This window comes from Rhinolophus ferrumequinum, chromosome 27, assembly GCF_004115265.2.
Source record: "Rhinolophus ferrumequinum isolate MPI-CBG mRhiFer1 chromosome 27, mRhiFer1_v1.p, whole genome shotgun sequence".
Taxonomy (NCBI): domain Eukaryota; kingdom Metazoa; phylum Chordata; class Mammalia; order Chiroptera; family Rhinolophidae; genus Rhinolophus; species Rhinolophus ferrumequinum.
Genome location: NC_046310.1, coordinates 26,863,494 through 27,007,672, shown reverse-complemented (window position 1 = coordinate 27,007,672; position 144,179 = coordinate 26,863,494). Strand labels below are relative to the sequence as shown.

Here is a 144,179-nt window from a genome sequence, read left to right as displayed (position 1 = left end):
AAAAAAAAACTTGGAATAGCAATACTCACACAATTCAACACCAAAAAAAAAAAAATCCAATTAAAAAATTGCCAGAGGACCTGAATAGACATTTCTGCAGAAAGCATATATGTGTTATCAACAGACATATGAAAAGATACTCGCATCACTAATCATCAGAGAAATGCAAATTAAAACCACAATGAGATTCTCACATTCTCACACCTGTCAGAATGGCCATCATCAACAAATCAATAAACAACAGTGCTGGCAAGGATGTAGGGAACAGGGAACCCTCGTGCACTGTTGGTGGGATTGCAAATTGGTGCAGGCACTATGGAAAACAGTATGGAGGTTTCTCAAAAAATTAAAAATAGAACGACCATATGACCCAGCAATTCCACCTCTGAGTATTTATCCAAAGAAGTCCAAAACACTAATTCGAAAAAATATCTACACCCCATGTTCCTGTAGCATTATTTACAATAACCAAGACATGGAAGCAACCTAAGTGCCCATCAGTGGATGAATGGATAAAAAGGAGGTGGTACATACTCATATATAAATTCTAATCACTATGCTGTACACCTGAAACTAATATAAATTAATATAGAATGTCAACTGCAACTGAAAAGAAAATAAGTAACTTAAAAAAATAAAAGAAATTAAAACACACATGTCTAAAACATTAAGAATTTTCCTTCACATGACGTACTTCCAGACTCCTCCCTCAATATTCTCTGGGTTGTCACCATTCCTGGATCTTAAAATGCAGACCCCGTAACTGAGCTGAGATGTGGGTTAACAGATACTAGGTGACACATAATTTTCATGTAAATGGCGTAGACATGAGCTCGACAAGGAGGCTCCAGGAAGGCCGCGCAGGATTGTGTAGTTTTTAATCTTGTCAAACTGAGGTCTATTAAATTCTCCAGTTATTTTTCACATGAATTGCCAAGATGTTTCTTCCATACTTAAAAATCTAAATTCATACTTGACATTCATCCTGGTTATGCCGTTGCCTAAAATGAGAACATAGAGGATGGTGAGGCAAAGGGATGCTCTGATTCCCATATGAGAGCCTCTCTGGGGGCAGAAATGAACAATGAAAGCAGAGTGCTGGGTCTCCTCCCGCGTGTGTTACATCTAGACATTTCCAAACCTACCAGCTGGGGTCCTCAGAGACTGAGTTTTGCCTGGGGCCCTGGTTCCCTCAGGGCTCAGATGGCATTCCCTGGGCAACTGGCCACCTGGATTAGAAGGTAAGTGATACCGTGACCAGATCAGACTGGGGTTTCTCTTTCCTCCTCCCAAATCAGGGAGTTCTGTGTGAGCCACTTGCCAAGGCTGACCTTATCATGTGTTGCATGAATAAATAGCTCCAAACATCTCCGGAGGGGCTTGAGGCCTGGGCACAGGGCACGCTGAGATGAGGCACGGGAATTCTTGAACGCTTCCTGCAGCCATGGCTTTGGTGAAATGGAAGCCTTGAGCCCAGCCCAGGGCAGGACTGAGGAGTCCCACCTGGACTTCCTCTGGGAGTGGGTTGGGTTTTTATGACAACAACGGTCAGCACTTGACGGGGAAATTTCTCCGAGATTGGGGAACTAAGTCTGGGGGGATGTGGAAAGGATTGAGAGAGATGCTGAAAAGGACAGAAGACTTCTTCCTGAAAAGGCCGATAGTCAAATTTATTGGAGAAACTGGAACCCCTGTCCTGGCTTTCTGACTGGACACTGTGTTCAGCCTGGCCCCCTCCAGGCTCCTCAAGTGTGAGGCCCAGCTCGGCACGTCCTCACTGTCGGGGCACAGCCGCCAGACCTGGGCTCGTTGGACAAACAGGAGTAGACTTGACTGGGAAATGTACTCGAAGACTGGCCTGCAGAATTGATTCTAACCACAACCTCCTTAGCCTGTGGCATCCACACAGTCCCAGGCAGCTCGAAAAGCATGGGGGCTGTGGTCTGATATGCAGACACGTCATCCATGTCAGAGCTTCAAGGCGGCAAATGTGCTGGCCACTGCCCAGCAGGCGCTCTGCGGGACCGGGCTGTGTGTGCAGCAGGAGGCTGTTCTAACTGTGGACTACAACCCACAGAACACCACCCACTGGTGTCCTTGTCACTGTTACTTACCACTGATGGCATCTCCAGGGGTACCCGAGCTCGGGGGTGGGGGCCAGGTTCTAGCCTATCCTCAGTCCTCCGAAAAGTGATGGCAAGGCTGTGCCACAGCAATATGGGGAGGGTGGGACACCGTCAGGCCGCCACTGCCCACTGCAGGCCGCAGGAAGCACGAGGCCACTCCTGTTCTGGAAAGTGCCCCTGTCCCTCTCCTGGCCTGAGGAGTCAGGTGGGAGCTGGGCTGGCTTGAGCGCAAGTCTGGGGAGGCTCAGTCCTACACAAATTGATACAACCTGGGGTTTGTGGTCCCCAGAGAAGAGCACTGAACCGATGAGAACATACAGGGTCACCTCTCCCTGGGGGGCGAGTACGTGCGGGAGGGAGAGTGTTGATTTCTAGATGCGTCCTGAAATAGCTTTCCTGCCGACAGGCCAGACAACCAGCTAACACTTGCCGGTGAATTAGATCTGTACATGATTTGTCTGCTCAAGGTTTTGCTGCTCAAGGTGGCAGGTGAAACAAACTGTGTGGGTGACAGCAAACTGCCTGGCTTTCGGCTCTGAGGCTGACCCCGACCCTGACCCCTGCCCCAACTACAATTTAAATCATGATGGCCATCTGCCTAACAACCTTGGTTCCCAAACCTACCCAGGAGTTCATAAAAACACCTTCCCTGCGTCTGTCTCTCCCAAGCCAAGAGCCAAGCAGAGCTCAGCAATCCGAACTTTCAGACTCCAGCAAGTCCTTTGAACAAATGTGCCACCTCCCCTTCCAAGTGCTCACTGGCTGGGAAAGTAGGAACGCAGGTCCTGCTCTCCACAGCTGCCCTCACCTCCACACCTTGGGCCAAGTTCCCACATGTGAGCGTGAGGACTCGCCTTGGAGCCAGACTGTCCACCTCAGATGGCATCAGATCCCACAGGTTGAGGGCTCAATCCCACAAGACTACCCCACCCCCCAGATGCCAATCACAAGTCCAGGTTGTCACCTGGCTTCTGACCAATGCACTATAGACCAGGGTTCCCACAAGCCCCTGCTTGGGTTTGACTAATTTGCTAGAACTCAGAGACTCATTTTCTCACCAGGTCACGGGTTTATGATAAGAAGACAGAACTCAGGAACAGTAGATGGCAGAGATGCATGAGGAAAGGGGTGGAGCTCCACGACCCCCCCAGGTGTGCCGCCCTCCCCAAATGTCCATGTGTCCACTGAACACTGTCCTTTGAGGTCTTATGGAGGCTTTATTACAGAGGCAGGAATGACGAAATGTGTGGTCACTGGTGATTGATCCAACCTCCAGCCCCTCCCTGGAAATCAGGGGCCGGGACTGAAAGTTCCAAGTCTCTACTAGAGGTTGGTTCCCCTGACAACCAACCCCATCCTTAGGTGCTTCCACCAGCCTCCACCCCTGGCTCAGGCCTGTGTGGGGGTAGCCTCTGTCATCAGTGAATAGGTCCATCCAGGGCACAAATATCTGCCCTCAAATGGGGCTTGAAGGTTAGTTAGAGAACTGACCCATGTGGATACTTAAGTTTGCAAAAATCTCTGTACTACTTTTAGCATAGAAATGCTTCTTCGAGGCCCTTCTGTCCAGGTGGTCAGCTGTGTATGGCCAGCCCCAGGCCTCCTCCAGGACGTCTTCCTTACACCTGCCTCAGGAGATCTTGCTAAAGCCTCCTGTGTTCAAGACCTTCCAGAGGATCCTGCAGGGGCAAAGCCAAGGCCCGGGCAGAACACAGAGCCTCGCCCCGTCTGGCCCACACTTGGCTGGGCGCCCGCAGTGCTGTGCGGCCTGCAGCTCACTGAGGGGGCAAAACCGTCTAGTCTCTGGATATTTCCCTGTCAAAGGCCTGCTCGGCTTGCAGGGCATGCTGCAGGCCCTGCCGCCTCCGGAAGCCTGACCCACCCGTGCGTCAGAACACCGGCCTCAGCATTCCGGCTTCACTCATCTCAGGGCTTCCAAGTGCTTGTCTGTCCCTCTGTCTCTGCCAACACTTGGTGACCTCGCCAGTGTCAGGAGCTGTAACTTCTCTCTGAGCTGCCCACTCGACACACATCCACAGTGGGGAGGGTATGGAAGAGTAAGGGTGGGAGTGCTATTCTGTCTCTTGTACAGGTGGCAGTGAGCAAAAGTGCTTTGCAAAGTGCACGTGACTTTACACATGGAGGACATTCTGCACAGTTGCTGTTGGAGTAGTGGCAGTGTTAGGGCTGTTATCACCTCCATTAAATACCAGTGCAAACCAGCTGCAGCCGCACACCGAGCAGGCATGCCACCTTCACGGAAGGTGGCACCATCATTGTGGAAGGGTGAATGTCTCACATGGCAAGAGAAATGATTACATGAAGCCAATGCAGTTTATTTTTCTCATTACACTGGCTTTCTAGGGTTTCAGCAGCCACCAGATGTTAATGTCAAGGGCAGACCACACCGTCTGCTCATGTCATTAGATCTGTACATGATTTGTCACCTGCGTTTTTCAGGCACAGGATCAGTGTACACTTGCTCTGCTGGGGCTGAGAGCAGGAGCCATGTGTTCTGCGCTAAATCTCCTTTCTCTGCCTGCACCACAGTGGGTCTACTGGGAACCGTGCCCAGCCACCATGGAGGACGCTGGCACCCACAGGGCTGCATCCTGTTTGCCACCCGGGGTCTTACCTGCCAGCTCTGCATGGCCCACCACTTACTGAGGAGACTGCTCTGTGCCGAGTGCTACGGGTACAAAGGAGGCTCCATGGGACAAAACAGGTGAGCCACCTGCCCCCCTACCCCCCCAATGTGTCCTTCCCCACCCTGCCCTCCTCTAGTGTGACCCTGGGTTGTTGTTCCTTTAGGCAGCAGTTCCCTCTAGGGCTTCTCTATGCCAGGATCTGAAGTGCTAATTATCGTAGCCATCCCACAGAGCCAACCCCCTGTTCCCAGGAGGAGGAGGAGGCCACGTGCACAGCAGCCATTGCAGCCTAGCCTCTGTCCGCGTGTCCAGTCCCTGAGCAGCTGCTCACCAAGGGCCGCCTGGGGCTCTATTGAACAGCACATTTAGGTGGCCGCCCCTAGACTCTGACACTTGGGGAGACACTGCCATCCCTGGATCAAGAGGGTCACCACTCAGACTGTAGCCCACAGGTCAGCAGCTTGTGTCACCTGGGAGCTTGTTATAAACTGGAATCTCAGACCACCCAGATCTGCTGACTTAAGAGTCTGTACTTTAATAGGACCCCCAGGTGACCCTATGTGCCAACAAGTTTGAGACGCACCGATCCTGCTGTGGTGGAGAGAAAACGGAGAAAAAGGGGAAGAGCTGTCCTGCCAGATTCACGCAGAAACACAAGTCCCCCGGGGAAGTTGGAGGTGTTTGGAGGGAGAATGTGTTTATTTCCAGGGTGTGAGGGGTGGGGGCTGTGCTGCCTGACTCAGTAACTGAGCAACTGAGAAAGGGGCTAGAACACTGGACATGTATCCTCAAGTGTGAGCGCAGCCTGTGGCTGTGAAATGGGTGCTATTCCCAAGTCGCACACAAAGGAGAAGGCAGGCTGACTGCTGTTCCTTTTAAACCCACTTGTCCACTTGTGATAGAACACAGATGCCCGCCGAGGCCCCTTACAGCACAAGGTCTGTCTGTTTGGCTGAGACCCAGCCCCAACCCCTGTCCCCTCCCCGGTTGTTAGAGTTCCAGCCCCCCACCAATGCCTGTCCCCGGCCTTATCAGCTGTTCCCACCAGAAAGCCACTCACCCTGAGCATTTGGTGAGTACAGTGCACGTGACTGGAGATTTGGGGATCGGAAAGGGGCTCATCCTGTCACCGGTCCTTTCCCTCTATTTCTCCCTAGCCATCCCCATGTCTTCACCAAACCAAACGAGTGCCTCTGTCTTACGTCAGTTTTGAAATCGCCTTCTGAATTCACTCTCTGGGACAAGAAGCTTACGGACCCGTGGTTCCAAATAAGCACGTGTGCTTCCCCTAAGAGGACTTTTGGTAAATACACCTCCCCCACCGGTGGCAATGGCATGGCCTGTTCTCGGAAGGCGGGGTAGGGTGAACTGATGTACATCCCACACTTAGTTCTCAGATAAAAATGAAGCTTCATTACCGAAGACCAATTGCTCCTTGGCTCCTCTGTTCTCCCACTAAACAGAGAGGTTTCTGATGGGGACCAGGAGAAGAAAAGTGAGACGCCAGGCTACAGTGGGGACCCGGCAGAAACTGTGTCTTAAGGACACACCTCAAGGTGGCCGATGGACCTCTCACTCTAGCGCCATCCTGGCTTCTGTCTGTTGGTGGCGACCTGGGACCAGTTTTTAGACACAGTTATGTCACTCCTCGCCACACCCAAAATGCGCTAGTTTAGGAGCCCGGCCGGGAGGAGGGCTCTCCGAACACACTTCATCCCTCTCCCATCTGTGCCATAAAAGAGTCCTGGAAGTAAGCGTGGGGCCTGGAAGGGGCCAACCTCCCCTCTCCCACCCCAGCCCCTGCCATGGAGACTGTGGAGCACTGTGCCCTGGCTGGCAGGCCTGACGCCCAGGATGGGGAAGCATGTGGTACACAAGGCTTAGGCGACCAGGAACTCTTGGTCCCTGTTTGCCCCTCTATAAAATAACGTGATATGTTCTTTCTCTGCTGGGGAACTCGGGGAGTAACTTTTTGCAAATAAATTCAAGGGAAATGGCTAGCTTGACGGAGAAGCAGTGAGGCCTCTTCCACCTCCCGCTGTACCCAGGATGAGTAGAAAGACAGGCAGGCAAGTGCTGGAGGGGCGGGTTGGGGAGAGGCACAGGCAGCAAAGGGACACAGGTCCAAACCTGCAGAATCAGGACAAATCACCTGGGGATTAAAGAACAGGATGAAACTGCAGCTACAACCTCCCTGGGCACTGCCTGGTGACACGTGACTGAGACCAGGGACTGTGCTATGCTAGGCCTCTGCCAGAGGGAGGCAGAGGGTCTGGGGTGGGCCCCAGGGGATGAGGTCCCTGATTGATGATTTACCCCGAGGCCTGGAGGTGACTGTAGGCTGGGTCACCTCATAATCAGTGTCGGGTCGGTAAACTGAACTATATACCGGCAGGGTTTAGCATAGGCAGCTTGCTCGTGGAAAATATTTTTTAAAGAACTCTGTCTCTGCAAAGCCAAGTCAGATCAGAAGACGAGGAAACGGTGGGACGATGAAGTCCTGCCAAGGGGGCACGTCCAGCACCTGTCCTGCCAGTGCTGGGCACACAGTAGATGCTCAATGAATGCTTGTCGAATTAAATTGATGTAATTAAAACATCCCTAAAGTACTGTGTTTGTCAAAGACTACCAGTTATTCCCCCAAACCATCTCCCTTTCTTACGTCTTTATAGAACACCCCCTTTTTGTTTGAGTACATGGCTACTCAGAATAAAAATGATTTTTCTGAGTCACCCTTGAAGCAGTGTGATGTAGTTGGCCAAGCTTTGACCCATGAGATGTAACTAGCCATATCACATGAGTCCTAGTGATATGAAACAAGTCCTAGTGTTTATGAAATGAATAATTGCCACAGTAATAATGTTCATTATTGAATAATAACTAAAAATGAGGAAATATAGAAAACTTTCTTATAAGGATAAAAGAGAAAATTTGAGACTCATGCCCGAGTTCTGAATAAATAAACAAAGAAAACACATTAAGAGTGAAAGCTCATGGTAATTTTATAAGAAGCAATCGTGAGCTCTAGAGAAGGTGTCCTGTAGCTCCCAAAAGCGGTCCTGTGTCTACATCGTGGACATGACCGCCTGCTGTCCTGGCCGTAACGGGCATTTATCACACACAATTTGAAACAACTGCCTTAGAATTGGGCAGGAAGTTTGGGGTGGGGAGGATTTCTTTTCTTAGAGAGCTCCCTGGGGAAACGGGAACGGAGGTGCTCTTTCTCTGTGGATGAACTGTCCTACAAGCAAGTAGAAGCCTTCAGATGTATCTAATTTCACTTAAAGTTGCTTCAAAGAGGGGAATATTCTTTGCAAACAAAAGCTTTTGTCTGAAGCACCCAAAAGTTTGGAGGCCCTAAAAGGACTCAGTCATAGTAGGTGACAGATGTAGGACACTTTCTTACTCACTGTCACTTGGGCATGACCGGCGCACTCTGGGGGGCAGGGCAGGCCCATCTCACAGCTGAGGAAAAGGCTTGCCCGAGTCAGACCTTTGGAGAGGTGGAAGAAGGTCTGAAGAGGCAGCCAGACAGTCAAAACTGTGCTTTTCACCACGAAGGCAACTGCCTTGCATGGGAGACTCTTAGCCGGTACGATTTTACTTGCAAGTGACAGAAACCCACATCCAACTAGCCTAAGCAAACAAACAAAGGTGAGAAGGAATCGGCAGACTCAAGTCATGGGAGTGGATTCAGGCCTGGCTGGGTCCTCAGGCCCAATCTGAGCCCTCCCACGGGACTCTGGCCCTCCTGGCGCCTCCCTGTGTGGTCTGCTCAGGCCCCAAGAAGCCAGTCCCCCTCTCTGAACTTTTCTGACCAGTGTGACCGGCTATCACTGGACGGTTTGGGTCAGGGGGCTCATTCAGGACCAACTGCTGTTTCCAGCTCGGCTCAGTCTGGGTCATGTGCCCAGTCCCAGTTGCTTTCTTGTTTTTTGTTTATTTGTTTGTTTTTGCAGGGGGCGGGCCAATGTGATTGACAGTGCAGGCCAGCATCGAGGCCAGTCTCCAGGAGGACAGCAGGGTGTCACAGACTAAAACAGATGGCTACAAAAAAGCATCCTCTCACAGTCCTCAGCACCGGCCGGCGCCTGCGTGCTCCTCACCAGAGGGGCGCTTCGGCCCCACTCCCCAGGCACAGCTGTCCTCCTTCCCCCATGCAGGGGCCAATACGTGGGACATTTCAGCACTCAGGCTCCCATTAAAGCGGAGCGGCAGGGCCGTGCAGGCGCTCCGCCAGCAAACCTGCCACTGCTAAAGGCTTCTTCAATTTCGGTGTAACGCACAGGCATGAGAAAGACAACAGCCAGGAGACCGTGGGCACCTAGGGGGGGTCCTCGGAGCCCAGGCCGGTGACGTAGAATGGGATGCACATTGATGCGTCAGCTCCCCGGAGATAAGATACCTCCTGGGGCAGCTTCCTGCGGGAAGGCAGCCTCGGTTCAGGACCTAGAAGGAAAGCAGACACACAGGTGTAGTGACCACAGCCCCGGATTTTCAGCGCAGAAGTGGTTTCAAATTTTATGGCTGGTCCAGAGATCAGGCCATGCATCCCGACATTTTCTTCCTAATCCATGGATGCCCTATAGTGGCTCTAGGTGATGGAGACTTGGTTTGAAAGTCGCCAAAGACCCAACCAACACCTCCCAGCCTACCTGCAGTCCCAGGGTTAGACACCCCATTAAGGAGACTGAGCTGAGCACTGTCAGTTGTATGGAGCACACACGAACCGGGTGACATGGACCTATGGTGCTTCCATGCTTCTAATGAGGCCATTTGTCTCCTGGGCCTGGGCAGACAGACAAGAACCCTGATGCCAGTGTCATGGGAAAGGAGGGTGCAGCCCTGGGATGGAGCCCCTTAGAAATTCTGCAGGGCTCTACAAAGAGCAGCATGTGTATGAGTCTGACAATTAAGTTCGCGAACTTGCCACTGTGCACCTATATTGGCAGCACTGTACCAACTGCTCGGTGAGGTGTCATAACCTTGGTACAGCTGTGTTAGTGTCGATGTGAGGTGGTGTCCTGCTGAGTGGTGTTCATTATTGTTGTTGCATGTTTTTGTGCTGTCATGAGAATGTCTGAGCTTGAATTAGAGCAAGGAACAAACATTAAATTTCTTGTTAAACTTGGCAAGAGTGAAGTGAAATCAGGGACATGTTAGTCCAAGTTTATGGGGATTACGCCATGAAGTAAATGGCAGTGTATAATTGGATTAAATGTTTTTCTGAAGGGAGAGAACGCATCACTGATGAAGAGAGGTCAGGGCAGGCAGAACTGATTAAAGCATTGCAAAAATTCATCAAATTGTGCATCAAAATGGTTGGCTAACTGTGAGAAGCATAACAGACCAAGTAAACACCAATAGAGACACAGTTAGGAAAATCTTAACTGAAAATCTTGGCATGAAAAAGGTGTGTGCAAACATGGTCCTGAAGGAGCTCTTGCATCACAACAATGCACCGGTTCACACGGCACCGTCTGTGAGGGAGTTTTTAGTCAGTAAACAAATAACTGTATTGGAGCACCCTCCCTACTCACCTGATCTGGGCCCCAATGACTTCTTTCTTTACCCGAAGATAAAGGACATATTTAAAGGAAGACATTTTGATGACATTCAGGACATCAAGGGTAATACGACGACAGCTCTGATGGCCATTCCAGAAAAAGAGTTCCAAAATTGCTTTGAAGGGTGGACTAGGCGCTGGCGTCGGTGCACAGCTTCCTAAGGGGAGTCCTTCGAAGGTGACCGTAGTGATATTCAGCAATGAGGCATGGAGAACTTTTTCTAGGGTAAGTTTGCGAACTTAAGAGTCAGACCTCATATATGGCTTTTCAAAACTGTGAAATCAAATTCATCTATTACCTCTCTCTCTCAAGAGAAGGTTGGAGGCAAAAAATATTTCAAAAGGAAGAAAAATTTTTAAAAAGTTCATTTGCAAAAAAGGGGCAAAGGATCCAGACTTCAGTGAGACCAGCTCATTCAATAAAAAATCCAGCGAGTGTCTAATGTCAGAAAGCCCTCCCAGCTCCCCAGTTTCCATCTGTCTTCAGATGGGGAGACATCAGCCCCTCACGCAGTGCTCACCCACAAATGTGTTACCCCCTCAGATGCCAACCCTGAAGGTCAGGTGAAGAGGCCATGCTCACAGGAAGTGCTCCAGCTGCTGTTCTTTGGAGACCAGCACTAGACAGAGTGAGTGAGTTTTCTTTTCTGTGAAGGTACAAAGTGTTTTCCTCCCTGACTGTGGACATGTGCAGTACGCACATCACACGATGAGTCATTTGTTTCCGTTTTGATCCATTCCTCTCCTTATTGCAGTATCAATCGAGGCCCTTCAAAGACATAATCCAAATCAGTATCACCCCTAAGAGGACACTTTTTTCTTCTACTCAGATCAGGAAGTTCATAGGGTTATAAGGAAAAGTGGCTTAAACAAAAATGACATATGTCCCTTCTCATTAAAGAAGATGAGAGACAAAATCATGCCCAGGTTGCTTGATTCTGTTTCTTTCAGCTTTTTTCTTATTCCCTGAACACCCTCTCAGACACATGAATCATGACATCAGTTATCTTAATGAAGAAATATTGTTATTCTTGGTACTTCCTTTTCACCCTGGGAGTCTTTCATCATTGAAGAGGCTGAGATTTGTTGCTTCGGGAGAAGGCTGAGCTTAGAAGTCAGAGTATTTTTGGCTTTGACTTCTAAAATAGGGTCTTGAACCTACCAGAGACACAGTGTTGAAAGTCAAAGCTTTTATTTGCAAGCACCTGACTTTCTGAGTTAGAGTAATAAGGGTGTTAGAGTCTCATAAGAGCAGAAGGAACATACACACACACACAGAGCACGCGCGCACACACACACACACACACACACACACACACACACACTTAGATGAGCTTGTGCTTCCCCACCACTCCCAGAGGCGAGGAACACCTCCTGGGTTGGGGACTTTGGGTCTGTTTTGCCGAGAAGACCCAACCCTGATTCTAACTCCTGCCCTTCTCACACTGCAGCCTCTGAGAAGTTCATTGCTTTTTTCGTTCACTCACTGAACAAATAGTTACTGAACATCTGTTTTGTCCCTTCCAAACAGAGACTGTGTTGGGTTTGGGTCACACCAGGGCACACTGAAGACCCGATTCTGAGCTCACTGCGAGGGTGATTCCCATGGGGACCCCCCCACTCACCATGCCAACGAGCCACATGCTTGCACTCACCTGGGGGGAGACTCAGGGAGGAAGTGCAGGGGTTGAACTGTGACCCCCAAAACTCATATGTTCAAATACTAACCTGTAGGACCTCAGAATATGACCTTTTTTGGAGACAAGGTCTTTCCCGAGGTAAACAAGTTGAAAGGAGGTCACTAGGGTGCTCTACTCCAGCATGGCAGCGTCCTTCTAAAGAGGGACATTTGGAGACAGACATTCACACAGGAGGGACACCGCGTGAAGACGAAAGTGGCCATCCTCGGGCTAAGGAGAGAGGCCTGGACCCCTCAGAGGAACCAAGGCCCTGACACCTTGGACTTCTGGCCTTCGGAACAGTGAGGCAATCGATGTTGTATAAACCACTCAGTCTTCAGCAGCCCAAACGAATGAATACAGGACCTAACCCAAGCCCTTCAAAACCTTCATCTCCTGTGACGTATAGAGGTCCCTGGAGCACACGGAAGTGTGTCTGCATCCCCTAAAGACTTCATGGGCCCTGCTCGTCCTCCCCAGCAGTGGATGGAGCCAGTGGGATATCAAAGTGGGTGACTTTGGGATTGCTGCTCTTTCTGTTCCCCCAATTCTTTTGAGAGGTGCCTGCCCACCCACAAGCCAGTGGTCCTTTTCTTTGGGAAGTTCCTTCTCTCCACCCCAGTGACAGAGGACACCTATCAGCCACATTGGGGCGCCCCTTCTCTAGCCATTGCTTACTGGACCAGGGGCGCAACCCTGATTCAAGCTAGGCCGATTGGATTTTCTTATTTCCGGAATTGTTGCTTAGCACTGAGAAAGACTTGGAGCTTTTGGCTGAACCTGGAAGTGTAAATTTGGAGCTGAGGCTGTCCATTCTCTAAGGTGGGCCAGATGAGCAGCAAACTCTGACTGCAGGAAGGAAAGAACAAAGTGAACATTCAAAGGGGAGGGAGGCAAACAGCAGGGAATCGTGCGGAGGCCGTCTGGTTCTCTGTCTGGTCCCTCCCAGGCCTGGATGCCTCTCGCACACCCTTCCAATAAACTCCCCTCCCACCTTTGCTTTAGCTACCCCGTTTCCCCGAAAATAAGACCTAGCCAGACAATCAGCTCTAATGTGTCTTTTGGAGCAAAAATTAATACAAGACCTGGTGTTACATTACATTATATTACATTATATTATATTATATTATATTATATTATATTATATTATATTACATTAGTATTATATTATATTAAAGGCCCGGTCTTATAGTAAAACAAGACCGGGTCTTATATTAATTTTTGCTCCAAAAGACTCATTAGAGCTGATGGTCCAGCTTGGTCTTATTTTCAGGGAAACACGGTACTTAGGCCCTTTCTTTGTGCTTGCTACCAAATCTGTAACATATCCCCTTGTCTTCATGTAGCCTAGTACCTCTAAATGTGTAATTGTAGACATCCTCTATAATCCGAAAACATGTATCCAGTTTTCAGTACAGGTACAGGAATGCTAATTACCTTTTGGCTGGAAATAAATACAATAGTTAAGTGTATGTATTAAGGCAAGCTTGAACTCAAGTCCCAGCTCTGCCAGTTACTTGCCGTGTAATGTTAGACAAGTTTCTTAATCTCTCTTAGCCTTGGTCTCCTCACCTGGAGCATGGAGGTGATAACGCACCTACCTCAGTAGGTTGCTGTGAGAAACCAGTTCCACACACAGTATGGCAGGTGTGTAGCTATTCACAAACTTATCACTTATATTTGCTAAGATTCCAAAACAATGATGCCATTTGTTTAATTACTTATATATATTTGCACTGGAAAAAACCTAGATCTAAACACAATAAAATTGGATCTCTGGGTGATTTAACTTTTTTCTTTTTGTCTCTATTTTTTCATTGTCCAACAAAAAGCACGTATTACTTCTGTCAAATACATTAAGGGAAAATAGATTCCTAAGTCAGGGGCCGGAAGTCTTTTTGTCAGAGACATTTTGGAAAGAGGATCATATTGTAATCTTTGAAGTAAGATATAACCTTAAGAACCTTAATTCGGACATTTCTCTTTATGAACTGATGAAAAACTAAACACAAGAATGTTTGATGAATATATATCTACAAGTTACTTTGAAATGCATCAAAAATTCAGATGGCTTGAAGGGCGGGTATAGGGACGACTAGGTGACAGGGCAAATGCAGCCAAGTGTCAGTGGGAGGCTGCAGGTGGGGGGTACTCTGGTGTTCGTGTACAATTCTTGCAACATTCTCTTTGCTTGATATTTTTCATAATAAAATGTTGGGGAAATTCATGAATCCATGGAGGCCCTACTAGTTGCAGTGGTGCAGAAGTAGAGGAAAAAGGAAAAGCCCCCCTCACAGTTCACCCCCACCCCACTCCTCTCCCCACGAGTAAGTTCTGCACATTCTAGTGTACGCCCTTAGACATCATCTGCTTACTTTTTAGATGAGGTCACCGTGGCCCAGAGCAATTCCAGTTCTTGCCAACACTTTCTTGCAGGTTCGGAGGCTTCTGTCCCTCGGTGTAAGTCCCTGTCATTATTCTCTGTGTCTCCGAGGGCTTTCACTGCCCTCTATGTCTCTCTCCTCACCCAACCAGCAAGGGTGACATAAGAGTTGTTGAAGCTCATAAAGTACTTTCAACTTGCTTCAATGAAAGACACTTGAAGGAATCAAATTTATCATCCCCAATGACAAGAGTTTTTTCTTGCCAGAGTGAAATTCAAAACTAGACTCCAGTATGTGCACCTACACCAGCTGATAACGTGTAAATAACTGCAAATCCACCTCAACTTTGCCCTTCAGAAAGACATTGCCTTGCAATGAGGAGCCATAAAAATTATTCCAACACACCAACCAGCCCGGCATCTGGAGTGTAGAGTCCTTCCAAGCTAGTAAGAACACTGGGTGTGCTGTCTACACATGGGCAAAGGGCTACAAACATGCCAGTCACAGAGGAAACAAATGGCCAGTAAGCATATTCCACACACATTCCACCAAAAATAAAGTTGAACTTCTTAAGTAAAGAAAGAAAAACAAATGAAGCCAACAATTAATACTTTTTTCACCCATATAATTTCTAAAGAAAAGGGTGATTAATACCCAGTGTTGGGAGGGGGCCCATTCAGCCCTCTTCTGTCCCTGCACATCTCCACCCACCCCTTTTCTTCACTTTTTCACTCTTTTCTTCTGCAGCTAAGGGTTGGCAGGCTATGTATCTTGAGTCTTAGTTTTCTTTCAGTCCCGAAGTCACTTATTTGGCTCCATAACCAAGGGAACTTACCCATGTTTGGGGAAATACCAGCTACACATTAGGCCAATTTGGAGAATTATGTGATCAGGGAGTTAATTCCACAGAAATTAGCATAAGCATTATTTCCCAGTAGAGACCTGGCCTAGAAAAGAATTCAGCTGGAGATGACGCATCCGTTTAGGAAAAGGGCAACCTTCCTACTGTCTTGCCACTTTCAAAGCAAACGATGCCAATTTAAACAAAAGGAGTTGGTAAGAGAACAAGATGCGGGATACAGGTGCGCAGGCCAACTTCACTCCACATTTTCCCTTCCAGGCAGCACTTTATTGCTGAAGTCACAGGTGGGAACACTTGTCAAAACATTTGGGAAACACGCGTAGCCAGTTAGCTCAGTTGGTTAGAGCGTGGTGCTAATAACACCAAGGCTGCCAGTTCAATCCCTGCATGGGCCACTGTGAGCTGCGCCCTCTTAAAAAAAAAAAAAAAATTGTGAAATCTGACAGCAGGCAGGACAACAGAGGAAAAACACACTCTGTTCTGGAAATGTTAGCAACTGAGACCAGTATGTCCAACTTTAAAAAAAAAAATCACACATAAACATACACACAATATGCGCGAATATGCGCACACGGCTACCCCACCACCCCATGCACAGAGCAGAGACAGCAGACTGAAACGCACTCCCAATCTTTCTGTGAGAGTCCTATTAGCTCGTATTCATATCTGTGGTCTGAGGAAAAGGCTTCTAGTTAAACACACATCTAGGGACCGTCTACAATCCTCTCCAGAGAATTGGGTGGCCAGTGGGTGTCATCCTCCTGTTTTTTGTCTGCCTCACCCCAGGTCATTGGGTGTCTCAGAGAAAGGAGCTTCTGTACATGCCTGGCACCCTGGCTTTTATGTCTGCCACAATAAATCAGAGGACACATCCATTGATAGCCTGGCTCTGGTGGCCAACTGGGTTTGTATCTGCAGGTTCAAAAGGATGGTAGCAAACAAAGGAACAGGTCTTAACTGGTTATCACCACAGTGCTCAGCACAGAGGGTGCGCAGAAACACCATCTCCTAGTCTTCCCCTGAAATAGGTATATTTGTGCATTTAAAAGCTGCTGCCTGAGGATCTGGACTCCAATCACCCTGAATCTAAATGCTGACTGAGGTCTTTTCCTTTGGAACACTGACAAGTCTTGGCACACCCTCAACTACTAAGTTGGGCGAGCCACTAAGATTAAAGCAGGCTGCTTGGACAATCACAAAGGTTTTAGGGACAACTAAGAGCTAGAACAGGGTTAAACCATGAGGTTCATCTCTTACATGAGGCCACTCTCTCAAGACTGGGAAAGATGACTGTTTTATCTAATGCATAGAAATCAACAAAGAGTTGAGGAAAATGAAAAAAAAGAGGAATATATTCCAAATAAAAGAATAAGATAAAATGTCAGAAAAAGAACTGAATGAAATGGAGGTAAGTGATTTACTTGATAATGAGTTCAAAATAAGGGTTACAAAGATACTCAGATGAAAAAGTTAGAATTTGAAAGGAGATACAAAATAAAAGAAAGCACCAAATAGAAATAACAGAGCTGAAGAATAAAATAATTGCACTGAAAAATACAATAGAGATGTTCAGCAGACTAAATGAGGCAGAAAAAAGGATCAGTGAACTCAAAGACAGGGCACTAGAACTCACCCCATCAGAGCAGCAAAAATAATTAAAAAAGAGTAAGATCACTTGAGGGACTTATGAGACAAGATCAAGTAGACCAACATTAGTACTCTAGGATCCCCAGAAGGAGAAAAGAGAAAGAAAGGAGCAAAAGCTTTATTTGAAGAACTAATGGTTCAAAACTTCTCTAACTAGGGGAAGGAAGCAGACATCCAGATCCAGGAAACCCAGAGAGTCCCAAATATGATGACCCAAAAGAGACCCACATCAAGACACATTATAATTAAAGCGTCAAAAGTTAAAGACAAGGAGAGAATCTTAAAAGCAGCAAGAGAAAAGCAACTTGTTACATACAAGGGAACCCCCATAAGATGATCAGCAAATTTGTCAGCAAAATCTCTGCAGGCCAGAAGGGAGTGAGATAATACAGTCAAATGCTGAAGAACTGCCAATCAAGAATACTCTACCTGTCAAAGTCCTTCAGAACTGAAAAAAAGATGAAGATTTTTCCAGGCAAGCAAAAGCTGTAGGAGTTCATGGCCACTAGACTGGCCATACAAGAAATATTAAAGGGGCTTCTTTAAGCTGAAACAAAAGGGTACTAATTATTAGTAAGAAAACATCTGGATAAATCTCACTGGTAAAAGTAAATATGTAATAAAATTCAGAATAATCTAATGTTGTAAAGGTAGCGGGTTAATCATTTATAAAGCTAGTATGGATGTTGAAAGACAAAAGTAGTAAAAATAACTATAGAATAATTTGTTAATTGATACACAAGATAAAAAGATGTAAATCGTGACATCAAAACATAAAGGGTGTGTGTAGGAATAAAAACGTAGAGGTTTAGAATGCATTCAAACTTAGGTTGTTATCAACTTAAAATAGACTGTTATAAATATAGGCTGTTTTATGTAAGTATCATGGTAGCCACAAAGTAAAATTCCATCGTAGGTACACAAAAGAGAAAGACACACCACTACAGAAAATCATCAAATCACAAAAGAAGAGAACAAGAGAAGAGGAAAGAAACAAAGAAACAAACAACACAGTCAGAAAACAATTAACAAAATGGCAATAAGTCCAAAACTTTAAATAATTACTTTAAATATAAATGGACTAAATTTTTCAATCAAAAACATAAAATGGCTGAATTGGTTAAAAAACAAGACCCATCATTATGCTGCTTACAGAGATTTACTTCAGATATAAGGAACACAGAGATTGAAAGTGAAAAGCAGGAAAAAGATATTCCATCAAAATGGAAACCAAAAGAAAGCAGGGATAGCTATACTTATATAAAAATAGACTTTAAGACAAAGACTGTATATAATGAGAGACAAAGAAGACAATTATATAATGATAAAGGGATCAATCCAACAAGAGTTTATAATATTTGTAAATATTTATGCATCCAACATAGAAGCACCTGAATATATGAAACAAATATTAACAGACCTAAAGGGCTAAATAAACAATACAATAATAGTAGGAGACTTTAATACCTCACTTTCATCAATAGATAGATTATCCAGACAGAAAGTCAATAAAGAAATATTGGCCTTAAACCAATGGACTTAACAGATATTTACAAAACATTTCATCCCAAAACAACAGAATATATATTCTTCTCAAATGCACATGGAACATTCTCCAGGATAGACCACAAGTTAGGCCACAAAACAAGTCACAGTAAATTTAAGAAGACTGAAATAATAGCAAGCAACTTCTCCAACCACAATGCTATGAAACTAGAAACCAAACACAAGAAGAAAACTGGAATATTTACAAATGTATGGAGATTAAACAGTATGGTATTGAACAACCAATGTGTCAAAGAAGAAATCAAAGAGAAATAAAAAAAAATACCTTGACACAAATGAAAATGGACATACAACAAACAAAAATCTAAGGGATGCAAAAACAAAAACAAAAACGCAGTTCTAAAAGGAGAGTTCATAGAGATAAATGCCTACATCAAAAAACAAGGAAGAGTGCTGGGCCGGTGACTCAGGTGGTTGGAGCACCATGCTCTTGACCCTGAGGTCGCGGGTTCGATTCCCACACGGGCCAGTGACCTGCGCCCTCTACAGCTAAGGTTGTGAACAACAGCTCTCCCTGGAGCTGGGCTGCCGTGAGCTGCAACGGGCTACTGTGAGCCGCCGCGAGTGGCCAGTGGCCAGCAGCCATCGTGAGTGGCCGGCAGCCGGTGAGAGCTGCCGCGAGCTGCTGTGAGTGGCTGACCGACAACTGCTGAGCGGCTGCCGGGGGGAGCACAAGGCTCAAATACCAGCATGGGCCAGGGAGCTGTGTCCTATACAACTAGACTGAGAAACAACGGCTTGAACCAGAGTGGGGCAGGGGCGGGGGCGGGGGAGGTGGAAAAAGGGGAGAAAGGAAAAAAAAAAGGAAGATCTCAAACAGACAACCTAACTTTGTACCTTGGGGAACTAGAAAAATAAGAACAAACAAAGCCCAAAGTTAGTAGAAAAAAGGAAGTAACAAAGATGGAGTTAATATAAATGAAATAGAGACTAAAAAGACAGTAGAAATGATCAATGAAATGAATAGCTGGTTCTTAGAAAAAATAAACAAAATTGATAAACGTTTAGCTAGACTCACTAAGAAACAAAGAAGAGAAGACTACATTTAAAAAATGTAAAGACTACATTTAAAAAAGGAAAGAGATGTTACAATCGATGCCACAGAAATACAAAGGATCATAGGAGATCATATGAGCAATTACACATCAACAAACCGGACTACATTGAAGGAATGGATAAATTCCTAGAAACATACAACCTACCAAGACTGAATTACAAAGAAACAGTAAATCTAAGCAGACCAATTACTAGTAAAAAAATTAAATCAGTAATCAAAAACTTTCCAACAAACTAAAGTCCAGGATCAGATATCTTCACTGGTGAATTCTACCAAACATTTAAAGAATTAATACCAATACTGTCTCAAACTCTTCCAGAAAATAGAAGAAGAGGAAACTTTGTAACTTATTTTATGAGGCCAGCATTACCCTGATACCAAAACCAGACAAGAACACCACAAGAAAAGAAAATTATAGGCCAATATCCCTGATGAAAATAAACGCAAAAATCTTCAACAAAATATTAGCAAACTGAATTCTGCAATACATGAAAAGGGTCATGAACCGTGATCAAGTGGACTTCATCTAGGGATCAAGGATGATCCAGCATCTACACACCACTCTGTGTGACACACCACATCAACAAAATGAAGATTAAAATCACATGATCTTCTCAAGAGTCGCAGAAAAGGCATCTGAAAAAAATGAACATTCATTTATGCTCAAAACTCTCAACAAAGTGGGTATAAAGGGGATGTACCTCAGCACAAAGGCCATATGTGACCAGCCCACAGATAACATCATACTCAACAGTGAAAAGCTGCAAGCTTTTCCTCTAAGATCAGGAACAACACAAGGACGCTCCCTCTTGCCACTTTTATTCGCCATAGTATTGGAAGGCCGAGCCACAGCAACTAAACAAGAAACAGACATAAAAGGCATCCAAATTGAAAAGGAAGACGTAAAACTGTTATTATTTTTAGATGACATGATTATAATATATATAGAAAACCCTAGGGACTTCACCAGAAAACTATTAAAACCAACCAATAAATTCAGTAAAGTTGTGAGGTACAAAATAAATATACAAAAATATGTTGCATTTCTATACATTAATAATAAACTATCAGAAAGAGAAATTAAGAACACAATCCCATATACAATTGCATCAAAAAGACCTAGAAGTAACTTTAACCAAGGAACTGAAAATTTTTCATTGATGAAAGAAATTGAAGAAGACACAAATAAATGAAAAGATGTTTTGTGCTCATGGATTGGAAGAATTAATATTGTTAAAATGTCCATACTAGCCAAAGCAATCTACAGGTTCAATGCAATCCTTGTCAAAATACCAATGGCATTTTTCACAGAAATAGTCCAAATAATCCTAAAATTTCTATGGAACCACAAAAAAACAATGAATAGCCAAAGCAATCTTGAGAAAAAAAAACAAAGCTGGAGGCATCACGCTCTCTGATTTCAAACTATTTTACAAAGCTACAATAATGAAAACAGCATGGTGTTGGTATATAAAGAGACACATAGATCAATGGCACAGAATAGAGAGCCCAGAAATAAACCCATGCCTGTATGGTTAGTTAATTAATGACAAAAGAGTTAAGTATATACAATGGGAAAAGGGCAGTCTCTTCAATAAATGGTGTTGGGAAAACTGAATAGCCACGTGCAGAAGAATGAAACTGGACCCCATCTCATACGATACACAAAAATTACCTCAAATTGGATTATAACTTGAAAGTAAGACCTGAAACCATAAACCTCCTAGAAGAAAACATAGGCAGTAAGCTCCTAGATGTTGATCTTGGCAATGATTTTTTGGATTTGACACCAAAAGTATAGGTCAACAAAAACGAAAATTGACAAGTGGAACTACATCAAACGAAAAAGCTTCTGCACAACAAAGGAAACCACCAAGAAAATGAAATGGTAACCTAACAAATGGGAGAAAAATATTTGCAAATTATATATCTGATAAGGGGTTAATATCCAAAATATATAAAGAACACATACAATTCAATAACAACAACAACAACAATAAAATCCTACTAAAATATGGGCGGAGGGCCTGAATAAACATTTTATTTACAGAGAAGACATGTACGTGGCCAACAGGTATGTCAGCATCACTCATCATCGGGAAAACGCAAATCCAAACCACACTGAGGTGCCAACTCACACCTGGCAGGACAGCCATCATCAATAAATCAACAAACAACGAGTGTGGGTGAGGATGCAGAGAAAAAGGAGCTCTTGTGCACTGTTGGAGGGATTATAAATTGGTGCAGCCACTATGGAAAACAGTATGGAGGTGCCTCAAAAAATTAAAAATAAAACTATCATTTGATCCAGCAATTCCTCTTCTGGGTATTTATCCAAAGAAAATGGATATACTAACTTGAAAAGATACCTGCGCCCCTGTGTTCATTGCAGCATTACTTACAATAGCCAAGACATGGAAACAACCTAAGTGTCCATCAATGGATGAATGGGTAAAGAACACGTGGTATATTGTACAATGGACTATTATTCAGCCTGAAAAAAGAAAGAATATTGCCATTTGTGACCACATGCATGGACCTTGAGGGCAGTATGCTAGTGAAAAAGTCAGACAGAGAAAGCCAAATGCCATATGATCTCACTTATATATGGAATCTGAAAAAAAGCAAACCATAAATACAGAGAACATATTGGTGGTTGCTAGAGATGAGAGGTGGGCAAAATAGGTGAAAGTGTACAAACTTACAGTTACAAAATACTTTAAGTCCTGGAGAAGTAATGTACAGCATGGTGACTTAGCAAACAATAATAGTTATCATTGATAGTTAGTAATACTGCATTGCATATTTAAAAGTTGCTAAGAGAATAGATCTTAAAAGTTTTTATCACAAGAAAAAAATTGTAACTGTGTGTGGTGATGGATGGTAACTAGACTTATATAGACTTACAGACTGAAATAATATAGTGTTATGTGTCCATTGTATCTCAATTACAAAAAAAGAAGGTAATACAGAACCTGGATTAAAAAGGTTTTAATTTTGATGAAGTCTAATTTACCTATTTCTTTTGTCACTTGTGCTTTTGGTATCATATCTAAAAATCTTGCTTAATCCAAGGTCACAAAGATTTAATGTTATGTTTCTCCTAAGAATTCTATAATTTTAGCTCTTACATTTAGATTTACCATCCACTTTGAGTAAATTTTTGTGAGTGGTTTGAGGTGAGGGATCCACTTCATTCTTTTACATGTAGATACCCAGTTTTCCCAGCACCACCGGTTGAAAAACTTGTTCTTCCCTCCATTGAATTTTCTTGGCACTTTTGTTGAAAATCAACTGACCAATAATCAAGGACTTCACATGACACAAGCTAACCCAGTTACAGTTATAAGTCTGAGGTGAGGCAGGCGACACATGTGACAGGGACTCAGGACAAACACGTGCCTGACGGGGATGGCCTGAGGGTCTCAAACGTGCTGGGCACCTTCGAAGACCCTGACAAACATCACCTCGCGTCACCCTCAGAACAATCCCCTGAGGGTTCCCTCCTGCAGAGGAGGAAACGGAGGCACAGGGACACGGCCACTCAGCTGGTAAGAGGCAGAGCCAAGAACCAAAGCGAGGCAGTTGGCTCCCAGATTTGAACCCCTCACTCTACATGAGATAAGGAGCCTGGCGTGGTCACTGCCATGTTTCGAGCTGTCGAAAAAGTAGCTATTGTTGTGAAAGGGTTTCAGATTTGAGGTGGTTTATGTGCACGTGCTGCTTTATAAACTCCACAGGGCCATTCCACCATATCAGCAGGAGCCCCCAGGCACAGGGTTGGGTGCCCCGGCCATCACTGTGACACGGCTGAGGACTTCTGTGGAGGGGGCCTCTGCTCGAGGAGCAGGAAGATTTCTGGGTCCGTCTTAAACCAGCTGCAATGCACAAAGAAATGAGTGGCTTTGCTGTTATTAAGTCTTCCTCCATCTCACGGGGCGGTGTAGCCCGCCTGTTTCTGGAGTGGTTTAGAACACGTAGAGGCCACCCCTCACAGACGTGCACACACAACAATGTCACTGTCCTGCCTGCCAAGGTCTGGGTGGTCTTGAGACACTCTGTTAATTAGAAAGGAGGAGCCATGTGTGAGAGTAAACCTTCAGGCTGCAGAGGCTGTATCAGCAGGCTGTTGTCCTTGCAGCCACATTATTCTGTTCAGAAACGAAGCTGTTCTGAATTGCAAAGACAGATAGATGATCACTGCCTTCCAGAGAGAAGGGAAAGCGAGTTTGCTTCCTTCCGAGTAGGGTTGACGCAGATAATAAATCTGCTTCTGATACGGACATGGCAGGAACCCAGCATAGAGTCAGCCCTACCTGCCCTGGCCACGTGTGCACTTGAGGTCCCCGAGAAAGCACACGGCCTCTACCACACAGCCTCTCCTGGGCTCTGCCATGCCTGTTCCCTGCCAGGAAGAGGGCAGTCAGCCAGAAAGGGCCATTTTTTCATGAGACGCTTGTGCTGGCTTCCTATCACTGCAATGACCACAAACTTGGTGGTTTGAATAACACGAGTTCATCATGTCGCATTCGTGGAGGTCAGAAGTCTGAAATGGGTCTGAAATCGAGCTGCCAGCAGGGGGCCTGCTCCTTCGGGGCTGAAGGGAGCCACCTCCTACAGCTGCCCCAGCTCCTCAGCCTACAGTCTCCTAAGGCGGTTGCTTGTCTCCTGCCTCTGCCTGTCATTGCCAGTCCTCTGACCCTGCTTCCCTCTCATAAGGACGCTGTGATTACACGGGGTGCACCTGGGCCACCCAGGATCACCTCTCCATCCCAATGTCCTACCTAAGTCACATCCACAGAGCCTCTCTCGCCATCTAAGGTGACAGGACCCAGATTCTGGGTCTAGAACATGGACACCTTTGGGGCTGTTATGCTGCCTGCCACTCCATTGCAGCCCGTTGTGCTTCCAAGGGAACAGGGTAGGAGCCCAGTCTGCCTGGCCCGCTCCACACTGAGGCGGCAGCAGAAATGCACTATTGCACCTGTGTTCTCAGCCTTCCCCTTTCAATAACAGTGGGAGCTCCTGGCAGGAGTGGATGGCTGCCGTGTACCCTCACCCAGCTGGGGATGCAGACATCATCACATCAGTCCTCACAATGTTCTTGCAAATATTTTTCTCAGACAAGGAAGTGGAGACTTGGAGGCATGAACTGAACACCCCAAGATCTCACATCTGGGAAGTGACCTCCAGGATTCACGACCAGCAGCCTGAGAGTCTGCTCCCAAACGCCTCTCACGGCCCTCGTCACAACTCAACTGGCTGGCCCACAGAGGCGTCATGGGCAGGGTGCCTTCTCCCTGGCCTGTGTGCTTTCCTGACCATCTTACCTTCTCCAGGAGACATGGGTTCTTTGGGATGGAAGAGATGCAGCATCTCCCCTTCTCTCTCCCCCAGTGGCCAGCAGAGTGCTAGGTACACAGTAGGTGCCCAATAAGTGCCTGTCACCTTGCCTTATGTCACGAGTGTCTTCTAGGCTCACAGACCTTGCTTCAGTCTCTTCCTGCAAGCTAGAGTGACTAACCCCCGAGGGACTCTCAGACCCCCAGCATCTGCCTGGCACTGACTGAGGCCCCTGCGGTAGCTGTGGCTTCATGCCAGAATTAAGGCAAACACACAGGTCTAGTACCCTCCAGTGTGCTCGCTTATTCACACAGAAAATGCACCGGGAGGAACGGCCTCCTTCACGTCACCGTCACGCCGCAGTGTAATCACAGCAACACGCCATCAACATAGCAAACGATTTAGTAAAGTATTTTGACTACGAACCAGTCCCAGAGGCTCCTGCACGGGGTTGCTGGTCTGGGAGGACGGCCCCAGAGGTTCGGTCTGAGTCCGAAGCGGAAAGGAAGGTTCTCGGAGCAGAGGAGCAGCGTGGTCACCTTAGTCGGGAGTGGCTCTCTGAGCTGTCAGAGTCCTGAGCTCTAAGGACTTCAGCAGAGCCTCATGACGTCACCGTATCAGTCCTCACAGACTTGTTTCCTATCAGCCCATGCAGGTGCTGCACCCACCGTCTGGTGGTTACTTGTCTGTCTTCATGGGGAATTTCCACAGCACTCAGTGTCCAAGATGGAGTCACTCGTGCTCATATAAAAACACGTTTTTCAGGGACGCTCTACACACCTTACCTTCCTCAGGTTTAAATCCCGCTTCTCTCCCTGGAGAGTCCACAGTTCCCTGTGGGGTCAGCGCACATTGGGCCCCACGCCCGGCATCACTCCTCAGGGCCTTACCTGTCAGAGGCCCAAAGCAGAAGGCACCGTATGATACGTTTCTCTGTTTTATCGTCACATCTCTTAAGACTCCTGGTGCTTCAAGCCACAACTCCTTTCACTTTAATCTAGGAGCTTCCAGCCTCTACGATCCCCAACATGTCCCTTAGGTGCGTTCTCTGTGCTGACTTAAGCCAGGGGGACCTGAAGGTCAGGTGGTGCAGCCCTTTTGTGCCCGTGCAGAGGAGGGGGGCTGGCGAGCAGAGCTGGGCTCCTGCCGTCAGGGGTGCTCCTGCCACGAAGTCCTCTCAAGCAGATCGTGATGGCTGGTGGCCAGTCACCACCCTCTTCCCTGAAGGTGAAGGCAGAGCTCTGCCATGATGGTAGAGCCTGGGCCACCTTGGGACCCGGGGGCCAGGAAGCCATTGTGCTAGAGGAGACTGACCTTTTCCTGCAGGAGTGAAGACTGGTCCTTGTGTCCAAGACAGCAGCTTATGGGCACCTCCCTGCACAGGAGACAGGGCCCTGAGGTCCCAGAGCAAGTGCACCCCCCTACTGCAGGGCTGGCAGGGGCTGGGGGGCAGCATCTGAGGCTGCAGGCCCTGCAGGTGTAGTGGGGGGAAGGGTGGTGCTCAGAGACGAGGGTGAGAGGTGCCCCAGAGGACAAAGGCCCAACCGCTTGAACAGCCCTGCCTGCCTACCCTTTACCGAACTGACTGGAATGAGGGAGATTTTATTTTCTTTACTGAGGATGTGTCATCTGAGTGCCCCCATCTGTACCTCTGTGATGGCAGACAACTCAGTGAAAAGTGAAAACACAGTCGCCCCATGCCTGCTGATGGAGAAGTCGGCTGGGGTCGTGTGGTCTCCAAAGAGGAAACAAGATGGGCTTGAGCCCTCACCCCGCCTGTTGGAAGCCTCACCCGTCAGGAATGGAGATTCCTCAGTGTCCACGTTCACACTGGGCTCTGAGCTGGTGCCGGCTGGACGCATCTGACTGATGGATCACTGAAACGTGTACTCGGCACTGTGCTGTGCTGGGGTCCAGCCCGAGACGGACGACAGTGTGGACGCATGTACAAGCTGCTGTGTGCACAGATGAGTACACCCAGAAACAATGACGTGTGTGTGTGCCCTGGCCCATCTCCAACCATTACCTCTGAGCTCTGCCGGCCCCGACGACCAGAAGCAATGGCATCCAGTGACCATGAGCACTGCCGCTGCCCACATCTTGGATTCTAAATATTGTTTCCCAAGAAGAGGGCCCAGAGCCCCTGAGACAAATGGCTGATTCTGGAGCAGGGAACATATTGCCTGGAACACGCTGCCGCAGGAGAGAGCAGGGACGTGCTCAGTCCACAGACGTGTTGGCCACATCAAAGCACCAGGGGAGCCGAGCCGAAGGAGCTTCTAATGGCCAAAGCTGAAAGGACATCAGCAACAAAATAAAGAACCCAAAGTGTAAAATAAATATATGTAAATCTACACAGGTGTGGATTCTGAATTCCTTACTTGTAAATAAGTGAATCAGTGGGCGAGAAGGGGAACTCCTCCTGACAAAGCTCCAAACAAGGCACGGAGGCTCTCCCCACTCGGGGCGTGGCTTAACCCCCTCCGCCAAGCTCGAAGCTGGGGCTCCAAAGAATATGAAAGTGAAAAATAGTAACTCAGAGGGGACAGGCCTGGCAGACACCCCCTTAGCCACGTGATGAGGGTCGCGGTCGCCAGACCTGTCCTGCGGATCTCATCTGTCTATGCGATGTGATGGGATTGCGGCTTTGCCTCTTTAGTGTCTTTCCAAAAGCCCATAATCTCAGTCCGATCATGAGAACAACATTGAAGAAACCCAAATTGAGGGACCTTCTACAAAATACCTGAGGAGTCCTCAAAGCTGCCTAGGTCACGAGAAACAAGAAATGGCTAAAAAACTCTCATGGTCCAGAGGAGACTAAGTTAAGTAAATGTGATGTGGTGCCCTGGGTGGGACCCTGGGACAGAAACAGGGCATCCAAGGGAAAGCAGGGGACCCCCAGTGAAGCCTGGAGTTTCCTTATTAGTCACCCACCAAGGCTGGCTCCTGAGTGTGACAACTGGACTGGGGTTACAGTATGACAACGGGACCAGGGTTACAGTGTGATAACTGGACCGGGGTTACAGTGTGACAAGTAGACAAGTTACAGTGTGACAACTGGACCAGGGTTACAGTGTGACAAGTAGACTGGGGTTACAGTGTGACGACTGGACTGGGGTTACAGTGTGACAACAGGACCGGGGTTACAGTGTGACAACAGGACCAAGGTTACAGTGTGACAAGTAGACTGGGGTTACAGTGTGACAACTGGAGCGAGGTTACAGTGGGACGCGACCACAGGGAACTGGGCACGGAATGTAGAGAGCTCTACGTACCACCACTTCAACTTTTCTGCAAATATGAAATTTTTCCAAAATAAATGTACATTTTTTAAAGAGCTCTCATTGAGTTTTTAAATAATACACCTTAATGCTTTCAACAAACATAGCGCGTGCCCTGTTCAAGGGGCTGTCCTAAGTGCAACACGAGCATTAACCCCTGACTCTGTCCCCACGTGTGCTTCTGACAGCTCTGTGCCCAAGTGTGTTCTCAAACACCCACCGCCTTTCGGCTCAGGTTTGCTGCCCTGCTCTGACCACATCACCCAAGGCCAGAGTCAGCCCTTCCTTGACTGTCACCAAAACCTCCCAAAACAAAAATAAATCCACTCATGTAAAACCTTTGTGTCTGGCCAACTTGACTGAAAATGTAGAGAAATGGAGAGTTTTTCTAAGTTGAGTGTCAGATATCTCATCTTTAAAAGCAGTGTCGGGTTCTCCCCACACAGAGCTCCTTGCCTCTGGACCCCTGATCCTGTCTCTGTCCTTCCCACCTGTCCTGGGGACGGCTCCTGCTGAGGAATTTGGCCTGCCTTTCATTTACTGCCCGCTACCCAGCCCCTATGATGGAGTTTTTCAGAACTGCCTCTTTCTTCACAGGATATCACTGGCCTGAGCTGAGTCCCTCAGCCCTGCACACAAGAGATGCCCTGACCTACTAGCTCCAGAGGCGGGGCCCCTGCAAGTCAGGGGGCACACAGAGCTTCTGGGGCTGGGGCAAGGGAGGGTCTACCAGGACTGTCCCAGGCCAATGGCATTCTGGAGCCCAGCACGTCCCTGAGCTATGAATGCTGAGAATGCTGACTCCAGGGCAAAGAGGGACACCTGGGTCATTTTAGTGACCCTTACTTTACAGATGTAGAAGGGAAGGCCAGGGAGGGGACAGCACTAAGTCATGGGGGAACTGTCTGTGAGCAAGGTGGGACTGGGGCGCCAGGGGAGGTGGGGCACCCAAGGCTGCAGCCCACAGGCATGTAGCTCAGGTAGGAAAGGGGTTCTTATCCAGGGCTCACATTAAGACGTCTCCTTCCACATGGCAGACAGTTCTCTCCAGCTTCTTCGGGAATCAGCCTGGGTGACCAGCTCTCCACATAGGAGTTCACACTGAGGTTGGGAAGATTCATGGAGAATTCTGACCAGGCGGCTTCCAAGAATAGGGCGAAGTGAACTGAGCCAGCTTCTGAAGGAGACAATGCTTGGAGTCCCTGGGAGCTGCCACCCTGTGCGATGGCTGCCTTTCCAAACTTTGTTCATGGATCTGATTAAACCTAGATTGCTGACCAAACCCCTTGGACACTGCAGCTCTTTTCAATATTCGCGCAGACACAATTCGTTCTGAGGACAAAAAAGGGGACACAGGTTAAACCTGACAAGCTCAGGAGACTGAAAATAACCTCATAAGATGGCGTGAGCATAAAACAAATCCATAACTAAAGTGGGCCAAGGTGGGAAGTCACATCGTTAGCCTGAAGCTTCCTTCCTAAAGTCCATCTTCACCTTAAGGGGCCTGTCTGTTGTCTTTTTGCACCTAAGATGACGTCCTTGGAATGTCAGTGATCCCTTTTCTGGGCCAGAGCAGGAAACTACAGAATCCTTCATTATTATTCTTGTCTCTTGATGATCATCTCTATGTGAACTATTAACTGTTCTTCACCCACCTACGTAAAATAAGTACCTGTGTTTCCAATTTACTTTTATCCAATCCCAGAGATTCTCTCCTCCCCCTTTTGCTTTCTCCCAGTGCCTTAATCTACCACCAATGGATTTAATTAACCCTCCTCCTTTGATTCTATGTATAAAATAAGCTGGAAACTGCCATTTTGCGGAGTATTTTCTCAATCCGTTGAGATTTTGCTTCCCAGCAATTGTCATCAATTTGGTTGAAATAAACTCCTATAACCTTTTTTCAGGCTGGATGATTTTTCATCGACAGTTCCTTGCAGGCCATAAACTGAAGAAGCCTGAAAATGTTGGAGACAGAGGTTAATAAAGATTTTTGCCCAGTAAAGTAATAATAATAATTAAAATAAATGGCAAGAATAAAATCCCACCAGACCCGGCTTTGACCCTGAGCCCCTAGGGAGGCAGGGGAGGCTTGCGCTCTGGCTGGAGGCAGAGCAACGGCGGCCTGCCTCCTCTTCTCCAGTTGTCTGAATTCGCCTGGCGCTTCCCATCACCTTGGTCGCAAAGCCACGCAACATCTCTGTTAAGACAGGTGATTATAATAGTGGCACTAAATCTTCTATTTTGAGATTTGGATCTCTGGTATAATTTGACTGAACGAGTATAATTTAGCTTGGGACTTTTTGAAAGCTTTCTTTTCTTTGCTTCCTAATGATTCTGCTTCCTGTGCATTTACTGTGCAGTTTCTATGTTTCTGTTTACTTCAGCCCAGTGCTGGTCCTGTGACTTGGGAGAGGTTTTGCATCTATATAGGATCCACTCTCCTGGATCCAACTTAAATCTATATAACATATGCGAAGGTTGCAATAACCAGCTTCACCGCACCTTCCCCCATCCCCAACTCGGGAAAATATAAAACTTGAGACCAAACAAAGCCTCGATGCAGTAGTTTGCAGTAGTTTCCAGCAGACTCTGCCCAGCCGACCCTCCTCTTACTTTAATAAATCTTCCTTCTATATTTCTACCTGACTTCTGAATGCTTTCATGGCCCGCGAGCGAGCAGCCAGAACATTCTCTTTCCTCCCATCCCTGTCAAATGATGTTGAGGTCGAAGGAGAGGACAGGGCTCATGACAGCCGGGGGCAGGGGCCAGGCGGGCTCTGTGCCCTGGTGGGGCTCCTCCCGGCCGGTCGGCAGGGCAGTGTGGTCCCAGTTTCCAGAATTAACTCTTCTTGGGGAGTGGTGGCATTAACCACCCTAGTAAACACGCCCCTATGTTACTAGGGAGAGAAAGCAATTAAGCCCCTGTCGGCCATGAAATAGGCCAATTTATAGAACAGAAACGAGCTACCGTGTGCAGGAGGGGGCAGCTGGGCAAGGCAGGCCCGCACGTGGGCAGTTGGCGGACAGCAAGAAAAGGCGCTAAGCACCAAAGGCACCTCCTTTCATGGCGCTAGGACGAGGCGGTGAGCCTGCGCCCTGACGCCACACAGTTCAGCTTCAGAGACAAAGCCCCACCACAGACTGGAGGGGGCCCCACCCTCAGAGGCTCACCCATGGCTGCAGAAGTCCCTGGGACCTAATAATACACACAAATCAGAACACAGGCTGCAGGCCCTGGCCATGCAAGGAGAGGAGGAAAGCTGACACCTGGCCTAGCTTGTCCCTGCTGGCCTTGCCCTAAAGCAGCAGGGTGTGCGGCCCTAGAGCCAGAGGTCTCTGCCAGGCGGTGCCAGCAGCGCCCTATATCGAGAGCATGAGAGTGCTGGGGAGAATGGCAGGCATGTGGGCCAGCTGTCACAGTGAGCCCAGCCCACACAGGCTGCTGTGTCCATCCTCCTTCCCAATCCAGGCTCCAGAGCCAGCAGCAGCAGGCCAGCCCAAACGGTAATGAACCCAGGAAGCAGACAACCAGACAGGCAGAGAGAGTAAGTGGAGGCCACTTCCAAGACAGAACAGTCAAAACCCACTTAGAGAGGGGGAGCTCTATCATCAGTGCTGACTGGGATTGAGGGGTCCAGGGGGAAAAGTCCCCCTTTCCTCTTTCACCCAGGAAGAGGCCTACTCGCTCCGTGGTCCCAGGACTGCCCCAGACATGCCCCCAGCCTCCACCACCACATGCCCGGCATTCCATGACCCCAGAGAGAGAAACAGGCCAGAGACACAGGCTTCCTGATGCAAAGCAGGCTGGGATTTTATGATCAGCTCTCTGCCTTGTTTTCCAAATCTGTAACATGAAAATCCCTCTAGCTTTCCTCTAGAGCTGTCTGCCCCTTTGCCCTGGAGGGAGGACCCCTCAGCCCAGTTAACGATGGGCAGGGACACCCTGAGACGGGCCGCTCCCCGCAGGCGCTGCCTGAGCCAGCTCTGGCGAAGGGACTCTGCTCTGGGGCCACATCGTGGGGGCTTGGTGCTGCTCTCAGGGAGCATGTGCAATTAGCCAGACCCCAGTTGCACATTGGGGACTGAGGGGCACTGTGCCAGCAGTCCAAGGCCAGACTGCCCTTTCCCCTGGCACCTAGGACAGGCATACACAGGGTCTGCCCAGAGATAGCCATGCGGTCAGGACAACTGGCAGGAAAGGGGGAGCTACACAGTGCGGGATGGGCTCCCTGGCAAGTTGGAGCCAGGTGCCTGAGGCACCAAGAGGTGATGTCGAGGCGAATGGGGCCTTGGGTTCCTGTCACAGTGCTCGGAGAGGCGGGGGAGGGGACGCCCAGCGTGTGCAGTGAGTCTGGCTAGTCCCTTGTGCTTCCCTGGCAGCGTGTGGATGTCTTGTCTCTCCCCCAGGGCCCACCAGAGTCACTCTTGACTTTAAAGTTTGAGTTTAAAGCCATGCTTACTTGCCTAAGGACAAAGGGAAGAAAAACATCAGGCCACTTGTCAATGTCCCTCTGCTACCTTCTAGGGTCAGGCAGAGTGTGTGAAGGAGAGGACAGCTGCCTGCCTGGGAGTCCCCAGAAAGGAGGAGCCGGTGCCAGGGGCCAGGCGCTTGCTCCTGTAGGTGTGACCCTCATGGCCCTGGTCACTGGGGCCTTGCTCGAACGTGGGGACTCTTCCTGAGGAGAGGCCAGAGCTGCTCATGCCTCTTCTCCAGCAGGCCCAGGGGCTGGGGCCTGCGTCCACCCTGGGGACAAACATTAGCCAAAGCTGTCCACAAAGCACACCAAAAAGGGTGTGTTGCTCCCAGCTCTCCCAGCAAGAGTAAACCTCATTTCCTGTGCCCAGTCGCCCTAAGGCAACAGACTTGACAGAATCAACATTCATTCTTTGATTTGACACAAACACATCAACTTCAGGAGCCAAATGGCAGTCTGATCAGGTGGACCAAACAGCAAGTCATTGAGAGTACGGGACCTTCCAAGGGGTTATCCAAGGTGTCTTCTTCCCAGGTTAGGGCTAAGAACCTATTGCCCTGAACCCCTGCCAGCGACCTTGGAAAAGCATGTGCCCATCACAGACCAAAGAAAGAGTAGCACCAACTCTCCAGAAGGCCTTGGGGGCAGAGCTGCCCTCCATTGCAGCCCCAGGCAGCAGTGGGTTTACAGCCTCCTCCAGGAGCACCAGTGGCCGGCTGAGGCTGGGCACAGCACGCAGTCAGAGATGGGGAAACTGAGGCTCAGACACCGACCGATTTGCACAGGGCAACACGGCTGGTGGGACGGTGGCCCAGGCATCTGACTGCCAGTCCCAGGCCCCTACATTTGTTTCTGATCATCCATTGGCATCCTAGTCCCTGTGACAGTGGCAGCCTGTGACAGAAGTCCCCACTAGCCCAGGTGTCACACCTAGGCGCCTATTAGCGCAGCTTCCCTGAACCCCAGCAGTGACCACCACCCTCAGGTGCCGGGCTGCTGTTGGCTCTGACTCTGCTCCCAACCTCAGTCGGTCGGTAATGCTGCTGCCTGCTTATTGAAGAGGGGAGGTTTCCTGATGGGAGAGAAAGGTTGCTTTACAATCAACGCCAGTTAGACTTCCGGGCGATTCACCATCCTCCTCCACCATCAGATTCTCCTCCACAGTGGGAGGCCCAGAGAAGGAGTCAGAGATGAGCAGGCGCTGATGCAAAAATAGAGGCTGGCGGTGGGGCTGGCACCAGTGCGCGCTGGCACCTGGACTCACCCTCACCCAGGGGCAGTCAGGCGGCCTCCTCCCTCCCCCCTGCACCTCTCTCCCCTCCCCTCTGCTCCCCTCCTTCTCTATTCCCTCCCCCTTCTCCCCTTCCACCGCCTCCTTCTCCTCTGCCCTCCCCCTTTTCTCCTCTCTCCTCTCCCCTCCTTCTCTTCTAATCCCTCTCCTTTCTCCCTTCCCCCTTCTCCCCTCCTCTCCCCTCCTCTCCCCACCACCCCTCCCTCCCTTTCCTCCTTCTCTACCCCTTCCCTACCCTCCTAACCTCCTCCCTACTTCCTCCCCTTCCTCCCCTCCCCTCCTTACCTTCCTCTCTCCCCCCTCCCCCTGCCCTTTCCCTCCCCTCCCTCCAGCCCCCACCCCCAGCACACAGCACAGAAGTCACAGCAGACACTAGATGACCACCACTCTGTGAGCCATTCCCTAGGCTCGTTTGCCATTCAGACTCCACTGAGTCAGCCCAGAGACTGGAGGGGACACCAAAATAGCACAGACTCTCCTTCAGTGCTCCTGTGAATTGTCTCCACAGAACATTCCAGTTCTAATGACCCTCCCTGACAGCTCCAAGGTGGGAATAGACTGAGAGGAAATGAAAGGGCTGTAGCTCAAGCCACAGCCCCCGTGTCCGGGCCCAGGCCTGCTCTGTGCTCCCGACTTGTTATGTCCAGTTCCCCACAGCAGCCAGATTCCCAGGCTCCTGGTCCTCTGCATGTGCGGAGCATCTGATGCGAGTTCTCCCTCCCACCATTCCCTACCATGCTTGTCCCTCTCTCAGGCAGTAGAGTCCTGTCCCTCTCAGAATAAAGAGAAAATGTACGCTCTACAGCAGAGGGTCTGCGCAGCCTGGGCCGCCTCCCTCTGCTTCCTCAGCCACACCTCGCTCCCTTCTTGCCATCGCCTCCGCGCAGGGCTTGGACCCCACCTCCAGCCACACCCAGCCTTGCAGCACCTGGTCCTTCTCACTTCTTTTGCCAGCTTCTACTGACCCTTCGAAGTAGCTCAGCTCCACTTGCTCTCCAGGACCTTCCCTGAGCCCTGGCTACTTCTGTGTTGTCACTGGCCTGAAATGTACAGACGGACACTGATTTGGGAAGTTGTTCGATTAACACCTGTCTTCTCCCCTGAGGGCTGAGACCATCTTGTCTCCTAGCACAGGGCCTGGCAGCCAGCAGGCCCTCAGGAGCGGTTTGTTGAAGAAATCCGCGTCTTACTGAGGACCGGGGCTGTGCCAGTGGGCAGGGCCATGGAGTGAAAGGAGCTGGAGAATAATCAAGAGCAGATATTGGGTGTCTTGACTTCCCAGGCTGAGGAGGAGGATGGCTCCCCTAGCTGTGTGCTTGGCTAACAGAGGGGGGTCCATTTCCTGTGGCTGGAACATATCTGCTGGCCTCTTGGAGCCTGGATTGCCCTTTGGAAAGAATACAGCCACCCAGTGGGGGCTGGGCCTCTGGTGCGGCCAGCCAGGCTCCCAGGGTGTGGGGACTTGAGGAAGCCCCTGCAGTCAGGGCCTCAGCCTGTTCCTGACCCCACCAGCCTGTCTTCCCATGTAACCAAGAGACCCCCAGCTTGCCCATTCCTGGCCTCCACTGGGGGCAGCTGTGGTGCAGGAAGAAACCCATGGCTCCTCCCGAGGGAAGCCACCTGACTGGCGGGCTCGGCCTCCCTGCTGGTCTGAGCCCACGTTCTGCCAGGGCCACCTCTACCCCATGGTCTGCTCTCCGCCTGCATGCTCTGGGCGCTAGAGGCCTGGCACAGAATCAGAGAAAAACAGGTTCTAGAGAACCTTCTAGAGACAGGTGTGATGCATACTAGGTGGCCTCGTTAAGCATCTACTGGAGAAGGTGCAAGTCCAGCCCAGTTATTCCATGTAGTGCCACTCGGTGCCTGTGATAGACAAGCAGACGTTGAGGGGACAGGCTTAAAGGGGGACAGAAGACAGGCCAGTGTCAGTGCAGCCTTTGGGAATGTCGCAGTGAACGTGGCAGTAGACCGACCTGTCGGCCCCTGGAGCCCCCTGCCCTTAGGTGACCCCTGGAGTCCCCTGCCCTTAGGTGACCCCTGGAGCCCCCTGCCCTTAGGTGACCCCTTTAGCCCCCTGCCCTTAGGTGACCCCTGGAGTCCCCTGCCCTTAGTTGAACCCTGGAGTCCCCTGACCTTAGGTGACCCCTGGAGCCCCCTGCCCTTAGGTGACCCCTGGAGTCCCCTGCCCTTAGTTGAACCCTGGAGTCCCCTGCCCTTAGGTGACCCCTTTAGCCCCCTGCCCTTAGGTGACCCCTGGAGTCCCCTGCCCTTAGTTGAACCCTGGAGTCCCCTGCCCTTAGGTGACCCCTTTAGCCCCCTGCCCTTAGGTGACCCCTGGAGTCCCCTGCCCTTAGTTGAACCCTGGAGTCCCCTGCCCTTAGGTGACCTCTGGAGTCCCCTGCCCCTAGCTGACCCCCTTCCTCTCCCATGTCCCACCAGGAACGGTGAGTAGAGCAAAATCAGACACTGTCAGAGGAGCAAGGACCAGAGTGAACAGGTCTTCCCTTCTTGTCAGAGCGCTCAGCCTCTGGAAGCCGAGGTTTTCTCCTGTGCTGTCCTTGGAGCTCAGAGCAGAGGAATAAAAGGAGCAAATTTGGTTCCTGCCACAGGATGCAGCCATCCTCTGACACACTGCCTGCCCGCGAGGCTCCTCCGTCTGTCTCAGGAGCCCAGCCTCTGGTCCTGGAGGGGCTGCAAACGGGTGATCTGCTCAAAAATGTCCCTGAGACTGAAATACCTTTCAGGGCCACTAACTAGTGGGGCCTTTTCTTCTGTTTATTTATTTTTTTCATTTTTTACTTTAATATTTTAACATTAACATAAAATGTATTTCTTGGAAAAAAGTGGAAAGAAATATTGAAATATAAAAAAGGCAGAAAAAAAATCATCCATCATCCAATCCACAGAAGCAGTCTAGTGATTTATTACTTTAACCTACTTTTTTTTGTCCCTTTTGCCCTTTTGTTTGTTAGTTTGTTTGTTTCTCATGGTTCAGCTGACCTTTGGTGACACATGGCACAACAGCATTGGGCTGCACGGGCTCCAGGCATCTCTGCCTCTCAGCTGGTGCCTTGTTGTCCTGGGGAACTTTTCGGACCCAGTGCATTTTTAGGCCCAGGGAAAATACAGCAGCTTTAAAATAAGGCAGCAGAAGTTTGGGCAAAATTCCTTAAGCCCGTATGTGAGATTCGAGCTGTTTTTCAGGGGTGGCTAAAGCCAAACCTGAGAAGTAAGAGATACTGAGTTCTATTTTTAGGGAATATGACAGGCTAAGTTCTCAGAATCAACAAACCTGTCAAAAACAACTTTAAAAAGCCTTATAAAGTATTTAAAAAATCTTACATGCACTGAAGAGTTGACAAGATAGTGAAGAATTGTTAGGGCAACGTCTAGGGGGAGAGAGAAGTGCAGCGATTCTAGAAACAGCTCTTGCCCTGAGAGTGTTTGCTTCTCTCAATTACTTTGCACTTGTGGGTTAACAGCTTTGTTTAGCTTGGGGCCTCCCTATAGGAAGCGGGCCGAGGGTTACACCACCAGGTTACACCCCAGGTCAGGGTGGAGCAGTGAACCAGAAGTAACCCCTGCCCCACACCACCACTCAAGGATCTGAAAGGTGAGTTGTCTTGGCACTAAGCACGCGGTGTGGTGTGGGCTGCCAATTTCTGGGGAATTGTAAACACGAGCTGAGTCCTCATGTGTATTTGCAGCTCATATCACCTGAGTGGGCAAGAGACCTCAGGCTCTGAATTTCCTTTAACATCATCTCAGATTAGTAGTATCCTCGGAGATCCCTGGCAGAAGCAATACAATCCTTTCTGGAGAGAGTCACCTTTATTCTAAGTGTCTGACAAGTAATTCTTCAAGGACAGTGAACATGACACTGTCAAGTACACATGGAAACAAGGTAGTATGAGTAAGAAGCAAAACAGCAAGTTGCTGAAACAAACTCCAAGACTTCAGCTACTGGGATTATTATATTAATATTATTTAAAAACTATGCTTGTTCTATTAAAGAGTAAGAGACAAGCTAACAAATATTCACAGAGAACAGAAAACTTTAAAAATATGACCTAGTTGATTTGAAAAAAGAATGGAACAAACTTTCTAAAAGTGAAAATCAATAATACAAATTTAAAATTGAACAAGAGAGTTTAACAATAGATTAAGTAAGTTAAAGGAAGAATTAGTAACTTGGAAAAACAATTAGAGGAAATTACCTGCAATGCAATTCAGATAAATTCCCTAAAATGAAAAATACCAAAAAAAAAAAATTATTTTAATGTAGAGGATATCAGAAGTTCTGACATTATAATTTTTGCTTGCAATTTTTCTTTTGATTAAAATATACATAAAATGAAATGCACAAATCTTAATTGTACAGCCACTGAATTTGATCTGTGTAACAAAATTCTTTAACAAGATATAGAATATTTCCATCACCCCAAAAAATTTCCTCATGTCACTTCTCAATCTCCATGCCCACGCCCTAGAGACAACAACTATTCTGGGTTTTTTCTATACCATAGACTAGTTTTGCCTGTTCTAGAATATCATATAAATGGAATCTTACAGATACAGTTGTTCCCCCTTATCTGTGGGGAATACTTTCCAAAACCACCAGTGGATGCCTGAATTTGTGGATAGTACTAAACCCTAGATATACTATGTTTTTTCTATACATGCATGCCTCTGATAAAGTTTAATTTATAAATTAGGCACACACATAAGAGATTAACAACAATAACTAATAATAAAATAAAACAATTATAACAATGTACTTTAATAAAAGTTATGTGAATTTTGCCTCTCTCTCTCTCTCTCTCTCTCTCTCTCTCTCTCTCTCTCTCAAAATATCTTGTACTCACCCTTTTTTCTTCCTGTGATGATGTGAGATAAAGCGAGATGAATGACACAGGCATTGTGACACACCGTGTTTCCCCGAAAATAAGACCTCACCAGAAAATAAGCCCTAGCATGATTTTTCAGGATGACAGCCCCTGAACATAAGCCCCAATGTATCTTTTGGAGCAAAAGTTAAAATAAGACCCGGTCTTATTTTAGGGGAACACGGTAGCATTAGGCTACTAGAAGGATTACTTGGATACAAGACTGTGATACAGAGACAGCCGACGTCATAACCAAGGCAGCATCGCATGTATACACAGCATGGCTACAGCAGGTGGACAATGTTTACAGCTGGACAGGGGTGATTCATGTCCCAGACAGGATGGAGCAGGATGGCAGGAGATTTCATCACTCTAATCAGAATGGTGTGTGACTTAAAACTTAGAAATTGTTTATTTCTGGGGTTTCCATTTAATATTTTTAGACCACAGATGAGTGTGGGTAACCGAAACTGCAGAAAGTGAAACCTTGGATAAGGGGAATGCTGTAAATGCTTCTGTGCAAATTTTCTTTCACTCAGTACGTGTTTGAGATCCATCTGTTATATAGCTACAGGAAGATTGCTTATTCATTTTTCTACTGATGGATACTCAAGCTGTTTTCAGTTTTGACTATTATGAATGAAGTTGCTATTAGCATCTTGCACATGTCTTTTTGTGAATATATTTTTAAGGAGTAGAATCAACAGGTACTAGAATCAACAGGTATAAGAAACTGACAAACATTTTCCAAAGTGGTGGTACCATTTTACCTTCCCACTCAGAGTATGAGAGTTACAGTTGCTCTAAGTGCTTGCTAACATTTGGTGTTGTCAATCTTTTTAACTTTAGCCATAACAATAGGTATATATTAGTATCTGATTCTTTTATTTTGCACCTGCCTGCTGACGAAAGACATTAAGCAGTTTTTTATGTGCTTATCTTTTTCATTATGGTAAAAAATATATAAAATTTATCATTTGAACCACCTGTAAGTGCACAGCTCTGTGGCCTGAAGTACACCCTATTGTTGTGCAGCCGTCACCACCATCATGTCCAGAACTTTTCATCTTCTCCAACTAAAATTCTGTGCGCGTTAAACACTAACTGCACATTCCCTCCTCTCACCAGCCCCTGCACCCACCAGAAGGTGGGCGCACCCACTCTCTGTTTCTATGAATTTGACTACACTAGGAGCCTCAGATAAGTGGAATCACACCATATTTGTCCTTTTGTGACTGGCTTATTTCACTTAGTGTAATATCTTCAAGGTTCACCCATGTTGTAGCCTGTGTCAGAATGTCCTTCCTTTTTAAGGTTGAATAATATTATTGGTTTATCTGTTCATCGCTTAATGGACACTTGGGCTGCTCCCACCTTTTGTTTATTGTGAATAATGCCACTATGAATACAAGTGTGCAAATATTTCTTTGAGTCCCTGCTTTCATTTCTTTTGGGTATATGCCCGGAAGTAGAAGTAGAATTGCTGGATCATATGGTAATTCTATCTTTAATTTTTTTAGGAATGACCATAACATTTTCTACAGAGGTTGCACCAATTTACATTCCCATCCGCTATGCACAAGGGTTCCAATTTCTCCAAATTCTTGCCACATTTGTTATTCTGTTCCATTTGTATGTTTGTTAGTTAGTTTGTCTGTTTTTGATAACAGCCATCCTAATGAGTGTGCTTATCTTATTGGCCACTTGTATATCTTCTTTTGTGAAGTCTCTGTTCAAAATATTTTGCCCATGTTATTGCATTTTTATTTGTTTTATATTGAATTGTATGAATTCTTTATATAGCCTGGATACCAATCCTTTGTCAGATATAGGATTTGCAAATATTTTCTCCCAGTATGTGGTTTGTCTATCCATTTTCTTAATGGTGTCCTTTGGTGAGAAACTGTTTTAATTTTGGTGAGCCCAATTTGTCAATTCTTCAGAATTAGAGAAGTGGGGGGAAAAAATGGGACTGAAGGCAATATTTGAAAAAACAATGACTGAGTGTCCCCAACTTGTTGAAAGACACCAATCCACATATTCAAAAAGCTCAAACAAGAAACACACACACACACACACGTACACACACACTCACAAAATTAGCTACTTCATAGAGAAAGTATAGACTATCAAAGACAAAGAGAAAATCTGTGTGTTTTTTTTTAAAGTTGAAAGTGGAGACAGGGAAATGCAGATTGCTTCACAGAAGACATAGGCTGACTGTGGACTTCTCGACAGCAACAATGGCCCTCAGAAGGCAGAGAAACGTCGTCATCAAAAGAAATAACTGTGATCCAGGAATTCTGTGTTCAAAAAAAAATCTTTAAAGAATAAGGAGAAACAGAAATATGCAGGCAAAGAAAACTGAGGCTTTGCAACCAACATAGCCTCACAAAAGGAACTTCTGAAGGCTGGGCTTTGAGCAGAAGAGAAATGATCCCACTTGGAAGGGACCCATCAGAAAGAAGAAATGAGCAAAGAACATTGTTAAACTACAAGAAAATCTAAACTGTATAAAACAACTATAGGTTAAAATCAGAGGTTAAAATCATGACTGATATATAATAAATAATAATACCTAAGAGTTTAAAAAGATAGAATGAAAATATGTGACAAGGTAGGGAAAGTAGAGAGATGGATTGACAGTTCTCAGAGTGTCATGTTGTCCGAGGAGGTGAAAGCATTGATTCATTTTGGACTTTGAACAAGCTGCACTAATAGCACAAAATAAAGTGTTAGATTTAAACCCAAATATGTCAGTAATTACATTAAATATAAATGGACCAAGGGTTTCAATTAACAGACAAAATTGTCAGGCTGTAAAAATTATTCAGCCATATGCTATTTGCAAGAAATACATATGAAATATAAGGATACATCAAGATTGAAAATAAAAGAATAGAGTCGAGAGTTATAAATTCAAGTCTTTGCTTTAGCAATTTCACTAATTTATAAACTTAGACAATGCACTCCATCTTGAGGCCTCACTTTTATCACTTATAAAAGTGGGATAATAATTCATACCCTGGCAACTTTATAAGATAAAATGAGCTAATGGATGTGAAAGGGCTTCATGCAGCATAAGACACATGTTCACATAGGAGGTGCCTGACCTATTAGGACGAATTGCTAATGGTGGCATCTCAGGTGTACAGTGGCTGAATTGTGTCCCCTCCCCAAATTCACATGTTGAAGTCCTTAACCCCAGTCTCTCAGAATGTGACTGTATTTGGAGACAGGGTTTTTAAAAAGTTGTTAAGTTAAAATGAAATATTTAGCATGGGCTCTAATCCAATATAACTAGTGTTCTATAAAAAGGAAATTTGGACACAGACATGGAGAGAGGGAAGATGAAGTGAAGACACAAGGAGAAGCTGGCCGTCTACCAGCCCAGGAAAGAGGCCTTGAAAGAAACCAACCCTGCCATCACCTTGATCTTGGACTTCTTGCTTCCATGCAGTTTTTAAAAAGTAATTCTTGTTGTTTTAAAACATCCAGTTTATGGTGATTTGTTGTAGCAGAAACAGGAACCTAATACAGGTGCCATGAAGGAAATGAGGGCAGATGAGTGGAATCAGGGTCCACGGGCATTGTGGTTACCCCTTGACCCATGACCTGTAGAGACCCTCTATTCCTGAGGCAGCCTCAGTGACCAGCAGCTCTGCACAGTGATGAGGTTTAGGAAACTCCCATGATTGTTATGTGAAAGGCAATCTTGATTCTGTTGACACCTATGAGAATCACCAACGTCATCTTTGCACCTTTCACAATCTTTCATTTACTCACTCACCACCCCCAGAAAGTATTCAATAGCAGCAAAGGCCACTAAGAACCTGATAAGGGGGGACAAGTTAAATCAGGGGGCTCCGGGCTCCTTCACCCATTGACGGGCCCCACAGCGTCCTCCTTTGGTGACCCTTCCAATGTCCCTCATCACATCCAGTTACCCTCCAGCTACCTGTGTCACCCCATATCACTGTTGGCCTGCTTAGGAGAGTGGCTGTGGCTGCGGATGGCAGGGACGCAGGTGAGCCTGGAACCCTGTGTCCCCACTGTGCAGCCTACCTAACCAGGGTGCCATCAAAGCCAGATTTTCTTGGCTTCTGAGAGCCACAGATGAGGCACAGAGAGTTAGCTTGTGGCAAGCACAGGAACTAAGCAGTCAGTTTCACCCACGACTCCTAACCCCTAACTCTCAATCTTTGCCTTAAAGACCCTCGATGAAAAACCACTGGGGAGTTCGGATTTTGAGCGTCAGCTTGCCGGTCTCCTGGCCTGGTACCCTGCCAACAAACAGCTCCAATTTCTTCATGGCCAAACTGGGTGGTCAGTGTTTGGCTCTGTTGTGCATGGGATGGGTGGACCCCCTTGTTCGGTAACAGTATCACCTGGTCTAACTCTAACTTGCAAAGGTTTGAATGACAGAGCCGAGTGTGTACCATTGGATCTGGATACATTGTTCCCATTTTCTTCTTTCTTCCCTCTTTCTTTAACTGGACACTGGTCATATAGATTTGGTGAGGAAAATGGTAGCAATTGAATGAGCTTTTGTGAGAAGGAAATAACTGCAGTTAGATCCCCGATAAGCCCACTGCCAAGTCTAAGGAAGCACACCGTAAGCAGTTGGGGAAATTTTTTGTTGTTTTCCATTCTCGCACAGCTCTAAGAATCAGTTCAGTGAGATGGCTTTTCAGTGGGGACTCAGCCACCACATTATTCGCTCTGGTGCCCCACGCTGCTGCTAACAGGGGTCTCCTGCTTCTCAGTACTGCAAACACAGAGTGGCGAGAAAGAGGTTTCTTCCTGAGCCCAGCACAAATACATGTATATGTTCTAGATACGTATTTTTAAAAGACTTATTCTTTGGTACACCACACCAAAAATTCTCTTCCACGCCTAGTATAGGTAACACAATTTACGAAAAAGTTATAATAGGAGAGTGGGAAAGAGATAGAACACTAATAAAATGTGGATGTTCGTTTGTTTTCAGAGAAGTGTCAGCAAAGGAAAGGTAATTTTTATATCTGGCACATTTCCAGTGAAATCACACAATACTTATTGTTTGTATGTTTTCAGTAAAAGAGTAATCGCAAAGATGGTCCTTGAGGAAATGCTATCAGATTATATTGAAAACTCTGTCAGTGCCAAAATACCATGAATCATTTAAAGGTTATGATCACAGGAGAACTGGGTCATGACCTCCTTTCAAGCCTTATTTGAATCTTAATCAAGTGTTGTGGAGTTAGGGTTAAAAAATGTTTAACATGACGAAACTAAGAAGCTTAATAAAAAACTAAAATGCTTATGCTGCTGTTACATATTTTGCCATGCGCACTTTTTCCCCCAAACTTGTGAGGGAAAAATAAGGACGCGCATTATACACGGGTAGTACTAACTCTGTGTCTATATAAATGTTTTTAATTCTTTTATTTATGCTTATGAGTTTAAAAAGTAGCTCTAGAAATCAGTAACGATATCCGTATGCAAAATAATACCCTGGAATACGATAATCAGTTTTGTTGAATTTACGATGAACTTGCAACGAAGAGTTCTTGGCCTTCTGTGACGCGTAAATATCATAAATTTGTTACTGTTACATAAAATTTCTTGTACCTTGTATCTGTTCTTGTGTTTTGTAATTATTTGTTACATAAAATTTCTTGTACCATAATGTTAAAAAATAAATGCTAAAATTCCTTTATAATATAAAAACCAAGTAACTAAATATAAATAAATAAAAATTTGAATTAAAAAAATAAAATAAAAGAGTTTTTTCCCTGAAAGTTTGGGCCAAAAACGTGGGTGCGCATTATACACGGGAGTACATGCTACACTGCAAAATACGGCATATTTTTTAAAATGTTTAACATGAAAGTTAGCTAACTCATGTAATTCTGACATTTTTCCAGGCTGCTGGGTACATGCCTTATTCAGGCTGTGTGTGTGTGTGTGTGTGTGTGTGTGTGTGTGTGTGTGTGTGTGTTGTGTTTGCTCAAATATATCTGTGTTTGTTTAGTACGTATGAGCCATAAAAGCTACATTCCTCTGAAAGACTAGAATCTAGAATTAGCCCTGGGAGGGGCAGTAATACCTGGTTTTCAGTGCCGATAGTATCACATACTTGTTTTATTAAAAATGTTGACTTCTACTGAATGATTGATTCTCTTGATATCTGGATTTGGCCGTTTTCCAACTTTGGAGGCCTCAAAGATTTCCGAAGCTTTTCAATATGCCATGAAAGGAGGAAATAAACTTATGATGATGTGGCATATAACATAGCTGTTGTTGATTTTACTTATACACTTATTTCAAAGGAGTTTATTATCTTTTTTGAGTCAGAATCTATTTAGGGACACTGCTCTTAGGAATCTTGACTAGGAAACATTATATATATATATATATATACACACATATATACATATATATATACATATATACATATATATATACATATATATATATATACTGTGCTGTCCCACAGAAAGTCAAACTCTTTAATATATCTCGTGCCTTTAAAACAGTGCTTACTCCTCTTTGTCCAGTGCCGGTCTCATCTGCCGTGCCTCCGGACGCTTCCTTGCTGGCCGCCCTCAGTGCCGCACACGCTGACCGCTCTCCTGACGCCCTTCCTCGCCCTCCTCCCCCCTCTGGGCGCCGCTCTTCCCGGCCCCTCCCTGAAAGGGGCGTTTCTTACGCTCCGTCACCCGGCACGAAGCAGAGGAGTTCCCAATTGAGAAGAGAAGTGGTTGTCTTCACTTACAAATGAAAACGGGTTCATTCAATGCAGAACACAGCCCTTTCGTTTAGATTTGTCGAGATTACGCGGGGAAGCCTGGCTCAACGAGGAAAGCCAGCGGTAGGTGGGGCGGGAAGGAGCTCCCGGGGCCGCTCCGGGCCAGCACCACGGTCAGCGCCCCGAAATGGGCTGGCGGGAACCGGAACTGGCTGACTGCTGCGCGGTGCGCAGGGCGAAGAACCCGCACACAGCGGGCCCAGGCGGGACACCCCACGCCAGTGTTTGGGAACGGATGTGATCCCAGGGGGCAGTCTTAGCTAAGGGCTCGTAAGGAGTGCGCTCGGGAGCATTGTGGCAGCGACGTGCCCTGTCCCCGCCGCTCCCGCCCAGGCAAATAAACGCAACAAACAACTTGACGCAGCATCACAGAATGGCGGGGTTTAATGCTTCAAGTTTCCCATCTCCTTCCACAGGGCTTTGTTTTAAAAATAGCAAAATGAGGTAAATAAGTTAATGTATGTACACGTTATAAACACTGTGTCGCTTTGCGGCCGCAGCAACCGGAGTTGTTAGAGAGCCAGTGGCTGCGCCGCGCTGGAGCAGGTGTGTCGTCCTGGGGAGAATTCGCACGCTATGAGGGCGCGGGGTCTAGAAGCATTTGCGGTGCACGATGGACGGGCCGGCCTCGTCGTACTCCTGCTTGGTGATCCACATCTGCTGGAAGGTGGACAGCGAGGCCAGGATGGAGCCGCCGATCCACACCGAGTACTTGCGCTCCGGCGGGGCGATGATCTGCAAGACAGCGCGTCAGGTGGGCGCGGGGCGCGGGGCGCGGGGCGCGGGGGCGGGGCTGCCGCCTACCTTGATCTTCATGGTGCTGGGGGCCAGCGCCGTGATCTCCTTTTGCATGCGGTCGGCGATCCCGGGGTACATGGTGGTCCCTCCCGACATGACGTTGTTGGCGTACAGGTCCTTCCTGATGTCGATGTCGCACTTCATGATGCTGTTGTAGGTGGTCTCGTGGATGCCCGCCGACTCCATGCCTGGGGGCAGCAGGGCGAATGTGAGCAGGCGCGCGGGGCGGCGGGGACGCGCGGGGACGCACGGCGGGGACGCGCGGGGACGTGCGGGGCTCACCGATGAAGGACGGCTGGAAGAGCGTCTCCGGGCAGCGGAAGCGCTCGTTGCCGATGGTGATGACCTGCCCGTCAGGCAGCTCGTAGCTCTTCTCCAGGGAGGAGGAGGAGGCGGCCGTCGCCATCTCGTTCTCGAAGTCCAGGGCCACGTAGCACAGCTTCTCCTTGATGTCGCGCACGATCTCGCGCTCGGCTGCGGGGGACAGGGACGGGAGAGGCGCCCTCAGTGCGGGGCCCCGGAGCTCGCCGCACCCCTCCCGCCCAGGGTGCCGTGGGCCGCGCACCTGTGGTCACGAAGGAGTAGCCTCGTTCGGTGAGGATCTTCATTAGGTAGTCGGTGAGGTCGCGGCCCGCCAGGTCCAGGCGCATGATGGCGTGAGGGAGGGCGTAGCCCTCATAGATGGGCACGTTGTGGGTGACGCCGTCGCCGGAGTCTAGCACGATGCCTGCGCGGGGGCAGGGCGGGAACCCCGCAGGGACTGAGCGGCCTCTCACGCCTGGGCACCGGGCGCAGGCGCAGCAGGCCGGCTCTCGGGCGGGAGCGCGCCGGGGGGCGGGGCGGGGCGGGGCTCGGCTGCGGGCACTTACCGGTGGTACGGCCGGAGGCGTAGAGGGACAGCACGGCCTGGATGGCCACGTACATGGCGGGCACGTTGAAGGTCTCAAACATGATCTGGGTCATTTTCTCGCGGTTGGCCTTGGGGTTCAGGGGGGCCTCGGTGAGCAGGGTGGGGTGCTCCTCGGGGGCCACGCGCAGCTCGTTGTAGAAGGTGTGGTGCCAGATCTTCTCCATGTCGTCCCAGTTGGTGATGATGCCGTGCTCGATGGGGTACTTCAGGGTCAGGATGCCTCTCTTGCTCTGAGCCTCGTCGCCCACGTACGAGTCCTTCTGCCCCATACCCACCATGACGCCCTGCGGACCCAAGACACCACGCACTCGTTACCGCGGCTCAGGACAGCGCGCGGCTGGGCCACGCGGGAACCCCGGCCCCGCCCCCTCCGCGGAGGCGCAGCCTGACCTGATGGCGAGGGCGGCCCACGATGGACGGGAACACAGCCCTAGGGGCGTCATCGCCGGCGAAGCCGGCTTTCACCAGGCCGGAGCCATTGTCGCACACAAGGGCGGTGGTCTCGTCTTCGTCACACATGGTGTTTGGTTTCTGCAAGGACAGGAAGGTGGTGGAGACGCACCCTGCGTCAGCGCAGGAGGCCCCGCGGGCTCCTGCGTTCTCCGTGCCCCGGGACTTATGGACACCACCAGGCCAAGACGTGAGCATCAGGGCAGGGGAGCGGCCAAAGGGGCCGTTTCCTAGCTTCCCACTCTTCGCTCCCCAGGCTCAGGGCTGTGCTGTGCCTGGAAGAGGGGCTCAGGGTCGTCGAGACCCCACTGAGCATTTTTCCACCCCGGGAACCCAGGGGCACAGTGTCCCCTGAGACTGCTGAGCGCAAGATCGTGTCCTTCGCTGCAGTCCACCCGCTGCAAGAGCCATGCGCTAGCGCCCACCCCTCCGCACTCAGGGGGCCTCACCTAGAGGGATAGGGCCTGGGTACCGGCTCGCTGGGTGAGTGTGAGGGTGGAAGGAGCCCGTGGGAAAGGCTGTGGGCGCCATCCAGGGAAGAATGGCTTATTCCGGAGCCCCACGACATTCCAGACTCACAACCGAGGGAGTAGTGGCCCTGGCTGTCGCTTGGCTCTGGCGCTCAGATGGGAATTGCCCTCGGGAGGACTAAAACAAAACCTTTCATGTACCTGGGCATATACTAAATGCCAGGTAGAACAGCCTAAAGGCGGGATATATTTGGAGACGTTTTCAAAAGCCCGTTGTCTGGTGCCGCCTCTTTAAGGCGCGTGTGGCTCTGGGGACCCAAGCGCAGGGCTCAGACGTGGAGCTGATCAAGTGAGTCAGTTGGACCCTGTTCCCCTATCACCTCCCCACTCCCGCCCTACCTGGGCGGGTGGCTACACCTGCTGCTCTCCGGCTTGGGCCCTGGTCGCCGCGGAAGGGAAGCAAGGCTTCTCTCGGCGTTATCCGCTGCGGTGGCCGTTGGTCCCCCGTTCAGGTTTTATATAGCCCGTGGGCGCTACCCCCACGCCGGCCCGCAGGAATGTCGCTCCCCTTCTCGAGCCATATTTGGGTGTTGGACACTAGAGACCCCTCCTCCGCCCGGTTCGCGGCCTGGGCCCCCGCCCGGGGCCCCTATGCTGACCAAAGAAGGAGCGGCCTGGCCGGGACCCAGGTAACGCGGGCCGGGCCGTATATGGAGCGTTTCCCGGGCGGGTCGGCCCCTCCCTACCCGGCCCAGTGGACTGTGCGCCTGCGCTCCCGGCGCTGCACCTGTCCGCTCTGAGCGCACTGGACGCTCCGGACTGCGCCGCCTACATTTCACCCCTTCTTCCCGGTGCTTCACTCAGACACCAAACCCTCACATGCGACTACAGGTTGGAGGGAGCCGTGTCCAAGTGGGGGGCCTGAGAGGGTTGGAGCAGTCACACCCGGTGTCCCCCTAGGGAACCTCATTTCTCCCTCGCCACCCCTGAGCTCCCGGAGTCCAGAGGGCTGATCCAAGTCAGCCCCCACCCCCACTGCCAAGAGGGCCACCGGCGGCGGGACGGCGCGCAGCTGTCGCGGGGCAGACAACTGGCAGAGGGCGGAGTGGCGGGGAGGAGGCGCGGGGCTCCCGGGGACAGGCCCCGGCGGTGGCCCTGGCAGCGCCGGGCATTAAACCAGGGCACCGGAGCTGTCGGCCCGGGTGACGCGCAGTGCGTTCGGGGGCGGGGGTTCATGAAGGGAGTGGATTGTATCGGTCGTTCTCTTCCTGCCGGTCTGAGCAGCCCGGGTTTCAGTGGGCCGAGCTGAGGGCCCTATCCCCACGTCCTTGGTGGGGTCACTGAGTGTCCTCCCCCTGCAGCTGAAAGGCGAGTGTCACACAGAACCCACGACATGGAGGTGAGGTGCCCTTACTAAATGAAGCCTTCCTTGCCTGTCCTTCCTCTCAATAAGAGGACGAGGACATTACGCTCTAGGACGGACGCAGTTTTTCCTTCTGAGATGGCTGAACAAACTCATCTTTGTGCTTAGAGGATGACCCCTCGCCAAGGCAGGGCTGCGTCCCAGTCCACCCGGGAGTCACCACCCCCCAGAGCCCGTGGAGCCCTGCTATTTATACCCCTGACACATGCGATATGCCTTTCACATTTTCTAGAAGCATTTGGATCTTCTCGGGGTAAGGTGGAGTGAGGGTCACAGCAGGTCATCCAGTTGGTGCCTGCCTCCCATTTCCCCTGGGACAAGAACAGTTCTAACCTTGCTGTAGAAAGCACAAGGAGAAACCATTTTCTGGAATGAACTCAGTGACATGCTTTCGGGAGTGGGGTGGAGTGGGGAGTACATCAACGAGGTGGTAGGAGCCCCAATAGAATCACTCATCTTTCTATGTGCTTAAGTGTTCCCCCAATAGTTGCAATTCCCATTTGTAGTGGAACTGGGTACCTAGGACAGGTGTGGGATCTGAGCAATATAAAGGCATACGCAATCCTCTGTAGCCCACATCATGGCAGCATTTCCTAAAAATGACCCAAGTCAATGACAAAATGAGGTTAGTACAGGGCCCACAGTGAGTTATGAAGGCTCAGGTAAAAGCTACCATGCTTTCACATTTAGCCTTTACAATTATTTCAATAATTCAGAGAGCTACCTCTCATTTTTAGTACCTGGCGTCCTGCCCTGTCAGTCGGTAGTGGAGACGCTAGAAAAAACCCGGCAAATGCACCAGAGGTACAATATGAGCTTATAATGTGGTCTTAAGGATAGGAAGAAACGTGCTGTCATTCACTCAATACCTAACAATTTGTTGACATTTTAAAGGGAACGGGACTGTTACTATTTTCCACAACTCTTGCTCAGTGTGACTCTTTTGCTATAGCAAGCTTTTCTAAGCTCAGAGTGTATTAAATTCAAACACACACTAAAAGCTGTGAATGAAAAACTGACAGCTAAGAGTTTCGTGTGCAAACCTTGGGAAGATGGGCCCTGAGAAGGGTGCAGACATCCGCTCCCTCCTGGCAGCAGGGGCTCGCTTCTTCAGAGCTGTAGCCATGTGGCTGCTTCCAGTCGGGTCTGGTCTTGAATTCCCATTGGCTTAGGGAGCAGACCCAACAAGCAGGTGGAAAAGCCATCGCCATTGGCCTCGGCCTTTGGGAAACACACCAGTGCTCTCGCCCCATAAGTAGGTTACTGCCTGCATATCCTTCTGGGACCGGTCACTACCAAAGGTCACGTGAAGGGAATGCCTGCCGGAGCTCCTGTTTCTAAGTTTTCAGGCGCAGCCTCCGCTCTCCATACTGACAGGGCCCTTTGCTACGAGGCATCAGTGTGCGCACGCCTGCTGTGTCCAGTTGTCCCCTCCATCCACATAGCTGTACACTCGTCTTGCTCAGTCTAAGCTTTCTATCAAGTTGCCTAGCAAGTTGAACATGAATCAGTAAAACACTTGATATGCCTTCATGTTGTTCCCATTATCCTTCTAACTCTCTGGAGGTAAGATGGGTCCTATTCATTCCACTTTTAAAGGTGAGAAGATCAAGACTCAGCCCGCAGCAGTGAGGAAGGCCTCCTGGCAGCCTTCCTCTCCAGTGGTCAGGGCGGGAAGGGCTGCTCCTCTCTTCCTTTAATCTTCCCAACACTTGCTGCAGTTCTGGAAACATCCGCAAGGGAGCTTTTCCAACAGAAGGCAAAGGCACCTGCAATGAAGTCATGGCTTCACCTGTAAGTACCCTCTCAAACGGGGCAGTGAGGGCGCCGGCTGGCAGCACCCAGGCACAAACACCCAGCCCAGGTGCACACAGGACAGCACTCCTCCTTGTCCCGAGACACACACCTCGGTCAGGCGGCCCAAGGCAGTCAGGAGAGGGCTGAGAGCTCCTGCTGCGGGCTTCTCGCTCGGCCTCCGGGCCACCTCTAGGGGCCTGACCATCCCTGTCCCCCACCCTTCTCACATTCGTATGACGAGCTGGTGACAAGCTTGCCTGTCTGGTGTACCTCCACTTGGACTGGCTGTGACCTTGGACAGGAAGACAGCATTCTCAGCTGAGGACGCCACCTACTCCTTAAGACTGATTTGAAGGTTAAAACTAGGTTAAATCCTGGCGTGGAAGAATTCTCCATGAATGGCGCAGTGTCTTCTAAGAGTTTGGAGGAGCTGAGTGGTGAGGTGGTAGGAGCGGTTAGCAAAGGACATTAAAAATCATTATAACTTCACCGAACACACAACATCACAAACAGGAAGAGTTAATGTCATTTTAAATGTATTTGGAGCGCACGAAGGTTGATTCTAGTATTAAAAGAAAAATGCCAAAACCCAAACCAATCCAAAACCATTAACCCAAGTGTTTTAAGATTGTTAAGAAAGAGACAGGGCTGTTAAATAAATTATGGTACAGCCACATGGCCAAGTGTCACGCAGCCATTAAGAAATTGTGCCTTGAATACTGAAAGCATGTATCCTCAAAGGGGGTCTCAGAGGGTAAACAACCTTAAATATCACAATGATTTGTGGCCTCCAAGGGCCACGGTCCATAAGAAGATACAGTCTACCTGTGGTTAGACTGTATTAAACTTACGGGAGGTGGGGCGGGGGAAGAGCGGTCAGGAAAACACCATCTAAAAAGGAGGAATGATAACAATGGCTCAGGAACACAGCAGGTCCTCGAATGACATTTATGACATCGACAAGATGCCAAAGTAACTGAACTGTTACTAGTATCAATTAGCCTCTGGCAAAATTGGTCTCCTTACACATTATTTCATGGTAGTGCCAAGGACCTGTCAACGGTGAGTGAGGATTGACCATCCTGGATTAAGGTACACAGATATGCTCAGTGTCACATCAGCAGTAGGAGGTCACAAAATATAAGAGCCTGAACATTCCCATTCTATGTTCTGTTTCAAAATGGCAACTGAAGCTACTCCGGGCTGCGGGGATTAAATGGCTTTCTTTTCATATTTTTTTTTTAAAGGTTTAACATTTTCTATAGAATTTTTAAAATTTTAGAATTACACAGATTGTTTTTTAAAAATGTACTTTGGTATTTAGTGAGTAGATTTACATCAGAATAGTAAAGCTATTAAATGCCCAATAAAATGTCCAGTAATGAGCAGGTGAGGCTAAACTATTTAAATATTTGTGTATTTGTAGCTGTCAGCCTGAAAACGTGCAGTGTTGGATTAGAACAGAGTCAGAAGCAGGTCTGATGGCAGGATGCACGCTTGGAAGAAGCCCTGGCGGCACACCAACTTCCACCGGCCTGCATGCTCTCCCGAGGAAAAATGAATCACAATCCTTCAAAGCTTCCTTCAAAAACACAGTCCCTACAAAGAGGTACCAGTGGCTTCTCACCTTGGTTCTGTGTCTCACAACATCTGGCCCACACCAGTACACCTGCCCACTCCTCTGACACAAGAATACCCGCCCGCTCCTCCCTCTGACACACAGGTACACCTGCCTGCTCCTGACACATAGGTACACTTGCCTGTTCCTCGCTCTGACACACAGGTACACCCGCCGGCTCCTCTCTCTACCTGACACACAGGTACACCTGCCCACTTCTCTACCTGACACACAGGTACACCTGCCTGCTCCTCTCTGACACACAGGTACACTTGCCTGTTCCTCTCTCTGACACACAGGTATACCCACCCGCTCCTCTCTCTGACACACAGGTACACCTCCCTGCTCCTCTGACACACAGGTACACCTGCCCACTCCTCTACCTGACACACAGGTACACCCCACCAGCTCCTCTCTACCTGACACATAGGTACACCGCCCATTCCTCTCTCTACCTGACACACAGGTACACCTGCCCACTGCTCTAACCCACACACAGGTAAACCCACCCACTCCTCTCTGACACACAGGTACACCTGCCCACTCCTCTACCTGACACACAGGTACACCCCACCCACTCCTCTACCTGACACACAGGTACACCCCACCCACTCCTCTCTCTACCTGATACACAGGTACACCCGCCCGCTCCTCTCTGACACACAGATACACCTGGCCACTCCTCTACCTGACACACAGGTATACCCGCCTGCTCCTCTCTCTGACACAGCCGTAGTCTTCGACTCAGAGCCACAAACTGTTTTTCTGAACAACATTCAGACAAGTGAAAACAAAGATCTTTGCAAGTCAGAAATGCCCCTTTCTTAGAAATGCTCACCTTTAAAATTTGTTGTGATCAACACTCCATTTAACTAGAAATCAATGACTGTCTGATAAAGGCTATATTGTAAAGCAAATTTTTAAAAATTTTGGAGAGAAAATTATTTAAAATCTTGGTCCTAATTTCGCTTTTCCTCCTTCTTCCCGGCCGTCTGGCTCCTTAGAAGTCCTCACTATATTCCTAAGCTGTGCCAACATGCAGGCTGTGAACAGAAGGGAGCAGGCTGGCTGTTCCCCTCGGGTGACTCGTGGAAGCAGCGCCCTCACTGCCTTGTGAACAGAAGCCGCTTCGAAGGAGCGCAGGGAGACGGCGCCGGCTGGATCCGAGACCAGAGACTGGGCCCTTGGTGCCGTATTTAACTTTGACCTTCAGCTACTGGAGCAAGATGATGAGTGCCCTCTCAACTGGGCGAGGATGGCAGTGCCAGCAGCTCCCTGTCCACTCTCTGGTCTTTATTTAAAGCTGGATAAAACTGGGTAACGACTACTTTTTAGTGAAACCAGCTGCCACAGTGAGAAAACCTGCAGTGCTTTCTAGCATTACACAAGCTTTATGTTAGCTCTCCATAAAGCTGGAGTTCGGTGTAAATCATCCTGGAAGTATAGGAAGCTGACTGAACCCCCACGCTAACGACGGTAACTAACGCTACTACTACAAACTTATTAGATGGCAACTTATGGGTAGGCTAGAAAGCCACATAAATGTTTTATTCACTAAAATACTTTCATTAATACTCTATGGTTTATGCAGAAGTTTAAAATTTTCCCAGTGAATGAATCAGTCACCAAGCTCACATGATCTAGGCCCACTCTGTTTTGTCCTTTAGTCCCATAATTTAGCAAAACCTCACCAGACACCGCCCACTAGCCCTAATCAAAACAGACACCAATCGCTCCAGATCCCATCAGCGCATGATATCCAGTCACGGCAACTGCAGAGACAACCCAGGGCAATCCCGTCATTGTAGTTACAGGAACTGAGGCCCAGAAGAGATGCAGGCACACAAGGAGCCAGAACTGGGACAAGTACTCCAGAACCCTGGGTACAGTGAGAGTGAAAGGGTGCTGAGTACGGAGACAACTAATGAATTTCACATGGCAAAAAGGAGCAGAAAATATCACGTAACTGAAATCCCAGACCACTCCCATAAACCGGAGCAGCTTCCAAATAAAGAATAAAAACTCGGCAACACGTTATAAAACTGTACAGACTTCTAGATGTTTAAGGCCTGAAGTTTTTATAAGGACATGCTTATACAAATTTTCAGGAACTATGATGAGTTCTAACTATGATGAGTTCTAGAAAAAGTTACATTTGTCCCTGGACATAATACTCATAAGTTGCTTTCAAAACAAACTCAAAGTAAGGATTGGACGTCAGGCTCCCCAGCTGATCTGCGTGAAGAAGGGCTTTCACCTCCGGCAGGTAGTCACTGAGCTGAATGCCTACAAACAAACAGAGTCAGGTTTTATGTTCATGAAACTATCAGATGCATTTGGATGATTGATGGTAAGGACACCTGTGCTGCTATTTAAACCATAATGTCACTCTGCTATTGGGAAACACTTTTACATTCCTTCCATGTATTAAACACGAGCAGTCTAACACTTGGACATTCTTAGCACAGGCTGCTTGAGTGCTTTTCCCCCTAGTGGTGAAAACAGCCAATCTATTTAAAGTCTTTAATACCGGTAAGATCTGAAATATTTCATTTTTCTCCACTGCTTAAGTCATTCATCCAATGTACAAATTTTTAACTAATAATTACCTGAAAACAAGTATTTCAAACAATTATATATTCTCCTACCTGGGAAATGATTTAGGAGAAATACTTTCATGAAAGCTAGCTACAGTATCTCCAAACGCTTTGAAGTTTAACTACAATTAGGATGTGGGGGGAATCATTTCATCAGTTCTCTACGGTGCCAGGAAGCAGTGAGCACTGATTAAATGGGTTGTTTCAAATGGAGCCGGGCAGTTACAAAAGGCTGTGTACAATTCTCATTTGATAAAGAAAAACTGGAGGCTCGCTTCGGCAGCACATAGACTAAAATTGGAACGAGACAGAGAAGACTGGCATGGCCTCTGCACAAGGATGACATGCAAATTCGTGAAGCGGTCCATAGGGAAAAAAAAAACAAAGAAAAAGTTGAAATGAAGAAAAGAACAGGGTAGAAGTTGTGACAGTACATAACATGCTCAAAAGCAAAGTACTGGGTTATTTTTTTAACACTCTCAAAATGCGTAACACCATTTTTGTACTTAATGTGTAATACAATAAAAATCTGGATTAATAATGTTATGAGGCTAAATCGAAATATCATGTATCACAATTAACACTTTCAACAGACTTTCTCTATAATGTTATTACTTTAATTTCTAAAAGATCACATTAATTTCTAAAAGATCTATTCTCTAAAAGAAATTAGCAGCTTATTTGGCTTCTATTTGTACAGTCCAGACCTTCTGTGTGGACCTAATGTTTGATGGTTCCTTTCTCTTCTTTAGAGCAGAGGTCGAATGCCTGTGCAGGTCTGGCAGGTGTAGCATGAGGACGGGGCCTGGGGTCGTGGTGAACTTACACCTACCACCCATCTAAAGAGGGCAGCCCTCAGCTCCGCCAACTGTTTGTTGGTAAAGATTTCAGTCTGAGGTAGGCAAACTTGATTTTTAAGAGATGTCAAAAAATAAGACTTTGTAAGAACTCTTCTCAAACTATTAAATGCTGGTGACTAATTAGAAGAATTTTAAGCTCCAGGTGATGATATGTCCATTTTACTCAGTATGTACGTCAATAACATGAGAAAACAAACCAAAACGCTTCCTATGGACAATTTTAATATATCTGCAGGCCGGATTTATTCCATTGGCTGAAGTAGTAACTGTCAGCTGACAAGGCCTATGAAATAGAATGTGAGGGTAGCTATCTCTCCAGCTTCAGAAACTGTCCTTTAAAAACATTTACTATTGGGGCCAGCCTGGTGGCTCAGGCGGTTAGAGCTCCGTGCTCCTAACTCCAAAGGCTGCCGGTTCGATTCCCACATGGGCCAATGGACTCTCAACCACAAGGTTGCCAATTCAATTCCTCGAGTCCCGCAAGGGATGGTGGGCAGTGCCCCCTGCAACTAAAATTGAACATGGCACCTTGAGCTGAGATGCCGCTGAGTTCCCGGATGGCTCAGTTGGTTGGAGCGCATCCTCTCTAACACAAGGTTGCCGGTTTGACTCCTGCAAGGGATAGTGGGCTGCACCCCCTGCAACTAGCAACGGGACCTGGAGCTGAGCTGCGCCTTCCACAACTAAGACTGAAAGGACAACAACTTGAAGCTGAATGGCACCTTCCACAACTAAGATTGAAAGCACAACAACTTGACTTGGGAAAAAAGTCCTGGAAGTACACACTGTTCCCCAATAAAGTCCTGTTCCCCTTCCCCAATAAAATCTAAAAAAAAACCCAAAAAACCATTTGCTACTGTAAAGGGAAGTCTTGTTATTAAGAAGTTCCAGAAAGGAAATGTTCTGGCTTGTTATGATGAATATATACTTATTTATTTATCAAATGATTTCTACTTGTTTTTGTCCTTTTGTCCAAATTTAATAACTTTTTGTAAAGTAATAACTGTTTTTTGAAAGTATCTTATAGATATAGATATCTTATAGATACTTTCAAAAAAGTATCTGATTCCTTCCCACCCATGATTTATATTCTAAGAAGAGCAAGAGCTGCAAAGTCACCTTTAAATAGCACTAAATAATTAGCCACAATTCAGTTCTGTAGTACTTTTCTGAGAACTAACTTCATGGAAAGCATCAGACTTGGGTCCAAATGCTTTCTAACCATCTCTTAGGTTCAAATGGAGAATCTCCAACAGCACAGAGAAATCAAGCATATCTAGTTATTTCTTCAAATTCCAAATACAGAAAACAGACTCTTATAGATATATCTTAGCTCTTTCTGAATTTCACATATTTTCAAGCAAAAGGTATTTTCTTTTGCTATATCCCTATCATTATTTTATTTTTAATTTTCACTTATTTTTTGACAATGAAACGGCTGTCAATGTGGGGTGATCAAGTATCACTTTTCATCAATGAAAGTTCCGGTCAATTCTGAGCATGTTCCAAGTAATCTAGTCAAAAGAAGTGCATTTCCAGGAGACTAAAAATCTGCAAAGTATGGAAGAAGTCAAAGTAGATGGGATCCAAATGGGAGTTTCTGGAACACAAACACAGAATTGGCTTGTGTTCAACCTCAGAACACTGGCTCGGGGGTGCGTTCCACGGTGCTTCCCTGAGGGCCCCTTCACTTCCCTTGGTTAAGCTAGTGACGCTAAAATGGAGGACTGCAGAGCAGAATCTATTACAAGAGGAGCTTGGGGCCAGGAAGCTGTGAAATAATTCTGAACATTCAAAGACCAAGTGTTTACTGAGTGGCTGCTATGTATCAGGCACATTTTGTGTAGAGTAAATGATGTATCTTGTAGTTCTATGTATAGATAGAAAAGTTTCAAATTGTGTAAATGGCAGCATGATAAATAAAATTCCATTAGAAGGACTGCTGAATTTACAATGGCTTTTTCATTGTGTATTTTCTTTCCAATTGGTATTTAAGAGCGTGTCCCTACATTTGAAAAGCTAGGTAAACACTGGGTTGGCCGGCTTTGCACACTGCCTGGATTTTGCATCAAACATCTAGTAATTCTGTGATAAATATGAGCCACACTTGTTTTTATGTATAAAACATGCACTATCTCCCACCTCTGGTCTAACACTGTCCATATGTCAAGCTCTTAATATGAAAAGAGGTGAGGAAGTATCGTCTAATTCACCTTTCCTCGAGAATAAGCATTTTATCGGCAAAAGCTTTTTTGTCTATTTGTGTCTTGATCAGTAAATGGAATTTTGCTCACTGTGTAGGTACAAAACAAATGCAAAACACTCCCTTCTTGTCTCTTTTTATTTTGTTCCTAAAGCGATTTTAGAGCGTTAATGTCCACAATGGATTTGTAAAAAAGAATCTGTAGTTTCTTCTTACGTGTGATATGTCAGTTCAGTAGGAATATACCCAAAAAGGTTTACATCTCATTTCAAGTTTTTCAATCTTCACAAAAGTTCATCGAAAAATCAAAGGAAATGGTTACTTCTGTCATATATTTTCAGTTGTCACAACCAACTTGTGGATCCACCCCATCTGCCTGAGTCAGGCTCTGCCAGGGCAGCCCCCCAGGACAAGTGGATGGAGATTCCCCGTCCCCCCTCTCCCCACAATCCCCCAGCTGGAGGGGAGGGAAAAAGCCCTCCCTTTATTGTAAACAAACTTCTCTAATTCTGAGTATGACACTGTTGAATCTTAAACCGCCCAGCATTCGACGCATTATTCTAAGATTTCTAAAATTGAGGGGCGATTTTGTAATTTTCAATATTTACACACCACTTACCATCTTTTAAAAGTTTCTGTAGATTTTCACAAATATACTGTCTTTAGAGACTTCAATTGGATCATCTTTACCGTCTGAACTGGACCAACTAGAAAACAAAATCATTCTGATGTGAAAGTGAAATCATGGACATACTAGAAAAAACGACATCTGTTCCTGTTCTGGTTTTGTTTTGATGGGGGTGGGCATGACCAAGCTGAGTTTTCGTGATTCTGTTTCATATTATTTAAATAAGTAGCTTTCAATATTGACTGTACTTATAATCATTATATTAGATACTAGATCAACATTTCACCAAATATAACCAGCATGATTTGATGTCAACACCAAGTAGGGAGGTATATTTCCCAACAAAAATTCTATCCATAAGTAATAAATTCAGCAAGGACCCCAAAGCATGATTTTCAGAGCGCATTCTGTTTTTCATGAAAGTAAAATGGCAACCAGTATCTGGTGCAACGTAAGTTTTCTTGATCTAGTTGCCATTACGTACTGCTGAAATACAAACACACAGAACCACTGCTCGGTAGTAATCAGTGGACATATTCCACACGATCAACAAAAAGACAGGAGCTCCAGTCAGATGACAGCACACGTTTTTATGATCAAGAAGGAGAAGCAAGTAGGCAGAGCCGGATGCCTGAGAGGGTGCCCTCCGACAGCAAATGTAACAATTGAACTATTTGGGAGTGAGCAGAGGAAGAAATGCTTGAGTAAAAACAGTCCTACTGTCACTGCCCACCACCACAGGGAAAAGGATAATTGAGCAGAGAAGGCTTGGAGCACTCAAGTCATGCTCTCTTTAAAATTCATTTCCTGGAACAATCCACCCCGAGAACTGATATTCTCGTCTTTCTCTGCCACCGCCTAACACACCATTCAGGTGGATAAAAAACCTCCTCTGCAGGAAGGAGGGGAACATGGAGAAGAGGTCTCGATAACCCAGAGAGGGCTGGGCCTCACACTGTAACGACTTTTTATGAAAAACAGACATAACACAACACAACCTCAAGTCTTGTTTGGCAGAACTGGCCCGACTTCTGTGAAAATAGGAACATATGTATTTCTGTGAAAACTGACAGTCTAAATTTTAAAATCAAAAATAGAGATTTATTATACCAGTGGTCCTAAAACATAAGCTATTCCTTCGTTAGTGAATGAAAAATTTAAGGTTACTAACACAAACCACTACAACTGTCAGAACCTATCAGTGTGTCACAACACTATGAGGTTACAAAGCCACCTGGAGTATCCGACAGCATTTCTCAGGCACACTTTCCCCAAACCATACCTTAGATTCCCGCTCTTGGAACTTACTTATCTCTCTGAAGTGCTTTGCAAAGGATTTCCAGTTTTAGATCATTGATATTTACAGCTTCCTCCTTCACAACAAAACAAAAAATCCTTATTAAGCCCTGATTTTAATAAAACTTCCCTTTCTTTAAAACGTTAACACTACACAGAAAAGTAAGCCAATTAATAGCTGTGAATTAGTTTCTGATTCTTCTTTGATAATCTGATTTTGTCAGGAACCTTGGTAGAGTTAAGATTTTAAACGAGATAACGTAAAAGCCAACACTTATTTGTGCATGGAAAAGACAGCTGGGAATGTGTGAGAATTATCAGGAAATGAAATCGCTTGACAGCTTTTCTGAAGAGCTGTACATAACCCAAGAGTTAGGGTTGGCTGAACCAGACAGTCTTTTCTAATGAACACATTCACGATTGGCTAACAGAGTTACTGCTTCTGTATTCGGGACTACAGAAAATTCTGCGTAACTCTGGTACCTTGCTGTGATCATCTCAAGTGAGTTTACTTACCTCATCAATGTATTCCAGCAAGTCCAAAGCCTTCTTGAAATCATATTCATTAGCTCTTCTGTTTTCTTCACAGATATACAGCTATGGCAAGTAAAGATACTTAAGTACAGATAGAAGCAAGATCAGAGAAATTTATGGAGGAAAGAAGTCATTGTCTTTCACGTAAGTTGTAGGTGCTTTTGTAGTAAAGACAGTGTCACACAGGGAAATTACCAGCCGTCTACCTACAATGAACTCTCTTTTGAAAGATGCATATGTTCAATCAGTAGTTAATTTGAATAACTGGTATACATACTTTTAAAATGACAGCAAATTTATATTGTTAAGTTCAAGATAGTATACACATTTCAGTATTCTTATACGGGTACTCTTTGCAATAAACTGCTGCTCTTGCATTTTTAAAGCTGGCTAGAATGCTTTTGAAATGTTGCCCTTTCAAACAGTTTTCAAAAATTGAGACGGATGATAAAGCATGAGTTGGTCTACAGTTTGCTTAAAAGGTAAGAAAACACACATCAATAGCTATCCTGGTTGTTAGATCAAAGCTGACTGTATACTCATTTCTGTGTCCTTCAAATTTCCTGTGATTTTGTAATCAGAAAAAATACTTGGCTTAGTAAAAACATCAATTTGAATTTTTCCCATCATCTTTTCGTAACTATTTATAACACATTTCCTTTTAAAAGATTGTATATAATCCTTTAACAGCAAAGATAACACGCAAACCATTTCAGAAAAAAGCTATCTACTTGCTTTCATTGCCTTACAACTTACAATACTTTATTTCATTGCTTCTCAGCATCCTTTTTCTCCACAATGCTCACATCTCTGAACTTGGAATGTTGGTAAAACTGGGATGTTATCAGAACTAAACTTGGCACGACTTTATCCTTCTTTCTGATACATAAAATTATGGTGAGTCTTCCAAATGGCACCTTTGATTTTAAAATGCATGCGCTGTATCAGGAGAGGCTGCTGTGAGCTCGATTATGGGAATCCGCTACTGATAACAGCTAAAATACTGGGGGTTTGGAATCATTCCCATTCCTTTTAGCATTATTAGAGCAAATCCAAGGTGATGCTATGGCAGAACTCTTGCATTTGAAATGCTTTCTTGAAAGGAGAGTAGGGTTGCAGCTACAAGTACATATACAAACAGAGCTGTCTCGTCCAGCTGCAGCGCACAGCCCAGTGGTTACGTGGCAGAGGAAAAGGGTGAGGTTGGCACTTACAGGCTATTAGATCCAGGTCCTTAAGCCATTTTTCTTAAAGAGCCTGAAATGCATTGCATGGTGCATATAAACATCTTTAGGAACAGGTGGAGGCCTGGGGATGCGGGGCTTCTGGTAACTGGCGTCCAGCTCCCAAGCAGCTTCCAAACACTCATTCCGAGGGAGTTACCAGGAAGTAGGAGCTGCACTACACGGCCCAGAAACACTGAGGTTGTCGTGAGGCTAAGGAAGGGTGCAAGAGTTGGGGCGCACTTACGCTGATGAGTTGAGGCGCAGTCAGGACCGGCATTGCGCTCAGGCTTAGCTGCTTCTCCTCTAGCAGTGCCTCAGGCAGCGTCTCCTGGTGCAGGAGGAAGCGTTCCTGCTCGGCCATTTCTAGAATTCAAAATCGGGGGCGGGGGGAGTTAACCTTCACTCCTGCTGTCATAAAACAAATCTGAATTAAAAAAAAACGAGTATCTCTGAAGGGAATCTCATCATGATTCAGTAATCTTAGAGTGTTATTAATTCTGCTTACTTTTTTTTTTTTTTAAGGTTGGGGGTGAGGGAGGTGAGAAGATTAGGGAGCACAAATTGGTAGCCACAATATTGCCACGAGATATGAAAGGCAGTTTGGGGAATATAATCAATAATGTTGTAAAGAGTTTGTAGGGGGTCAGATGGATACTTGTCTTATTAGGGAGGCCACTGCATAGACGGTGTACAGGCCTGACCACTGCAGTGTACACCTGAAGCTGAATAATACTGAATGTCAACTATTATTTAATATCTATAGTCACAGGATGTGGATGGAGCACAGCATAGGGAATAGGGAATAGAGTCAGTGGAATTGTAACAGCTACATACGATGTCAGAGGGGTAGCAGATTGAGGGAGAGGGGTTATCACTTTGTGAGGGGTGTAAATGTCTTAACTAGTACACTGTTTTATACACCTGAAACTAATAAAACAATTCTGCTTATTCTTGATTCCTGATTATGTTAGAACATATTCATGGTTTGACCCAAGTTGTATGAATTATCACAGCAACCAGAAGAGGTAAGGAAATACACCCTACTGCCTGAAGCGGCAGAGCAGAAGGCTATTTCGTGAAGCAAAGCCCCCCAAATCTGGGGTCTCAGGCCCACTTTATGGTAATTCAGTGAAGTCCTTCTTCACACCAGAGGTTCTAGTATAGTTTCATTCACTAAAGTAAATGATCTTCTTAAAAGCCAACATGAATATATTCCAGGAAAAACAAAACCTGGACGATTACGAGCCCAACTTCTTACAGAGCCCAGGTTGACTTCTGCAGGATGAGGAGACAGGGGCCTGCCCTTGCCATGAACTACCCAGACTGCAGCCCATAACCTCACTTGGCCTAGGAGAATGTGCCAGGTTGTAGGGAGAAAGGGTTGAGAACAGCTGTGCAGCCTCAAACACAGCGATCGTGGCAAAATGGAGTGGCCAAAGCACAGACATGTTCATTCAGACACTGGCGTCATCCCAAACAATCCGAAGTTTGTAAAAAGGTAAACAAAACGTTTCTGTGCAATTTCCATACCTAGGAAAACAGACTAGGTGAATACACACAACAGTAGCAGTGGTTATCTCAGGGCAGTGGGCTTATAGACAAGTTATCTTTGTGGCATTTTTTTTTCTGTGATTTACAAATTTCCACACAGAATTATTGATATAACCAGAGGGAAAGTTATTTTTAAAAACTCCCTATGATAAGACACATTGTGATAATAATATGTAGGAAATTACTGAGACCTAAAAATACTCCCCTTGTGTTAAGACAACAAAAGCTAGGAACTGATAAAATGCAAAATTATGACCAGAATTCCAATGATACCTGGAGCGGAGTGGGGGGCACGAGAAATGATAAAGCCTTGTGTTAAAATATTTTGATTAACATGATCTATTTCTGGTGGCCGGACTAAAATGTGGTTTCCCCTTTCAGACTATCAGCCAGCCGTGCAGCACATACACAAAAATCTCTAGAACAGGCACTACTGTACTTAAATAAAAGACTGAAGAAAGATTCTCCCGAAAAGTGAAAAATAATTTTAGTAATAAAAGTTAAATGCTCATCCTATGGTTTATTGAGACATTATTTTTCAAGGAACACAGTGTCTCTGATCCTCACAACCACCCATTTTTTTTTTTTACTTTTCTTTACTTTAAGTGTGTTTTTCCAGGACCCATCAGCTCCAAGTCAAGTATTAGTTTCAATCTAGCTGCGGAGGGCGCAGCTCACAGTGGCCCATGTGGGGAACGAACCGGCAACCTTGTTGTTAAGAGCACCATGCTCGAACCAACTGAGCTAACCGGACGCCCCCACAACCACCCATTTTTATAGGTGAGGAAACTGAGGCTTAGGAGGGTAAATCAGCTACCCAAGGTCACAAAGCAACTACTGAGTTGGAGAAAATATTTGAAACCAGATCCATCCAATTTCTTTCCATATTCTTTCCACTACATCCACAACTCAGGGGAAATAAATGACAGCAGTATAATCTGAATTCAGACATCAGAGACTATACTCTGTTGCTAAGCCTTACAACCAAATACCCATATTTGCATATACTTCACCCAACCACATTGGCGATTCCCCCTCCAATTTTTATTTTGAAAAATTCCAAACCTACAGAAAAATTTAAAGAATACAACGTGCACTGTATACCTAGAGACACCTGCTGTTAACATTTTTCCAACTTTGCTCTGTCTGTGTATGTATGTACATATGTATGTATGTATGTATCATCCACCTATGTATGTACGTATGTATCTATCTATCTACCTACCACCAATCCATCCACTCACACACTCTTCCCCCTAAATCATATGAAAGTTGTAGACATCACGACATTTCATTTCTCAATACTTCACGTGTGTCTCCTAAGAACAAGGACAAACAGTCAACCACGGTCTCCTTATTGGGCCTAAAGAACTTAACACGAATATCGTAACGTCATCTAATAGGAAGTATGTTCAAAGTTCCCCAGTCGTCCCCAAGATGTTTGTCACAGTCGTTCTGGTTATTTGGGAGATGATTCAGGAGCCAATCGAGAATCTCACACTGTGCTGGGCTCCTTTAGTCTAAAAGGGCCCCTGTCTTTTGCTGCCATTAATGTTGCTGAATTTTGAAGTCTCCGGCTGACTGTACTATAAAATGCCTCCCACATGGACAGATCGAACTGTTGTTCGAGATTCAGGCTGAACATTTCTGGCAAGAATGCAAGACAAGTGATGTCATATGCTGCCACACTACATCCCTCCATGAAGTGTGTAGTGCTTTTTTGAGTTTGTCTCACTGTTGGTGATGAGATCTGTTAGATCTCTGCAATGAGATGCTGAACTAACCCCTAAACTCAACGATTTTAGTGTCCTTTGATGACCAATTATCAACCATGGTCGCAAAATAGTGACTTCCCAAGTAAGTCATTCTTTCCATATTAATTGTTTTTTGGCATTATTTTTTGGTAAGAAGCATTTCACTGACCCTCTCCCCTTTGGGATGTCACTGTGGATTTATGGATTTTTCTTTTTAAACTGAAATACAATCCTTTACAATCATTCTTTTTGGTGTTCAAATTATCCCCAAACTTGGCCAGGCCAGTGGGAGCTGTCATGCTGACATCTCTTCATAACCCTTGCTTTCTGGCCTAACAAGACTCCCCAGGATCATTTCTTCAATAACTCTCATTTCCTTTTACTGAGAAACGGTAGTGTTAGAAACGAAACTATGGCACTAGGTACACTCATGCTCCTGGATGTTGCTCCTGTTAGGCCTTTGCAGTGGACCAAGCCAAGCATTTTTTAAACAATCATGATTCCATCTTGTATCTGAAATTCAAATACAATAATGCAGGGTTCTTCCTTCTATATTTATATCTCTCCTGGTTTGCAAAATAACAATATATTCGATCCTTTTCTCAGGGTACAACATGCACAAAATAGTTTCACAATTATGACACCAAATGTTTGAATTCTGAAACCAATTCAGAAGGGCCACTGCCTACTACAGACCCCGGAGCAAAGGTCAGATTTCTTCGTAGAATATGAGTCACGAAGGGGGGGCGGAATCAGAGGACTCGTTGGGATTTGTTCTTTAGGAATTCTTATTTAAAATACAAATTACTTTTCTCTAGAAAGAGAATCCCAAGTACGTAACTGAGTAATTATTATTTAAGGACACTGATTAGAAAGCATTTCTCTTAAAGGAAAGATGGGTCCTATTTCTAGTGGATCCCACTGAATGATAGGAGGAACGCATGAGAATTCCTTGAGAGCCTGACTGACTTGTGTGTCTTGTTCAAATTCTTTCTTTTACCTTCAATTTTTTCTTGCAGTATATCCTCTGAAAAATCTGAAGCTAATGCAGCCAATTTACTCAAGCCAAGAAGGGTTTTTTTCTTTGCAAAGTAACGAGTTTCCATATTTGCCAAACCCAGAAGTGTTGCATGAGCCTGCGATAAACAAAATATGAACGCTGTGATATGATCCAGGTTACTAATTCAAGTTGAAATAAAGGTTAAATACAACCCAAACTTTCCCCCACCAAGCTACAGCAATGAAAGCTCAATATGAGCAAACCTAAAAACTCACGAGTACCATATATTAAAAATAAAATATCAACCACCCACACTAATTATGGGAAAAAGAGACATATATGAAACATTTCTCTACAACAATTATATATTCACTTCAGCATCCTGTCAAGAACGTTAAAACTAGTTTGTATACCATTCTTACTCATAATTTGAACATATTTGTTATAAGAAAATATTCATTACAAAAATAGGTCAACTGTTATTTACATATTAATAAAATTTTATGTGCATTTTACTGTAATAGTAGTTAACTCAAAATGGACTACATTTTTTAATTGAGATATTAGAAGTAATGGCAATAACATCATAAATCAAAAAGAATACTCAAAGTATGAGAGAATAGGAGATACACACTGAAAATAATCTATAATCTATCAGTAGTATTTTAATTACTAAAAACTAAACTAATTAAAACCAAATAAAAAACTGCTTAAATGTGCTCCATATAACTGAATCCTTCTTACCTTTTCTAGTTCTTGGCTGTTAATTTCATGTAACCAGCTGAGGTGCTCATGAGCTTGCAAAAAATTCGCCAGTTCTCCATGCTGAGCAATGGGCTGGGATAGTAATTTGCCTCTCTTTCCTTTCTCCAGATACCAACGGAAGAGAAAGTCTGAAAAATTCTATAAATAACAGAGCCAAGAGTCCAATAATATTTAGTAATAGTTTTAAAAAATACATTTCTGATAATAACAAATTTCTTCCAAAGGTCTTACACTCCAGAACAGAAATCTTGTTTTTAAACCCCAACTTCCTGTACTGTAGGGTCCTCAGAAACCACCTAATGCAATCACCGCATGTGACAGACGAGGACACTCCGATTCAGGACGGGGGGCGGTCTTGCTTAGGCTCACGCAGACTGTAGATGTGCCGTCAGCATGGCAGCCCCACCACACACAGCTGCTTATCCTGACTGAACTGTAAAGGCTGAGCACCTCAGTCACACTAGTCACATCCCAAGTGCTCCACTGCCATATGTGGCTAGGCGCCCACTTTGGACAGCACGTATGAGCACATCCCCATTACCCCAGAAAGTCCTGCTGCACAGCACCGAGATGCTACCATCCCAGAAGGAACGAGTCTCAGGGGTATATTCTGTGTGAAACGGCCATGTGGGCTGCATGATGAGTCCAAGTCTGCAGAGGCCCATATGCCCAGCCAGTTTCCCCTGCAGCATGTCTGCTGAATGCTGGGGTGCTACGGGACGCTGGGCTGGAAAGGAAGACAGAAATGTCCTGCAGCCTCACAGTACCTAAGAGATACTCGCCCTAGATGGGGAGTTCTACAATGAACACACCAGACCCACAAGACTTCTGAAACCAGAATGGAAATGAATGTAACAAAAAAGCTTCAACCAAGCCCTGGCTTACCTCTACTCTGATGAACTCAGCGATCTGCCTCCCAGGGGAAGACAGCACTGATTTCCAGCTCTATGGTTCTTTTATACACAATGTCCAAAATACAGTAAAAAAAAATCACAAGACATAAGCAGAAAAATACAACTAATAGCAGACCTAAGAATAGAAGCAGACCTAAGAATGACCAGATTTTGTACTATAATAGGACTTTAAAATAACTACTAAGCACGTTAAAGAAAACAAAAGTAAAAATGCAAAAAAGGATGGAAAATGTCAATGAGGAACTGGAATCCATAAGAAGAATAAAAATGATGAGCACAAAAGTATTAAATATTTTAGCACTATTGTGAAACATTAGGTGGGCCACATTCAACAATCAGGGACTGATCAAATACAGTAATTTATATCCAGTCCATGAAATTATGAGACCATTAAAAACGTTGTTGGGGAATATTTAATGTGATGGATAAATGTTTGTTATGTATTAACTGAAATAAATAGTTGACGAAAGTTGTTTGTCTATAATAATATAGAGTAAAAAGATTAGAAGAATATAAACCAAATGTTTAAAGAAAGGGTTCTCTCTATGTGATAGAATTATAAGTGATTTTTTTATCTTTTTTTATCTTTTATAGGGGTTTTCTGAATTTTATATAATGTCACTTTTAGAGTAAGAAAAAAGTCAGTTTTTACATAAAAATCAACTGAATAAACTGAATAAACCTAGAGTTCCAATGGGAACTTTTAAAAACAAAAATATTAGGTGCATGGAAATCTGAGCTCTCTAAAAGGAGTATCCTAGGTCCCATGATTTTGTATTCAAAATTCTAAAACTACCAATATTCATATACCTAAGTACTTTTAATTATAAATGAAAATGTAAGAATAGAATGAAAGTTTCAACATATTTTCCAAAGGTCAAAGAATATTTCAGTAATATTTATATATAAAGAATTGCCCACCATTTACAAAGAAACATAAGGTATCAATAAGTATCGACGTGAACTATAAAAAGAGTGTTTTATCATCCGAAAATCCCAGTGAGCTCTGAAATGGTACAGCTTACTACAGGACCTGCCACCTATGTCCCCAGCATTGTTACCTGATCAGCAAACTGGGTCATGTAGCGCTGGAGTCTGGTCTGGTTGTCAGTCTGCTCGCACAACTGGACCAGGATATCAAAGTCACAGTATTTTTCTGCTAATGAAGCAGCCCACGGGTACTGGCCTAGTGTGACTGTGGAAATGAGAACAGATGGGAAAACATCCTGTTAGAGAAAACTTAAAGTGTAATTAAAAATGTTACTCGCAATTTTGCCCTTATTCCTATTATATACTAAAATTAATGGAATAGAAACCTTTCCAGTTACTGGCATTTGGTTTCATAATCCACATAAAATCATTAAAGATGCAAACTCAGGCTCTTGTTTCATTGCTGCCTACCTGTGATGCTATTCCCTTCAGGTACCAGAAGAACAAGCTACTCCTGGTCCTAACGAGAACAGGCTAAGTACATGAGCACAGCCGGCTGTCCTCAGCTGCTTTACGTCCTTGGCCCTGGGCGAGCGACATTACACCGCATGGCTGCTGCGACTCCTCCCCCGCTCCACAAACTCCAAGACCCACAGCCCTTGCGGAAAGCCGTGTACTCACGAAGCGGAGATAAGAGATCTGTTCTCTTCTGCTGGTACTCCAGGTCCAGACTGTTGTATCGTTCCTGATCACGGGACTTGTCCAGAGACTTAAGCTGCGACACATAACCATCCAGGTAGCAATCCATCAGAGCCACGAGCTGCTCTGTCAGAACGTTGCGGAGGCTGCTGTCGGCCTGCGGGTAAACCACTTTCAGGACAACGTCATGCTGGCGCAGTATTGCTGTTCTGATGCCGGCAGGTCCACTCGTTGCTGTGAAATCACACAAACTCACATGTAAGTAGGAGTTCTATTAATAGAATGGCTCTGGAAAAGACCAACTGCCTAAAACTTAGATCACTTCACCACTGCTAGAAAAATAAATCGAACAGGGGTTCAGCTGATAGCTCTCTGTCTTCTCCAGGTAAATACAACCCTTTTCCTTCTACATCCCTTTCACGCTACTCCACTTACTTTCTTCTATTAAAAGTCAGCATACGATACAGCCAGTCCCTCCAGGGCCGGCCCTGCTTCTATGAGTAACAGTGTGTACTGAGACCTAGTGGGTGCATCGTAAGTACTGCTTAAAGGTACAAATCCGAGACCTATAAGGTATTCAGAGGCATAAAGCAATTTGCACAAGAACTGCTCAGTTTGCAGATGGCACTTACGTTATTTTTCATTTCACTTACAGACCTGCGCCAGGGGAATAATACAGCTTCCAAAAATGTATTAGAAATGTATTTTGAAGAACTGCTAGTAAATTGGTATTTTGGGCTCAGTGCTTGCAATCTCACCTGTCCATGGAATATATTCAGGGTCATTTCCCAGCATTTCTTCTCTTCTATACAAGGAGTTTCTGTTTTGTCGATAATGACAAGCAGCTTGCAGCATGTCCTAGAGAAAAAGGAAATGCGTTACCGTATGCAGAAAGTGACAAATCCCAGTGTTTTTGAAGATAATCAGGTCTGTAGGATTACTTTTTGCTTTCTATATTTGAAATTTAACTCCATACTTTAACTTCAATTTTGGAAAACTAAAGTAACCAAAGTAGGAAAATCATTATTAGAAAGTACATTAGCTAAAATTAATGGAACATTTTAATCAGTAAAACGAGGTTGGACCATTAAGTTCGTGAACTCACCCTCGGAAAAAGTGCTACATACCTCATTGCTGAATATCACTATGGTCACCTTCGAAGTACTCCCCTTGGGAGGCTATGAACCGATGCCAGCGCCTAGTCCACCCTTCAAAGAAATTTTGGAACTCTTTTTATAGAATGGCCATCAGAGCTGTCGTCATATTACCCTTGATGTCCTGAATATCATCAAAATGTCTTCTTTCCAATATTTCCTTTATCTTTGGGTAAAGAAAGAAGTCAATGGGGGCCAGATCAGGTGAGTAGGGAGGGTGTTCCAATACAGTTATTTGTTTACTGGCTAAAAACTCCCTCACAGACAGTGCCGTGTGAGCTGGTGCACTGTCGTGAAGCAAGAGCCATGAATTGTTGGTGAAAAGTTCAGGTCGTCTAACTTCTTCACACAGCCTTTTCAGCACTTCCAAATAGTAAACTTGGTGAACTATTTGTCCAGTTGGTACAAATTCATAATGAATAATCCCTTTGATATCAGAAAAGGTTAGCAACATCATTGCAACAAGTTCACGAACTTAATTGTCCGACCTCGTAAGTAGTGAGCTTTTGAGTAATTAAAAAAGAGACTTATTTAGACAGTTACGATGCATTTATACACACACACACACACACACACACACACACACACACACACACATCCTTCTCCCAATAAAAGGTTCATTCCACCAAATAGCACTCAGGATTACAGAAACTTGTAACATGCACAAGGCAAACATTCAAAATGGTTTTTAACCGATTGGTAAAATGACTGAATTATTCTGTTTGGAAGTAACAAACAGCTGAATTTTTATAAATTACTGCGGAGACCGAGCAGGAACACAGAGAGCCCTCACTCCCCTGCCCATACCCCGGGCTGTGATGTGCAGAAATGGCGCCGCGTGCGGGTACCTTGAGGACACTGCTGACACTGAGTACGACGTCGGCCCACTCCGCTGACTCCACCGCTGTGTCCTGCAGGACTTGCTCCTCGTGCTCCAGCAGACACTCACAGACGCTGTCCACCTGGGACACCTGAGGGAGCACACAGACGTCAGCTCCTCGTAACAGAAGCGATGGTCACGGGGAGCACTTACAGCTCCGATTCTATTCAACGGCTGTCCTCAGGAATCAGACCCTCAGCTCATTCGTCAGAAGAAAGCAGTTCACAGTGGAAATAAACGTAAAAACCAAGAAAAGGGAGAATCGCCTCACTTTTGAATAACTAAGTCTTATCAATTAGCAAATCTGGATTGTTAGCAAGTAGATTTTTCATTTAAATACCAAGTACGGCCGGCCCTCCCTATCTGTGGCTCGGCATCCATGGGTTCAACCAACCGCAGATACAAAATATTCAGAAAAAAATGTCACCTTGTCACAGACGTGCACTGTGTAGTTAGGTCTGAACATGTACAGACTTCTTTCTCGTCATTACTCCCTAAACAATACAGTGTGATGACCATTTACACAGCATTAGGTATTACAAGTAATCACATTACTATTACAAGTCATCTAGAGATGATTTAAAGTACACAGGAGGAGAAGCACAGGTTAGAAGCAAATACTACACTATTTTATATGAGGGACTTGAGCATCTGTGAATTTTGGTACTGGGTGTAGGGGGGTTCCTGGAACCACCCCCTCCAGACACCAAGGAACGACTATAACTGACATATTTATTTCTTATAGCCATTAGTGCTCAATGCCACTTTTAAATAGAACTAGGTTACAGATGATGTCACATTACAATGTAAGACCCCAAACTAATGAATTAAACGAATAGATTAAAATAATGACCCAAACTAATAAACTTGCTGATTTCTTTCTTTGAGGAATATCTCTTCTTTAGATATAACAGACATGTCTGTAGAATAGTAATAGCTCTACAGAAAATAACTAAATATGTAACTTCAAACTGTTTTTTTTTTGTCCTTAGCACATGAAGGTCCGGGTACAAAATGTTCATAAGCACTGAAACACTGGTTTGCAGGTTCAGGCCACGGTTAAGCTTTTCCCCTTTACTTACCAGGTGGCATTTACCTGGTGTTTAGAGTTTACAGAGTACGGGGCACTCATGGGCTAAGAAATACAGAAATCACACCCACTGCCCGCAAGGCGCTTACAAACCAGCTGCAGCGACAAGATGCACACACAGAATGCAGCTCACACAAAACATGCTATCTTACAAACCTTGTTCTCCTTTGTATTTCTGCTGTCAGTTCAAGGCACCCTAACAATTCTAACAAGAAGCCTTTGGCACGTGTAATTTGTAAGATCAAATGCAAGAATTTCCTATATTGCTAATGTGAGAAGGATAATGAAACATATGTGCTACAAAACGCAGAAACTAACATAAAAGCAGATAAAATGCCCCGACACTTGCTAACCACTCTGATCATGTGAGTGGCATATTCAGCAGCTTCAAATACTGCTCATATGCTGTGCCAACAACTCGGACTGTTCCTTAAGCAGTTAGTTACCTCTATTCTCTAGAGCCCTGGGGTGTCCCAGACTGCACAGAAGGCAGGAAGTGCACCCTTGAGCTGATTCTGTATTATTTACTTCCTACAGGTATCAGGGCTGCCAGATCACATTGCCCCTAACACTCCACCAATCAGACTGACCTGGGTCACCTGCTCTTCTCTTAAAATGCTGGTAATGTAATTTGCCACTGCCAAGTGAATAGACAGGTAAAGAGAAAGGCAATTATTTACATATGCATTTTCATTCTGTTCATCCATCCACACCCTCTTTCCAGCTCTCTTTTTATTACAGTTATGGGAGGACCTTTAGAACTACACCCAAAAGGACCAGGAGACCAGTAAACATCGCGAGAAAGTAAGATCAATGGTGCTACAAAGTCTTCAACATTCCATTTCCATATGGAACATTCCTTTGAAACCAATCACATTTTCAGTTTTTTTCTATCATATTCCTAACATTCTACTCAGGAATTACGTATCCAAATGATAATTTCTTGACTTTTCCTTTTTCTTCAGTTCATTTGAAAATGTACATATATTGAATCAACTAGTATGCTTTGCACTTTGATCCAAATGCAGAAAAAGGAACCAGGCTCTTGCTCAATTCTTTCAAATAATTTGTCATTAACAATTAAAAAAAATACTTATTTGTTTTACCATGTAAAATATATATGAATAAAGACCAAAAAAAGGACACAAAAATTAAGACAGTTTGGTTGGTTAGGTCATAAAATTTAAGGTGAATTATTTTTCTTTCCTTTATTCAGAGTTGGGGCATATTTCCTAGATTACAAAGCAAAACAAAAAAGTGCTTTGCCTTACATTCCCTAGAAAAGCAACCAACCCCAAGGTAGGAAAACAAGGCATTCATCAAACTGCATTTATGGAAATCAACAGAAAACCTGAACATGGTTCAGTTCTTAAATTATTTTTAGGTTACAGTACACTAAATATTAAGGGAAAAAGAGACTCCTTGGCATAGCCCGTTGGGTGCTAGATTATAGCTAGACTGTAGGAAGAAGAAAATAAAAGTACAGGCACCAAATACAGTTCAAAGTTCCTCAAATGCAGAAAATGATTCCAAATTTCACATAGCAGAAGGAGGAGCTGGCACTGTTTCTAAACTCAGATAATGCCACAAAGGGAGAAGGGACAGTCCTAGTTCAGGATGGCAAGGCCACCTCCTGGCCCGGCTGGCTCAGGACCAGGCTCTCGGTTAACAGTCAGCCTCTCTGAGTTGTAAAGTCAGCACTCTTTCGGGAGTGAGTCAAGTCCCCTGCCTCCTCCCCAGGTCAGGAGGCAGCACCGAGGACAGGGCTGTGTGGTGCTGCTGCAAAGGCAACGCCTGGCTGTCACCGATGGGTCAGCATCTTAATCTTTTCTCCCCAAAGTTTACAGGTTTTCTTTTCCTCTGAGAATAAGTCTGGTTTTCAAAGTGAGGTGTATAGCAGGATCCTGGCAGGTAGCTGAGGGGAGTTCAATGAAGGGACTGTTAAGCCAGGCATGCGTGGGCAGGAGTAAGGGGACCACAAAGGTAGTGCAGCACGCAGGGCTGGTAGCAGTGGCCATGATGAAGCCCAGGCCTGAGGGGCACGCAGACAGACCAGACAGGAGCCTTGGGACCGAGAGGGCACAGCAAACTGCGGTGGCAGCAGGCAGCAAGGAAGCTGGGGGGACGGCCAGCCACCCGACAGTGCCTTCCCTTCGGCAAACCCAATGGGAAGCCAGAGGCAAGGAGCCCACTAGCAAAGGTGCCCTCCTGGAGCAGAGTCAAGTGGATTTGGAGACTAAGGGAAACCAGCCAGCTCCCAACAGGGAGGCCTTCTTGGTCGGCTTTGCAAGCTCTCACTTACAAGGGAGGCAGCACATGAGTGATACTTTCTGAGTGGCAATTTACCCAGAAAACATGGAGTCCAATTTAAAATTCCACCCAGCTCTTTTGTCAGTCCTTGCCCTGCTGGGGGCGTGGTCTCTACCTAAACAAACTGCAGGGCTCTCCAGGAAGCCGCATCAGGAGACGAAGACACTCGCCTTACCTCTCTGAAGAAGACGTCGGCAGGGGTCAGGCTGGGCGGGATTTCACAGGCCCTCCTGTTTAAAGCGGTCAGGATGGCCGTGTTCATGACGTCAGGCAGCCGCGAGTGGTGGTTCTTGAGAACAACAGCCGCCGCCAACTTCTCTGCGTGCTCACAGAGCAACAGTCGGGTTGCCATGGGCGCCCCTCTGACTGGGAAGGTGCCCAGACGTTCGAATAAGCCAACCTATGGAGACAAAACATACACATTCTTGGAAAGCATTTACCGTAACACAAATAATGCAGTCGGATGAGTATTCAGAGTAACACAAAATACTGCAGCCATGTTTCCACGAGAAGCACGCTGGGTACAGAGCACTGCCCTGCTCTCCCCAGAAAGTACCTCCAGGTATCTCTCCTTCTGGCTGTTTGTCACACACACACACACTTCGGCTAGACAGTCCTGTTCTAAGACAAGGGTCACTCCAGGTTTGTCTACTGCTGTTGTCTCTACTTCCCTATTTGTCACATTGCTATCTATGGTCATCAAAAGGATAAAATCACTTCCCTATCTGTGCCCACTAACTTCCCAAGGTTCTGGACCTTTGTGAATTAGCAGCTGGCAGTCTCCGTATTCAACTGATTTCCAGAACCCTAAGGCCTTGGGGAGGGTGGGAGTCTTGAACCATCGCGTCTCCTGCCTGACTGGCTTGCCGCTCCTTTTTGGTGGGTTACGAGCTCCCAGCATTCCTAAGCTCTCCATTTGATAAAGCATTCCAGTAACCTGTACTCAGGAGCCAAGCAAACGTAAACAATAAACACTCTCCCACATTTATGTATAATCCATTTCCTTCACACAGTCCCTGATTTTTGTATATTGAGGTTAAATGTAAATACAAAAAAGTACACAGAAAACAAGTGCACAATAATTAAATCCCCAGAGAAGGCTATTGCTGCAAGCAATAAATGTGTGGTGAGAAAGCCCTGGCGGAGGAAAAGCCGGAGCCCCGGCCCTTTCTTCTCCAAGTGCAGCTGCAGCTAAGTCTCCTCTAGAACCTGACGTGCTTTTCTGGCACCTCGTGTTAGGAGTCCCCTCTTCTAAATACAAGCGTCCTGCTATGTCTACCGCTCTGTTCCTTCTTTGACAGCATCCTGCTTTTTCACTGTATGTTTAGACATCCCTCATCATTTTGAATGACTACGGAATATTCCAACGAATCAATCTTAACGTATTCAACCTGTGCAGCGGTCATTTTAAAATAAGAGTGACAGAACCTTCCTGTCTGAGTTGCTCTTGGGCCCCTCATAAGACCTGCAGTGCAGTTTTAGGCAAGGTCCCCCAGCCACCACTGCACTGCTGCAGTGAAGGACCAGGCACTCCCAGTACTGCAGTCACATGACGAGTGGGTCACAGGAGGCCCTGCTCCTGCTCCTTCCTACGAAGTGAGGGGGGACACAGGCTGCCCCAACACCAGCAACCAGAAGCTGGGATGCTCCCCGAGGACCCGCCGGCACCGCCACGGCCCCACAGCTGCTGAGTGCACTCCAACGGGAGACGCTCACACTCGGAACTGCAGCCTCAGACACCAGCACCTGGGGACACATGCTTCCTGCTTATTCATGTAAATTCTCCAGTGAAATCAGTGAACATAAAGGCAGAACCGAATGGGATCTCGCTGGACATTACCTTGCAATACTACCACCAACAGCGCTGTGACTCCACTGGGGTCTTTGAAGCCCACAGAGTCTGCGCAAGGGCCGCTGCAACTGCTCGTGCCACACGTGTCTGCCATCTCTGATAATTCGTGTGTCTGCAGCATGGCACGTCAGGGCCACTGACTCCTCCCGCCCCAGGATGCACACCCTCTGCCATGTGACTTTGTCACTCCTCCCAGTAAGAGGTAGAATCAATTTCTTAACCCCTTTCATCTGGGCTGGACTTGTGACTCGCTTTGGCCAATGTCACTTTGGTGGGAGTGCCATTATATGACACCTGAACTGAGACATGAAGAAGCCTGCAGCTTCTGAGACCATCCCCTTGGGTGCTGCCCTGACACAAAAGGAAGTCAGTCCAGCCTAAAGGACAATGAGAGAGTAAGTGGAGGAGAACCAAGCAGCCTTGCTCCCAGTCAGGCGCAAAGTTTGGGGCCTTCCGGCTCAGCCCACCTAACACAGCTCGCAGAGTGGTCCCAGGGGAAGTGAGCAGAGGAGCCGCCCAGCCCACAAAACTATTTTAATCCACCACATTCTGGGGTGGTTTGTTATAACAGTCAATATCGACTATTAGTAGTTAACACTGACGCTTTAGTAATTAAACAATTCCATCAGGAGAAACGCTGTGTTCTCCCCATTAATGGGCCTCAGTGAACGTGTGGCACTTTCTCAGCAAGACCGTGAGGGCAGACGACAGCCAGGCCAGCCGGTGGCAACAAGGAAGCAGAGTGCATGCAGGCTCATGGTCGGTCGAGGTGTTTCTGAAACCGTCCAATAGGGCAGCCACTAACCACCAGAATGGAGATTTAAATTTAAGTGAATTAAAACTAAATTTAAAAGCTTTAGTCCCTCAGTTACACCAGCCACATGTCAGGAGCACAGATACAGATCATTCCTGTCACCACAGGACGTTCTGTCAGGCAGCATTGACTAGAATTTCTTTAACATTAAGGCATTACTGACTTTGGAAAAGACAAGAAAAATGGAATGAAATCCATTCATTTGGATAGAGAATATGCTGGGAGCTGTTGCTGATGGCAAAAATGGGTGATTTTGTGTAACAATTCTGTCTAGCAGCAAAAATATTTCCTAATTTGGGCTCAACATAAACAGGCATGTTCCTTTAGGAACCACAAGACCCCAAACAGCCATGGCAATCCTGAGAAAGAGGAACAAAGCTGGCATCAAACTACCTTACATCAAATTATACTACAAGGCTATAGTAATCAAAACAGCATGGTACCGGCATAAAAACAGACAACATAAATCAAATGGAACAGAATGGAGAGCTCAGAAATAAACCCACGCCTATATGGTCAATTAATCTATGGCAAAGGGGGCAAGAATATACAATGAGGTAAAGACAGTGTCCTCAATAAATGGTTTTAGGAAAACTGGACAGATACATGCAAAACAATGAAACTTGACCCTTTATTACACCACATACAGGAATAAACTCAAAATGTTGATTAAAGACTTAAATGTAAGACCTGAAACCATAAAACTCCTAGAAGAAAACACAAGCAGTAAACTTTCTGACACTGCTCATAGTAATATTTTTTTCTGATACATGTCCTCGGGCAAGAGAAACAAAAGAAAAAATAAACCAGTGGGACTATATCAAATTAAAGAGTTTTTGCCCATGGAAGGAAAACATCAATAAAACAAAAAGACAGCTTACTGAATGGGAGAAGATATTTGTCAATGATACATCTGATCAGGGGTTAATATCCAAAATATGTAAGGAACTCACACAACTTAACACCAAAAAAGCAAAAAAGACAATCCAATTGAAAAATGGGCAGAGGACCTGATTAGACATTTCTCCAAAGAGGACATACAGATGGCCAATAGATATATGAAAAAATGCTCAACATCACTAATCATCAGAGAAATGCAAATAAAAACCACAATGTGCTATCACCTCACACCTGTCAGAATTGCCATCATCAATAAATCAACAAACAACAAATGCTGGAAAGGATGTGGAGAAAAGGGAACCCTTGTGCACTGTTGGTGGGATTGTAAATTGGTGGAGCCACTATGGAAAACAATATGGAGGTTCCTCAAAAAATTAAAAATAGAACTACCTTATGACCCAGCAATTCCACTTTTGTGTATTTATCTGAAGAAACTCAAAGCACTAATTTGAAAAGATATATGTACCCCTATGTTCACTGCAGCATTATTTACAATAGCCAAGATATGGACGCAACCTAAGTGCCTATCGATGGATGAATGGATAAAGAAGATACAGTACATACCAGGGGTACCAAAAAAATGTACACAAGTGGACACTTTGGTCAACGTTGCTCAAGCAGTATTTGCTGTAATCAGAAGTGTCTGGACGCTGATGGGAACCACTTTGAGCATCTCTTGTAATTGCAGAAGTCAAATGTGACTTGTATTCATGTTTTGTTATCGGTATATATTGAGTATTACAATTTTAATACAATTTTCCTGTCTTAAAATGTGTATACATTTTTTTGGCATCCTCTGTATTACTGGACCATAGAACAGAATGAAATCTTGCCATCAGCAACAACACGAATGAACCTAAAGGGCATCATGCTAAGTGAAGTAAATCAGACAGAGAAAGACAAATACCATATGATCTCACTTATGTGTGGAATCTAAAGAACAAAATGAACAACAACAGAAATGACTATTAGATGGGAGGGGGTTGGGGGGCTGGGTGGCAAAGGCGAAGGGACTAAGATGTACAAATTGGTAGTTATACAATAGTCACAGGGATGTAAAGTACAGCATAGAGAGTGTGTTACAATATAGTCAATAACACTGTAATAACTACGCACGGTGCCAGGTGGGTGCTAGACTAACTGGGGGGATCACCTCAGAAGAGATATAAATGTCTAATCACTATGCTGTACACCTGAAACTAATATAATATTGAATGTCAACCGCAATTTTAAAAAATAGGGATACCCTTTAAAAAAAAAATACGTTAAATGAGAATTTGATTCTAACGGCCTTTCAAAATTAAAAATCCACAGATAAAAATCTTCTTTTTCTCACCTTACACTGTCTTTACACTGTCTTTCTAATAATACAAAATCAACTCATGAAAACTTTTACATAAAAGCACACAGGAAATCTGACTAAAAAGCAGGACATCATAGGACGTTATAAGAAAAGCTAAAACATCACTTTTCTTGAAATACACTATTTTTCTTCTTTTTATCTTATTTTCAATGCAGCTTTTATACTTCAATAGGCCTCCACTAAGCCCTGGACTTAATTACTTTTAAGTCAGCAAAGAAAATGCAAAACAGTAGTCATGCCCCTTGCAATGAAACACCCCAGAACAAGACTGAAAGGATCTCCCAGTGTCCTGGAAAGAGCTGACAAAGGGATAGCAGAGCCAAGTGTCCTGGGACCCCTGTTCAGTGACAGTGAAGCTTACTTGGTGAATAAAGTCCATGAAGAGAGAATGGGCCTTCATCTTGTCATCCAACTGGTGAAGAATAATAAGTGATGCTTTGCTAAACCCAGGTGGTTCTGTTGAAACACAGTAACAAACTTAAACACATAACGTACTGACTTTACAATAATTACTGCTATTAAAATGAAAACTTAAGAAAAATCTATGCAAAAGGAAAACACCAACCTTTCAATGCAATCATTTATAACATTACCGAAGAGTTTAAAAAATTTAAGAGAAAAATTGTGGAAGTTTGATACAATTCATACCATATTCATTCAAAATAAAATGTTATTACTAGTTTAATCATTTATATCATTCTAGGCTTGACAGCTCAAAAGAAATAGTCAAAGAAAGAAGGTAAACACTGAGGTTTTCTTCCTAAATCTCTAAGGATGCTTAGCAAACTTGCTAAGTAGGAAATTAGGAAGACAAATGGCTGTTTGAGTCAGTTCCCTGGTACTTGGGAGCCCAGAGTGCCCCGGTGGTGCAGTGAAGGGTAGGAGGGACAGTCGGCGGGAAGCAGGAAGCGTCAGGCACGTGACATGCCGGCCTGACATGTGCACACTGCAGCTCTCAGGGAAATGCACAATTTCTATCAGCCAAATACAGTGAAGCCAAAATGATCATTTAATTGGGGGCTAGTAAATGACAAACGCTATCTACACCACAGTTTCCTTTTAGAAATAAAATGTTGAGATAGCCAACGAGGGCTAATGCCTTGGCTTCAGCCAGAACAAGTAGGATTTGCTCCAATCTTCCCTCGGTGTCTGTTCTGAGCCCTTTTCAAAATCTACTACAAGGAACGTTGCAACCTTTTAAAAATACTGACTTAATAGTAATTGTTTCAGAATATAAAACTATGCTTTGACACACTTTAATGAAAGAATCAGATGCCCTTCGCAGGGCAGATCGTGCCAGGACGTTAGTCGGTGTGCTCACCCTCAGGGACAGATGCAACCCACCGCGGGTCCGACGCGGGGTAGTCGTCCATGAGGTCCACACTGATCTGCACAACGGCTCCATCAAGGTCACCGTCGCTGTCACGACCAGAGTGGGAGGAAAGCAATTCGTCCACCGTCATTTGAGCATGACCTAAATCTTTTCTGAAATAAAATGCAAAACAAAGTATTAAAGGAAGCAAAACATTTTTAACTCACCAGGAAAAGTTTAATTATGAAATTAAAGTACCATATTTTAGCCCAAAGTTCATTATTTTTAGTGACATTTATCTAAAAGGGAGACAATTTTTATGTATTCATATTCAAAAAACATACGAGGTGCGACCAAAAAATACAGTAAAAGTTTAAACAAAAAAAAGTTTATTACAGTAAAGACACATTGCCATTAATCCCTCTCAAAATACTCCCCCTCACTTCGGAGACACTTATCCCGTCGTTCTTGCCACTTTCTGAAGCAGTTCTTTTGTGAGTGTCTTTAGTTACACTGTCGTGGCTGCCTTGCTGTCCTGAATTATTTTGACTTTGGGAAAGAGCCAGAAGTCGCTCAGTGCCAGACCCAGTGAATAAGGTGCATGAGGACACACAGCAATGTTTTGACAGAAATTGCTGTACGATAAGTGACGTGTGACATGGAGAGTTGTCATGATGGAGGATGAAGTAAAGACACTCACAAAAGAGGACTTCCAGAACTGCTTCAGAAAGTGGCAAGAACGAGGGCTAAGTATGTTTGAAGTGAGGGGGAATATTTTGAGGAGGATTAATGGCAATGTACCTTTTCCTGTAATAACTTGTTTTTATTTAAACATTTACCGTATCTTTTGATCACACCTCATATGTTGAATACTTACAATGCGCTAGGGACCGGAAACAGAATGACAAACATTACAGTCTGAGGCTTCACAAAGCGGATGGTTTCCCGAGTTAGACAATCAACAAGCAGCTACACACACACTGTGACAGGCTTGGAACAGGGGACTGAAACCATGATGGGGGCAGGGAAATGTCCTGGGGAGAGGCACAGCGAGGCCAAGGTGGAGGTGCGAGGGGCACGCAGCGGCACAGGAAGCACATGCCGCTCCTGTAAGCACCCGTGCCTGACGCCACTGAGGACGGCAGAGCACCCGGGAGCAGGAAGGGGGACAGCTCCCATGGCCGGCAGTGGGGGACACCACCAGTTGCAGGCAGGGGAGCCAGGGTAAAGGACGGCAGGACAGGCAGGGTGCAGACAAGTGCCGCTCCGGGGAGGACGTGCGCTGCGACGTAAGGGCTGAGGCACACATCAGAGAACCAACGTCCCGTAAACCACAGCGGACAGGCACTGAGAGGAGACGTCATCATCAGCTCTAGTTTTCCAAAAGTCATTGTAACCATCACATGGAGAGGGCATTAGATGGGGGTCAGACGGGAGGCAGTACAGTCCAGGTAGGATGTCACCATGGAAATCCAGGAAGAGAAGACGGCCTGCACCATCACATCAGTGGCTGTGGGGAGGATGGGGACAAGCAGGCAGGTGGGACAAAGACACGTGGGTTCGTGAGGTAACTGGCAACTGGATGGACCTGACAAACGAGGATGATCTCCACCCCCCTCAACGTGCTCTGAGCAAACGCGTGGACGGTGGCACTTGGTGCTGGGATGGGGCAGAAGCGGGAGGACAAGCTTTGGAGACAGGCACAGAGCTGGACCCCAGGTGCCCGTGGGACATGAGCTGCCTTCAAACACTCCCCTGTGTACGGCCGGAGCCCCACGGGCCCTGGTGTCCTCGGCACACGGAGCCAAAGAAGGAGGAGAGACAGCAGGGAGCAGTGGGGAACCTGGGGGCCGACAGCCCATCACCCACCAGACAACCTTCTAGTAGCTTAGCTGTAACAGGAACAAAGAGATGGGGGTGGTAGCTCAAAGGGGGACACAGACTTGTCTTTTTAAAAATGGCAGATTAAACATGACCAACGTCCCAGGAGGAGCCAGCACAAGAAGGGTCGAGGACAGAGAGGAAGAACTGGAGAGTAGGGTCAAGGGGCAGGAAACAGTGGCTTTGGGGACAGACAGCGCACTCCCTCCTACTGTATTTTGCCGTGTACAATGCACTTTTTTGCTCAAATTTGTGAGGGAAAAATAAAGATGCATGTTATACATGGGTAGTACTAATTTCGTATGTATATAAATATTTTAAATTCTTTTATGTTCACATGCTAGAAGTGTAACTCTAGAAATCAATAACGATATCCATATGCAAAATAATATCCTGGAATACGATAATAATGATGGAAAAGTTCTAGGCCATCTATGATGCATAAATATCATAAATTTGTTACTGTTACAGAAAATTTCCAGTACCTTTTCTCTGTTTCTTGTATTTTGTAATTATTTGTTATATAACATTTCTTGTACCATAATCTGTTAAAAAATAAATGCTAAAATTCCTTTATAATACAAAACACAAGTACCTAAATGTAAACAAATAAAAATTTGAATTAAAAAATGGAAAGATTTATTCCCTGAAAGTTTAGGCCAAAACCGTGGGTACGCATTATACACGACAAAATAAGTTGTGCACAGGGTGGGGAGAGGAGGCAGGTGAGTCTGTAGGGAGCCCCCTGCTGGGGTGGGCGTGGGGCGCGGGCTCTGAGGGCCTCTATTACCTCTGCGAAGCATGAGGCTCAGTCAGCTGCTGAGGGAGGAGGGAGGGAAATGGCAGGTGGAGGACATTAGGACAGGGCTTCAACGGTTCCTTGGTAGACCAGGAGACGAAGCTGACTAGAGTAACAGAGAAACTGCTTAGAAGTGTGAAAGGCTGGGTAGCAGCTACCGGTTGTAGGATACAATGTTGATTATGGCAAGTTCAATAATCAACTATTTTAATCAGTAGAACTAGTCTCTTAAACTCTCATGAGCAGAAGATTGTGTATGTATATTTAGTTAAGTGAAATGAAAAGCAAATACAAAAATTAATTTCAAAGAAACAATGCTATAAAAACAGTAATATGACCTCAGCAAAAAGCTAAACAGATAGCATTTCAGGGCGCTCTCTTCCGATTTTGACCCCCGCAGAGCACCTGGCAACGCCTGAGGACAACTTTGGTTGTCAGAAGCTGGGGGGAAGGATGCTACTAGCATCAAGGGGGAGAAGGCAGAGATGCTGCTGAACACTCTGCAATCCACAGGAGGGCCCCACGACAAAAAAGTACCTGTCCTCAAATGTCAACAGTGACGAGGGTGAGAAATCCTGCCTGAACTACTACAATTTCATCCTAATTCTTTAAGACTATTGGCAGACACTCCCTCAAAAATGATTACTGTCAGCCTCCCAGGACTTCAACCGTGCTAACCAGGTAATCAGATGCACAGCTGTGCTAAGGGCCACAGTAACCCACCATCCCTCAGGTCACTATGCTCAGGACTCAAAGTCAAGGGCCCCTTTCCATGCTTAGTCGTCTCCTAGGAAACATTTAGAAATAGCACTGACTGGTGTCCCCTCATGTCCCTCAGAACCTCAGGAAGTGACCTCATTTGCAAACAGGATCTTTGCAGACATGATGAGTTAAGTAATGATGAGGTCACCCTGGATTAGGTGGGTCTTAATCCAATGACTGGTGTCATTATTAGTAGCACACATGAAGGCAGATATACAGGGAAGAAAGCCAATGTGACAAAGTGACAATGGAGACAACTGGAATGATGTGTCCACAAATCAAGGAATACCAAAGAATGCCAGCAACCACCGGAAGCTGGGAGAGAGGCAAGCAGTGTCCCCGGAGCCTTCACAGGAAGTGTGGCCCTGCTGCCACCTTCACTTCAGACTTCTAGTCTCCAGAACTGTGACAGAATAACTGTCTGTTGTTTTAAGCCACCCAGATTGTAACTTCTTACAGAGGCCACAGGAAACGACTGCAATGACCACTGAGTCTTGCTGCATTAGCACTTACATTTTTAGATGCCACAAATCTGACAAGAATTGTTAATTAAAGGAAAACCTGAAAGACAAGATCATGGTATTTTAACGCAAATCTTGGCAGTTGGACTGAACACCACACGACAGAACGAGGTTGAAGAAAACTATTCGGAAACAGAAGCGAAGATCCTGTCTACATGCGCCATCTCCTGGGTAAGAAACTCAGCTCAGCAGACCAGAAGGCACAGAATGTTCAAGTGGTGACAGCTCTGTAGAGTCTAACTGCCACCCCTCCCGTGACAGTGAACCACTAGGGGTCAGATACCAACCACTTTGAGTGGGATTAGGTGGTCAGCAGCTGAGAACTGGGGACATGGAGGTGGCAAATCCTGCATATTCCTTTGAAATAAAGATCTGCTCGAGAAACTAATGACCTTTCATGTGCCCAGCTCTGTCTACTCATTGTTCCCAAAGGAAGAAACAGTTCAGAAAGTTAGGGCTTCTGTCCAAAGTCTCACGCAGCTAGCTAGGGGCAAAGCATGGCTGGACCACAATTTTCCCGAGTTTGTTTATTCAAATATGAACTTACTGCACCTTGTTAGGCAGGTACCACAGTACATGATCTGCAGAATACACCTCTAGGACAAAGTGAAATGACTGAAGTCATCTGAAAACCACAGGGATTAGTCAGCAGGTATGACAGACACTCGCGCTCCCTCCACATGTACACTCCCTGTGAGTGTCCTCCCATGGGGCTCCCCGAGATTTGCCCTGGCCCATGGGACAGGGGCAGATGGGACCCATGCAGAGACGAGAAGAGCGCGTGTGCACCGATGCTTCCTCTCTCACCAATTTGGGAACCCCGATACGTGAACAAGGCCAGGGGAGCTGCTGGAGGAGCCACGTGGTGCAGACAGACACGACCAGCCACAGCCCCCAAATGTGAGCAAGTCTAGCTGGGACAGCGGGCAGCTGGCCACACACGGGACCAGTAAAACGGCCACCTGAGCCCCACCCCAAACAGCCGGACCGTAGAACCATCAGCTGCATTACATAAGCCACCAAGTTCTGTGGGATTGTCTACACAGCAGACTGCACTAACGGGCCAATCCCTGTCCTTTACGGCACCGACAAAACCTTGTATGCAACCTTGTGCTTTCACGTGATGTGTGCCAGCTCACGCTGCCCTCAGGGCCACCACTGTGAATGGCAGGGGGTGGCGCAAGGTGCACCATGTTCCCCCAGTCTGGCTGGGGGAAGTGCTGAAGTTCAGAGAAACGTTCCTCCTCAATGGCGCCATTCCTCCAACTTGCTCTCGCAGTCAACAAATAAGGAGCACAGGTCAGTAAATGTGTCCTCAGACTTAAAAGAGGCTAAGATTGAAGAACCTCGTTATACCTGCAATATTGCAGAAAAGCCGCTTTTAGCAATTTGGTTGTATCTTCCTGGGCTCTGGCTTCATTCTTTGGAGAGCTCTCAAAAATCACACTCTGTAAAGTAACAAACTACAATTTAGAGGTGCAGGTATCAGCAAATCCTTAATTATTGGACTAAAATCGACCCACCTATGACAGCAACAACACAGGAACACAAGCTGTTTACCGTACTCTCTCTACCGATAGTTTACATACATAAAACACTTAATGAAACAAGACAAAATGTACCATGCGAACGACCAGAGCCCTACAAAAAAGGTATATATAATCGAGGGATTATATTGTGAAAGAATGATTTGGGGATTTCCTCATAACCCGTGCAAACTTTTTATGGGTTTGCTCTTATACAACTCATCACAATGTATGTTACTAAGCATAATGGTCGATTTCAAGCTTAAACAAGGATTTGGAAAACTTTTAAAGAATGAAATACTGTTTCAGAACAGCAGCAGTATCATAAATCCATGACTACAAAAGAATAAAAGAAAAAAAAATCATTACTTTTTGTTGAAACTACCAAATCACTTTAATTTTGAATCAGAGAAATAGTCTATATCTTTCATATACTATTCAAATGGAAATTACCCCAAACAGTATTCTTTTCAGTCTCCTATAAAAGAATGATAAAACCTTATGGATCAGGGGATTTGAGGTTTCAAGACAACAGAAAAAACTTGATGGTTTTTAGCCCCCCCCCCCAAAAAAAAATCATTCCAGAATGACAAGAAACAACACCACCCAAAGATCGGTGATTTGAACCAGAACACAAGATGGAAGCCAGAAGAAGGAATGGCAAGTGACGGGGCACAGAGACCTCCGTCTGTGGTGTGAGGACAGATCCTGCTGGGGTGCTGAGGCAAACGAGGAGAGACAAGACGACAGGACATGTAGAGTTTCTAGAGAATGGACACTGGGGAAAAGTGCACTGAAAGGCATTTACAGAGCTGCTGGCAGGTGTGGGAAGATCACGCCAGATACACGTAAGCAAATATAAAAAGAGTGCATTACACACTCCGAGACCACAGGATGTTGTGTAATAAAGTAAATGTAATCAGCACATTACTTGACTCAGTAAACTGTAAACAATATTCAAGTTATCACCTAATGGAAAAAATTTATACTGGGATGATCGAGGCAGAAAAACGAACAAAGTTACCCCTAATCCTCGTCTTTTGTAATAGGAGGTCAATAGATGTCTAAAATTGGTGAATTAGGACACAGCAACATAAGCATGTTACTTAGAAATACAGAGGACAAAACCGGAAGAAACAGCTAAAAGACTTAAAAGTAGTTGCTTTTGGGAAAGAGGACAAAGGGGGTGAGGGAGATAAAAGAACTAATGTTTTCATCACAACTCTTTTAAAACTGGCTGACTTTTTAAAACATTTGTGGGAAATACTCTGAAAAAACCCGTAACATCGTACTGAAGCACATCACCTCATTGCTGGGTCCAGCAACAGACGATGCTAAAGAATCTTCAAGGTCTTCTGCTAACATGGACACATTTTCCCGTGGAGCAATCGACACCAACCCACTGTTTCTAGAGAAAAGGATAGGAACACCACCACAGGAACCAGCTCCTAAAATCCTATCTCCTAAAAGAAAGGAAAACACACAATTACACAGAACAGATCAATGCCTTATCACCCTAAGCAGAAATCACTCTGAGAGACCAAGAACATTTTCTTTTCCTTTACAATTTTCCTCCTCCTTTGAACTCCCTCTCTGGATCCCAGATCAAATGTCCAGAACCTGTTGCTACTAGAAGTAGCAGGCTGTGTCCTTTAGCTTTCAGACAATAAAAACTAGCTTTGCAAGACAGCAGCAAGTTTAGTGAGCAGAAAAGTAAAACAACTCATTCTGCACCATTCAGAAAAACAGCTTCATCAGCCTGATGGAGTCCTCTTGCCCAGTTCTGTCTTGACTTATTGAGAAAGCCAGTGGGGGAAGCAGCCACGCCTGCTCAGTACCTTAATGCCCTGGCACCCACCTCCCAGCAAGGCTCCCGTGCAGGGGCTACAAAATCTACTTCCAGCCAGCCTGTGGCCCGACCTTTAGGTAAACATCCTCATGGAACCATCCGCGTGGCTTTGTGTCACTCCTGGATGGCTCCCCCCACCCCAGCCCCTATTTTAGCCGCTGACATCCTTCTTCCCAAGGGGTCTGGACACACTTACTTAAGAACAGCTAAGAGTAAGTCACTCCCACTGGGAATAAGCCATTTACCTCTCAGCATCAGTCCCTTTCTTCTTGGCCTCTGCTGGGGAAAACGTTACTATTTTTTGCCCATACATGTTAACAGTCTGGGAATTCTACTATCCCGTTGGTTTTTCAGTAGGGCTGTGACTTCGGCTACTACCGGTGTGGTACAGAATGTCTCTAACACCTGGCAGCATCGTGCTTGAAGCAACACTTACAGGAAAAGAATGACTAACCCTGCTTTCTGAAACCGGCACTGTACCTTGCGAGTTAAAGACAATCTTCTCCTGAGGGACAGAAAACTTCCCGGTCCCCGTGGAGCACACATAGAAGGCGCTTTCAGTGTACAGACAGGCAGTCCGCACTGAAAAGTCGGGGACCATCAACCGACACGCAACCGAATCTTCAGACTGAAAATTCAATTTAACATGACATTGAAGGAGAACTGAAACAAAAACGCTTGTTTGTGTGATTTCAGAATTCATACTTTTGTACACTACCTCATAAAAATGATAAAATAATTCACTGACTGTCCTTATGAAAACCTAAACGCTACCCACGAGATGACTGACAAAATATGATGGAATCAGTTTATAAACATCAATTAGAGAAAGTCATTTATTGAGCTGCAAATAATTAGCACATTTTGAAACCGTTTCCATGGTGATAAGATTTTAACCAGAAGCCTATTAAATGTTAGAAAATACAAGGATTAATTCATTGTATTTATTTTAGAATTGGTCAAAACTTTATAAATGATCCCTGATAAACACTATGGTTCTGATTTCACTGTTAACATATCAAGCACAAGAAAACTGAGTCAATTTGCTCAGATATAATATCAGAAGCAGAAATAGAAATAAGATCTAATTATAGTTGACCCTTGAATAACACAGGCTGGAACTGTGCAGGTCCACTTATTTGTGGATTTTTTTCAGTAAATATATTGGAAAATGTTTGCAGATTTCCTTACTACCGTGAAGGAATCGTCTGTATAATACTAGGCTGCCATAAAGCAATCATGTTGCTGCCTCTTCATTATCAATGCACAAACCTATAAATAAATATGAATTTATTTTTCATATTATCTTTTCATTTCAATGTCTAGTGTTAGTAATACGTGTAACATCTACAGCGTTTTGAATCACTTAAGAATATTTTTGTAGGTGCTGATAGACAATTCATCCTGCGACCAGATGACAAATTTACCGTATTAACAGAGTACAGTACTGTGAATATATTTTCTCTTCCTTAGGATTTTTCTTAATAACATTTTTTCTGAAGCTCACTTTATAAGAATACAGTGTATAATGCATACAACATACAGAATATGTGTTAATCGACCATTTCTGTGATCAGTAAGGCTGCCAGTCAACAGTAGGCTACTACTAGTTCAGTTTCTGGGAGTCAAAAGTTATACATGACTAACATGGGGGAGGGATGCCGGGATGGGGCTTGAGGCCCCCAACTCCCACGTTCTTCCAAAGGTCAACTGTAAATAAAATTAGCAAATGCTGAAAATGATACACTGTTTATTAATGAAGAAATTTTACAAACAAAACATTAAAAGTGGTACCCTATGTTTTTTTATTGTCAAATTATATTGTTTATACCCGTTTGCATTGTCTGAAATTTTAACGCTGAGCATGTTTTTCTTGCATAATCAGGTTTTTCCTCATGATTATAGTTCTTAAACAATACATCTAATTGTTACCAAGCTTCAAATTAGACATCTTTTAATCATTTACATGAACTTTGATGAGCATGTAATGCCTACAAATATAATCCTACTTTGAGCAGAAAGGGGATTTTTCAGTATTATACAGGCTCAAAACCAAACCCCAATTCCTATCAGGTTTCTTCCTGATTTTCACTCTACAGTTCTTCATCAATATGTTCTTTCTACTCAATAATGTAGAAATGATAATCCCTTCACAGAGCTAGAGCAGAAGAAACAAACTGCTTGCTGTCAGTTGCTTTGGCTCTCATTTCTCTTGAACTACAGTTGAGAAAAGGAACAAGTCTGAGATGGCAAATAAAATGCAGTGTTTAAAAAGTAGCTATTTTAAAGTATACCCAAGCCCTGCCAATGACATGCTCAAAGATTTTGACTTTGCAATGTGTAGGGAAAGAAAACTCAGTATGTTTTAACTTACAGATAGAAATCTTACCTGAAAAGGTGGATTATACTGAGTGACTTCTACAGTTACTGCATCTGACATTTGGGAGCCATTATCTTCCACTGTTATCACAGAATAATAGATGAGACATGGAGTGTCTGCTGGGTGCCACGCTGCCGCCAAAATCAGGAGCCCATCGCTAATCAATGCAAAAGAAAAACCTACAGTCTCTTTGGAAAACGGCCTTGTGATTTCTTATGCAGGTAAAAATACACTTACCGTCTGACCTAGCAATGCCAGTCCTAGATATTTACCCATGAGAAATAAAAACTATGTCCACACAAAAACTCACGTGTGAATGTTTGTAGTGCCTTCACTGGTAACTGCCCCAAAGTGAAAACAATCGAGCAGCCTTCAACTGCTGAACAGATAAACTCTGATAAATCTATACAATGGACTAAGCAGTAGAAAGGAAGAAACTACTGAAGGAACATGAAACGCTAGGTGAAAGGAAGCAGACTCAAAAGGTTCTAAACTGGATAGTTCCATTTATATGGCATTCCAAAAAGGGCAAAACTGTAGGGACAGAAAACACTTCAGCGGCTGCCAGGGGTAGAAGTAGGTTACAAAAGGGCACGAGGCAATCTGGGGAGTGATGGAACCGTTCATACCTTGATTATAGCTACGGTTAAATAACTGCATTTGTAAAAACTCAGACAAAAATTTATGGTATTGATAAAGACGGTACTGTAAATGTATTTTCTTTTCCTTATGATTGAATTTTACAGCATGTAAAATGTAACTCAATAAATCTGACTTTAAAAAAAGATCAACAAATGAACTACTGCAGGATCTGGCTAAGTGCACCCCTCAGGCCAAACTGTGCCCATGCGAGTTTTTGTGAATGAAGCTTTATTGGGTCACAGCCATGCCCACCTGTGTACTGTCTGTGGGTGCTTTCATGTTGCCACAGGTGGGGTAGACTAGCTGGAATGAAGACCACATGGCACCCAAAGCCTAAGAAAGTTAGTTTTGAACCCCTTCACTGAAAAGGTTGCCAAACCCTGATCTAGCCTGTTCTGCAAAGCTTACTTTTTTCCAGTGTAAAAACATTTTGTTTTTAATTTTAACGATCAGTTATAGAAATTTAAGCTGCTGTACATGTAAAAACAAACCTTTTTCCATCTTAAAGCTTCTACACTTCTCTTAAGTGTATCAAGGTGGTTGTACCCACAAAGCATGAAAGGAATTAAATGGTCTCTAATCTCAGCCCTTCCAAAACATTTAATAGCATTATTAGCAACTTTCCTTCAAGTCTCAGAAATATTAACAGGGTGGCAAGCACCTTGTACTGACAACTAGAAATAAGAAACCAAGCTCATGACTATTGAGCTGGGAACATGCCATTTCCAATGACGCAATCCCAACAGGGCCCTCAGCTTCCTCCTCCCGTTCTCCTCTCGCAGCTGGCCCAATCTGTGACATCCTGGCAGTGACCTAAAAAGCTAACAGATGACATGTAAGAATATTACACATAGGGAGGAGCTGAGTGAGGTCCCAGAGAATGCAGTGCTGAGCGCGCCCTCTCTGTGCCAAGTGGGGAGGGACACTGGGTCACACCTCCAGTCAGCCTTTACACTGATGTCCCCCTAAAGACTGCAGCATATGAGCTGAAAGGTGCCCATGGAGTCACAGACACCATCTGACAGCTACGATTCCTGAGGGAGTGGTGCTAGGACCAGATTTATTTGACATCTTATAAAAAATTTCATGTTTGAAAACCCTTGAAACTATTTTAGGTGGTAAAGATGTTAGGAAGATAATCACAGTTTTGCACATCAGTGAAAATTTGACAAATGTTTACGGGAGTATATATATTAGAATGCATTTAAGATTTAAAAAATCCAAACTTTACATCTAAAATGAAGCTATCAACTTTGTGTTGGTAATAATCTAGTGAAAGAATTGCTAAGCCTGGTGACTGAAAACACAAGCCCAGGTTGAAGCTGTGGCCGGAATGAGCACAGGAAGACAAACAGTCTCAGAAGAAACAGGAGAAACACCCGGTACAGGTCACTGGACCTCAAGGATGTAAGGGAGTGGGGGCGGGACACTTTGGAGTAAAGGTGGGTCAAGGGGACAATGGACCTCGTTGGCATGACAACACGGGGGGAGGATGGCCCTGCTCTGACCCAACAGAGCCCCTACTCAGCACGGTCTCTATCCTGTTCTGAAAACTGAAGGTGAAAATATTCTCATCCTGTGCCCACAGTGGGTTGTGTCCTAGCAGCACTTGGAAATTTCTGAAAGTCCAGTAAAAATAAACGAAAATAGGTAAACTGTATTTAATTAAAGTGTTTATGGAAATCAAACAGACACTATTATTTTTACTTCTTTGGTAGTTTACAGACAGATCCTACTGAGTGTCTCAATAGCCCAAGAGAGAAAAATTATACAGCAGAACTGTAATGTCCTTCTAAGAAATAAGTAGAACTCACTCCATTAAACTAAGTTACTCTAAAACACATAAAAAAGTCCTCAACTTCTGGTAAGTTTTGTTTTGAAGGATTACAAATCGTATACTTGCATTCCTTCTGAACTTCCTCACAGAAAGCACATTACAAACGGTTTTTAAGTTCTGAATCACATTTGGTATTGAAACTAAGTACTAACTGGAAAAGTCAGCTTTGTCAGACTACCCTAGAATCCCAGGCACTGGTCAGAACACCGTTTCTAAGAGCAAATGTACTAAGTATGAGGCAGCCTCGAGTGCTAGCGGACGTGCCAAGACAAAGCCTCGCCCCATCCTTCCTTCCCTCAATCCAGCCGTCCACAAGCCTGGAGAAGTGGGGCCAGTCCCCCCAGGAGACAGACGACAGCATGGAGCGCCCACGGCATCTCTTAGCAGTGGGAAGAGAAGCCGTAGCTGAGAACAGAGAGGACGGGACTCGGCGGCAAACGACACGTGTACGAGCAAGAACAACAGCTGGAGGTGAGAACTGCCTGATTCCCCCAGTGAACTAGCACCTCTGGATACAGAACGCAAACCATTTAGGGAGGTCTCAGTTAATGTGGTAAGACCAGCAACTGAACAGCGAGACTGCTCGTCATTTTATAACAGGCAGCAGTTTACTCCTCCAGACAACTACTGACGTTCTGTAGGACAGACAGACTGCTTACCAGTTTTGGTTCAAGTCCAAATAGCGAACGTTGACCCCTTCCTTAATGGCTTCGTAGTTCCTTTCAGATCCCTGAAGGAGAACAGCAGCAACATCAGCCCCTGAGCACAGGCGTGACATTTCACCTTTGTTTCCCCAGCCCCGCCCAGAGGGCCTCATCCGCAGGAGCTCAGGTACTGAACGAATAATGCCTGAATTTTAGGAATTAAGGCAGTCAGCAGGTTCCAAAGTCTAGAGACTGACTTCCCTGTTTCTGTTCTCGGGCTGAAACCTGTGTGTGTGTGACACACACACCTCTGCTCTCACGAGTACAGCAGTGTCCTCGTGAGCCCTCAGCGAGCGTGCCGTGGGCACGGCACGGTGTCGCCGCTCCTTACCCAGACGGCATCCACGACGTTCTCCTTCAGGACTCTGCTTATCTCCCAGCTGAGCACTTGTTTCTCTGAACACTCATCCAATTCCCATTTACTGATGTTTACATTTGTCAGGGTATAAAAGCTTGATCTTTCTTTATCCCAAAGGACACTTGAAAGCTGTATGGAGGAGAAAAAAGTCAAGTTTATAGATGAAATTCTAATGTTAATGAACTGTTTTTCTGAAATTCAACCTCCATCTACTTGGTGATTATTTGGTTAGTAGCCCTAGCAGAAGTCTTCATTTAGGACTCAAAAGAGGGGCAGGCCCTGAAGCAGCCCTTGTGACCAGGTGGGATTTCAGGAGGGAACACACAGGCCGGGCCCACGGAGAGCAGAGCTGGGAGCGGGGACCATTCAGGCGGCTGCGGAGAATGAGAAGCAGTCCTGTTAATTGGAAGGCAGATTACAAGTAGAAAAGCAAAAATAAGGCTCAAATGGAAATAAGGTTCAATACGGACAAGCAGAGGGTTCTGAATGTGAGTTTGTAAACCTGGTAAGCAAGGGAGGAATGCGCAATGGCCTTTGAAGACAAGAGGTGTGTTACAGCAAAGTGAATGTGCCAGGCATGTGTGCGCTTGGTTCCACGTGGGTATACTCTTTCGCCTTTTAAGTACAGGTGTGTTTAAGTGACTGTCTCTGATTCTCCTGCACTGTGACTCCAGCCACTAACGGGATAGAGGGTCAGCAGTGAGGGAATTGGACTGGCATCCAAAGCCCAGGGAAATGTTCCCAGAGTGCAGGTTAGGGCACACAGTGGAAGCAGAAAGATGGGGGTGGAAATGAGATATGACAGAAGTGAAACCTACAGCATCTGGGACCTAACGAATCTGCTAAAGGAGGTAGAGACACCCCCTGCCCCAATCCAGGTTTTACACCTGTGTCACTGCAAATAGTAACAGTGTGTTAACAGAAACAGACAGGTAAAAGAGAAACGAGTTTTGCAGGCAAACGTGTACGCAACAGAAGAGGAGAGGGAATCTGAGCAGCGTGCTTTGAGACATGTGAAGTTTCGGTTCAAAGCCCGAAACTGACAGCAAGCTCAGATGAGAGGGAGATGGCTCAGTAAAGACGATGTGCGTCCAGTTCAACCAGGCTGGGCACGGGTCTGCCACTGACTAGTTCTGGGATCCTGCCAGTTCCCAGAGCCTCATGGGAGCCATCTCCTCGTCTGCCCATTGGAGAGGAAGCTCTTTCCATTATGGGTGGTCGTAAAATCACAGGAGATAACAAATACGGAGCACTGACAGAGAGGGTGCTCCATAAACGTCACCAGCACTGTCCCTTCACTATTCCCAAGCACAGCGAGGAAGCCCAGGCGACAGACAGATGTGACTGCCCCACACAGACAGCTGCAGTCATGGCAGTGGAGAATACACTTTTGGCTAAATCTAGAAAGCAAAGTGTGAGGGGGTTAGTATAAACTCATTTGATCATAATAAAAATGTTTCATTGAAAAGATCAGATCTCACTTGTATGTGGAATCTAAAGAATGAAATAAACGAACAAACAAAACAAAAACAGACTCAGATACATAGAGCAAACTGATGGTTGCCAGAGTGGAGGGGTTTGGGGAGCTGGGTGAAGGGATTAAGAAATACAAATTGGCAGCTATAAAATAGTCACAGAGATGTAAAGTACAGCATAGAGAATATAGTCCATAATGTTGCAACACCTATGTATAGTGCCAGGTGGGTACTAGACTAATTGGGAGAAACGCTCCTTAAATCATATCAATGTCTAACCACTCTGCTGTACACCTGAAACTAATATAAAATAATATTGAATATCAAAAAAAAAAAAAAAAAAAAAAAAAAGAAAAGAGATCAAAGGTTTTGTTTCACGAACACTACACATGTAGGAGGCAATACCAACTTCCTAGGAAACATCCAAATTATTGATTTCACTTAGAAACAAGCTGGTAAAACAAAGTTATTTTATCAACTTACTATTAGATCGCTATTAGGAGATAAAATTCCCAGAAGAGAAGACACCTTCCGGCTGATCCCTGAAAGCACACCTTGGCCTTGAGGCAGAACGTGCTGATGGATCTTCCCTAAGCTTTCCGGTGTCAGCCGAATCAGCTGGCTTCCCGATGAGGACAAAATAAAACTTCCTCCCTGTGACCAAATATTGTGAAATTAGTCCAATTAAGCATCTAAGAGTAAGATAAAGACAATCAACACAAAATGCTTTGATACAGAGAAAAATCATCTGTACCTTAAATCTAAAATTAAAAAGCAGTGTTATTTTATTAAGATAATTCACTTATGAATCCATTCACTTAGTATAATTAATTCTACACAGAAAAACTCTTGTTGTAGTTTTGGTTTTCAATTACATATTTTTTTAATTCTGATTTTTAAATTATAGGTTCACCATATTGCAGGTTCAACAAATCAAGCATCAGGTTTTATTTCTTCAGGAAACCTGAAGCATATAGGTTAGCAAACCATTCTTCACAGTGGCTAAGAGTTTTTAAGTCACTCTGAAAGAAGTGATTGTCACTCGCTACTGTCCACTGCTGGCATTTCATGGCCCTAGGAGAGGAGAAGGACTTCCTCCAAACCTGGGCCCTTACATCCTTCCCGGCCCTCGCTGACCCCTCGGTGGCCTGTGTGGCCTGCTCAAAACCCTGCACGTTCAGTCACTCAAACCCCACTCCCAGGCCACATCACAGCTGTGCAATAAGTGTACAGGAGCATCCACCATAGATACCTGCACTGCAGTCAGGAAATTGTAAGTCTTATCACCTCCTGAATCCACGAAAGTCTCTGTATAGGTGTCTTCACCAGCAAGACTTGGCCAATAGCGGATGGAACCTTCTCTGGTGGCAGCCATGACAGCAACAGCCTCAAAACAAGAGCAAAACCGTCAGCGATCACAGTAACAGAGGACCTGGTACCTGGGAGTCTGATTAAACTGATATACAGAAACCAGTTTCAAATCAAAGTTACTATTTGATTAAGAAAAATGAGAAATAAAAATTCCATTCTGTTTTAAAAATGATCCTACAGTAAAAACTGCCTGTTCTCTTTGGTTGTACAGCTCCACGACTTTTACCTCATGTATAGACTCATGTAACCACCAGCACACAGTCAGGATGCACGACAATTCCACTGGCCCCCCAACTCCCTAGACCTACCCCTGTATAGTCACAGCCTCCCCACCCTATCTCCTGGCAACCACCATTTCCATCGTCATAGTTTCCTCTTTCCAAGAATGTCAACCAGATGAAGTCGTGTAGAACATGAGCTCTGCCACTGGCTTATTTCACTCGGCACAATGTCTGGGCTTCATCCCCCCGTCACTGCTGAGTGGGCTCCCACCCTATGGGTGACCAGCTTGTTCATCCAGTTACTTGCTAAAGGACATGCATGACAACCTCTGTCTGTCACAAATAAAGCTGCTATGAATTCACGTACTGCTTTTGTGTGAACCTGTTTTAACCACTCGAAGGAAGATCAGTAGGAAGGGAACTGTCGGGTCACATGGCTAAGTCCCCAAGGACAGGCCAGTGCAGTGGCAGCAGCACTGAGCGCCCGCAGTGCGTGAGCCCAGCGATCCCCACGCGCGTCGGCACTCGGCTGGGACAGTACGTGCTAGTTAAGAGGAGTGAGCGGCCCCTCGTTGCTGTTCTGAGTTGTCCTCCCTGCTGGCATGATGTGGGCATCTCCTCATGTGCGTCTTGGACCCTCATGCCCTCTCTGGCAAGGCATCTGCTCCAGTCCGCCGCCGTTTTAAACTGCGTTTGTTGTCTAGTTTAGCACTGTGAGACTCTTCTTACGTTCTGGAGAAGTCTTTTGTTGAATATACAATTTACCAATATTTTCTCCCAGTCTATAGCTTTTAATTTTGATGAGGTCCAATCCATTTTTCTCTTTCATGAAACATGTTTTTGGTGATTTCCGAGAACTCTTCTCCTAATCCCAGGTCATGATAATTTTCTCCTACTTTATTCTCAAAGTTTTATAGTTTTATGTTTTACAGTTAGATCTATGATCCATTCTGAGTTTATCTCTGTATGAGGTTTAGAGGGAAATTTGTTTTCTTTGCAGAAGGTTGACCCATGGTTCCAACACCATTTACTGAAAAGACCATCCCGACTCCATGGAGTTGCTCTGGCACCTGTCAGAGCCTGAGTACTCTGCTCTGTTCTGTCCTGTCTGTCTACCTCTTTCCAATACCACAGGGTCTCAATTCCTGTTTCCTCCAACTCCTTCATTTTAAAAACACTTTATTTCAATAGGCATTAAGTCACCTACCTGAGTAGAATGTGCATCACCTGACGTGGCAGAGTAAGAGAGAGCCACCAAGTCAGCGCTCCAGGGGAAATCACTAGGTGGCAGCTGAAGTTCTTTGCAAAGTAACTGTAGAACAAAGCCAAACAAAGACTTTTACATCAAATCTGATTTTTTGAAAATGCATCTGACTTCACTATTTCCTTTCTCTGCTTGTTTACATTTTGATTCATTGCTGGAAATACCATCCTACAAATATTCTTTCTTCTCATGTTTTTGATTATGCTTTCAGTAATTAAAAAAATTTTCGTAAAGGATGTAAAATCAGGAAACCTTAAGAGCTACACGGCATCCTGAATATCAACTAGCTCAATCTCTTCCCAATTTATTGGTTAAGGGAAGTGCCTAGGCTCCTATTGAATTTTTCCAGTCTAGTCTTGTTTATTTGACCTTTAAAATCAGCATGACTAGAGTAATTATACCAAGTTGCCTAGAAAATATTTCTTAGACTCAGTCAAGTCTCAGCCTCCCTCTGTTGAATCATCAGGCCATCAGATGTGCTCCTAACCACAAATCCCGTTTTCTAGGTGGCAGCAGTCGAGGCCAGGAGACGTGAAAAGCTTAGGGACTCCGGAGTCCCGAGGCCCCACGTGACAGTGGCCCCGGGAGCAATGAGTGCTGCAAGAGAGTATGTCTGTCCTTGGCAACAAGGACAAGGCATTAGATACACAAATGACAACCTCTGTGTGAGAAATGGACAAATGAAAGTTAAACTAGCAACTGTAAACACTGGACACATTGTCTCTCTCTTTATTAATCATCATTCAGTAGAGTCAGTGAAACACAGTTCTATCTTCTTAGACATAAACTGAGTCCATTGACTTCCGTGGGTGCCACTTAGTCTCAGACTTCATTAGGCAGGCCAATTAACATGACATTCATTAACAGTTTCAATGTCTCTAATTTTATTAAATAACATGGACCTAGTTTAAACTCATTAAAGGGGAGAAACCTTCTTCCCGGTACACAAGTGTGTATGCACGCTCAGTATTTCACGTTGCTATGAAAATGCAAATCCATAATCCTTGAGTAGGTTCAGATTACTGTCCTCCAACGACCCTAAAGATTCAGGGTAAAATGAGAACCAACTGGCTTTCCGTCCTCTCTCCTTCCACCTCTCCAAAGAGCCATCACCTTCGTGATAGGTGACAGAGCAATCTTCCAAATAATGAGCTTCTCTTTGCAGACGAGACAAGCCCATCCACCTTCATATATGTTAACAGTCTGCGTGTCATCATCTAAAGAAAAACACACACACACACACACACAAAGAAAAACACGAGGTCCACGGTTAATGTATGAGTAATGTAAGAGTAACTGTTAAAATCTCCTTATACCAAAATTTTTACTGCCACATTCTTCACCACAAAAATTACCACTCACGACACAGGTTAATTCACAACAAAAAATACCCATGACTAATCCGAAGTTATCACTACCCAAAAGACACCCATTTAACTTTGAAAACCACTTTTAGAACTATATCTAAAGACAAAAAGTGTATGTTGGGCCTCTTTTTCACATTTCTTAATTTCTGTTATAAACAGATAGCTTACTTTCTCTAATACTTAATAGCATTCATAATTTCATTTTGATAAAGCATCATAAATAACACACCTGGTCATCAAACACATAAAACATTTTAAGGAAAAATCACATTCCTTCAAAAGAACACAATTTTCAAATAAGAGCTCTTTGAAAGTATGACAAATTACTTCATTAAATGGAGACCTACAGGGTTACATTCCATACTGACAAAACTAAATTAGCATATTGTTCCCTTAAGCTTTGGAGGCAAACCTTCACAAATATGTTAACAGCCCAGGACACTTACTTAATTTGACCTTGCTCTTTGCTTAAAGGCAGGAAAGAGGCACAAAATAAAAGGCATGAGCAATGCACAAGCTGAAATATCAAATCATGCTGAGGCAAAGTGTGGGCTTTTGCTGAGTTGGAGTATCTGCTCTGATCTATTCTTATTTTTCCTGAAAGCACTGCAAATCCACTACCGCACCTCCAAATCCTCTACTGCTGAGCCCTTGGGGGCTGTGACCTAACACACAGCACTTGGTAGGTTTTCGCGTGGGGAAAGCTCTTCAAGTTTACCCAGCGTTTCAGTTTATACTCCCTGACTTCCAGGCGCTCTCCTCTGAGGCTGGGTGCGATGTGTGATTAACAGCCTGCAGGCATGAACCAGGAGTATGCTGAAGGTTTTAACATATACTATACACTGTAAGTGTTTTTAGAGGGGAAAGAAACGTAACATGTATTGCATATACTTCAAACAGAGACAACTGCCGAGACAGAGGTCAGCAGAAGTTCGGGTGTCGAGAGCCGCAGCTGAAGCTCCCAAGGACTCACAGGCAAGATGCCGGAGTTCCAGCTGATGGGGAAGGAAGAGCCTTCTTCCAGAATGAGGTCCTTGACACTTTTCTGTCATTCACAGTATGAGATACATTCTACATCATGATGCGTGTGCACACAATGTAAATAAAACGAGCTACTTACATTCTATGAGATGCACTCTGATAGTCTGCATTCTATTTGAATCCATTTTTTTAAAAATGTTGGTTATAAATCACTAAGCTGACTTCAGTCACTACCTGCAGTTTGAAAAACGTTCCAGAAAATCACAAAGCTCTAGAGTTGAATCCTTCATTAAAATGAGTTAGGCAGGTCACTGAGGATGCTCTGGCCTGTGCCCTTCCTGTCATGCAGCCCCTCATCCAAATGTCCCCTTTCTGAAACTTATGCTGATGGCATCCTCCGAACTTCCACTCTAAGTCTGCCCAGAATCTTCTAAAGGCACACCACATAACACTGTGGACTGTGCACACAGCCTCCGGGACACTGCACAGGACGCAGAAATGGGGCCAAGACCTGACTGTACTGTGGTATTAAACCCAATATATGTGAGGCACTAAGTTTTATTTTGAAGTTAAACTTCTATACTCAATTAACTTTTGAAATTGGACAGTGTTGCATATACAGTACTTACAACCATCAAAGATTTAATTTTTGCTAGAATGAACTCATTCTGCTTCTCAAATTCATTTTATAAGGTGTGATTAAAAAAATACAGTAAATGTTTAAATTTAAAACAAAACTTACTACAGAATAAGACACATTGCCATTAATCCCCCTCAAAATACTCCCCCTCGCTTCGAACACATTTATCCCATCATTCTTGCCACTTTCTGAAGCAGTTCTGGAAGTCCTCTTTCATGTCTTTAGTTGTGCTGTCTTGGCTGCCTCGATGTCCTGAATCAATTCAAAATGTTTACCTTTCATGGTCATTTTGACTTTGGGGAAGAGCCAGAAGTCTCAGGGTGACAGATCTGTTCAATTAAGGTGGATGCCATAATGACTTTATTTGACAGCAATTGCCATACCAGAAGCGATGTGTGACATGGAGCCTTTCCGTTGGGATCATAAAATACAGTGAATGCTGCTGCCGAGTGCCATACAAAGGAAAGGCAGGGACCTTCAATACAGGAAGCAGCATGTCGAACCTTAGGAACAGTGTGTGACAAGTTTCAACTTGTTTGGTGCAGTCAGGTGTGAGCTACGGTTGAGAGAAGCTGTGTTTTAAAGTGTGCCATAAATCATCCTCCATCATGACAATGCTCCGTGTCACATATCGCTTCTGGTATATGGCAGTTTCTGTCAAATAAAAACATTATGGTGTGTCCTCATCCACCTTATTCACCGGATCTGTGCAACTTCTGGCTCTTCCCCAAAGTCCAAATGATTCAGGACATCAAGGCAGCCACGACAGAGCAACTAGAGACTGTCATGAAAGAGGACTTCCAGAACTGCTGCAGAAAGAGGCAAGAACAATGGATTGAGTGTCAAAGCGAGGGGGAGTATTTTGAGGGGGATTAATGGCAATGTTCTTTTATTGTAATAAATTCTTTTTAATTTAAACATTCACCGTTTTGTTTAATCATACCTCGTATGTCTCAGAGTGAAAAACCAAATAGGTTATCTCTTTCTTCCCATTTAGGTGAAGGCATATCAGAGAAAGCACAAATTTCAACCTCCTGCTAGAACTAGGCTCCATGTGAATTGCTAATAGAAGCAAATGGAAAAGGACACCCACCTTCAGCCAATGTCAGGACTTCTAAGACTTTAACAGGAAGAGCACAGCCAAAGGTTTTCACATCATAGTTCATAGACTCGGTTACAGAGTGGTGTGGGAATATTCGTGTAGGCGTTCCTCTAAAGAAAAGAGACCACATGACTTCACCACAACTTAAACTTTCCTTTAGCCTAATTATCATGTACATATTTTCACAGTAAAGAGAAGATCTTTGATGAACAAGAAAGAAGAGGCGTAACAATGAAAAGAACTCTGGCTCATGTATTTGGTGTAGTTATATGTATTTTTCATTAAAAAAAGACTGACAGGATTTAGGAAAACTTGGCCTCAGACCCTAAAACTTCAGTTTTTAGACGCATGCTGTATACACTTTAAGTCTTTATAACTCTGCTTCCTCAGCTATGAAATAAGAAAGTTGGACTAGCTCAGTGATTTTCAAATTGCAGCCAATTTTGAGGGTCTCAATTAATATTTTGAAAACAAAATAGAATATAAAATAGTTTACCATACACTGTGGTCAAAAGTTTTACAAACATTGAATTAGATTATCTGTAAGCTTTCATCACCACTAGAATTATAAGAATCCACCAGATCTGCACAATCAAGCAAGAAATTAAATGGGTCACGAGCTAACCCGGTCTTCAACGGTAGATACGGCAGTAGAAATTATATTTCCTTCTCACCTTCATTTTAACATTCAGAAAAATAATGTAAAGTTACCAGTCTGAAAGTTATTCTGTCTTTGACCATGAAGATTAAATTAGGAGATGCACATGCAGAGCGGTCAAGAGCTTCATTTACCAACCGAGTATTATAACGAAGGTTTTCTTTAAATGATCACCAGAAGGTTAAGACATTTACACACACACACACACACACACACACACACACACACGCTATATAAAGTACGACTTTATTTCCTGTCTTTTCTCAAAGGAGTAGAAAACACTAACAGTATCAGCACTTTGATGAGCACTTTTCAAAACGCAAAAGTCAAGGATACATGCATTCTTTAAAAATCATCTCTCCTTTAAAATAGTGCAAAATTTTTTAGATAAATTTTACTATAAGTTGAAGATCCAATATTAACATTTTCCTGCAGGGGAAAATTCATTTTTGACAGACGAATTCAGAGGAAACTACTCAGAAACATGTTACCTTCTTCTAAAGTTCTAGAAGTGGTGTTGGGATGGGCTCTGGATATGCACTGGTGCGCCAAGCTTGTACTTGGTAACAAAAGTGTTCTTACTTATCTCACTGCTTATGGAAAGCCTTTTTCCTACTAATTTAGCTACAAGTTAGCTTCTGTAGCTAAAAGCCTTTTACAATTACCAACCAGCAGGCAGTAACAGCAGTTAGTGTGTCAGGAATCACATACTGATTTTCCAGAGTTGGAGGTCTTCATTCCCACCATCACTGTACAGCCGCGTCCTGGCATTTCATATTGCCTCTTTGGCATTAATGAAGCAGGCTCAGGTCAGATAATACTATCGCCATTTACCAGATGAAGAGTCACGAGTAACTTACACCAGATCACAGGGGTAGTAAGAGGGACGCAGGAAACTACTGACTCAAATCCAGTTTGTTCTTCACGTCTAAACAAACAGCATCCCGTGAAAAGTGCAAAGCGACGCCTCAATTGATGAATTACACGCAAGGAGGCCGAAATAACCCGCAAGGGTGCCGAAAGTCTATTTTCCCAATACTTTGGCATCCCCCCTCGCCGCCTCCGGTTGCAGAGGCTTCTGGAGTCACTTCCCCATCAGACCCACCGTGGCCCGTGACGCTGTGGGTTCCCAGATCCAGCTGGGGACCATTACTTACCGAGAGCTCAGCGAGCTACGCCGGCCGACCGGCGAGAAGAGCATCGGGGAGCTGACTGCAGACCCCAGGGACAGACCCTTCCTGCTTGTCGCCCGAGGCGTGGAGCCCGGCCCGAGTCCGCCCAGCGGACCCCTTCGAGCTCCGGGTCCCGGAGTCCGCGGAGAGGAGACGGCCGGGAACATGACGGAAGAGACAGGCGACAAAGAGCACGCGAGTTCCGGCGGTGGGACCAGAGCTCGGCCCGCGCGCGGAGCTTGAATGCCCAAAAGGCGTGAGGCGCGCTGTAACGACGTCAAAGCGTAGCGCCGTGGGGCGTGGCCGGGAGGCGGGGATCGGGGGCGCGTGGTGATGACGTCCCGCGCAGCGCAGAGCCGCGGGGCGCGGTGGAGGCGTGGGCCTCGGGTCCCCGCCCGGAGCTGCGAGAGGCCTGACCCCCTCGGGCAGCGGAGGTGGAAAGGCTGGTGGCCTTCTCCGGGCGGGGTTGGCCCTCCTGCAGCTGGAGCGCAGAGTCTGTGTGCACGCCGTTTTCCCCGAGCCTCTCGGGAAATGAAAAGGGGTCGTTCCCTGGTCCAGGTTGAGAAGGGACAGTGTAAAGCTGACACTGGTTCAACGCTCAGTGTTACGTTCGTTCTTTTCTAGGTTTGTCCTTTTCCCATTCAGCTCTGTGCTGGTTCATCCACACTGGTGACCACAAGTCCATCTCTCCACCCGGATCTGGATGAAAACCCTCAGGCTCCTAACAGTTCCTAGGGACGGCACGAGTGCTGCTTTATCCCTGCTCAGCGTTCCACTTTTTCCTGGTGGCTGCCATTTCTGTATTTACCTTCTACCTCATTGTATGTATTCGCTCACTCTAGAAATCTAGGCGACAGGATAGCATAGTGCAGAGGCTCTCAAAGGTACGCATCAGCATTGGCTGGAGGGCTTGTTAAGCCCACTGCTCAGCGGGACCTGAGTGTCTGGGGCTGAGGCTGGACAGTTGGCATTTGTAACAAGTTCCCAGGTGTTGTGCCGCTATCTGGGGACCACATTGCGATACCCACTGAAATTGAGAGTGTCTAGACTCTGGATTTAAATGGGATTTGCTTCAAACTCCACCTCTGCTATTTACTGTGTCACCTTTTTGAGCTTCCGTTAAATTTACTAATAGTACCCAGTTGTGAGAATTAGATAACGTTATTACAGCTATGACTCCATTTGTGGACGTCAAAAAACAGAAACTTAATAGAAAGGCAAGCAAGCTGACGAAAAAATATTTCCAATAAAATAGTACTCTTTAAAGAAAATCAGTAAGACAAAGCAAGCCACCTATATCTGAAAGGCGTGAACTGGCTGGAGATCAGACTGGAAATGACCAAAACACAGGAAAAGATCTTCCATTCACTAGTAATTAATGCTAATTAAATCACCCATTGGCATTGTTTGCCTATGGAGTTAGCAGTAACGTTTTTAAAAATGAGAACAGCTCATGTTGAAAGGCTGTGGGGAAATAGGTCTGTTGTACACACTTCTGGTGGGATTATGAATTAATCATCTTTTAGATGACAATTTATCAAAAAGATTTATAATTTGTATATGTTCTTTAAACATGGCAATTTCACTTTTGGAAGTTTATTTGTAAAACATTAAATAAATCATATATATTGCTAGTATTGCTTATAGTAGCAAACAATATAGAAACTAAGCTAAATGGCCAGCAATGGATTGACAGCATATTCACAGCATAGAATGCTGTAGATTAACGAGAGTACGTATGTGTGTAATGAGTATTTAAAAGATGTAGGAAAATATTCTCTACGATATCAAATAAAAAGGCAGTTTCGGTATTATTAAAATAAAAATGCCTCACAAGTATAGACATGTGGATATGTGTGAGATGCTGAACTCAGGTGCGCCTCCCTTCTGGACACCCTAAAACAGCCCTTTCAGTTAAGACCAAACTTTGATTTCATGGGGCTAATCCTGTAGTCAACAACAGAAAAATTGCCAAAATTATTCCCTGCAGATGTGGTAGAATTGTTAGAATCCCATTCTCAGCAACACAATAAATATATTATTGAAACGAAAGGCAGGGGACAATGACAACGAACTCATAGAAATTATCTACTCCCAGTCGTTTCCAGGGCATTCATCTCATTCTCATCTAATGGCAATGGAACTTCCTAAGAGAACTCTCCATTTCAGTGTAGTTGAAAAATCCTCCAAACACTGAAGAACGATGATTGTTCATCAGCAGCTCTGGGGACAGCAACCTGTCAGGGACTGGAGAGTGAGTGTCCCCGGCTTGAAGGCTGTGCAGCCTCTTGACACTGCCCTCATGAGTGTGTCTGTGTTCCAGTGATTCCATTTATGGACACTAAAATTTGATTTCATGTAACTTCCATGTGTTATGAAATATTTGCTTTTGATTTTTAAAACCATTTAAAGCTGCAAAACCAGCCTTACTTGCAAGTGGCAGTTTGCTGACCCCTGCACTAGCTTTGTAAGGGAGGCACAGCCAGCAACCAGTACAGGACCTAACAAAACACAAGATGCGCAATAAATGTTTGCTGAATGAGTTGAGTAAATAGAGATTACCAGGAAAACATCACAATGCTTCAGATGTAAACAACATGCATAAAAACATCCTGAAAGGAACTTTGACAATGTAGTTTTCACGTATTTCTTTTATTAATACACTTAAAGTTTTGTAATGTTTACATTTGTTTTCATTTATTTTCTAACAGCTTTGGCATTTTTATGGAATAAAATGGATTTCCTAAAATGGAGGCCTACTTTATAAAAGTATACGTAGAAGGGTTTGGCCTATAGGTTTGGTTTAACCAAGGTTTGGCCCAAGGTTTGGTTTAACTTGGGATTATCGCCTGCAAACCAGTCATGTCCAAGGTCAGAGGAGACCTTGCACACAAAGATGAGCCTGGGAGGGTGGACAACAAAATGCTAAGCTCATAATGTGAAAATTTATCTTCACATGTAGGATTTCAGATGATTTAAATTTTCGTCTTTTTCTTATTTCCTAAATTGCTTAAGTGAACATATATGAGTTCTGACAAGTTCGTGAACTCATCCTAGAAAAAGTGCTACATACCTCACTGCTGAATATCACTACAGTCACCTTCGAAGGGGACTTGGGAATCTATGCACCAATGCCAGCACCTAGTCCACCCTTCAAAGCAACTTTGGAACTCTTTCTCTGGACTGGTCATCAGAGCTGTGTTGTATTACCTTTGATGTCCTGAATGTCATCAAAATGTCTTCCTTTCAATATTTCCTTTAAGTTCAGGTAAAGAAAAAAGTCATTGGGGGCCAGATCAGGTGAGTAGGGAGGGTGTTCCAATACAGTTATTTGCTTACTGGCTAAAAACTCCCTCTCAGACAGTGCCGTGTGAGCCAATGCATTGTCGTGATGCAAGAGCCATGAATTGTTGGTGAAAAGTTCAGGTCGTTTTCATCTAACTTTTTTATGCAGCCTTCGCAGTACTTCCAAATAGTCAACTTGGTTAACTGCTTGTCCAGTTGGTACAAATTCATAATGAATTATCCCTCTGATATCAAAAAAGTTTAGCAACATCGTTGCAACAAGTTCGCAAACTTAATTGTCAGACCTAGTAGGTATTTGTTTAAACTACAGGAGTGTCAAAAGATCAAAAGTGGTAACATGTGCAGACACTCTGAGAAAAACAAGTGATGTCAACCAGTGATACAGCACCACCTCTGGGATACTTACTGTGTTTCCCCAAAAATAAGACCTAGCCAGACAATCAGCTCTAATGCGGTTTTTGGAGCAAAAATTAATATAAGACCTGGTCTTATTTTACTATAAGACCGGATCTATGATATGATATGATATGATATATGATATAATTCCGGGTCTTATATTAATTTTTGCTTCAAAAGATGCATTAGAGCTGATTGTCCGGCGAGGTCTTATTTTCAGGGAAACACGGTAGCTGCTTTGCTGTAATTATTTTCTCGGGCCTCCCTACCTCTGTCTAAACTGGCAGCTCCTCCAAGGCAGACACTATGCCCACTGTCTGTCGTCAACTCTACAGCAGCTCCTTGTCCCCAGAGGGTAAGGGGGTAGTTATTAAGCAATTAAACAGAATGTTTATAAACAGCAGAGAAATGGGGACATTAACAATCAGGAGGAAAGGAATGGAACTTGTCATTACTACTTACTTTTCTCTATTTGTAATGTTAGTTTTTTCATTCCAGAACCTCTATAGCCAACTTCTAGTAAGACACTGAATGTAGTAGAAAGTTTTATAAGAAGTGACAGACACAGATAAAGTTCACTAAAAATTTTAATCCATGATATAAATGTTACCTAAAGACACAATTGAACATCTTGTATTAGACAATAAAATATAATAATCAAATTCAATTTTGTAACTATTTCTATGGCACACAGAGATTACCCTCAGATCCAACCTAGTAATTGTGTTTTGTTTGCTTTCTGAGAACCACAGCATAAGAGCAGTATGTTTAAAGAATACAAGTAAAGTTTGCTAAAATGATCGTCACAGATGTACTGTTTACTAAATCAAGGAACATTTCGTTCATTTATGCATTGAATCCATTTTATTCATTAATAAATTCCCTGATGTAGACTTCAATAGAGCACTCCCTGTTTATCGTGAACTGGTAGTCTCTTCTTCCAGTATAACAGGGATTAATGAGTACTTCATTTAGGAGAAAACCTCCATTTTAATTATATCCACATAGCCACTTCTTAGGTCTGGCATCACCAATGCAGAAAAAGCACTTTTTCGTGAGGCAACAGGAAATTAACAGCACTGATATGAAATATGCCAAATCCAATGGCTGTCAGTATTGCTTTAGGAATTTTCAGACATTTAGGTAAATAAAACTATCATCATAAATAAAAGAACAAGTGTTATTGTCCTCTTTACAGAAGACTGACAAGTCCTTAAGTTTTCTTGATATGCTACAGAACAGCAAGAACTTCTAAACTTTCTTCAAATGTTTTAAGGTTGAAAATTAATTATATTAGTTGGATTTTAGCCTCAGTGAAAGAAATTTCGAAAGTATTTAAATAACTGATAAAAAGCCATAAAATTTGGATTGGAGTTTATAATTTTTATAAATATAATTTTCAAAATACATGCCTTCAGACATAATGTAAAATTCATTTTCACACCTTTCTCGATAATGCCTGACAGTCCAAGCCTTGCTTCCCATAGTACTTATAGAAAGAAATGTGTGAATAATGAAAATAGAAGTTTTCCTAGAACAAGGATAGGGCTTCTGTTTTTAAAACTCATCAGCCTCTCATGTGCCGAAAATGTTGAAAACCACACACATCCAAGCAGTCTCATCCCAGAGGGACACACACTCCTAAACTGTCACATCTTTGAAGACACAGGAGATGGGAGAATACAAATGTCTCCTAGTGAGACATTAACTATTAATATTTCTGTATGTATAGTAGTCAGGATTGCTTCATGACATTATCAGGATAAAATAAAGGGTTAGATTTTCATCTTCTATCAGGCTACCAAAGAATTACACATTGATTGGCAATCTGGCCTAAAATAATTAGGCTTTTTATTTATAATTCCCTTTTAAAAGTTGTCATTTGACAATAGTTTCAATCTGTAACAGCAGGTTAAAAAAAAAAAAAAGAGGTGCCATGCTATATTAATTAAAATGTTCCAAGATAGAAGTACAAAACCTGAAAATAACTTCAGTGCTATAGACATTTAGAAAGTTACAATTTTTAAAACTCTGAATAAAAATGTCTTGAGAACAGGTACATCTCAAAAGAACATTTTATACACTTTGGGAACAACTCATATTTCAAGTAACTTGAAGGATGACTTACAGATTCCACACCATCTCGAAGTTTCTCTTTGTCCCCGCAGTGCGGCTTTGCTTTCGAGCCTCTCATGTTCAGCTTACCAGTAGTGGCTCCTTCATGCTGAAACCAGACTGCTTGCTCATCAGTTTTCTGTACACCCCATCTGGTTTTGAAAGCAGTTCTTTGTGTTCCCCACATTCGATAATTCTGCCCTGGTCGACAACAGCCACCAGATTGGCGTTCTTCACGGTGGACAGGCGATGGGCGATGACCAGCACAGTCCTGCCTTCCGCGAGCCGGTCCAGTGCTTCCTGCACGAGGTGCTCATTCTCGGCATCCAGCGCACTGAGACCCGAAGCCGCACAAGAAAGATGTCAGTGCCCAGCCTACGTACAGCCATGTGCCCCGTTCCCGACAGTGGCCTCTTGTTGTAACTGAGCCCTCTTGGGTTTCCCGTCTATGTTTTGTGTTCTAACGGTAACATAAAAAAGAGCTTGGGACGCCTGGCTGCACAGAACTACTGTCACTTAAATGGAGAGCATTCTGCACGCAGCTTATTAGAGGGACTGGGGCTCATCACAAACGTGTCTGAATTGGAACCAGAACCTTAACTCATGGCGCTGCCTGTCCACTGCTTCCAGCTGCCATTATTAATTCAGATTCGGTCACTTCAAAGTGTAAGGAGAAAGGCACTGTCAGCTGTATCACAGGAAGTGCAGAGTAATAAGTCTTCCGTAAAGAAAGAATGTGGTTTAATACAATTACACATAGTATTGAGACAGCCTCACCTGGTTGCTTCATCGAGGAGAAGAATTTTGGGATTCTGAGGAAGGAAAAACATTTTTAAAAACATTTATTAGAAAAACACAAAGTCTCAGTAATAAAAATAAATGAAGTGCTGATACATGCTACAACATGGATGAACCTGGAAAACATCCTGCTGAGTGAAGAAGTCAGGCCCTACATGCTACTTACTGCATGAGTCCATTGATGGGGAATGCCCAGAGCAAGCACATCTACAGAGACAGAAAGGGGCCCCGTGGTTACCTGGGGCTGGGGTCCACGGGGGATAAGGAAGGGCTGTGTGTGCGTGGCAGCGACAGGGTACAGTCTCTTTCTGGGGTGACGAAATGTTCCAAAATTGATTATGGTGATAGATACACACCACTGAATACACCAAAACCCACTGAATTACATATACACTTTTCATGGGTGAATTGTACAGTATGTGAATTATATCACAATAAAGCTGCTACAAGAAAACCACACACTCATAAGTGTCTGAGACAAGCACATAAATGAAAGAGTTAGAGATGATTTTAAGCCATCATCACAGTAATCACTGGACTGGATATTGTTCATACGCAGTTTTATCCTGCTGACCAATCAACTAACAGTATGAGGTGGGGGTGTAAAGTGAGTAAGACAGAGCCTGGAGTCAAGCACCTGCTTGACTCTAATTTATTTGGAGTATCACAAAACTGAGACACAGGCTACAACACAGGGGAACCTCGAAAACAACATGCTAGTTGAAGAGGCCACATGCAAAGGGCCATATCTTATCTGGTTCCATTTCTCTGAAATGCCCAGAAAGGTGAATGTAGACAGACCGAAAGCAGATTAGCGACGGCCCTGGGATGAGGGAATAGGGAATGGCTCTAAGTGGGTGCAAGGGATCGTTCTCATGTGACAGAAATTTTGGGTGGGTTCCAAAATTAAATTAGTGTGATGGCTGAATAACTGTAAATTTACTAAAAGTCCCTGAAAAGTACATTTAAAACTGGTGAATTGTATAGTATGTAAGTTCCGCTTCAATAAAGCTGCTTTAAAAAATAAAAAAATCACCTATAACTCTAAGGAGAGTAGTTACATCCCAAAGGGGAAGGCTGTCATTTCCGAAAAGCATGTCTGTCACCGTCAGCCAGAGCGGCTTCCCCTGGACTTCCCCTCTCCTCAGGAGTCTCGCAGGAGCATTTCAAGTCCGCACTGTTTGGCATAGCAGCTGACTGGACTGCACAGAAGCATGCTTTATTGTTTTGCTATTTTGACAGAATCACAGCTCACCAGTTAGACTGCATGCTTCTTGATGGGAGGTCCATGTGTTAAACTTTTCTCCATCTGACTCGCCTAGCACAGCACTGGCCACCTACTGCCTAAGAAATGCTTGTGCTTTTTGGTGTTTTTTAAAACTCTTATTTATTTTAAGTGTGTTTTTTCAGGACCCATCAGCTCCAAGTCAAGTAGTTGTTTCAATCTAGTTGTGGAGGGCACAGCTCACAGTGGCCCATGTGGGGATCAAACCGGCAACCTTGTTGTTAAGAGCACCAAGTGCTCTTAACAACAGCACTTGGTTGTGCTGGACAACCAAGCACAACCAACTGAGCCATCTGGCTGCCCTTAGAAATTCTTGGATGAAACGCTCTCAGCTGGACCCCTAACTCGTCTTTCACCAACTGTCAACCATTTATTACCCACCCCCTCCAAAAAAGAAAAAGAAAGAAGAAAAATAGTCAATTACAAATGACAAGGTCTCTAATGAAAACCAGTAACAGCCCCCAGCCATGTGGCTTCAGGCTTACCTTAAGCAGAGCACGGGCAATTGCGATCCGCTGTTTCTGCCCACCTGACAATGGCAATGACAATGTTTCGTTAAGAACTGAAAGCCTTAACCAAAATTCCTGGTAACCAGGCTTTGTGATGAGCCATATGGCAGTCTGGAGGTAACTTCTCCCAGTTAGTCACAGCTATGACAGATGGCAGAACAGAAACCTAGTTTTAAATAGATGTCTCCTCATTAACCTCAAAATGAATAATGACACTTATCGCAACTAATATTTATTGCGGAGGTCTTATGTACCAGGCATTTTCTAAATGCATTACACGTTATTATCTCATTTAATCTTACAAATTCTATGAAGTAGATCCTATAATTATTCCCTCTTTATAGATGCAAAACTGAGGCATGAAATAACCTGTCCGGTGGGTCGCACCTGGTCAGGGGCAGAAGTGAGGTCTGAATGTCCACAGCGATGGGCTACGCTCCTCGCCCTCACACCTACCGTCTCCCTCGTACCATCTCCAGTGCAGCATGGAGACCAGAAACTCAAGGAACGCAGAGGTTCTGAGCAGCATGTGAAGTGTGTGTGGCACAGGGCACTGGTGACGCAGGGTGGGGACACTGCCGCCCCGTCAGGGCACTACTCCTAATGCCTCCCACACAGCACTGTTCTCGTCTCTTCCCGCCAGGGAAGAACTGGCACGGACAGCTGCCTGTGCGCACATGTGGAACTGGAGGCAACAAACAGAGGAAGCACTCAGAGGCCCCCGTTTTAAAACTCAAATCCAGCCGGGGGTAGGAGTGGGGATGCAGACAGGACCGCAGGAGGCCTGCAGGACATCTGGGACTGCCCCCCATCAGCCTCCTTGCAGCCCAGGGACACAACTGCTAACTTACAACTGGTGACCTATCGGAGTGCAGTCCTCAGGACTCACGTCCCCAGACTTCATTACAGAAAACTCAGCTTCGTTTTTGCTGATGAAAACATCCCTTCTGGGTTGATTTCACTGGCTGAAAGTACCTACCACCTAATGGTGGACGCTACCTTCTTTCACCTAGAAGACGCGTGTCATTGCAAGTGGAGTGTGCGGTGCCACTGGAAGCCGACCCCAACCTGGCCCTGTGCTCGGAGGGCAGTGGCCGAGCCTCCCTTCCTGAACCTTCCCTACTGCGAGGCTGGCCGGTCAGCACAGCAGCCAGCGGGGCCGGCCCCTCAGAGCCATCTCGGTGCCCATCAGTGCACAGGGACTCTACTGCCAGACGTCCCTGCTCACTGTCTCCCAGCAAGTGAGTGTGGGCTGAAATCTTTGCTTATTTCACTCTGAAGTGTGGCGTGAGGCTCCTGGTCGGGGGCAGGGAGGCAGACCCTGCTCCCAGGAAGAAGGGGACGTGCTCAGGGGACAGGGCACTGGCAGCCCCCACCCCACGCCTCGAGGCTGTCCCACCCTCAGCAGCCTGAGCTGGTTCTCTGCCACGTTGCCGGTAGCAGGAGCAGTTCATGTGACATAGCGACGTGCGACTCTCCTCCCGGGACTGCCCAAATCTAACAAAAGCATGTTTCTATCTATTGCCTATAGTTTTAAGAAATCATGCACAATAAACTTAAAACATTTCATGTTAAATTTCCTGTGGTCAAACTTCAAGTGCAAAGGTTAGTGCTGGAAAGGACTACTGCTCTAGCCCCACCTGGCAGCCTCCACTGTCACCCTCTGCTCAGACACTGCCACTGACAGGGAAGGGAACACGTTTCCCTGTCATGGAAGAAAATCGGTTTTTAACCAGATAAAAATGTATTTCCCTTTAAGTTCTGCTCATTGGTCCCACTTCCGCACTGTCAAGCAATGGAAAGTCAGTTTTCTCTTTCCCCTGAAAGCCTGGCGCCAAGTGTGATACGACACGCTGGGTGTGCTCGTCATCCCAGGAACAGTGAGACCTGGTGCTGTGTGTCCTCATTCGTATGGGACAGGACCTGTCTGTGCACGGCTCTCAAGGTAAGAACCACTTTTACATTTTCCATGGGATGTTCAAAACACCCACAAAGAAGAATGCTATGTAACCGAGCCCACATGTGCCCAGAAAACCTAAAATGTTTATGCACTCTCTGGCCCTTCGTAGAACAAGTGGCCGGCCCCGATCCAACGTGCACACGACAGTGCAGCCCTCAGTGGGCCACTCGGGAACTGGGCAGGAAGCGAGGGCCCCGAGGAGCTGTCCACACGCAAATGAGGCTTCAGCCAGTGGAAGAAAATCTAACTTCATGGCCTGTCAGCCCTGAGGCCCAATGAAAAACGATGCTGCAGCATGAGGCCCCGGGCCCCTGGCAGAGCCAGCCCCGGACAGCGCGACCAGGTACCTGAGAGGAGGACGCCCTTCTCTCCGACCACGGTGTTGAACCCCTGCGGGAAACTGCGGATGAAGGCGGCTGCGTTGGCCACGTCGGCCACCTGCTCTATCTGCGCGGCAGTCACCGAGGAGGGGTCGTCTGCACCGTAAGCAATGTTCTCCGCAATGGAGCAGGAAAACAGAACTGGTTCCTATACATTGGAAATAAAACATACTTATCGCAAATTTCAAAACAGACTTCCAACATGTGCAGTAAACAGTGGAGCTCAGTACAGTGCTCAGACCTAAGAAAGTACCAAGTTGCTCCCAAAGAATGCAGTTTCCTTGGTTCTACTTCCTCATTCTCCATGAATTCACCCAGCAGATTTAAAACTTCGCGTTTTACCATTGATGGGAGTGCGTTTATCGCCTGTAGTTCCTGCTGCACTGCAGGAGATTAGCGCACACAGCAGGTGCCCGCATGGGCCTGGTACGTGGTGGGCACCTCGTACATGCACGTTCCCCTTCCTTGGGAACCGTGAGGCACTAGGAGACCACAACCCGTCCGAATTTTCCAGCTGCTTGCCTTCTGCCAAGGACAAGGGAGGGACTCCATCTCTATCTACTACTTTCCTAAATGCACACAAACCAGACGGGAACATGACATTTTTACAGAACTCTGTGGAATGTCCTAAACTTCCCGCTTCTTCTCTCCATCTCATAATAACACGCATGCTGATATCCTCACACTGCCGAGCAACCCCCCACCACACTGCCTGCCTGCCCCCCGCACACTGCACAGGGTGAGGAGAAGGGCTGAGGGGAGACTCGGTAGAGGTGGAGGCCCGGGTTTGTCTGCTGTGCACGTAGCCCACTAACAAAAATATAAACAGCTGTGTCAAAAATTTCCCCACACCACGTGGCCTTAGGAAAACAGCCTCATCAAAGTGACCATGTCACCTTATGCTCACCTTGCAACCTGCCACCTCTTTGCAAGGGCACCCTGGCTCTTCCCACAGCCTTAGCTCATCTCTAAAACCCTTTATGCAAAACAGTAGACTGTGGCTGGTAATAAAAATGGGAATTGGGGAAGAGTGAGTAGAAACTAAAAGGACATATTCTATTCTCTGCATTACAAAGTGGTGTCAGTCCCAGCTTTTGGTAAAAAGTCCATGGTCCCACTGGTTACAGTGGTTAAGGTCCTGAAGAAACCTGAACAACCTGCCACAGGAGACTAGGGTAATGCACCTGGACCCCTCTCACTCCTTCTCTTCTGAGAGGTTCAACACCGAGCGAAAAACAAACTATAAAAGCAATTTTAAAAGAAAATGCAATAAAAATCGACCCCTCTCCTCCTACCTGGCTCACTGTCCCAATCTTGGATCTCAGCCAGACTGGATTCAGGTGGCGGATGTCCTGGCCATCGAGACTGATAGTTCCTTGTAGAGAGGAAAGGAAAGGGTCACTGAGCATCACAGGGCCAGTGACTAATGTAAACACAGAAAATTCCAGACTCAGTTTTTTAAAGATTAGAAGCATACTCAAAACCTCTAAACAGAATCTAAACCCAACACATTTCATGGAATTTCAGAGCTACAGGGGCCTCTGTGGGTGGCCCCCATCCCCTGTCCCCCTGTGGTGCTGAGCTGACCTGCCCACCCAGGGCCCTGGGAGAAGGTGCACACTGCTGGTTCAGAAGGGACACATGGGAGAGTGGCAAGCTGGGAGGTGTCCACTTGCACAAACGCTGGCAGGGGTGACACACTTTTGCAGCTGGCACCCAGGACAGTGGCTGCCTAATTCTGCAGCTTCCTGACGTGTCAGCATCAGCAGCTGCCTGAAGGGCCATTTCTGCAGTGGAGTTCTGGGAAGCGTCGGGAAGCTCAACCCTCCAGCGTGTCTGGAGCTCTCTTCTTACTCCTTGAAATGCCCCTTCCTGCACAGACTGTGTTGGAGGAGAGTGTTACCTGAAGCTAAGCATCTGGTGGAGACTGTGGCAGAGATTTAAACAACCAGACGTGACTCTGGCCTTAGCTAACGGAATTAATTCTATACATTGAGGGCACCCGGTCATGCTTGGTGATGATGCCAACGATGCGTGACACAGAAATGCCACTCCTTCTCAGTGCCAACGATGCGTGACACAGAAATGCCACTCCTTCTCAGTGCCAACGATGCGTGACACAGAAATGCCACTCCTTCTCAGTGCCAACGATGCGTGACACAGAAATGCCACTCCTTCTCAGTGACAACCATGCGTGACACAAAAATGCCTCTCCTCAGTGACAACCATGCGTGACACAGAAATGCCACTCCTTCTCAGTGACAACCATGCGTGACACAAAAATGCCTCTCCTCAGTGACAACCATGCGTGACACAGAAATGCCACTCCTTCTCAGTGACAACCATGCGTGACACAGAAATGCCATTCCTTCTCAGTGAGTGGGGTGTGGCTATGCCAGCCAGCTACAGGCTTTCGGGAGCTGGAAAAACCTGAGGTCCCTAAATGCTTACAAAGTACAAGTGCTCTATGGACTACACAGGGCAGGAATTGAAGCTTAGTTCATTTTCTCTTTGATTTATTCACCATGATGAAGAAACTACAGACAATATTTTGACTTGATTGGCACCACCTAAGTAGGATTTTTCTAAACTCAGAATTTGATAGCAAGTAGAGAGTAAATCAAGACAGACAGTGTACTGACACCCATTTTTAACAGCTGTGATTCTGTGCGCCAGGATCGGCAGCTCAAAAAGTTATCTGGCACGTGACCAGCTCCCACATTGTGATCATTTTGCAATATATACAATTATCGAATCACAATATTGCACACCTGAAAAGAATATAAGGTTATACGTCAATTATACCTCAATAAAAAAGGATATAAAGTAAAATAATGTTGTGTTCTTTGCTTTAAAGATGTTATGGTCTGGTTAAAAATAAAATAAAAACCACGAGACAAACCCGTTCAGAAAAGCCCTGCTTCCCCAAAGCTCAGTGCGGTGGCCACGAGAAGCGGGCAGCGGCCGCCCAGCAGCGTCTGCTCTCGGACCAGCAGCTTCCCAGGAGCTCCCCAGGGCCGCGGCACCAGCGTGCTTGCAGCTGCTGAGTGGCCTTGCCCACCTGTCTCCCACTGGGGCATCAAGGGGCCCTGGCATGGGGGAAGAGGAGATACAATTCAGGAAGCCACTCGGGATTTGAAGAGTTCGGGCCTGAAATATGCCAAACGCCAGCCGGCCGTCTCTGTGAGCGGCCCCAAAAAGTGAGCACGTTGTTGAAGGGATTTCTCTCCTGGGAATAAATGCTCTGGTGTCCAGAAGTCCCCACTGCAAGCTCTGTATGATCGCATCCTCGCCAGGGCACAGCACAAGGGCTCAGGACAGTCCTGCCCTACGAAGTGGGGACTACTCACCAGAAATGGGGTCGTACAGCCTCAGCAGCAGGGACACCACTGTGGACTTGCCAGAGCCACTGGGGCCAACCAGCGCGGTGACCGACCCTGACGGGATGGACAGGCTGAAGTCCCGGAATATGGGTACCTCTGGGCGAGTTGGGTAGGCGAAATGCACATTCTGGAACTGCAAAGTGCCCTGGAAGCTCTTCTCGTTTAAGATGAGCCCCTCTGAAACAGGTGGAGATGGACTCCTTACCACAAGGACCAAACTCACAGCTGAAGTCAGTTCCCACGGGTCTGGCTGGTCCAGGGCTGGGAGCTCGTTCTGGGCAGTCAGGAAGAGGCCTCCACTCACCACCCACTGCCCAGGCCCTATACGTAGGTCTTGTTTGAGATGGAGACACGACTGTCCCAGCTTTACTGACAGCACACTGAGGCTCAGAGCCACCGACCTGCCCAAGCTAACGAGTCTGCAGTTAGCCCCGGCCCTGCCGCTGCCTCTGCAGCCCCCTCGGTCCAGGGTTTACCTCACCTACTCGAAATCCGTGTTTCAAGAGTGAGGACCAACAAGGGCACTGCACAGTCGCCATGGAGCCAGAGGGGGTCAGCAGTCCTGCTGTCTTGCTATTGCCCTGCCACTGACCCGGGGAAGCTGCCAGTCTCTCAGGCTGGGCTCTCCCGCAGCCTGTGACGCTGGACAGCACTGGCATTCATGTTCTGACCTGGGGGTGGGGAGTGGTTACTGCCCACAGCCTCTTCTGAGCCAAGGCCACACGGCTGCCCCGAGTACTGCTTCCAGGGACGCAGGGGACAGAGGACACGGTGCCGGACAAGCAGCAGCAGCGTGCGCCCCCCACCCCCAGAGCCAGAGGCTTTTATTTGTGTGATGCCTCTTCCTTTCCTCCTACCCTGCACTCAGACATCATCAAAAGCACTACGAAGACACACCTGGTGGGCTGGCCGGGCCCTCCCCACTGGGGTGCCTGGGCCGCACTCGCCACCATCCTGCTGCAGGTCAACCCAGTGGGCGCACACCACGTGGTCAGCCCCCAGGCTTGCAGGGCCCTCCTGGGCCCTCTGGTGACTGTCCTTCCTCTTACTGCTCACCCCTCTGAGGACTGTTTCCCTGCCATGTGGCAGGGACGTCCTTGTCATGCTCATCCCTCACAGGTAGAACAGGGAGCTGGCCTAACTGTCCAATGCCACGTTTGTTTAATCCCAGTGAAGAAAAACAAATGCATTTCAGACTCACCATTAAAAGGAAGTTCAGGCTTTCTCTCAAGGAGCTCCCAGAGGCGTCCCCCAGCACCCAGTCCTTTCATCAGCTCCGAGTAGAAAGAGCTCAGACCTGAGGACGAGAAGTAACATCCGTCGCTGGGTCCAGGAAATGCCCATCAGCTACTGCCCTCCGTCTGGGAGCAGCGACAACTTGCTTTGAAAGAAAACCTGTTACTTTCACAAAAGGCTTTGAGGCAGCTGCCTGGGAGCCCATGTTCAGAATCCCTGACTCTTGCTCTCTTTTAGCTTCTCCTCCTCTGGACTGACTTCTAATAAGGAGTTAATGTTTCATCAGGGAGTTTACAAATACATGTAGCCATACTAATCAACCACTGACGAGAATCACAGTGTTACAGAGAAAGTGTACCTACTCACAAACATAGCAATGTAAATAAAATTCAGTGCTTATCCCCTACTTAAAAGGAATATAAAATATCCCAAGATTCATTTCAAATTCATACCCTCAAAAATCAAACCTCCTTTTTAGGCACTCAAAAATTCCACTTTTACTAAACTAAAAACTGAAATTTGGGAAAATTAATATTCCAACAATCTCTTCTTAAAGTCACTTTTGTCCCATTCAGTAGGCTGCCTTTTCATTTTGTCGATGGTTTCCTCTGCTGTGCAGAAACTTATTAATTTAATGTAGTCCCATTTATTTTTCCCTTTGTTGCCCTTGCCCAGGGAGACATAGCCAAAAAAAATTTACCAAGACCGACGTCAAGAAAGTTTACTACCTGTTTTCTTCTAGAAGTTTTATTTTCATGTATTGCATTTAAGTCTTTAACACATTTTGAGTTTATTTTTGTATGTAGAGTAAGAGAGTGTTCCAGATTCGGGATTTTTTTGCATCCAGTTTCCCCAACACCATTTACCAAAGAGACTATCTTTACTCCACTGTATATTCTTGCCCCTTTTGTCACAGATTAATTAACCATATAAGCGTGAATTTATTTCTGGGCTTTCTGACCTGAATAGACATTTCTCCAAGGAAGACACACAGATGCCAACAGACATACAAAAAGATGCTCAACATCACTAATCATCAGAGAAATGCAAATCCAAACCACAGTGAGATGTCACCTAACTCCTGTCAGGATGGCCGTCATCAAAAAGTCAACCAATAAGTGTTGGCGAGGATGTGGAGGAAAGGGAGTCCTTGTGCTGTTGGTGGGAATGTAAACTGGTGCAGCTGCTATGGAAAACAATTTGGAGGTTCCTCAAAAAATTTAAAACAGAACTATCTTATGACCCAGCAAATCCACTTCCGGGTACTTATCTGAAGAAAATGATAATACTAATTTGAAAGGATATATACACCCCTATGTTCCCTGCAGCATTATTTACAATAGCCAAGATATGGAAGCAACCTAAGTGCCCACTGATGAATGAATAGATAAAGAAGAAGTGGTACATATATACAATGAAATGTTACTCTGCAATAAGAAAGAGTAAAATCTTACCATTTGTGACAACAAGGATGGACCTAGAAGGTACTATGCTAAGTGAAATAAGTCATATAGAGAAGGACAAATACCGTATAACTTCACTTACATGTGGAATCGACAGCAAACAAACAACAGAAACAGACTCATAGATACAGAGAACATTTTGATGGTTGCCAGATGAGGGGGCGGGTGGGATGGGTGAAAGGGGGCAGGGCAATAAGAGAAGCAAACTTCCAGGTATAAAATAACTAAGTCATGACGATATAACGTATAGCACAGGGTATATAGTCACTGGCATGGTAATAACTTTATACGATGACAGATGGTCACCAGACACACTGTGACCATATTGTACAGTACATAAACGCAGTCACTGGGTTGTACACCTGAAACTAATACAATACTGTATGTCAACTGTACTTTACTAAAACGTCACCTTTGAACTAATTAATTAATCAGAATTACATAATTAATGACTTCATGAATGACTTAAAACTCCAAGCACATGGTCCTTCTCAACTGTTGGACACAGACTTGTAACACTGCCCCTCAGTAAGGATGCTGGAGAAATGCAATGCACACGTTCTCTCTAAGGTACATTTGTGCGTGGGTTTGTGTATATTTGTGCAAGATACAGTGGATTAAAACTTTCAGGGTGAATGAAAACTGCATTGGGCAGAAATAGGCCCAATACAGTCCTCTGATCTTTGACAAAGGAGCAAAGGCAATTCAGCAGGGAAAGGACAGTCTTTCCAACAGATGGTGCCGGAGAACTGGACGTCTCCATGCAAAAGATGGATCTAGACACAGATGTCACACTCTTCACAAAAATGAACTCAAGACGAACTACAGACCTAACGGTAAAATGCAAAACTATAAAACTTCTAGGAGAAAACTTAAATGACTTTGGGTTCAGCGATAACTTTTTAAATATAATACCAAAAGTACAACCCATGAAAGAAAACATTGGTAAGTTAGACTTTATCAAAATAAAAAACTTCTGCTCTGCGAAGAGAATAAGACAAGCCACAGACTATAAGAAAAGCTTTGCAAAGCACTTATCTGATAAAGGGCTGTTAGCCAAAATATACAGAGCTCTTAAAACTCAACAATAAGAAAACAACTAACCCAATTAAAAAATGGACAAAAGACCTGACAGACACCTCACCAAAGAAGATAAACAGATGGTAAATGGGATATGAAAAGATACGTCATTAGAGAATTGCAAATTATAAGAATGAAGTACACCACAACACACCTAAAATCTGGATCATTGACCACACCACATGCTGGCAAGGACGTGGCGCAGCAGGAACCCTCAGTCATCACTGGTGGGGACGCACATGGTGCAGCCACTTCGAAGACAGTCTGGCAGTTTCTTACAACACTAAACATACTCTTACCATGCGCTCCAGCACTCATGTTTCTTGATATTTACCCAAAGGCATTCAAAACTCATGTCCACACAAAAGCCTGCACATGGATGTTTACAGCAGCTCTTTGCATAATCGCCAGAACTTGGGAGCAACGAAGATGCCTCCAGTAGGAGATGGATAAATAAACTGTGGTCCAACCAGATAGAAGAATATTCATCACTAAAAAGAATGACCTATCAAGCCATGAAGAGGTGGAGGAGCTGTAAATGCACACTATAGGTGAAAGGAGCCCATCTGAGAAGGCTGAAAACTGTGATTCCCAGTACATGACGTTCTGGAAAAGGCAAAACCATGGTGACAGGAATAAGAGCAGTGGTTGCAGCAGGGAGAGGGGTGACCAGGCAAAGCGCAGGGGATTTTTAAGGCAGTGAAACTATTGTCTATGAAACTCTAATGGTGGATACGTGTCATTTATACATTTGTCCTGACCTATAGAATGTACACCACCAAGAGGGACCCCTATGTCAACTGTGGACTCTGGGTAGCGACGACGTGTCCATGGGAGTTCGTGGATTGTGACAAATGTGCCCTCTAGTGGGGACATTGGTAGTAAGGGAGGCTGTGCTTGTAGGGTCAGGGATTACGGGGGAAATCTCTCATTTCTGCTCAATTTTGTTGTGAACCTAAAACTCCTCTAAAAAAAAGTCTATTCATTGAAAGAAAGAGGGTGGGTAGGAAGAGAGAGGTGAAAGGAAGGTGCATCTGACACAGTAAAGAGTTTCAATTGTGAAAAACAAACAAACCACATGGCCCTGCACAAACTAAACGCACTGTCTATACAGTAGAGTAGTTATTACTCAGCCACGAAAAGGAACGAAGTACTGATCCACGCTGCAGTGGGGGCAAACTGTGGAAACATGCTAAGCGAAGAAGCCAAACACACAAAGCCACACAGTACATGATTTCATTTATAGGAGTTAACTGGATAAGTAAATACACAGAGACAGAAGGCAAATTGTGGTGCCAGGGCCTGGGGGAGGGGTACGGAGACGACTGCTTAGAGAACGTGGGGTTTTCCTTCAGGGTGACGAAAACATTTGGGAACTAAATAGAGGTGGTGGTTGCACAACACTGTGAATGTTAGAAAACCACTGAATTGTTAGCATTAAAATGGCTAATTTTACATTGTGTGACTTCCACCTCCATAAAAATATAAATACATAGGAAAATTCGCTAGGGTTCAGTAGAAAGATGTAAGAACGTTCTGTGGTACAAAATACACAAGATGCTCTTCTTCACACAGCACCAGAGCAGACCCTCTCTCAGCAGGAAACGTGGAATTTGGTGTGTGTTGTTGTTTTATTTAGTATGCTACTCTAAGTGGAAACTGACATGTAAAAATGCGTCTTTATTTAACAAATAAAATAGAATTTCTTGCTTGCAGATCCCTTACAGAACTACTTTAAACAGTCAGCTTCACAAAAGCATTTAAATCCAACTCGCCTTGGTGACTTAAATCCCACAGCCGTAGGGACCTGCCCCGGTCATAACTGTGGGACTCTGGTGGTGACAGGTCCCTGCAGATCTAACCAAACGTTGACCCTTCCATCACCGGATGACGGGTATCACGCACGACCGTTGGCCAGAGCTGGCTAGCCTGCGACTGACAAAGTCAAGGTTCCCAAGTCCTGTGCACAAAGCCTCAGCTTTGCTCCTAACCAGGGGAGGCAGCCGGCTCTTGGGACCACAACTATTTCCAGCCCAGTAGTGCAGGACACAGTTGTGAACTTGTCAGGACAAAAGGTTGGACTGTGGGGCACCCCAAATCAGGTCAGGTAGGATGGAAGAAAAGAGGGTGGGACCAAGAAGAGCAAATAACTGACAGAAAACATAGTCTTAGGGGAGGTGGGAGGAAAGCTGACCGTGGTGAAGTGTGGAACGTGAACAAAAAGGCAAACCACCTCTGAGGTGGGACAGAAGACTTCAAGGAACATGACCACATGGCGGTGGGACCCTACAGCCCAGCAGGCTCAGCACAGGGGACGGAGAAGAGCTAGCAACACCCTTATCCCTGGGTCTTCCAGACGGATCCTCTCGCTTCCCAAATCACTCAGCAACTGAAATGTCTTAAGCAGATTTTTCAAGACCAGCCAGGAGAACGAAAATGCTAATTTTAGGGGCTCTGGAAATCTCAGTGCAGAAAACATCCTCACTTGTTTGCAGTCTAAGGAAAAGGCTTTAACAAAAACTTCAAAATAAAAATCCCGCACTGAGGCGACACGGTGGGGTCTCACGTCCTATTAGTCAGACCTCAAGCTATTTCTCTAACCTTTCCATCTGGGTTTTCAAAGAGGAAGGAACACAGAAAGCAGGACATCATTCACTCCTCGTCGGCTGGGGATGCAGGAAAGGGACAGAAAAGAAGACTGCACAGACCACAGGCTTCGCTCCCTCAGCCCTTCCTGCCCTTCACCCAGGAACGGACAATAAAAGCGAACTCCGATTCTTGACAAAAGCAAGCAACTCTGTTTTATGCACTTTATACTTTATAGTTTTTGATTGGTCATTAGTTTTGAACGTGGCTGACTTTGTACAAAAGAACTTTTCTTTCCCTGTGACTGGCCGATCGTGAAACTCTCACTCCCGTAGGACCTGGGTATCCACACCGTCCTCTGCCACCACCCCCCCGCACCCACTCCATGAGCTAAGTGAGCAGCCATCTGTCACATGCAGGTTAGAGAACGCTGCTCGTGAGTGACCCTGAGCTCAGTGAGTGACCAAGGCCTGCGAAAACCCCAAACTCCCCAACCAAGGAAGTGCTTGCCTTGGCAGGATCACACTCACATCTTTATTTTTGCTTTCCAAGTCAAATTGGAATAACATTCTAGGAAATGGTATTTTGAATTGAAGTGAACTAATGAGAGGTGGAATAAAGGGGATGTTAAGTTTTTATTTCAAACCCTGATTTTTCACATGTAACTGCCGAGCCTACTTAAGTTATATACCTGCAATGCTCAATCCAACCCAGAAAGCATACATTAGGAAGGAAGAGAGTTCCCCCACTGTCATGTGGGCACTGCCCATCAGCAACCCGCCTTGGTACAGCACGGAAAGCACAATCAGGTTCCCGGACAGCCCCGTCTGTCGAGGGAGAAAACACAGACGTCAGCTGGGCACTGAAGACCCAAAACACAAAAAGCATTAACACGGCCTCTAATTTCCTTTCGGCATTTAACTATCACAGCAAGATTCTTTCAAAATAGGACATTTTAATCTGAATTTCAAACAAGAAATACTTTTAAAATATCGCAATAGTGAAAGAAATGATCTCAACATGGAAACCCAGAGCTAACTCACCCATCAGATTCCTTTTTGCTCTGTCTACTCAGTTCGCAAAGGAAAATCATACCATGAAGGGTTCCCTGCCCACCCAGAGGAAATGAACAAACAGCTAGCACCTCGTGCATGTGTTCTAGCATGACGCACTGGCTCAACACTGGACTGACAAACTGGGGTCCTGGCCTCACCTCCCTGACCTGGGCTAGGCGTGTGTTCTCTGGGCCCATTTCCTTACCTGTAAATCATGGCCATTACTGAATGACCTCTGACAGTCTTTCCCATTTGAACCCGCTGTGAACTTGCCCTCATGCTGACGCTCTCGTTCAACATCCTATTTGAGCACATTGTGATTTTCATACTTCCTCCTTGAAGCCCCTGAGGTTGTTCTGGTTAATCCTCAGTGGGGCTCAGACAGCCAACAGCTGAAGGACCTGGGGCGTCTGTCCCCACGGGTTGCTGGCCTGCCCGCAGAGGTTCCGGCCCAGTGGCCTGGACGGAAGCTGGAGTCTGCATGGCGGGCCAGGCCCCAGGCGAGGCAGGTGCAGGAGGTCAAGATCACACTTTGAGGACAAGCGCCTGACTCTACACAGTTTGGTCTCACCACCCATTGTCTCTTCTGTAACTACATTTGCTTGCTTTCCTCCTCTTTCACAAAAATATTTTAAGGAAGGCAATTTAGTCTTGAGGCAGAATAAAATTATTTTCTATTTATGGCAAGAGACACAGAATAGAAATCTCTCCCAGTGATAACACTGACGGTTTTCACTCTTCTCCCAAGTGGTGTACTTACCGCTCCGAAGAAGCCGGCCCGAGCGAGCGCCTCCTTCCTCACCAGCCGCATCACACAGTCCACTTGGTTGGTGTATTTCTCTATTTCGCTCATTTCTTTCCCAAAAGCTCGAACAGTTCTTATATTTCCAATACGTTCCTCAGCTAGCTGGGAGAATAACAGACACATTTCAGGGGGAGCAAGTTCACATTTCAAGATTTCTAGAGGCACAATTAAAATGTAGTGCTCATTTTTAAGGCACCACCCATGGAAGTTGCTCATGGTACACACTAAGTCAAAGCAGAGGACATAGAACAATGTTATTTTTGGAAACATCTATGCATATGCACATCATACATGTAAGTAGATAGGAAGATAACCAGGAGAGTAGGTAGGTGGATACAGAAATATACCTTCATGCAGAGAAAAAGGACAGACTTCCAAATGCTATTAATGTTAATTCTGAGGCAGGATTATGCATGTTTTTTCTATAGATATATATACTTTTTCTTTTAAAGATTTTATTGGGGAAGGAGAACAATGCGTATTTCCAGGACTCTATTGGGGACCAGTGTGTCGCCCCAGGGCCCATCAGCTCCAACTCAAGTCATCATTTCTCAATCTAGTTGTGGACAGCACAGCTCAGCTCCAAGTCCAGTCGCCGTTTTCAATCTTAGTTGCAGGCGGCGCAGTTCGCTGGCCCATGTGGGAATTGAACTGGCAACCTTGTTGTTGAGAGCTCGCACTCTAACCAACTGAGCCATCTGGCCGCCCCTCTTTATATTTTTTAAACTTTCAATTAGAAACATATATGGTTTTTGTAATATGAAAATGTAACAATTATTTTTAATTTTCTAAAAAGACACTATTGGACAGCATTGAAAAGCTACCTTTATTAATTAACTAAGGATAGAGTGTCATCCAGAAAGTATTTTGAAAATATGCTTATCTCTTTCGTCCTTTAAGAAATGGTGATGATAAGACAGGAGAAGTTCGTAGACTGTTCAGTCTGCCGAGGGTTGGGTCTACTCTGACGTGTGGGCAGTGATCCAGTCTAGAAGGCGAGGAGTCTCGGGGGCCTGGGATCTAAGGGCCTGTGGCAGGGAGAAGGCGCGTGCCTCAGGGCGTCCCAGTGGCGGCTCGGAGCTCACTCAGTGGGCACCAGGCCAGGAAAGGGCCGTTACCTGAGTGGCTTGTGCCAGCGAGTCCTGGGTCACTTTGGTCAGTTTCCGCAGGTATCGTCCGTAAATCACAGCAAGGATGGATATTGGAGGCACCACACTCAAAACAAAAGTGGCCAGATGAGGTGAGACAAAAAACTGCCAGAAACAAAAGCCAAAAGGTGTTTGTCACACAGAGTAGCAAGAAGTCCTCACTGCCTCTCTGAGAAGCGTGTGTGTCCACGAACAGACAGGCTGGCCGGCTGTGTCAAAGTTGTGCGTCCTGCACTGGGGGACAGTTCAGACATCTTCAGTCAGCATGCCACACAGGGGTAACGTGACAGAGCAGCTTACCCTCCGTGCTGAGCCAGGGCAGGTGCCACGCTGTGTGCACGAGGCCACGCTGCTCGACAGCACAGGAGGGGAGGCAGGACGCAAGGCATGGGCCCGACCGCAGCAGCAGTCTTCTCCTCAGGTCTAGACTGTTCGGCCTCAGGACACCGAACCGCCAGAGCAATGCGTGCCACCGAAAGGGCCAAGATGGCAAAGAGACCGAAAACCACGCATCGTCCCACAAGCAGCGGGAGGACACCACTGACAAGTGGCAGGAGGTCAGAGTGGCCTCCATGGCTCAGTGGATTCAGCACGAGGAGGAGACGTCAATAGCGGGAGCTGCTCAAAGAAGAAACAGGCAACTTCTTCAAGTAACACAGAGGGTTTTCCTGTCGACCCTGCAATTGGCTGATTGTATTTGAAATGACACTAGCATCTCTTTAACAACTTATTCACATCTGCCAAATCTCACTTACACAGAAACTAGGAGAATTTGTACGAGGCTCTCCTAAAATGCTGAGGAAAAGCTGCCGACTAAACAACTACTCACTCATTCGACAACTCGTTACTGCAGGCCTACCTGCAGCAAACACTGTGTCAGGCACCTGGGAGAGAATGACGAGCGTGGAGTTTCCTCCACAGGGAGAGGACAAGTGGGAGTTAGAGAGCGAGCAGGTGAGAGAGAGAGAAAAAAACTTCAGGTGTAATACAGTTTCAGGCCCCAGGGCAGGAATGAGCTGGGTGCCTTCATTATGGAATGAGCCACCCTGAGCAGACACACACAGTCCAGCAGGGCCCTAGAGGTGGCTGCCACGGGGACACGTGCAGGGGCAGTGCTGAGCTCAGGGCAGACCTGGCCGTTCTGGGGCCAGAATGCAACTAAGCTCGGGTGAACCGAATGCATTTGGGGTCCTCAGCAACGGGGAGGGATGTCCACTGGGGCCCTGGGCCCGGGGTGCACTGTCTCAGAACCACCTACCTCCCTCGCTCTCGTTCCACGCTTGGCACCAACTTCTGCAGACTACCCAGGGTCCTGTCACAGAAAGGAGTGCTGGATAGCAGAAACACATCTCACTGCTAGGAAGGGAGACCCCCAAACGACTAAGCAGGCAGTGGGGCACAGCCACCACCAGTGCTTGCGAGCAGGCTTACCATCAACCAGGTAGGATGTGCAAGAGAAACAAAGTCCTACTCGCGTTTCCCCAGGGCTAAAGACCAGGTCCAGGTGATGTCGCCTCATGAGGCCCCGTCATGGGCTGATGGTTATGGGCCCCCAAAATTCATATGCAGAAGCCCTAAGCCCGTGTGGCTGTATTTGGAGATGGGGCCTCGAAGGAAGAAATTAAGATGAAAGGGTGGAGCCCTGATCTGAAAGGACTGCAGTCCTTATGAGACCCCAAGTCTGCTTTCCGTACAAGCACTGAGAAAGGCCACATGAGCAAGACAGTAGCCGCCTCAAGCCCAGAAAGGAGGCTCAGGATGAACCGCCCTTGCCGACACCGTGACCTGGGCCTTCCAGCCTCCAGAACGGTGAGAAAGAACCCTCTGCTGTTTGAGCCCCCCAGTCTGTGGCACGTGGTCATAGCAGCTAGAGCTGACAGCAGACTGGCTTTAACTTTTACAAGACGGGGCTCCCCACTCCTCCTGAGCCCAGAACTATGAACATTTGGAAGTGACGCTTCAGTGCAGGATGGGGCTTCTTCCAGGGCTGTGCTTCTCTCCTCCCTGGAAATAGGAGATTTGAAAGCTGGTTTCCACTCTCTAAGTGAGACTTCAGGGCTCCCTCTGGCAGCAGGTCCTCTGCTCTGGTCTAAATGCCACATGGAACAGGGACGAAAACCAGGCTTCGCACTTGGGAGGAAGGCCAGTCACACTCCTCAATGTGGGGTGGGAACCTGCGCTGTCGCAGCTGCCAGCGTCACATGGCTGCAGGCATTGGAGATGTGCTTACTGCGACTGATGGACTGCAGTTTTAATTGTATTTCGTTTTAACTAAAATTGAAACACCAATGCTCCATTTCTATTCGGTCATTGGTACAGTTTTAAGCATGTCTGGAAAACTCAGTTTCTCAATCTGCTTTTCAGTTGCAAATTTTATGAAATCTAAACACAGAGCAAATATTTCCAACAAAAATTCAGCATCCAGATTGAGATGTTTCATAAATATAAAGTACACACTGGATTTTGAAAGCTTAATATGAAAAAATAATATAAAATATCTGGTTAATAATTTTATATTAATTGCATGTTGAACTGATAGTATTTTATTCATACTGGGTTAAGTAAAATATATCTCATCTCATCTTTCTTTTTGGTCTTTAAAATGTGGCTACTAGGACATTTTAAATCACGAGTGTGGCTCGCGTCACATTTGTACTAGGCCGCAGCGCAGGCCTGAGGAGAAGCAGGATTTGAAGAAGGCAGGCAGCAGGCAGACCTGAGCTCCGGCCTCGGACCAGGGAGGGAAGAGGCTGCCCACGTGCTGCAGGAAGGAAGGATGGGATCAGCCCTCCTCCTCACAGAGGAGGGAAGGAGGTGGCCGCTTGGTCCTCAGACAGCAGTGGCAGCGTCACTGCCTTTGGACGCCTGTCAGTCACTGTCTCCCTCTGACCCACTGCTCACACCCAAAGGGTTCGTTCTGCTTTTGGTCTTTTCTGCCTGCACACATTTTCAGAAAACCCCGGCAACAATGTAATCTTTTCTGAACAGCAGTAGTCTGTTAGGAATTCATTTGGGAGGAATGCAAGAGCAGGAGGCTACCGGAGGAAGCTGTCTCCGTGTTTCTGCAGCCCTGTGACAATGTTCTGGGCTAAGAGGCTACAGGGCAATGAGAACGGACCTCACGCTGCAGACGCCTGGCGCGGGCCGAGCCCAGGCCAGGAGGTATCGACGGGAGCCGGCCAACGCCAACGTACCATCATGCCAATGCCGACGGAAGCCTGGGCCCCGGCCCTGAGCCCGTCCGAGAGGTTTTCAGTCACGGAGCGCCCCAGGAGGGCCGTGTCGGAGGAGAGACGGTTAATCAGCTCTCCGGTGCGGGTCTTGTCAAAGAAAGCAACCTCCTGCCTCAGGATGGAGGAGAATAACGACGCTCTCAGCCCGTTCACGATGCGCTGACCTGCAAAAGCAAATGGGAACGGCTCAGTCTCCCGCACAGCAGCTCAGCCGAGTGGTGCAGCCCCCGCGCATGGCCGGTGCCCCTATTGATCCAGTGGGGTTGGCACACATTCGTAATAGCATTAGTGCTCTCTTAGCAACTAGAGGCTGGGCGCTGGGGAGAAGCGACAGCGATGAAATGAGTACCGTGGCTGTGAGACGTACTATTGACAGAGACATTTTAGGGTGTTACCTGCCCCAGAGCTCATTCTGCTCCTCCTTGGCAACCCTTTCCTGTATTGAACTTTCAAATGACAAGACCTGGTTAATTATCTACTGTGTATTTATTTTATTAGCGAAATGGCAAGCAACCGACTGGGAGTCGGGCGTCCCGGGCTCTGGCCTGATTGCAGCAGTCACGGCCTGGACACGGAAATGCTGTGCAGTGATCAGCCAGCTCTGACTGCAGGGGACAAACGGGGGAGTCACTCCCTGAAGAGGGCCCAGAACCCCAGCCTGACTGAAGGCCTGTCCTCCAACCCCCCGCAGACGGGCAGACGACAGGCAGGGCGGCCTCCCTCCACCCCAGCTCCTGTGAAAGGAGAGCTGAGAAGAGAGTGCCGCCGAGTGCTGGCCCAATGACACTCACAGCTTGCCATCTGGCCAGATGTGGGGACCTGTCCCACCGGATGCGGTGCTGGAAGAGGGAACGCCTAGACTTGCAGCACAGGCGGCCACTGCTTCCCCTGCCTGCCCTCGGGGATGACCGCACCCCAAGATGAGGGGAGGGCTTTTACCTGAAGTCTGCATGAGGTAGACGCGGACGGCGTTGGCAGCTGCACCACACAGGAACACGCTGCCGAGAGCCAGGCAGAGGCGCGTCAGGCTGCCGCTGTAATCCCCAGTGGGGTTCGTGTAAATGATGTCGATTATCCTCCCCAGGAAGAAGGGAGCAGACATGGTGATGACACTGGACACGGCCAGGAACCCAACTGCAGCTGCAAGACACAAGCAGCTCTCAGGGTCACTGGCATGTCAGCGAGGGGGCGCTGAGACTTTCCTCCCTCCCTTTAGCCCCAGACCCCAGACTACAGGGAAGAATCAAAGGGGTTCCAGGGCCAGACAAGCAGGGGGGCTACAGGAGGGGCTGATCACAACCAGAACTTGGATGAACGACTGTCTGCGTCACCTGGCCTGACCATCTCCCCTGGCGAGGAGCACCGGGGCACTAATCCATCTGGCCCCCTTCCTGCCTCTTGATGTGGAGGCTCATCTCGGGCTATTGTTCTAGTTTCACGTGATACGTTGTTTTCCTTGTTACCTGACTGTACCTCAGCTTAAAGATCAAAGTATGCAGGGAAACTTCTTGATTGCGTCTAGTATTTCAGAACACTTTAAATAAACTTTGAAAAGTAGTACCAGGCATCCCTTACACACGTGATGTGTTCTTAACATTATTGCTTTGGAGAAGAAAGCACCAGAACAGCAGCATGATCTGAAAATAAGAACACAATTGCTCATACACCTAAAGAACAGAAAGAGGGGAAAGAGTCCTATCATAAAAGGAAAACAGAAAATTCGATTAGGGACAACACGTATCACAGATAACTACGCTCATGATAAGAGGAATGCAGTTAAACTACCCAGAAACGCCATTTCCCATCTACTAGATGGGCAAAGATCAGAGCTTGGTAACACTCCACGTTAGTGAAACTGGGAAAGGAGGCACCTACACAGTTAGAGGGAGAATGACCACAACAGGGAGCCATTCGATCACACCGGTCAAAGCGTGAATACCCATTCCCTTTGATCCGGCAATTCCACGTCCATGAATGTAACTTACAGATACACTCCCACATGTGTATGCAAAGATGTACATCCAGGGTTCATTACAGTATTGCTTATACCAGCAAAAGACTCAAAATATCCCAAACAGCCACCCGTGGGGAACAAGTTAAATCAGGAAGCAGCACTGAGTTTAGAAATAGGATGCAGTCATTAAACAGCATGAGGCAACTCTACAGGTACTGACGTGAAGCAACCCACCAGGATGTACTTAGTGAAAAAGGCAAGGGCACAAAAGTGGCACCTGGGGGCTTTTCCCTGGCTTTTCAAGCCTGTGTACACACAGAACATCTCCGGGAAGAAACAAGAAACAGCAGCACAGGTTCCCCTTGAAGAGCGGTACTGCCCCTAGCCCTGCCCCGAGCCCCCCAGTTCCACTCTTCAAGGGGAACTGGGTACCTTCTGAGTTTGGTCCTGGGAGGAACCCAGCCAGCGGCACCACTGAGTCAGTGGTGGGTAAGGCTCCTGGGGGCACCAGCGGGGTGGAGCCTGGGGGGCGGGGAGTTCTACCTCCTGCCAACAGCAGCTGCCTCTCCACTAGTTTTGCCTAATGCTCCCGCTTTAGCTAAAGGTGTTACTTTGATGTAACCTTAATAAAGCGTGCAGAGCAGAGGCAGTGCCGCCTGGCTACTCCGCCGGCAAACAGAGCTCTAGGTGAAATGGGAGCCTGTCACGGAGGGCACACTGACACAACCTCCATCGCCTCCGATCGCCTACTTGTGATGTCTGTGTCCTCTTCTCAAGAAAGCTGCTCCGACGACCTCACAGAACAGACGCCCAGCGCTGCCTGCCCCACTCCCTCCTCACTCCTCTCCCCTGTGCCCCCTGTGGACTTCACTTTTTTACTGTCTCTCTCTCCATGAGGACAGAAAAGATTGGCGTCTGTTTTGTTCACTGCTGTGTCCCTGCAGCCCACGGGGACAGGCACATAGTAAAGCTCAGTAAATACCTGTTGAATGAATGACTTGGACTTGGCAAAGGAGGCACAAGGCAGAGCAGACCAAAGTCCCCACAGAAACGAGCCTCTGCACAGAGCCTGGTTTAAAACTCCGTCATCACAATTTAACTGGATGATGTGAACGTGGCCAAAGCCATTTCATTTTGATGGAAGACCCAGGGTCTTGTTTTCAAATGCCAAGAGGGACTGAAAAGACCAAAGGGCAGGGAGACGGCCACCTGGTCCTGCAGGACACCGCCTAGACGCGCTGACACGCTCCAAAAACAGGTGTCCCCGGGGGCCAGGCCCAGGCTGAAAGCCTTCGGCCTCACCTGTCGGTAACTAGCGTCTCTACTCTGTTTTTCTGCCTCGGCAAATACTTCCAGACGTGTAACATACAGGAAGTGCTGTAAAGGTCCGTCTCTCCCCCTCCCTCCAGTTCTAAATCAGTTACGATTCCAAAAATAAATAAGAGTCCGTATTTCATGAATGAAATGCCCCAAGACTTTGACTCTCAACACTAGTTCTCAGACAGTGATGATGGTTATAGAGGAAGGAATTGACCTAAATCCAAAATCACTCCAGAATATCCCCTTACCTCTTTCATTGAATTAAAAATAAATTATCAACTTTTTTTATTGCCATTTTCGTCTGTCTTACAAGATAAATAGAGACAAAAGTCAAACAAAAGGTTTGTTCCACTTCCGGTTACGTGGATTCTTGTTAATCAGGGTTTTGTTGCACACGATGACTTTGGTATTAATGAATAATTCAGACTTGCACAGAACTATTTCAGCTTTCTCCCTCAACTCCACACACCAAGCACACTGCTGTCCTGAAATTCTTCCCTACCTTTTCTCCATGGTTACGCCTTGCTCCTGTCTTTGCCTGAAGGGACCTCAGACACTTGTTATCTGTCTCTTGACAGGTAGGTTAAAGCAGCTGTGACCCTCATTCTACTGAATTACGGCATTCGGTGAAAGAAATCCTTCAAAAGGGGAAAGAGAAGGAGAGCTCCTGGAGGCCGGGAGCCGGTGGGAGGAAGCTGTAAAGCATGCGGACCACCTGCCGGACAGACTCACGTTCTAATAATTCACCTGACTCTTAGGCAGGGACCTGTCCCCACTGTCATTCAAGGAGCAAAGATGCCGCACTGAGGAGCCCCAGCACTACCTGAAGCTTCTGCCGCGCGATCCTGTTCACTCCTCACCACCCCCACCTGCTGTCCTTGTTGTTTCAGAAAGGAAACTCAAGCGCAGAGAAGTGCGGAAGCTTGTCCAAGTCACGCAGCTCACATGACACGGAACCACACTCTGAGACCAAGCCCGTCTTCCTCATCCTCCCACATTCCAAGCCAGGAGGAAACCCCAGGGGCCGAGCTGGGGGGGGGGGGGGGCGGGGCCTCACAGGGAGGCCAGAGTGGCAGCAGGTCCCAGGGTCTGAAGGACAACAGGGACTCGGCAGCCAGGCAGGCTTGCCAGGGCTTCAGCTGGTGGCGTGAGGTGGTCAGATGTGCATCTTACACGATCCATTCTTGCCGTGTGCAGAGTGAAAGGGAAGACTGGCTACTAGCAGGACAGCAGACAGAGGGAGTGTTGAATCACTGTTCCCATGCTCCAGGAGAGAGGGGACCTAGGGGAAGGGCGGGGGAGGAGGGAGGCGAAGGGGTTAAGGACGGTGACAGGGCTTGGAGGTATTTTAAGAACTAGACTCCACAGGACCCGAGGACTGGCTGGTTGGACTTGGGAAGCATATGGAGGGCTGTTTCTGAAGTTGGGACTGACAGAGTCAATACACTAACGCTGCCTTCTAGCTGTCTGCCCTTGCGTCACTCAACCTCTCAGTGCCTCAGCTTCTTCATCTGTAAAATGGCAAGAAAAACAATACCTCCCTTATGGAAATGTTGTGAGCAGTAAATACGCATGTAAAGCATGTGGCACAGCGCCCACATGCCCAATAGTAAACAGTAAGTGTTCACTACTATGTTTCCCACAGTTGTCACTGCCCCGAGTCAGGAATGACCATGTGTCCGGCTTTGGCCCAGGGGTCACACAGAAGGCTTACCCTGACAGAGGGGACAGAGGGGGAAGGCAGCTTCGGGCAACTTGGGTCTTTAAACGTGCTGAATTTTCAGGCACCTAGAGGACAGTTTTGCAAATGCAGGGTGGGTAGTATGGGGAACAAGGCAGTCGAGAAGATGTGCAGGATAGAGGCTGAAGTGAAGCTGGACAGGGAAGGAGCTGCAGACCTGAGGGCTGACGGGCTCGCGGGAGGCAGAGTTCAGCAAAGGCCTTGGGTTTGTGGACTGATCTGTGGGGCAACGGGCTGAGCCCTGGCACGCCTGGGGCAAGGCCCGGTTGGCAGCCTATGGTAGGCGTTAGGCACCTGTGCCATGTCAGCAGGGGGCCTGCCTTGGACTCTGGAACTTGCTGTCCAGTAGACATATGACAGGAGTCACCTACGTGATTTAAAATTTTCTAGTTGTAACATGAAAAAGTAAAAGAAACAGGTAACCTTAATTTTAGTAACACATTTTATTTGATCCAATATATCCAAATTATTCGACATGTAATCAATATAAAAAAAGTTACGATATTTTACTTTTTTTTCATAATAAGTCCCTTCAAACTCTGGTATATATTTTATACACAACAATGCTGACTAATACATTTCACAGCACAGCTACAGAATTTAATGTTTTCTTTGAAACGTGGTATTTCCATAGCAAACGAACATCCCTGCTTTCTGGAGCAGTGTCTGTTCCAAAGGTTCAGTCTCGCTGACCCGTCAGGACCGTCCTTGTCAGAACGTCTGTCCTGACGTGGGCTTCAGGAAAACTCATTCGAAGCACTACTCGCTCTCTCCTTGCTTACTACATCCACTGGTTTTATCACTCGATTCATTCTGGTCACAAACTATCACTACAAATTCAGCCAAGCTCCTGGCGGGCACCAGGTTCTAAGAACAGTGCTAATCTCAACCCACACAAGCCCCAATCAGTCCTGTCAGTGGGAAGCGCCCTCCCAACTCACCCACAGAGGCCCCGGCTGAACATATTGGGGGTGGAGGGATGGACGTGCCCCTTTGAGTTTGACCAGAACCTGCCTGGGAAGTGTGGGGAAGGCAAGCTGCTTCCGCGAGAGGCCGGCCCACGAAGAACTAACTTGCGGGCTGGCAGCACCCTTCCCATGTCAGAAGACCCTTGGTGCCCACAGCTCACTTATAAGACCCAACTCTGCGCTCCTTTCCCTGCCTGGCTCACGGGAAGCTCAGAGGCCTCAGCAGCCTCTTCTATCTGCTTGGCGCAGCGAGGGGGCTTTCGGCCATTCCTTCTTATCCATCTGCCCACACAGGGCTCCTCAGGGAGCCCCTGCATCTGCTAAGACTCTTTTGGCCAAGGTGATAAGATGAAGAATTATCAGAGAGAAAAGACTGGAGAGCAACTTTGTAGGCCGGCCACAGCTGTAGCAAGACAGATGCAGATTCCTACACAAAGTGAGATGCGGGCAGGAAAGGCCAAGGACAGGTTAGAGGACCTCGGTTCCTTTAGAAGGAAAATGGAAATGATACTGAAACTTCTCAACACACTTCTGTAAACATTTCAGAAGACAGATCCCGTTTTTAAGCTCCTGATACAAACTACTTAAGATCAAAGTTTTCTGATCACACGGTTCACGTGTATATTTTGCAAATTGCTACACACAGTTGAAAGTATTGCTATTCAAATGCATAAATGAATCTTTGAAAAGGATTTGTGTATTTGCTTTTCTAAAAAGTAACAAATTAACATTGGAATTCTTACTCTTCAACTCAGCTTTTTCGGTCTCTTGATTAAAAAATAAACACACACACACACACACAACTGCTCTGTGTCTCTAGCACTTCGGTGATGGGCCAGCATCTGAGGCTGTTCTGACGATAAGCTACAAATTAATGATGACCCCTCACTTCCTGGGAATCCCACAAATGCCAACATCCAGATTGGCTTCAGTATGGCATATCTAATGACCTCTCAGGAATCCCTATGCTAAGACGGGTTTTTCATCAGATTTACTCATAAGATACAATATGCGTTTAGTATCTGTTTAAAAAGTTAAAAAAAAATTACTGTACCAACACGACTTATTTCCTCAAATTCTATGTTCACAATTACTTCACGTGGCATGTCAAAATAACTCCCCTTCTTAAAATAAAAGGAGGTACATACAGCTCTTGCCTTGTTTCAGGCTGTCTTCTCAACACAGTGGCATGGCAGGACATGTGGGAACAGGGAAAGCCTGACATCTACAAAACCTTCGTACACTGAATATTTCAGAAACAAAACAAAACTGGATTTCCGCACACCTGCAGGATGGCTGACACACCTGTGGAGCTCGTGCAGGGTCTCTACTCAGCCTCAGCCTGGGCCTCCCCACCATCCTCTGTCCCTCCCCCTAAGTCACTCTGAGCCCCTACCCTGTGCAGCATACACATGAAGAACTAGGGATGAATCAGACAGACTTCTCAGCAGCTCACAGTCCACGAAAGCGCTTAGTTTCAAACTTCTTTTAAAAATGGAAAGATCTTTGTTTCCATCAAAGTCTACAGACAATTAACTAAGCGATGAAATAATTATTTGTACACCCAGCGATACCACAAATCCTCCTCAGCTTTAACAGTCAGTGAGAGGGAGAATGTCCCCTCTATGGCCTTCCCCACAGCACCAGCCTGCCCTAAACCACACATGACTCTAGGAACCTTTGAAAGGCAATGGATTTGCAGAGAAGCACATGGGATTGTGACCGTTTTCAAGTGTTGCCCCTTCAGCCTCACAGGCCCTTTCCAAGCCTTCACCACAGTGGCAGTTTCATCTCTAGTCCCAGGATTATTGCATAATGTTTCACCCCCACTAAGCTGGAAGCCCCCGCAGGAGCAGAAACCGGTTCTCTCTGCTCACCAATGTAGCCCTAGCCCTGGCACACAATGAGGGCGCAATACATATTGATTGATTAATACGGGGAAATCTGGAAAACTCGCGTTTAATCATTTCTCTAATTATGGCTAAAAATGAGGAGCTACAGAAAATCATGTTTATCTGGATTTCATTCATTTTAATTTCTTCTAAAAATTATTCAATTATGATTTAGTTGGGTTGTGATCTAGTTTCTCCAAACTTCTGGAGTGGACAGAGCACTGATCTGGCCTGGGCTGACTATTCTAAAGGGGGAGGTAACTTCCTACCTCCCACTCGGCGGCAAAAGCAAAAACACAAATAGGAAAGGTTACACTGCATGGGCTCACCCAGTAAAGATGCTGCTGGCTGCTTAATACACTTGCCTAAAGCAAATGACGTTTTAAAAATCAGTATAAGTGCATAATACAAAACAGGCATGTTTTTGGTTCGAGTGAATTGTTTAAAATCGGAGACGGAAAAGCCCCGGCTCATTCTGAATGCTGGCAGAGCCGAAGAGGAACAGACCCAAATTTCTAACAACGAGACACCACACTCGGGTAACGTCAGGCTAAGAGAACAAGCAAAACAAATCTTCAAACTGGTCGGCGCTCCCCCGACAGGCTCCACAGCCGTCCTGGGAGAGGGCAGCGCTCCCGGGGCGGAGGCCGCCCGGAGTCGCGTCTCGGAGGCCCCGGGACCACGCGCTTTGGCGGGCGTGCGGCGCGGCTGGCCGAGGGGAAGGAAGGGGACGCGGGGGGCCCTACCTGCCAGCCTCCGGCGCTCGGGGTACGCCAGCCCCAGGAGCTTCCGGGCCTCCGAGCGCCCGGCCGCCGTGGGGCGCAGCCGAGAGTCGTCTTTCGGAGCCGCCGCGGCCGCAGGCAACGCTGGCCCCCGCCGCGAGGCCTCGCCCCCCGCCCGGGCGGCGACGGCGGGGCCGCCGGGGAGCCCAGCGCGCGGGAGCCGGCGGGAGCCGAGCCGGAGGGCCTCGCAGCTGCAGGCGCCGGGGCGCCGCGCCCACAGCCCCAGGAGCCGCGCGAGGCCCGCTCCGCCGCCGGGGCCGCCGGGACCCCCGCCCAAGCAGCCGCTCGTCCAGCGGCGCGGGCTTCGTGCGGCTCCCGCACCCCCGAGAAGCCCCAGCCCCGGGGCCCAAGGCCGCGGCGGCCCCAGGCCGGTCGGCGGCACCCGGGCCCAGGAGGCGCGGGCGGCCGGGGTCCACGCGCAGGCGGCCGGGCCACGCCTCACAAGCAGCCGCAGCGGCCAGGCAGCGGGGCCGCGCATGGCGCCGCGTCCGAGCTCTGTGCCTCAGCCCGGCCGGCCCGGCGCGCACGGAACCCCGGGACCCTCCCGGCCCCGCCGAGCGGAGGGCGTGGACGCGGCGCCGCCCGCCGCCCCGCCCGCTGTCACCCGCCGTCACCCGCCGCATGTGGCCGGCGCCCCTCCGCCCGCACCACGCCCTGCGGGGAGCCCACACCCACCGCGCGCTCTCGGGGTAGCGCCCCCCACTGGGCAGCCGAGAGGCCGGCGCGCCGACCCGGACGTCCCCGAGGGACAGACGGGCAGCGCTGCGCCTGCGCACGGGCGCGCGGGGCGCTTTTTCGCGCTTTGCAGTCTCCTCGGGTTCGGCCCTGGGAGCGGCGCGAGCCCTTTCTCACGCAGGCGGACTCAGCGCAGCGCGCAGACGCGATGACTCGATGCCCGGCGCAAGGATGTGGCTACCTGACCGCAAGCTGGGCAGGGCGTGGGGCTTGTCCACCGCCCCGGCGACCCCGCCGAGGCTGGTCCTGTCGCCCCAGGTCCCGGAGCCGAGCACAGGGCTGGGGCGCAGGACCACTGCCGGAGAGAGCATGGCTGCGGGTCAGCGCGGTTCTGAAAGGAGGAGAAGCTTGAGGAATTGTGGGATTTAGGCAACTCCGAGAAGAGGAAGAGAACACTTTAGAACGTGAGCCCAAGGCGAAAGCACACGTGGTCGAGGCACTGGCTGCTCAGAGTGGAAACCAATCAGAGTGCAACGTATGTTAATACACGTGCCAGGCAAGCTAGAGGTGAGGGTTTTGAAACGCACCAGGACTCCAGGAGGCATCACGGTGGGGCATCCGTACCCTGAGTGGTGGTGAGGGGACCAGCCTGGTTTTTACTTAGGAGTTGTGGTTGAGCAAGGTGGATAGCTTTTTGATGACTCCTAAATATTTTTCAGGGCTGGGCTAGGGTAAGGCTACTGGTAAGCACATGCTTCAGTTGCAGAATTTATGGGTTCAGAGAAAAACACAACCCACCTGAATATCACTATTTTTTTTAAAGATTTTTATTTAAAAACATAACCAACCTACAACATTATATCAGTTTCAGGTGTACACCATAGTTCAACATTTATATACCTAAATAAGTGATCAGTGTAACTCCAGCAATCGTCTGGCACCACATTATGTTATCACAATATTATTGACTATATTCCTCTATGCTGTACATTACAGCTCCATGAGTTGTTTCATATCTGGAAATTTGAACCTCTTATTCCCCTTCACCTTTCCCCCCTTTTAAAATTTTTCAACAGTTAACATTCAATATTATTTTATATTAATTTCAGATGTACACTATAGTAATTAGATATTTGTATAATTTAAGAATTGATTCCCCCTGGGTGGCCGGTTATCTCAGTTGGATAGGGCATGGTGCTAATAACACCAAGATTGCTGGTTTCATCCCTGCATGGGCCACTGTGAGCTGCGCCCTCCTTAAAACAAAAAACAAACATAAAAAAGGAATTGATTCCCCCTAATTAGTACCCATTCGACCTCATACACAGTTATTACAATATTATTGACTATATTTCTTATGCTATACCCTACATCCCCATGACTATATTGTAACTACCAATTTGTACTTCTTAATCCCTTCCCGTTTTTCACCCACCTCATCAAACCCCCTCCCATCTGGCAACCATCAAAATGGTCTCTGTATCTATAAGTGTGTTTCTGTTTCGTTTGTTTATTTTGTTTGTTAGAGTCCACATATCAGTGAAATCACATTGCATCTGTCTTTCTCTGTCTGACACTCCACTCAGCACCACACCCTCCAGGTCCATCCCTGCCACCACAGATGGCAAAAATGCATTCCCTTCCATGGCCAAACAATATTCCTTTGTATACTCATATATGCACCACCTGCTCTGTATCCATGCATCCATTGACAAACACCCAGACTGCCTCTACATCTTGGCCATTGTAAACAATGCTGCAATGAACATATAGATGCACATGTCCCCTCGAAGTAGCATTTTGGGTACCTCAGATAAATACCCTGAAGGTCCTTCTTTGTCTCTCGTTATAGCCTTTGTTTTAAAGCCTATTTTGTCTGGTATAAGTACTGCTACCCCAGTTTTGTTTGTTTGTTTGTTTCATTTTTTGTTTTCCCATTTTGACTTTCATGAAATAACTTTTTCCATCCCTTTCGTTTCAGTCTGTGTGTGTCTTTCAATCTGAAGTGAGTCTCTTGTAGGTAGCATATGTGAGGGTTTTGCTTTCTTATCCATTCAGCCTCCCTATGTTTTTGATTGGAGCATTTAACCCATTTACATTGAAAGTAATTGTTGTTAGATATGTATTATATAACAACAATTTTATTATCCCCCCCCTTTTTCTTGTCTTAAAGAAGTCCCTCTAACATTCCTTGTAATACTGGTTTTGTGTAATGAACTCCTTTAGCTTTTTCTCGTCTGGGAAGCTCTTTATCTGTCCTTCGATTCTAAATGATAGCCTTGCTGGGTAGAGTAATCCTTTTTTTTTTTTTTTTTTTTTTTTTAAGATTTTATTGAGGAAGGGGCACAGGACTTTGTTGGGGAAGAGTGTGTACTTCTGGGACTTTTCCAAGTCAAATTGTTGTCCTTTCAATCTTAGTTGTGGAGGGCACAGCCCAGCTCCAGGTCCAGTTGCCGTTGTTAGTTGTAGGGGGCGCAGCCCACCATCCCTTGCAGGAGTCGAGGAATCGAACTGGCAACCTTGTGATTGACAGCCCACGCTCCAACCAACAGCCATCTGGCCACTTGGGAGCCCAGCGGCAGCTCATTGACTTCATTCTAGTTGCAGAGGGCGCAGCTCGCTGGCCCACGTGGGAATCGAACCGGCAGCCCCGTTGCCCAGAGCTCGCGCTCTGACTAACTGAGCCACCCGTCAGCCCCTGGGTAGAGAAATCTTGGTTGTAAATCCTGCTTTTCATCACTTGGAATATTTCCTGCCAATCCCTTCTGGCCTGCAAAGTTTCTGTTGAAAAATCAGCTGACAATCTTATGGGAGCTCCCTTATAAGTTAGTAGTTGCCTTTCTCTTGATGCTTTTAGGATTCTCTCTTTGTCTTTAACCTTTGCCGTTTTAATT

General features: G+C 46.1%; 3 protein-coding genes and 1 non-coding gene across 4 annotated transcripts; 1 reads left to right on the top strand and 3 right to left on the bottom strand.

Annotated features, from left to right (window-relative positions):
* Positions 1-45,966: 45,966 nt before the first annotated feature.
* On the bottom strand, positions 45,967-48,804 carry ACTA1 (actin alpha 1, skeletal muscle). The gene is made up of 7 exons (XM_033099827.1): positions 48,653-48,804; positions 47,706-47,846; positions 47,275-47,599; positions 46,971-47,132; positions 46,688-46,879; positions 46,412-46,593; positions 45,967-46,342 (listed from the first exon to the last, which is right to left on the bottom strand). The coding sequence occupies exons 2-7, from the start codon at positions 47,832-47,834 to the stop codon at positions 46,199-46,201; spliced, it is 1,134 nt and encodes a 377-aa protein (XP_032955718.1). The 5' UTR covers positions 47,835-47,846; positions 48,653-48,804; the 3' UTR covers positions 45,967-46,198.
* Positions 48,805-54,398: 5,594 nt separating this feature from the next.
* Positions 54,399-105,486, bottom strand: NUP133 (nucleoporin 133). The gene is given in 27 exon segments (XM_033099605.1): positions 54,399-55,359; positions 59,353-59,376; positions 59,379-59,440; positions 60,670-60,734; positions 61,174-61,254; positions 62,662-62,780; positions 66,723-66,858; positions 67,467-67,625; positions 69,463-69,596; positions 70,013-70,264; positions 70,789-70,888; positions 72,033-72,155; positions 75,640-75,864; positions 80,755-80,849; positions 81,715-81,878; positions 87,025-87,116; positions 88,500-88,657; positions 89,524-89,671; positions 91,433-91,580; positions 94,562-94,632; positions 94,938-95,093; positions 96,923-97,093; positions 97,692-97,826; positions 99,239-99,343; positions 100,409-100,512; positions 103,377-103,495; positions 105,201-105,486. Coding segments are annotated over 27 exon segments (3,465 nt in total). The 5' UTR covers positions 105,383-105,486; the 3' UTR covers positions 54,399-55,222.
* LOC117018728 (U6 spliceosomal RNA) lies at positions 55,940-56,044 on the top strand. The gene has a single exon (XR_004422304.1). It is a non-coding gene; the product is annotated as a U6 spliceosomal RNA (small nuclear RNA).
* Positions 105,487-109,486: 4,000 nt separating the features above from the next.
* On the bottom strand, positions 109,487-141,088 carry ABCB10 (ATP binding cassette subfamily B member 10). The gene is made up of 13 exons (XM_033099514.1): positions 140,575-141,088; positions 132,893-133,093; positions 131,915-132,117; positions 128,691-128,825; positions 127,528-127,674; positions 126,404-126,539; positions 120,549-120,644; positions 119,315-119,524; positions 117,260-117,339; positions 115,932-116,112; positions 113,601-113,644; positions 111,810-111,844; positions 109,487-111,366 (listed from the first exon to the last, which is right to left on the bottom strand). The coding sequence occupies exons 1-13, from the start codon at positions 141,086-141,088 to the stop codon at positions 111,114-111,116; spliced, it is 2,235 nt and encodes a 744-aa protein (XP_032955405.1). The 3' UTR covers positions 109,487-111,113.
* Positions 141,089-144,179: the final 3,091 nt, after the last annotated feature.

Excerpts from the sequence above, each read along its gene's own strand:
- ACTA1 (XM_033099827.1), bottom strand. The coding sequence starts at position 47,834 with ATGTGTGACGAAGACGAGACCACCGCCCTTGTGTGCGACAATGGCTCC. Across the intron at positions 46,594-46,687 it reads CTTCCAGCCGTCCTTCATCG|GCATGGAGTCGGCGGGCATC; the intron begins GTGAGCCCCGCA and ends TGCTGCCCCCAG. Across the intron at positions 46,343-46,411 it reads CCAGCACCATGAAGATCAAG|ATCATCGCCCCGCCGGAGCG; the intron begins GTAGGCGGCAGC and ends GCTGTCTTGCAG.
- ABCB10 (XM_033099514.1), bottom strand. The coding sequence starts at position 141,088 with ATGCGCGGCCCCGCTGCCTGGCCGCTGCGGCTGCTTGTGAGGCGTGGC. Across the intron at positions 128,826-131,914 it reads CCGTCGGCATTGGCATGATG|TTTTTTGTCTCACCTCATCT; the intron begins GTACGTTGGCGT and ends TGTTTCTGGCAG. Across the intron at positions 113,645-115,931 it reads GAAGGGCGTCCTCCTCTCAG|GTGGGCAGAAACAGCGGATC; the intron begins GTACCTGGTCGC and ends TGCCATTGTCAG.